This window comes from Taudactylus pleione, unplaced genomic scaffold, assembly GCF_031769625.1.
Source record: "Taudactylus pleione unplaced genomic scaffold, aTauple2 ptg000026l, whole genome shotgun sequence".
Taxonomy (NCBI): domain Eukaryota; kingdom Metazoa; phylum Chordata; class Amphibia; order Anura; family Myobatrachidae; genus Taudactylus; species Taudactylus pleione.
Window position 1 is genome coordinate 18,898,907 of NW_028284428.1, and position 144,179 is coordinate 19,043,085.

Genomic DNA, 144,179 nt, shown 5'->3' on the forward strand with positions numbered 1-144,179 from the left:
CATGACTAATTGAATTGCCCCCATAGTAATTAAATGCAATTGTATTTTCTTATTTTCCCACTATAATGGGATCAATATGCTACTAAAAGAAAACTCTATTTTGGCAATATTAAAACACAAATCTAGCATACTGTACTTAACAAATTATAATAATCTGAAATTTAGCTATGAAGGGGCATATCCAATATTGCAGTAGTTATGAATGAACTCCCAAATTATTATATACAGTATATGTTGCAGCATTTATACTTATATTAAATAATGTAGACTGCAGCATCTTTCATTAGGTTAGATGTCACTGAAAACACTATATATAACATTACTACTGTGCTTCCCAGTGTTCAGTCTCCTCCTCTCTGAGATAAGTATCACTGCACGAATTGGCTCTGTGTTTGTCACTTAAAGCACATTAAGTCCTTGCACGAGTCTTCTTTTGACTACTGAGTGACTGTTTTTCAAACACAACAAGGTCTGCAAGGAAGTATCTGCAAAACTAAGGTAAGAGGAGCTGGTTGGTAATATTTACAGGAACAATATTAGTAGACCAAGATCAGTAGACAAAAACGACATGCTAGTGAGGAAAATATATATATAGAAATGCCACAAAACAGGATTGGGTGTAGCAAAGACGCACAGTATTGTACAGTAGTATAAGAAAAATAAGTACATGGTGCAGTGACACGAAGGAGCAGTGCTTTATATATTAGTATACTGTATACTATATTGTGAGATACACTAATAAGTTCAGGGTTATGGGCAGTACTTTCACTTTTGAAACTTTCAAAGGAAGTCTCACAAGAACTTATAGTAAATAAGGGAAAAGTTTTTAAGTAAAGATGCTGTGATATGTTTATGTGTGATCTGCATTGTAATTGCAAATTACTAATTTGGAGTAATAATTTGATTTAATTAAAATTAATTGTTTACTCATTTAATTGTAAATTTTGGTTTTACTTATAAATATATTTTAACATTGTGGTGTCATATATACATTATAATTGTAACATCTCAGCTGGTGAGTCTCACAAACCATAAAGACTGGCAAACCCTGAAGTAGGATCTCCAAGAGACACTTATTGGCAAACAGAAATCTATAGGCTAAGGTCCTGATTCAGAGCCACTCGTAAGCGGCAGCTCGTTCGCTCCGAGCGATGTTTGCCCAACTGCGCATGCGTACGGATCGTTATACGCATGCGCGAACCAGTCAGGGCGGTCGAAATTCATGTGCTCGCAAAATAGCGAATGCCTGATAATTTGAGTGACAGAATGAGGCGTATGTGGGTGGTAACAGGGGAAGGTGCTTGAAAACGGGGAGTGGAGATCCGATCGCAGGCGTGCTTAAAGGTCAAAACGGGCGTTTTAAGGGAGTGCATAATTAATCCAGCAGCGTCACTGACAACGTCACTTGGTTGTTTTATAGTCAGAACTGCTCGCAAAATAGTGGTTGAAAAAAACAACCACAAGAATAGCGAGCAGTTCATACGCTGGTCGATGTACTCGATTAATCTAATAAATAGCGGACATGACGTATGGTGCGAGCGGCCAGGGGGCGTATTTTTCAAATTTATGTTCGCATGTTTTGCTCGCTCGTTCAGACTTAGAAGCGTGAACAGACCACAAAGTGCGAACGGTTCATTTGAAAACGAACGACCGCAGATAGTGAGCGGCTCTGAATGAGGGCCTAAATACCTACTTTCGACTGTTACAATTTTTTTTAAATACAATTATATTTAAAATGTAGAAATACCTTTAACCTTTCAAAAAACAAAGCAGATTAAATAGGGGCACTTTTACCTACATCTATATAATAAACTACCTTTCAGTTCTGCAGAATGTGATACAATATTCACAGTCCCAAATGCAAATTTATTTATACTCTAACTCAGCTTGATAAATACCATGACAAACACCAGAAGGCATTAAAATGTAAAGACATTCAAAAGATAGGTAATGGGGCAGAAGCAGACTTTATCTACAGGTATGTTGAATGCAGATATGTGTGCATACCCCCATACTTATATTTTGGTTTTGGATCTGGATTAAACACATGAAAGTTGGACCTGTTATTGCTTCTACAGTACTATTGACATCAATAACAATCATTTTCAGTCATTTCCAGTCAATTTGATAACCTCACAGCTCACAATATTGTTTTCACTAATTCCAGCCAAAGGCTGCAGCGAGCTGACTGACTAAACTCAGCAACAGAGCAGCGGCACAAACACATGGCAGTTTAAAAGCAAATAGCATATCTATGAAATATAGTGGCACAGCAGTGGCAGATAGGTTGGCAGTTTAATTATCTACATTATTTGATCCAATAGAATGTTTTCATTTATCAAGAACTAATAGCCTAAAAGCAAAAGCCTAGCAGACAAAAATATAATATATTACCAATACACTTTTCCAAACAGCAAATCACAGACCTTAGGCCAAAACATGTGATTTCTGCCGAAGTAATGTCTAGTAAAAAACTATAATACCTTAAAACTTACTCAAACAGGCAAATCAGAGGCCTGAGGCCAGTACAAGTAAATGCAGATGGAGTGCAGATGTGTCCTCATACACTATTGCTACAGTCACACCAAACAGCCATTCTCGGTGCACCATGTTTTGTGAGACTCAAATTGCATTGCCCATCTTTTTTGCCTGAAAATGTTTCGTAGTTATGATGTGTTGCAATAAAACTGTTTCAGGAGACTGCAGTGAATAATTTGGTATGCAACACTTGTATATATATATGTGCCACTGATCGTTCACAATAGGCATTCTGGTGCATGAAAGAGCAGTAGCAGGACCAGAGGCATCACAAGGGGAGTGCATACCTAACTTGGATGTCAACCTTCCAGGGGGTGACACCAAAATGCCGACTCCTCCGCAGTGACAAGGAGAAGGGGGCTGCACTGTAATATTATCATGCAGAACCCAGCTCCTGTCACTGGGGAGAAGGCAGCAGTGCAGGCACAGACTCTGGGGGCAGACCAGCATCTCCGAGAATACTGGGCATATCTCCGGAGTGATGTATTCCGGAGCTTCCCATAAATCCACACCCTTGGATTGAAATTGAACTAAAAGACTTGAGATTTTTTTTTACACCAGAAAAAAAACCTCTTCTTTTGGGGTGCAACTCACTCAGAGAGAGTACACTATATTTGGTAAACTTAGCATAATATCATAGTACTATCTTTGCCCCTAATGCACAAAATATAATGCAGTGTAGATGATAGAGATACCCTTGTGAAAAACAATTGAAAGTGCTGCTCACTTTAACAGACAGGATCAGTCTGTATTGCTGATCCTTTGCTAGTAAACACAAAAAGAAAAATTACAAAGTGCACAACTCCAACATTACTAATTGTATATAATACATTTTGCAATAGAATTTTGCAATAAATAAATAGAGGTTTTAGCATAATCATGCCCATGGTTATGGTCCTACCCAAATGCGCCCAGGTGACCTATGAGGGTAGGTCTCTAACATACTGGGGTTGAAATCCAAAGCACAGGACACCACTAAACAGGCCCAGTTGAGCCACCCCAGGGCATCACTCTAATGAGAAAAGGTGACGTGTAAAAAGGTGTTATGCCCCTTTCACATATCCAAAATAACCCGGGTTATTGCCGTGTTGAAGCTGCTCGACCCGGGTCGAGATGCAGTCTAAAAGCACCACTTTGGAATAACCCGGGTCGAGCAACCCGGCATTTCCAACCGGGTTATAAGCAGTGTTAAACACGGGTCGGACTTGGGTCTATGTGCACTTAAAAGTGTCTGACCAGGTATTTCAACCTTCTAATATATGCAGCAGTAGCTGCTCTTATCTATCTAACACCTTTTTACACTTCACCTTTTCTCATTAGAATGATATCCTGGGGTGGCTCAGCTCGGACTGTTTGGGGGTGTCCTGCACTCTGGATTTTAACCCCAGTATGTTAGGGACCTACCCTCAGTGTTACCTGGGCACGGTGGGTAGGCCCATAACCATGGCCATGATTATGCTAAAACCTCTATTTATTTATTGCAAAATTCTATTCCAAAATGTATTATATATAATTAGAAATGTTGGAGTTGTGCACTTGTAATTCTTCTTTTTGTGTTTGCAACAATAGTCTCCACAGGTAGCAACTCCCATTATATATATTCAGGGTGGGCAGTCTAGGGTCCTTTTTCACATGATCCTTTACTAGTGTCTGACCCTCACAAACTGATTAAAGATCCCTTCTTTTAATATACGAGTGTATATGATAGGGATGGGATGTAATCAGCATCCCGGCGTGCGGGATGCTGATGGTCTAAATACCAGCACCAAAATCCCGACAGCATCGACATCCCAGCTCCAGTATACCAACTACCGGCATACCGAAGGTAAGTATCGAGGGTTAGGGGAGGGTTAGGGGTTAGGGTTAGGCACTAGGGGGAGGGTTAGGTTTAGGGTGCAGGGATGGGGAGGTTAGGTTTAGGCACAAGGGATGGAGATTAGGTTTAGTCACCAGAGAGGGAGGGTTAGGGTAGGGGTTAGGGTTATGGGTGTCGAGATTCCGCTCTCGGTATTCTGACCAGTGGACACCCGACCACTGGGAATGCATATCCAACCCGATAGAGATACCCTTATGAAAAACAATTTTAAGTGCACCTTCACTTTTTCCACCAACCCCCTACAACTCTCTGTAATGGCTTCTGTTAATGCACAATTACAGCCCACAATCCTCTCCATGCACTCTCCTGTGTGTAATGGTGCCTGAAACCATGAGGGAGGGAATAATAGGCAATCCAATATAATTGGGAAAATTATGTTTTGCCTTGTCTTGAGAACTGAATTTGGTGGGAGGATTCGAGCTGGGACTCTGATCCACTCGGAAACCCCAAACTCAGTTCTGTCAGATTCTCCTGAATCGCTCATCTCTACTACTAATACCTGTTTATTCTTTATAATCAGGGCCAGCGCTACCATTAGGCAGCTTTAGGAAGCTGCCTATGGGCGCCGGCCAGTAGAGGGCGGCGCGCCACCCGTTAGTGAATGCGAATGGGCCTCTGTGTAAATTACAAGCGGCGGCCGCAGCACTAATGAAGCCACCCATGGCCACCACGCTATATTGATATATCCGGCGGCAGCCACATTCAGAGTCTGTAGGTGTCCATCGTATCTGCCCGGTGGCCACGGCACTTGTGAAGCCAGCCGCGACTACCGAGCTATCATGTAGTTGGGGCTGAGACAGACAGACTGCAGTGTCACAGTACTGCACACACTCTGTCTGTCTCCTCACTCCCCGGCCAGCCCCGCCTCCAGGCACCAGCCACAGTGCTGCCTGCCTGCTTTTCTAATAGTCACCCACTTCCACCCCCCCTAGTGAATACATAGATTAACTGCGGCAGCTGGGTCCGGGTACCCCCGTTCCAGTCCTTGAGATTTGGAGGGCTCAAACCTGGGGTACAGTGTAGCCCTGGTAACCCTCCTGGTGACTCTTCCCCTCCCGCATGAATGGACCCTCTCCTGGCTACCCATGTCATAGTAATGACGCTGCAGCGCCATTACGTACAACGCTGTGTTGGCCCTACTTCCCTCCATGCAGCCGCGGCCAACTAAGAGGAGCAGAAGGAGGCAAGGGAAGTGCTGCAGTACCACCAGATCCGCTCCTCAGACTGCAATAGGCTATTCTGAAAGACAGTTTTGTGGTAAGTGGATGTTTAATTTAATCGGTGTATATATATATATATATATATATATATATATATATTATATATATATAGTAGAGGAGATGGCACTCAAAAATCGCTGTTGGCAGGGGGATTGCTTGGTCCAAGTTGCAATATGAACACTCTGTCACTAAGCAAGCTAATAACCTGCAGAGTAGACAAAAAATAATGTGATAACAATAGCAAGTAGAGGCGGCACTAGAGGAGTTAATTCTCAAGTTTTAATCGGTTGTTGCCAATGTTTCAGGGCTTCAGCCCTTTTGTCAAGGTTATATACAATTAAATAAAACCAACTTCTTACCTTAAGTAGTCACCCAGGTGTGATCATGTCGTCCACGGGTAGCGCGCACTTCCACACATTGCAGACGGCGTCCCATTCTGATGACGTGGTTGCTGTGCGCCCATCTCTGTAACCTAGGCAACCAAACGTCATCAGTATAAACACAAGACGAGTGTACATTGTGCCTAAACACCCATCACCATTTTACTTCTAAAAGATGTGGATCTGTGTTCACATCATAGAGCATAAATTACTCATGAGGGACAATCATAAAAATAATTACCTACTGAATCAGCATATTCATCTAAGCCTAACATTTTAACTGCATTAGCTGCTGATTAATACGACAACCAATCCCAACTGTTCGACAGCGATTGTAAAGCATTATGTTACTACAAAAATATATATTTCCACATAGCAGTCAATAATAGCAAACTCTCACAATATAACATATTTCAAATAGATATCACATATAGCAGATTCCAACAGATCTTGTCATTAAGGCCTGTCGGTGTCATTGTATTTAGTTCTAAGACCCACTTAGCTTCCATTGTTAGTAGATGGGTACTTCTATCGCCACCTCGTATCGATGCAGGTACATGATCAATAATAAGGTGCCTAAGTTGTGCCAAGCCATTTCCTTTTTCTACGAGGTGACGTGCTACTGGCTGGTCAATTGTTTTGCCTGCCAGTGCAGCCCTAATAGCACCACGATGTAGTGCCATTCTTTCAGGCATCGTTATTATAGTTTTGCCCACATAAGCAAGCCCACAAGGGCATATAATCATGTATATGATGTGGGTAGTAGTACACGTCAACACATGGTTAATTCTATACATGATGTTCTTAGCTGGATGTTTAAACTGATGTGCAATTATCATGTTCCGACATGTCGTGCAGTTAAGACATTTATAGCATCCATTGCTCTTCTTCAAAAAGCTAGCTCCTGTATTCTGTGGTTGATCAAAACCCGTCCTCTTAAGAAACACGTCATAGGTCTAAATTTCTTGAGACCAGGTAAGTTGGTATCAGTAGCAATAATCGTCCAACATGTCTTACTTGCATGCTGAACAACTGGACTGGAGGTAGACTAGTGATGTTTCCATGGAATCACTGATTTATCTTTTTTAATCGTTGGTTGTAATAGTTGAGCACACTCTATCTTCATCACCTCCTCTTTCTGATTTTGCAGTAAATGTATGTTGTATCCCCTGTCTCCAAATTTAGTGATGATAGAATCCACTGCTTCCTCTACTTCCATAGGATCACTAGTGATTCTTTTGGCTTGCAGCATTTGAGACCGAGGAAATCCTCTTTTCAATGATGCTGGATGGTGGCTTGCAGCATGTAGCAGATTATTCTTATCAGTGGGCTTATTATATAGTTTAATTGAAATTACTCTTTCCTTAACAGATATTTGCACATCAAGATAATTCAATGTTATAGCACTGCATTGATAAGTGCTCTTAATAGTTGAATCTCTGTTATTAATTGTCTGCATCAATTGGACAAATAATTGTTCACCACCTGTCCAGAGCATGAATAAATCGTCTATGAACCTGCAGTAGAATAGGACATGTTTCGCAATCTCAGAATTCTGAAAGAACATCTGTTTTTCCTCTTCCAGCATGATCATGTTAGCGTATGTGGGGGCCACATTACTACCCATGGCACACCCTGAGCACTGAAGGTAGAATCTACCATTATAGAGAAAATAGTTTCTTGTTAGTGTTAATTCTAACAGATGTATTAACAACTCTGCATCTAATTCGCCCTTGTCATGTGTCTCCACCACTTTACGTATTACTCTTAATCCCAGCTCATGTGTTATTGCAGTGTAGACGTTACAGACATCCATTACACAAATAAGCGTCTCTGTTCAGGGACCCTCTTGATTTTGATGAGATGATTAAGAAACATAGTAGTGTCTTTTAGAACTGTTGAATTGTTGCTTAAAAGAGGCTGCAAAATGTGATCCAATAACTGAGCAATCGGTTGATACAGAGAATTGCGAACTGAGATAATTAGTCGGCCCGGTGGTCGACTTGCGTCTTTGTGTATCTTGGGGGTTAAATATAATACTGGAACAATTGGATATTCTTGTGTTAAAGCTAGTTTTAATTTGCTAGTAATTAACCCTTGCCTCTCTACATCGTTAAGGATGTTATCCAATTCCAACTTGTATTGGCCTGTCGGATCTTGTTCCAATATGCAGTGTGTTATTGGATCACTTAGCTGGCACTCTGCCTCAAGCATATAATCTCGCAGATTTATGATGACAGTTGCACCACCTTTATCTGCCGGGCGGAAGATGACATCTTTGTATCCACTCAGTTGTTTGAGTGCTATACTTTCTTCTCTTGATAAGTTAGCATGTGTTTGTTTCATAGCCATATTATATCTATGAACGGAGTAATCTAGCACCTCGTATAGGTTTCAATTGAGGGGTTATGGGTCTGAGGGTCAAACTTAGATTTAGACCTTAATTGTAAAAATGCATCAAAAGGTCCTGTTGTAGTTTTATCTATACTGTGTTGGTAATATTCACGCACCCGCAGTTTGCGTGAGAATTTGTGCAGATCCATTTGCCAAGCAAATTCATTATGTTTTGTCGTGGGTACAAACGACAGTCCTTTGTTAAGCACCCTCATTTCAGTATCACTGAATGTTCTAGATGATAGGTTAACCACTAGGTTCTCTTTCTGCTTACTCTGCCTCTGGATCCTTTCGGTTTGCCCACCCCTATGGGTGGCCGACCTGTTGGCTCGCCTGTGCTTGTTGGTAGTACCCCTAAAGGGACAGATGCTTCCATAGTAAGGTTAGCCGAATATGGTGCAGCAAACTCACTGTCGCTGTTAGATGTTGCCGGATCCCTAGTTATCTTATCTCTTCTGCTGCGTTGTCTAGATCTAAAGAATGGTTGTCTTCTCTGTTCATTACCCATGGTCCGACGATAGACCTTATTTTCCTCATAGTCAGTTTTTACCGTTTGGTAGTTGTTCTGTTTGAACCTAACTAGCTCTCTCTGGTATGTTTCACATTGTGTCTTAAGTTTCTGTTGGAAATCACTAGATGGTTCCTGCTCAAAAACATGTTTATTAATGGTTTTAAACTGGCTTATCTTCTCTCTAATAGCTTTGAGCTCCCTGCTTGCCTCCTCTATGACGAGGAGCATCAGGTCCATGCCACAATTGTTTAAGATACTGATCCACCTATGGCAGAATTCAGGGTTAAATCGGCCAATTGTTGGGAGTGTTTTTGACCCAAAAACCACGCGGAATAAGCTTTTCTCTATAATAGTTGGATAGTGATATGCCATGAAATTGAAATTTGATTTCTTTCCTTTTCATTTTACTTAGCTGTTGGAATGCATCATCTCTTAAGCTTGCTGTATCACCCAATGTCAGTTGGTCTGCAAACAGTATATTAGTAGCCTCATCATCAGTGAAGCTAAATGGTTCTTTGTGTGCAGTATTAACCCCTCTAATTCCTGGATGTTCAGCCGCATTACCAGCACTTGCAGAGTGCTCCATTTACAGTAAGGTCCCAAATGCTCACCAGTGACCTAGATAAATACGGTAGTTAATCTTGTGGGGTGCCTTGGCCCAATAGAAAGTCCTTGAGCAGGGCTCCCATTGTATAGCTTCAGCGGTCCTGCACTCCTCAGTCCTCATTCCTTCCAACAACAGACCTCCATGCCCTCCCTAAAATGTGATAGCAAGAGCTATGTATATATATATATATATATATATATATGTGTGTATACTGTGAATATATGTGTCCATACTGTATATATATATATATATATATATATATATATATATGCATGAATACTGTGTATACATGTGTATACTGTATATATGTATATATATATATATATATATATTATACGTGTGTGTATATGCTGTGTATAAAATTATGTGTCTATACTGTGTACATATATATGTGTGTATACTGTATACATATATATATATTGTGACACAGTTAGGTTAGGGGGTCCATCTCCTGGGTAGAGGACTCCTTCCTTACACACACACAGCAGCAGGGAAGCAGCACACCAGTCTGGATGCAAGTACAAGCTGGTCGGCGCCAGTCTTTATTGTACAATGTCAGAAATAACACAAAGAAAACATAAACGTAAATCCTAGCCCTGTCGGCTCACTAACTTCACAGGTAGTTCCCTCACTACCAGAACCTGGCAGGGCCTAATGCCCTCACCAGCAACAAAAGCACAGCACAACACTTACAGTTAGGTTTTCAAGTGTCTCTGAGCAAACTCCCTGTCTGCTCTCCCAGGTGAGACAATCAGCCCTAAACAAACTAGGCTTATATTGGCCACTCTCAGGTGGAAAACTAACAATCCTGTTACCAGGCTACAAGAACCAAAACCTGCAGTGGCCGTGGGTGAAGCCCTCCCTCTCCTCTCACCCACAACCCCCAGGTCCCAAACCGGCTTTTCAAAAAGCCGAAACTCAAGCCTGCTACACTGCAGACTTTCTCCTGGGGATTTTAAACACATAGGACAGGAATCTGGGATAAATATCCCTATCACAGACCACTTTACCAGTGATCCTATCACATATCCCCCCCCCTTTGTTTCAACCCATGGGGCGGAACAACTGAAGCCCCCAAACAATGAACGCGTGACAACGCGTCTGATTTAAACAACAGGCCCCCTGGCCTGTGTTCCACCGAAAATGTAAAAGTTTGTAACGCCCACTTTATGGCCAATGCCTCCTTCTCCACTGTGGCACTGGGTAGGCATCGAATTTTGAAACACTGTTCAACTTTCGGAAGTCATTGCAGAAACGCACAGTCCCGTCGGGCTTTGGAATCAACACAATGGGACTTGACCATTCACTATGTGATACTTCAATAACCCCTAACTCTAGCATATTTTTAATTTCTTTCGACACCGATGCTCTTGGTGCTTCTGGTAACCTATAGGGCTTTAGATTAACTTTAACCCCTGGGTCAGTGATGATGTCATGTTTAACGACCGAGGTTTTCCCAGGTACGTCAGAGAACAGCACCCTATTTCTGACCAGAAACTCCTCGACCTCTCGTTGTTGAATTGCCAACAGGGTTTTTGCCACTGTCACTTCGGGAACTAAGGGCCCTGGACTTACTGGAGGGGCTCGGACAGCCGACAGTACCGTTCTATCTTTCCAGGGCTTTAACAGATTTATATGGTATATCTGTTCCGGCTTTCTTTTCCCCGGCTGGTAAACTTTGTATTTGACCTGTCCCACTCTTTCTAAGATTTCAAAGGGCCCTTGCCATTTAGCCAAAAGTTTATTTTCCACAGTGGGAACCAACACTAACACTCTATCCCCAGGAGCAAAGCTGCGTAACCAAGCATTGCGTTTGTGTACCCTCTGCTGTGCCTGTTGAGCCTGTTTCAGGTGCTCTCTCACTATCGGCACCTCTATAATAGGCAATGGAACTAGTGGTCCCTTAAAACGTGGTCTGGGAGCATGATACTGACACTCAGGATGGCAGGATGCGCAAAAGTCTGATACCTCTTTATGAAGCCCGGCCAGAAAAACCTCTGCATTATTCGCTCAGTGGTTTTGTCTACCCCTAGATGACCTGCCGTTATACGACCATGGGCCAGATCCAACACTGTTCTTCTGTAGGCTTTGGGAACTATTAGTTGTTCCACAACATCTTCCCCCTTCTTAGTCACCTGATATAACCAATCCTGACACATTGCCATGTGAGGATAGGACAAAGGACTATCAGGGTCTATGGGTCTACCATCAACTACTTTTACATTCTCCCTGGCTTTTACCAAAGTAGGGTCATTCAACTGCTCCACGGCAAAGACCTCTCTTCTGACCTCTAAATCAGGCAGATGATCCACTGGCCCAACAACACTTCCCACCTCAATGGGAGGCACATCAGTTGGCGGGCCACCGTCACGCTCCGCATTCTCTAGTTCGCCAACCATAGTAGGAAAAGGGAATAACTCTGACTCAGAAGAAACTCCCTCCTCCACTATATCGACAACCTTCTCAAGTGAACCGGGGTTGTTCACTTCTGGAACACAACGGCTTTCCCAGAATTTCCAGAAGTGAGCAAAGTCTCTCCCCAATATTGCATCGTACATCAGACCAGGCACCAAACCCACAGAAACTATAGCAGAGCCACATGGTGTCTCGATGTTCACCTCAGCAGTAGCATAATATCGATTATCCCCATGTATGCAGGTCACATCAACAGTTTTCCCTGTATGCCTCAAGGGGTTCACCAGCTCAGCTTTTATAAGTGTCACCAAGCTACCAGAGTCTAACAGTGCCTCTACTCGGTTACCATCTACAGTGAGTACACACATGTGCTTATCAGTCTCAGCCTGCCGGTCAGCTGTACAGGCTGTCTGTGCAAAGAAAGACCCCCTGCGGTAGACATGAGCAGTATCACATTGCATAGGTTCAGTTGTAAGTGAAAAATTAGCGGAAATATGGCCGAAGTCACCACACCGGAAACACTGAATCATATTAATGTCTAGTCGTTTACGGGGCAATAACCTTCCTGGCCTGGCAGGCCTGTCTCCAGGTTCTACTCCCTCAGTCTTAGGTACATCCCACCGCCCAGCACCCTTCTCCCCTGGAACAGTCTTACCAGTGTCTGTGGGAGTTCGCCGGTGCGCCATCGGGGCTTGGTGGGGCATACTCCACAGCTCCTCAGCCGCCACGTACCTCTCCACTAGCTCGACCAACTGGTCCGCAGTCTTAGGGTCTGCATGGCTCACCCACTTGCGCAGAGTCGCAGGTAACGATCGCAGGTACCGGTCCATCTCGACCCTTTCCACGATCTGTGGTCCCGTCAGCGTCTCGGGCTGTAGCCATTTTGAGGACAGATGGACGAGGTCATGCATCTGTGAACGTGGAGTCTTGTCCATATGGAACTCCCAGCGGTGGACCCGTTGGGCACGAACAAAGGTGGTGACTCCCAAGCGAGTTAGGATCTCCTGTTTTAGTTTTTTATAGTCCTTGGCATCAGCCAGACATAAGTCGAAATAGGCCTTTTGTGGCTCCCCAGACAAAAAAGGTGCCACCAGACTTGCCCACTGCTCCTGGGGCCAACTCTCCCTTTCGGCCGTTCTTTCAAATGCGGCGAGATAGGCCTCCACATCATCGCCCAAAGTCATCTTTTGGAGAAAGTGACTGGCTCGTACGGAGTGAGTGGTGGTGGGAGGACCAGTAGTAACATCTCTGGGCCGGGCGACCAGGTGTTGTACCACCTCTCTTATGGCCTGGCTGTTTTCCTTGGCTAAGGCCTGGCGGGTTTCCTCGATGGCGACCTGTTGTTGCCTCTGGGCAGTCTCCAAGGCCAACAGTTGCACCCTGGTGGATTCCTGCTGCGCCCTGGTAGATTCCTGCTGAGCCCAGGTAGATTCCTGCTGAAATTTGTTCATCTCCTGCTGAGCTCTGGTAGATTCCTGCTGAGCTGTTGTAGCTTGGAGCCAGGCCTTAATAATGTCCTCCATTTTGTCCTGGGGTGTAGGTTGGAAGCTGAACCTTGCCTCTCTGAGCATTGGCTGACGCCTCCTCTATGGGACTTCAAGGACACAGTGTTATTTCCACACTCACAAATTGGGTGTCCGTCCCTTTAATTTTTAAATGGAAAGTTTTCCTCTTGCTGCAACTTCAGTGTGTGTGGGTGCCCGCATTCTCCACCATATTGTGACACAGTTAGGTTAGGGGGTCCCTCTCCTGGGTAGAGGACTCCTTCCTTACACACACACACACACACACAGCAGCACACCAGTCTGGATGCAAGTACAAGCTGGTCGGCGCCAGTCTTTATTGTACAATGTCAGAAATAACACAAAGAAAACATAAACGTAAATCCTATCCCTGTCGGGGCACTAACATCACAGGTAGTTCCCTCACTACCAGAACCTGGCAGGGCCTAATGCCCTCACCAGCAACAAAAGCACAGCACAACACTTACAGTTAGGTTTTCAAGTGTCTCTGAGCAAACTCCCTGTCTGCTCTCCCAGGTGAGACAATCAGCCCTAAACAAACTAGGCTTATATTGGCCACTCTCAGGTGGAAAACTAACAATCCTGTTACCAGGCTACAAGAACCAAAACCTGCAGTTGCCGTGGGTGAAGCCCTCCCTCTCCTCTCACCCACAACCCCCAGGTCCCAAACCGGCTTTTCAAAAAGCCAAAACTCAAGCCTGCTACACTGCAGACTTTCTCCTGGGGATTTTAAACACATAGGACAGGAATCTGGGATAAATATCCCTGTCACAGACCACTTTACCAGTGATCCTATCACAATATATATATATATATATATTTATATATATATATATTAGGGGTGAGCGGGTTCGGATTTCTGAAATCCGAACCCCCCCGAGCCCCCCCGATCCGATGCCGATACAAGTCAGGCTCGACTTTTCCCGCCTGACTCGGATCTGAAATCGAGGCAAAACGTCAACATCCCGCCTTCCGGGTCTCGCGGGTTTTGGATCCTATATAAGGTACCCGCGTCGGCGCCATTTTCTCACTCGGCTGTGGACAGTGAAGAGGGAGGGTGGGAGTTAGGGCTGGCTGGGCTGTGTAGTGTAGTGAAGTGTTGTAGTGTAGTGTAGTGTAGTGCAGTGTAGTGTTGTGCTGCGCTGTGCTGCTGTTGTTCATAGGGGCTGTGTCCACTACTTCAAAGTCCATAGGGGCTGGCTGGACTGTGTTGTGCAGTCAGTTGTCCATAGGGGCTGTGTCCTGTGCAGTGTCCCAGTCCTAAAGGGGTGCTGTAGTGTTGTCCAGGGGGTGCTCTGTCCGTCAGGGGTGCTCCCCCCAAGTGCTAAAAAAAAATATATTTTTCTGTGTTTGTGAATTGTGTGCACTGTGGCTGCACGTGCATCAACGAAGGAGCAGCGCCAAGCGTGTGCCTGTGTCCCATAAGTAAAAGGCCGGCTGGCTTGTCCGTTAAAGGGTGCTGTGACCCCCAAAGGGCACTCCAAACAAAATAAAAAAATATATTTTTTTGTGTTTGTGAATTGAATGCGCAGTAGCCGCACGTGCATCAACAAAGTAGTGCCAAACGTACGCCTGTGTCATAAGTAAAGGGCTGGCTGGCTTGACCGTTAAAGGGTGCTGTAACCCCCAAAGTACACTCCAAACAAAATAAAAAAATATTTTCTGTATTTTTGAATTGTGTGCGCAGTAGTCGCACGTGCATCAACAAAGTAGTGCCAAGCGTGCGCCTGTGTCATAAGTAAAGGGCCGCCTGGCTTGTCAGTTAAAGGGTGCTGTAACCCCCAAAGTACACTCCAAACAAAATAAAAAAATATTTTCTGTGTTTGTGAATTGTGTGCGCGGTAGCCGCATGTGCATCAACAAAGTAGTGCCAAGCGTGCGCCTGTGTCCCATAAATAAAGGGCCGGCTGGATTGACCGCTAAAGGGTGCTGTAACCCCCAAAGGGCACTCCAAACAAAATAAAAAAATATTTTCTGTGTTTGTGTGCGCCTTAGCCGCACGTATATATCAATATAACATAAATGGAGGACCAAACTTTCTCCGATAAAAATAAAATAGGGAAAGATCAATAACCACTTCCTCCTAGTGCTGTTGCTGCTGCTGGGTATTGTTCATCATCCCAGAGAGGAAGTAGGAACACCACTACTTATACTAAACAATTGACCCTCCAACAGCCCTTAGCGAGGAGAATGAAGTACGACAGCAGTCATCCTGAAGCAAAACGTATAACTGAGGCCTTGACTGCTATGTTGGTGTTAGACGTGCGTCTGGTATCCGCCATTAGTGCAGTGGGATTTAGACAATTGATGGAGGTAGTGTGTCCCCGGTTCCATATCCCGTCTAGATTCCACTTGCATCCTCAAAGCAGCAGCGACAAGCGTGCGTCTCTCTGTTAAAGGGTGATGTAACCCTCAAAGTGCTCTCCACAAACAATAAAAAAATTCTTCTTTTTTTTCTCTTTGTGAAATGTGTGGGCTGTAGCCGCACCTGCATCCTTAAAGCCGCAGCGACAAGTGTGTTTCTGTCTGTTAAAGGGTGGTGTAACCCTCAAAGTGCGCTCCACAAACAATAAAAAAATTCTTATTTTTTTTTCTGTCTTTGTGAAATGTGTGGGCTGTAGCCACACCTGCATCCTTAAAGCAGCAGCGACAAGCATGTGTCTGTCTGTTAAAGGGTGGTGTAACCCTCAAAGTGTGCTCCACAAACAATAAAAAAATTCTTCTTTTTTTTCTGTCTTTGTGAAATGTGTGGGCTGTAACCGCACCTGCATACTTAAAGCAGCAGCGACAAGCGTGCGTCTGTCTGTTGAAGGGTGGTGTAACCCTCAAAGTGCTCCAAAAAATAAAAAACTATTTTTTTATGTGTTTGTGACTTGTGTGCGATGTAGCCGCACGTGCACCAACACAGTAGCAGCGCCAAGCGTGTGCCTGTGTCATAAGTCAAGGGCCGGTTTGGACATCTGGTCCGGACTGAAGGACGTGCCAACAATTTCTGACAAGTCTACTGTCACCGCATATGATACTGTCCTCAAAGCAGCAGCGACAAGCATGTGTCTGTCTGTTAAAGGGTGATGTAACCCTCAAAGTGCGCTCCACAAACAATAAAAAAATTCTTCTTTTTTTTTCTGTCTTTGTGAAATGTGTGGGCTGTAACCGCACCTGCATCCTCAAAGCAGCAGCGACATGCGTGCGTCTGTCTGTTAAAGGATTACAACGGTGACAGCATGCAAGTAGGCATGTCAGACAGTCCATGCATGTACTGGCAGGAAAAATAGACAAATTTGGAGGCCCCTGTACAAACTGGCTCTATTTTACCTGAGTTGCCCCCCCCTCCAGCGTGCACTCCGAAAGAGTGTTTAGTGTAGCCAGGAACCTTGTCAGCAAAAGGCATAGGAGGTTGCTTCCACAAAATGTGGAGAAGATGATGTTCATAAAAATGAATTATCAACCTTTCCAGGGAGACCAGCCTCCAGAACGTACAGAGGGACCTGTGGTGGTGGATTCCAGCGGGGACGAATTAATACTCTGTGAGAATGAGGATGTACACAACACTGAAGAGGGTGAGGAATCGGTGAATGAGGAGGATGAGGACGACATCTTGCCTCCGTAGAGCCAGTTTGTGCAGGGCCAGATTAATTGCCAGCTTGTTTTGTGGGGGCCCAAACGAACCAATCATTTCAGCCACAGTCGTGTGGCAGACCCTGGCGCTGAAATGATTGGTTTGTTAAAGTGTGCATGTCCTGTTTATACAACATAAGGGTGGGTGGGAGGGCCCAAGGACAATTCCATCTTGCACCTCTTTTTTTTCTTTGCATTATGTACAGTTTGGGGCCTAGTTTTTCAAACTGCCATCCTGTCTGCCACTGCAGTTTCACTCCTAGATGGGCCACGTGTTTGTGCCGCCCACTCGTGTTGCTTAGCATAGTCATCCATCTATCTCGGTGCAACCTTTTCGACATAAAAACACTATTGTGAGGTGTGAGGTGTTCAGAATAAACTGGAAATGAGTGGAAATTAAAGTTTTTGAGGTTAATAATAGCATAGGAGCAGAAAAATCAACACATTCTGTGATTTTAGCTGTTTTTATGCTTTTTTAAAAAAAAATACAGATCCAAAACACAAAACCCAGAACCCAAAACACGGAAGGGTGGTTTTGGCAAAACCAATCCAGATCCAAAACACGAAGAAAGATCCAGATCCAAAACCAAAACACAAAACACGAAAAGTGGCCGGTGCACACCCCTAATATATATATATATATATATATATATATATGCGCGTGTGTATATACTGTGTATATGTGTCTATATGTGGATATATACGTGTGTGTTTATACTGTATATATATGTGTGTATTTACTGCGAATATATGTGTATATACTGTGAATATATATATATATGTATATATATATATGTGTGTGTATACTGTGTATATGTGTATACTGTGTGTGTATAGATACTGTATATATGTGTCTATATGTGAATATATATACGTGTGTGTGTGCATACTGTGTATATATTAGGGGTGAGCGGGTTCGGATTTCTGAAATCCGAACCCCCCCGAGCCCCCCCAATCCGAGTCCGATCCGAGTCAGGCTCGACTTTTCCCGCCTGACTCGGATCTGAAATCGAGGCAAAACGTCATCATCCCGCCTTCCGAGTCTCGCGGGTTTTGGATCCTATATAAGGTACCCGCGTCGGCGCCATTTTCTCACTCGGCTGTTGACAGTGAAGAGGGAGGGTGGGAGTTAGGGCTGTGTAGTGTAGTGTAGTGTAGTGCTGCTGTTGTCCACTACTTCAAAGTCCATAGGGGCTGGCTGTGTTGTGCTGTGCTGCTGTTGTTAATAGGGGCTGTGTCCACTACTTCAAAGTCCATAGGGGCTGGCTGGACTGTGTTGTGCAGTCAGTTGTCCATAGGGGCTGTGTCCACTCCAAAGTCCTGTGCAGTGTCCCAGTCCTAAAGGGGTGCTGTAGTGTTGTCCAGGGGGTGCTCTGTCCATCAGGGGTGCTCCCCCCAATGTGCTAAAAAAATAATATATTTTCTGTGTTTGTGAATTGTGTGCGCAGTAGCCGCACGTGCATCAACAAAGTAGTGCCAAGCGTGCGCCTGTGTCATAAGTAAAGGGCCGGCTGGCTTGACCGTTAAAGGGTGCTGTAACCCCCGAAAGTACACTCCAGTCCAAACCAAAAAAAAAATTATTTTCTGTGTTTGTGAATTGTGTGCGCAGTAGCCGCACGTGCATCAACAAAGTAGTGCCAAGCGTGCGCCTGTGTCATAAGTAAAGGGCCGGCTGGCTTGACTGTTAAAAGGGTGCTGTAACCCCCGAAAAGTACACTCCAGTCCAAACCAAAAAAAAAATTATTTTCTGTGTTTGTGAATTGTGTGCGCAGTAGTCGCACGTGCATCAACAAAGTAGTGCCAAGCGTGCGCCTGTGTCATAAGTAAAGGGCCGGCTGGCTTGTCCGTTAAAGGGTGCTGTAACCCCCGAAAGTACACTCCAGTCCAAACCAAAAAAAAATGTATTTTCTGTGTTTGTGAATTGTGTGCGCAGTAGCCGCACGTGCATCAACAAAGTAGTGCCAAGCGTGCGCCTGTGTCATAAGTAAAGGGCCGGCTGGCTTGACCGTTAAAGGGTTCTGTAACCCCCAAAGTACACTCCAAAACAAAAAAATATATATTTTCTGTGTTTGTGACTTGTGTGCACTGTGGCTGCACGTGCATCAACAAAGGAGCAGCGCCAAGCGTGCGCCTGTGTCCCATAAGTAAAGAGCCGGCTGGCTCATTTCTTAAAGGGTGGTGTAACCCACAAAGTACACTACTCTCCAGTAAAAATAAAAAAATATTTTCTGTGTTTGTGTGCGCTTTAGCCGCACGTATATATATCAATATAACATAAATGGAGGACCAAACTTTCTCCGATAAAAATAAAATAGGGAAAGATCAAGAACCACTTCCTCCTAGTGCTGTTGCTGCTGCTGGGAGTTGCTCATCATCCCAGAGAGGAAGTAGGAACATCACTACTTTTACTAAACAATTGACCCTCCAACAGTCCCTAGCGATGAGGATGAAGTACGACAGCAGTCATCCTGAAGCAAAACGTATAACTGAGGCCTTGACTGCTATGTTGGTGATAGACGTGCGTCCGGTATCCGCCATTAGTGCGGTGGGATTTAGACAATTGATGGAGGTAGTGTGTCCTCGGTTCCAAATCCCGTCTAGATTCCACCTGCATCCTCAAAGCAGCAGCGACAAGCGTGCGTCTGTCTGTTAAAGGGTGGTGACACCCTCAAAGTGTGCTACACAAACAATTAAAATATTGTTCTTTTTTTTCTGTCTTTGTGAAATGTGTGGGCTGTAGCCGCACCTGCATCATTAAAGCAGCAGCGACAAGCGTGCGTCTGTCTGTTAAAGGGTGGTGACACCCTCAAAGTGTGCTACACAAACAATTAAAATATTGTTCTTTTTTTTTCTGTCTTTGTGAATTGTGTGGGCTGTAGCCGCACTTGCATCCTCAAAGCAGCAGCGACAAGCGTGCGTCTGTCTGTTAAAGGGTGTTGTAACTCTCAAAGTGCTCAAAAAAATAAAAACATTTTTTTAATGTGTTTGTGACTTGTGTGCGATGTAGCCGCACTTGCACCCTCAAAGCAGCAGCGACAAGCGTGCGTCTGTCTGTTAAAGGGTGGTGACACCCTCAAAGTGTGCTACACAAACAATAAAAATATTCTTCTTTTTTCTGTCTTTGTGAATTATGTGGGCTGTAGCCGCACCTGCATCCTTAAAGCAGCAGCGACAAGCGTGCGTCTGTCTGTTAAAGGGTGGTGACACCCTCAAAGTGTGCTACACAAACAATTAAAATATTGTTCTTTTTTCTGTCTTTGTGAATTGTGTGGGCTGTAGCCGCACCTGCATCCTTAAAGCAGCAGCGACAAGCGTGCGTCTGTCTGTTAAAGGGTGGTGTAACTCTCAAAGTGCTCCAAAAAATAAAAAACTATTTTTTTAATGTGTTTGTGACTTGTGTGCGATGTAGCCGCACTTGCACCCTCAAAGCAGCAGCGACAAGCGTGCGTCTGTCTGTTAAAGGGTGGTGACACCCTCAAAGTGTGCTACACAAACAATAAAAATATTCTTCTTTTTTCTGTCTTTGTGAATTATGTGGGCTGTAGCCGCACCTGCATCCTTAAAGCAGCAGCGACAAGCGTGCGTCTGTCTGTTAAAGGGTGGTGACACCCTCAAAGTGTGCTACACAAACAATTAAAATATTGTTCTTTTTTTTTCGGTCTTTGTGAAATGTGTGGGCTGTAGCCGCACCTGCATCCTAAAAGCAGCAGCGACAAGCGTGCATCTGTCTGTTAAAGGGTGGTGACAACCTCAAAGTGTGCTACACAAACAATAAAAATATTCTTCTTCTTTTTTCTGTCTTTGTGAATTGTGTGGGCTGTAGCCGCACTTGGATCCTCAAAGCAGCAGCGTCAAGCGTGCGTCTGTCTGTTAAAGGGTGGTGTAACCCTCAAAGTGCGCTCCACAAACAATAAAAATATTCTTTTTTTTTTCTGTCTTTGTGAATTGTGTGGGCTGTAGCCGCACTTGCATCCTCAAAGCAGCAGCGACAAGCGTGCGTCTGTCTGTTAAAGGATTACATCGGTGACAGCATCCAAGTAGGCATGTCAGACAGTCCGTACCTGTACTGGCAGGAAAAAGAAGCAATTTGGAGGTCCCTGTACAAACTGGCTCTATTTTACCTGAATTGCCCCCCCTCCAGTGTGTACTCCGAAAGAGTGTTTAGTGCAGCCGGGAACCTTGTCAGCGAAAGGCGTAGGAGGTTGCTTCCACAAAATGTGGAGAAGATGATGTTCATAAAATGAATTATCAACTCTTCCAGGGAGACCAGCCTCCAGAACGTACAGAGGGACCTGTGGTTCCAGCAGGGATGAATTAATACTCTGTGAGGATGAGGATGTACACACTGAAGAGGGTGAGGAATCGGTGGATGAGGAGGATGAGGATGACATCTTGCCTCCGTAGAGCCAGTTTGTGCAGGGACAGATTAATTGCCAGCTTGTTTTGTGGGGGCCCAAACAAACCAATCATTTCAGCCACAGTTGTGTGGCAGACCCTGGCGCTGAAATGATTGGTTTGTTAAAGTGTGCATGTCCTGTTTATACAACATAAGGGTGGGTGGGAGGGCCCAAGGACAATTCCATCTTGCACATCTTTTTTTTCTTTGCATTATGTACAGTTTGGGGCCCAGTTTTTCAAACTGCCATCCTGTCTGCCACTGCAGTTTCACGCCTAGATGGGTCACGTGTTTGTGCCGCCCACTCGTGTTGCTTAGCATAGTCATCCAGCTACCTCGGTGCAACCTTTTCGACATAAAAACACTATTGTGAGGTGTGAGGTGTTCAGAATAGACTGGAAATGAGTGGAAATTAAGGTTATTGAGGTTAATAATAGCATAGGAGCAGAAAAACCTACAAATTCTGTGATTTTAGCTGTTTTTATGCTTTTTTTAAAAAAAAATACAGATCCAAAACACAAAACCCAGAACCCAAAACACGGAAGGGTGGTTTTGGCAAAACCAATCCAGATCCAAAACACGAAGAAAGATCCAGATCCAAAACCAAAACACAAAACACGAAAAGTGGCCGGTGCACACCCCTAGTATATATATATACATATATATATGTAGAAAAATAAGGCATCACTCAGAGACTCAATTACAAATAGAACTTTAGTATGAAATCAACATTTCAACGTTTCGAGGTCCGTAACCTCGTCGTCAGGAACAAAATACAGTGAACATAACAACCAAAACATGCTCTTAAATAGGCTTACCTATCTTGAAGTGATGTGTCTGCCCCGGCCACACAGCCTGATCTTCCGGCGTGTATCTCCATCCACGAGGGACCAGAGACGCACCGGAAGAGACGCCCAGCATCGCTCGGCTGGCTGCCAAGGCAGCACTGTAAACAAACAAAAAACAATAAAAACATACGTGATTGTGCATAAATGAAGACCAGGAGCCAAAGCAAAAACAATGCTGCTGGATAAAGTGATCTAAGAAATGCACGGCTAAGGCAAAAAATAAAAAATAAATAATAAAAAAGTAAACAAATCGCGTGCTCACTATCATTAAACATAATAACTTAATCTACACAAAATATATAAATGTACACATACATGTGAACCTTTGTGACAAAAAAATGATCTGATTAAGAAATATATAATAAATATATAATAATGAATATAAATATGACAGTGATGATATATACAAATATAAAAAAGACTATTCAAAAACTAGTGCAAAAATGTCTGTTACACCACCTAAATCAGCTATATATAAAATAATGTGACAACGGGATATGTCGGAGGCCTTTAACATAGCCACGCAACATCTATCCCTTATCAGAGCTATTAAATCTTAACCAATACCATAATGACTGCATCCATGATACACAAAATCGACAACAATTATATTATACATCAATGGTTGAACAAACTTATTCTATAATAACATATAGAGGAAGAATAATTGAGTGACAATGAGGTCAATCTATAGAAAATTATACAAACCTAGGGAGTCATTCAGACCCCTAGGATGTAACGTACCTAGGCGGTGAATCCACCTCGATTCCAGTTGGAGAAGTTCCCTGGACCTATTGCCACCCCTTAGGCGACAAGGGACATGATCTACTATTTTATATCTCAATGTCGCCATACTGTGCCTAAGGGTGGCAAAATGCCGTGCCACCGGTTGTTCGCTACAACCAGTTTGCAGAGCTGCTCGAATGGCACTCCTATGTTGGGCCATCCGCTCTTTAAATTGACGTTCCGTCTTCCCAACATAGTTGAGGCCACAGGGGCAGCTCAGCACATAGATAACAAATTTAGACGTACAGGTCAGAGACCACTTAATGTCAAACTTCCTGCCTGAATAAGGGTGCCGTATTTCTTTACATGGCACTAAATAAGTGCAAGTAGTGCACCCCAGGCACTTAAAACAACCATTTTTTCTACTTAGAAAATTCACACTTGGTTTTTTAAAATTAGAAACATCACGTTTCAAAACCAGGTCTCCTATACTTCTCCCTCTCTTGTAGCTAGGCATAATACGTGCATTCCGCAATAATGGTAAATCCATATCTGAAGTAACAATCGGCCACAACGATTTGGCTGTTTTGTTGGTATTATAGCTCTGTGTATTAAATTGATTAACCCAAGGAATCTTATTATCTAAAACTTTCTTAGGTCTAGGTTTTAATAGATCTGACCGGTTCTTTGAGAGCGCTCGATGCTTAGCTTTCAACAACAACTTCCTGGGATATCCTCTATCCTCAAATTTTTGAACCATAGCTTCCAAGGTAGCTTCAGTTGCACAAGGATCGCTGGTAATACGACATACCCTCAAAAACTGTGAGTAAGGTAATCCTTTTGTGGCGGACCTGGGGTGAAAACTCTCGTACTTTAAAATGGAATTGCGGTCTGTTGGCTTTGTATAAAGGGACGTAGAAATCACAGAGTTCTCAATTTTAATGTTGATGTCTAAAAAATGTATAGATTTCTGATCAATAGTTAATGTTAGTTTGATCGGATGAGATGTATTGTTCTGCTTACAAACCACATCCACTAAATCCTTATCAGAACCTCCCCAAATGAGTAACAAATCGTCTATATATCTGTAATAAACGATAACTTTAGATGCAATCTGTCTATCCTCAAAAAATAAATTCCGTTCAACTTCCCACATATAGGCATTGGCAAAGGACGGTGCGACAGCAGAACCCATCGCACAACCCGTCCTTTGCCGATAGAACTTGCCATCATAGATAAAAAAATTGTGGGTCAAAGTAAATTCTAATTTCCTAATAAGGATATAAAAAAAGAAATGTCAGGACCTTCATAATACACATTGGGCCTGATTCAGACCCACTCGCGAGCGGCTGTCCACTCGCAAGTGGGTCGATGTTCTGGACTGAGCATGCGCACGACGGAGGGAGCTCCGTCGTGCGCATGCGCCAGACGCGACGAGCGAAGGAAAGTCCTTCGCTCGTTGTGTCTGATCAAAGGGGGCGTGCTGTCGATGTTGATTGACAGCACGCCCCCTTTGGTAGGCGTGCCTCCCTGACGGGGGCGTTCCCGTCAGAAGCCGGCCCACTGACATCACTAGTGATGTCAGTGGGAGTGATTTTGGCTCTGATAGAGCCAAAATCACTCCGGAGCTTGCGGTTGAAAATCTCAACCGCAGGCTCCGGCTCGCAATTTCGATGGTCGCGATGGTCACGACCATCGCGGCCATCAAACTGCACGCTCGTATAGGCTGTGGGTGGTGACCCACAGCTATACGAGCGTCCAGGAGGACGCTCCATTTTGATGGAGGCCGGCCCTCATTCAGAGCGTGCGCTCTGCTCAGAGCGTACGGCTCTGAATGAGGGCCTTTATTAGTTACTAAACGACGGACAGCCTCCAATCCTTCCTTGTGCGGGATGCACGTGTAAAGGCTCGCTACATCTAAGGTAGCAAGCCAGGCATTTTCTGGGACCACTTTAATCAATAAAAATGTTCTCAATAACTCATTAGAATCTTTAAGATAACTGAAAATATGCTTGATACAAGGTTGCAAATATGCATCCAAATATTGAGCAACCGGTTCACATAGCGACCCCCTTGCCGAAATGATCGGCCTGCCTGGGGGCCGCTTTGCATCTTTATGCACCTTTGGTATGGTGTAAAAAATGGGAGCTATAGGAAAATCACAAGATAATTTCTTACAGATGGAACTAGAAATTAAGCCATCCTCCTCTGCTTGCCGCAAGATTGTATCTAATTCACGTTTATACTGAGTTGTAGGATCACACTCTAGTAGGCTATACGTGTCAGAATCATTTAACAGCCGATTGCATTCAATACAATAATCAATGGTATCAACAATGACAGTAGCCCCACCCTTATCTGCCTTTCTGATAATAATGTCCTCTCTCTTAGCAAGAGATTTTAAGGCTATACGTTCATTAGGGTTAAGGTTATGTGTCAAACTACGATCCTCCTTATGTTGGGCCGTTTCCAGCATACGATAAAAGGTCTTTAAAGAAGCATTACTGGATACCGGATCAAACTGGGATTTCGGACCTATGTGTCGCAAGGCCACAGGTAAATCGCTCTTCTGATTAATGGGTAGTTGTTTCCCAAAATGTTCTTTCAACTTTAAACTTCTATAGAACTTATATGTATCGATCTTCCAACCAAAATCATCCGGAAAGTTAGTGGGAATAAAAGACAACCCCTTATTGAGTACTTTTAATTCATCTACTGATAATGTTGTAGACTACAAATTCAGCACTTGATTTCTTTCCTGGGGGGTTTTTCTTTGCCTTTGGCGCCACGTCTGACCACCCCTCCTTGTTGGTCTCGTCCCCGGCCGGACCCTCCTGACCCGGTCTTGACCCCTAAAGGGAACAGAGATGGAGTAGTGGTATGATCATGTACAGTGCCCTCCGCCGTGTCACTGGCTGAAGTGCTAGAGAACCTGAGGTTCTGTCTGCGCCCTTTAAAGTTAGAATTACGAAATCTAAACTGGGAAGGGTTAGACTGGCCTAACCAGGAATAAACTCTATATTGTTCATAGTCCTGCTGCACTTTAGTGAATTTCTGTTTTTTATATTTCAATAACTCTACTCGATATGAATCCACCAGTGATTTTAATTTATCCAACCACGATTCAGACGAGTCTGTTTGAAGCTTGGACAAATAGGTATCCTCAAACTGCTTTATTTGTTCTTGAGTAAGTATATACACAGTATGTGTGTGTGTGTGTGTATATACTGTGTATGTGTCTATATGTGTATATAAACGTGTGCGTATACTGTGTATACATGTGTCTATACTGTATGTGTATATATATATATGAGTATACTGTGTATATATGTGTCTATACTGTATATACATATATGTGTTCATATGTGATCATACTGTGTGTATGTATATATATAGATATATATATACATACATACACACAGGTATATATATATATACCTTTTTTTTCTATCCGGAATTCGACCTGTGCAAAGTAATTTTCAGCTGAGGGGCTCGATGAGTACTGAAGGGGGGGGGGGCAGGGCTGGCTCAGGGAGAAGTTTTGCCTAGGGTGTCTAGAAGCATTGCACCGGCCCTGTTTATAATATTACAAAAGTAGTAGTTTTTAATAAACGAACTAAATATTTAGTGCTTCTTTTACTATTTATGTTGTGAAACTGGTGCTTTTTGTTTAGTAATTTTTTTTTTAACTGTTTTAAATATATTGATTATCCAGAAATACATGAAGGGGGAGAACAATAATGGAATGGGGGAAATATATGCGTGCAAATGGCAAGCATAAGGTGACAATCACATGTAAAAACTTCAACACTTATAGTCATAATCTGAAAAACAAAATTCCAAATTTGTCATTTCTAAAACCATGAAGTGTGTTATAGTCACCCAAAGACATCCTATCTTAATTAGCTAGGTATTGGTCTGACCTTAAAATGGTGACTAGGTTCCCCCTGAAGTAATGACTAACCACTATCACTGTACATCCAAAGTAGCACTGAAGAGCATTGCTTTCCCAACAAAGCCAGGTTTAAAAGAACCTCAGCTTGCTACCCAAATTACCTCACCACCACTAACCTCATGAAGGAAAGTAACTGCTGAGTGGATGCAATAATCATTCCCAAAACCCCTGTACTACCTCTTGATCCAAAACATATCCAGCAAAATGAACCCCATCAGGTTTGTAAAAATGTTCCTCTTCATACAGAAGTCACAGGGAATCATCTCCAATTAAATACATAGTGGAGGATTGAGCAAGGAGATAGGTTGGGGGTACCCCTTGTAGACTGGTAACAATTTGTTGCATCCAATAGGCTGAAATATCAGGTGAATGTAGGAATGAAACAGTCCTGCTACAGCCTTGAGGGCAGGAACACTTGGCTCGTGGCGGCCGTTATCACCTTGAGGGCTGGTGAAGTGTTGCAGCTTTGAAGGCTGGTAAGCCTTGACGAGGAGCAACCTCTGGGCTGTGGAACAAGATGCGGCCTTAGGCCGTGTAGCAGCCTCGAGGGCTGGTAAGCCTTGGCGAAATGCAGCCTCTGGGCTGTGTAACAAGATGTGGAGAAGTGTGGCTTGTGCCGGGTTGACACAAGTGGCAGTACACTAATTTGCGTACACGAGGTGCAGAAGTGCGGCATGTACCGCCAGGTTTACACAAGTGGCAGTACACAGGTTGCGTACACTCGGTGCAGTGGTGCGGCTTGTGCCGCTGGGTTGACACAAGCGGTAACTCACTGGATAACTGTAAACAGGATGATGAGGTGCAGCCCATGCTGCCTGGATGACACAAACGGCAGGACGGTAGAATGCGGACCATGCCACCTAGATGACACAAGCGGCAGGAGACCGATATGCCGACCATGACGCCTTGATGACACAAATGGCAGGAATCAAAACTAAGCAGACAAGGAGACTGGATACTCGACTGGACACAGGAGACTCACAGCTGAACCGGAAACACGTAGAACGCTATCACCGGCACCTGAGGAGCGCACTAACAAGGTAGAAGAAGAGAGACGCACCAATCCTGTTTTAGCAGAGATGATGTCAGCCAGATGAGAGTATTACAAACTGACAGCATGGCATCTTCATCTCCCAGCAACCAGCCTGTGGGCGTCTCCATCAAATAAGTCGTGACTGCGGCTTGTGAGACACAGCAGCTTAATTGCTTCTTATCCTGCTTGCAAATTAAAAATGAAATATTGATGCTTTCACCTTCCTCCTCAACATGCAACCCTTCTCCTATAATGCTGTATGACTATCTCTGACAAAACCACAGTGACACGTGACCAGCAGTACCAAAGCACATCTAATTCAGTTTGTATCCTGAGCAGAGAAAGGAGGGGGATTTAACCCCCTATTGTACCTCAGCACACTGAATAATACCTGCAACAATATATGAAGACTATATGGTCATAGAAATTCAGAGATATTAGTTGCATGCATTTGCAAATACATGGGAGGCTGCTGGGCCACGTCATGGCTTCTCTGTTACCTGCAGTCCCAACACTAAGGGGTTCACGTCCGGGGCGCAGTGCACCCCAAAAAACGTCCAGCCCAGGACCCCCCCAGGGCATCACACGAAAATGGGAAAAAAGAGTGACAGTGCAGTGTAAAGTATAGCTGTGTGTGAGTAATCATTAAGTGTGGAATGAGAGGTTAAAATATATGTGAAAAAATACATGAATAATAAACAAACATAAAAGGTGATGTGAAAAGCAACTATGTGTATTAAGTGGAGGCCCAGCCAGACCAGTCCCGGGGGCCCTACGCCCAAACGCTCACCCCAAATGTAAAATATACCAATTATAAGGCCTCAAGATAAAAGCACATATATAATTTTGTCAAATGTAAGGCCTCATGATAAAGGCACATACATAAATGCATCCAAATTGAGAGCCAGCTTACCTGGGAGTCACCCCTGGGAACTCCAACTAGCACTACTAGAACCAGCATGCCCTACTAATGCTGGCTCCTTCATGGCAGCTGCTCAATCAATCTAGCAGTACTAATCAGGTGCATGAAAGGGAGGGGTCATACTAAGTAGAGAAAGGAGGGGGATTTAACCCCCTATTGTACCTCAGCACACTGAATAATATCTGCAACAATATATGAAGACTATATGGTCATAGAAATTCAGAGATATTAGTTGCATGCATTTGCAAATACATGGGAAGCTGCTGGGCCACGTCACGGCTTCTCTGTTACCAGCAGTCCCTAAATTTTAACCTCTCATTCCACACTTATTGATTACTCACACACAGCTATACTTTACACTGCACTGTCACTCTTTTTTCCCATTTTCGTGTGATGCCCTGGGGGGGTCCTGGGCTGGACGTTTTTTGGAGTGCACTGCGCCCCGGACGTGAACCCCTTAGTGTTAGGGACTGCTGGTAACAGAGAAGCCATGACGTGGCCCAGCAGCCTCCCATGTATTTGCAAATGCATGCAACTAATATCTCTGAATTTCTATGACCATATAGTCTTCATATATTGTTGCAGGTATTATTCAGTGTGCTGAGGTACAATAGGGGGTTAAATCCCCCTCCTTTCTCTACTTAGTATGACCCCTCCCTTTCATGCACCTGATTAGTACTGCTAGATTGATTGAGCAGCTGCCATTTTTGTTTGTTTGTTATGAGTTGCATGAAGGAGCCAGCATTAGTAGGGCATGCTGGTTCTAGTAGTGCTAGTTGGAGTTCCCAGGGGTGACTCCCAGGTAAGCTGGCTCTCAATTTGGATGCATTTATGTATGTGCCTTTATCATGAGGCCTTACATTTGACAAAATTATATATGTGCCTTTATCATGAGGCCTTATAATTGGTATATTTTACATTTGGGGTGAGCGTTTGGGCATAGGGCCCCCGGGACTGGTCTGGCTGGGCCTCCTCAGGGCATCACCACTTAATACACATAGTTGCTTTTCACATCACCTTTTATGTTTGTTTATTATTCATGTATTTTTTCACATATATTTTAACCTCTCATTCCACACTTAATGATTACTCACACACAGCTATACTTTACACTGCACTGTCACTCTTTTTTCCCATTTTCGTGTGATGCCCTGGGGGGGTCCTGGGCTGGACGTTTTTTGGGGTGCACTGCGCCCCGATGTGAACCCCTTAGTGTTAGGGACTGCTGGTAACAGAGAAGCCGTGACGTGGCCCAGCAGCCTCCCATGTATTTGCAAATGCATGCAACTAATATCTCTGAATTTCTATGACCATATAGTCTTCATATATTGTTGCAGGTATTATTCAGTGTGCTGAGGTACAATAGGGGGTTAAATCCCCCTCCTTTCTCTACTTAGTATGACCCCTCCCTTTCATGCACCTGATTAGTTCTGCTTGATTGATTGAGCAGCTGCCATTTTTGTTTGTCAGTTTGTATCCTATTGATGAGCATAGTGCCTTTGTACCCAAATGATAACCTCTTGAGATGGATCACTAACCAGTCAGACCCAAACCAATATTCCAACTCCAAAAGCTAGTCCAGTAGGCTGCTTTATTGCATAAACACAAGACTCTCCAGAGCCTAAAACCATAGAAGTCTTTCTAGCAAGTGGGTGTTGTCCAGCCTGAAAATATGTACAAATGCCTGACAAACCATACCCAGCAAGTTCTCTTGGGAACACCTGTAATTGTCATGAGCCACTGTGGTCCACATCTTCCAGCGGGTCCAAGCTGTTAGTAGGTGACTGGGATGCCATGTCTCGCCAGTCACTGGGTATCTTTTCCCGGCCGGGTCTGGAGCAGCTGCACTAATTGATGGTCATGGCTGTTAGAAAGTAACTCGGATGCTTCCCTGTATGTGCAGCTGCAGATAAGATTCATTAGTGGGCTTGTCTCTGATTAGATAATCTGATTGGCCCCTGTTGTTGGGAAAAGGCAGGAAGGACTTAGCCTCCCTGCTGCTTATAGCTTCATGTCCTTGGTGTCTGCTACCCAGTCATCGTGCACTTGTGATTATCCTGTGTTCCTGGTGGGACGACAAAGGTACTGTTGCAATCAGCTCAGACGGTATCAGAAATATGTCAGAAAAGTGATGGGTGTTCCTGGGCGGTGACCTGAGTGGTGGCTAGAAATGCACACAGAAATGGGCTGTTCAGTGGGCATGCTATGGGAGTGTCTTAGGTGTGGCAATGCAAGTGGATGTGTTTACATCTGCAAGCATAGGAGGCTATAGTCAGATGGAGAAACTGCACCTGCCATAGGGTTAGTGCAATTTTTGATGGTGCAACCAATGGTGGAGAATAAGTACAAACCAATTAGTATTACATTGTGCATGATCGCTAAAAGTGGGCGTCTTGGTCCTCGCACATTCAGCTGCACAAATGTGCAAAAGAGAAAGAATTTGCAACCAATTTGCATAAACTCACAGATGGGCAACCAGAAATATATGCTGCTGCATTCAATTTTGCTTGTAACTCAGAATCAGGCCCTGGATCTGGAATGTAAGGCAACCTCCAGCTCTTTACGGCAAGACAATCTACAAATCTATGGCACTGGCCTTACAGTTCCTATGGCAATGTATCTTGAATGCTATTATGTATTCATCAATAATAATTAACAATTTGAAATCCAATTTTATATGTGAGATGTCACCTCTTCTGTAATAATATAGTCTGTCTCCTATCATGAATAAAATAAACAGTAGTGCTCCACAAAAAATTAATCAGCTATATACTCAACATGCATTTCACTTAAATAGCTTCTTCAAAGCATCCAATATTTTTTTAGCTAGTTTATATATAGTGGAAACAATGAGCATCTTCTGGTAAGTTTATGAGATTGCATTTCTGTTTTTTTTTTATAATATTAACAAGACACATTTTTCTATTATTTTCATTGTATTGAAAATCATATATTTATTTGACCAAACAAGATGAATGTTTCTTTTTAGGTGGTGTACTTATTTTCACTTATCACAATAAAAATAAAACATCTTGGTTAATTGGAATTTATTGCAGTGATACTTTTCTTATTCTGTATGCAAGAGTCATTTCTGTTATATTTTAGTAGACAAATCCGTAATAGTAACAGTTGCACATGTTGGCTGTGACATAACGTACACTGTATTAATTTGTATATGTTTGCTAGTTTGAATGAGACACTTGCCAGTAATAGAAGTGCTGGTATACAATACCGTTGCATACTGGCACACTTCAAGCACTGAGCCACCTGCCGGAAGATCTGGTGCCGGGCTGCCAGCTGACATCCATGGATGGGGAGACAGCAGCACCATGCCGCTGTCATTTAGAATCTGGCGCTATTCGTTAGCCAATTGGAGCTCACAGACCTGCAGCCAATCAGGAGCCGCCACAGTGGCTCCTGATTGGCTCGCGGACAGTGCAAGATTTGAAATGATGGCAATGCAGTGCCACTGTCTCTCCATGGATGCCTGCCGCGCAGGACAACAAATACACATGTAGATGAGACTGAGGCTGCTGAAGGGACCCAAGGGGGAGGTAAGAGGCTGCAAAGGGGGGGGGGATTTACTGTGGGGCATAATGTTATAAGATGCATTACTATGTGTAAAGGGCATTAATACTGGGTGGCATAATTTGTACTACAAATTTTGTAGAAGGCATTACTGTGTGGCATCACTTGTAAAGGGGATTACTGTGTTGGATCATTTTTAAAGGACATTACAGTGTGGCACAATTTGAAATGGGTATTACTGTTGTCAAAACTGGATTATTAGCTGAGACAAGATCAGTTTAAAATTGAAGCGTGCGCGACGCCATCTTGCAAATGGCAGCTAGACTCCATTTTAGAAACAAGAATCTGCAAGACGCCATTTTATGACCAACGTCATTTCAAGTTATAACTCAGGAGCTAAGACTAAGGGCAACTGGAAAAAACAAGCTTTCTGAGTAAAAGTAAATAGAAATAGACAATGGGTAGTTTTACATACAAATTGGGAATCCCTGGATGCAGATAAAGTAAAGTTGTGACAATTGTAATATAATCCAGGCATTGATATACACAATTGGATCTGTGTGAACTCTAGACAGGATGATCCCAAAAACTTCACAGCTTGAGGTGATAATACATTTGTATTTCACACAAGAGTCTAGGAGGACAAAAGAGGTATCTTTCCTTTGAACACAGGAAAGATGGGGGGGCTTGCTGACAGGACATGTAGAACTACCTCGCCCAGCATGCCACGCTGCTAAAATGTTAGAATCAAATGCACCCATCTTCATACACACATTAATATGTCTTTATACCAAACCCCGAATACCCACACATTTCATATTCATACATAAGGTTCAATAAGCTTTAAAGTGTATGTTTCAAGAAGGTTCAGTTACTTTAAATGCTAAGAAATAAAGATATTTGTTAACTAAGGAATTATACAAGATAAACACGTCATTCTTGCAGTTGTTCTGATGCGTACTCTTTCCACAGTTTCCCGGTGCTATCGGTGAGGAGATCGCATCATGCATTCTCGAGTTATGGACCGCAGAACCTACAAGCAACCAAAATGTATATTTTAGATTCAACTGTTAGGATGCTGACGAAGGAGGAAGACCCCTAGCTGTTAGAGGCAGGGAAAGTCTGTTTGAACCAGCCTGTTAGATGCACTGTAACAGATGCTTCACCTCTGAGAACCAATGACATCAGCAACAGACATACCTTTTGTCTTGTTTATACTGGGGGAGTATAAGTATGGGTGCACGGACACTATTTGGGAGTCTTTGTGCTGAATGCTGAATGACGAGGGGTCTCTTGCTGAAGCCTATCTCTGGGTCCAGAAGCGCCTGCGTACGTATATTGTACTTGTGGTCTGTATGATTACCTTTTGCGCCTAAATTGTGTCTTGATCAATTGCGTGTAACTGTCTGAACTTTTACCTGAATATCACTTGTTCTTTGGAACCTCAGGTTCTATGTCTAAGTCTTTGTTTATGGTGTGACTGCATACGCAAATTTGCGTCATCCTTAGAGATTTATAGGAAGGATTTTAGAAGGTACAGGCAGGGGTATATAGAGGTTCTGATCCAATATTGTTATTGTGTGGCATAATGTGTTATAAGGGGCATTACTGAGTGTGGCATAATGTGTATAAGGGGCATTACTGTGTGGCATAAAGTGTTATAAGAGGCAGTACTAATGCATGGCATAATGTGTTATAAGGACCACTACCGTTGTGTGGCATAATGTGTATAAGGGGTACTGAGGTGTGGTACACTACACTGATGAAATGGGTGGGTGCATCTTAAGGACACGCCCCCTTTTGAGAGGCAATGTCCCATTTTCTGGCACACGCCGCATAAGTATAACCATAGACCCCACTTCAAAATTCCCACTTCGACCACTTCCTATAACATATCACTATATTAAATAAGCCCCGAAATTGCATGTGAATTAATTAGCTCAATTACTGTTATACATTTTTTCAAGTATATTTTCTCTTTATACTGTAGATCTTACTTCAGCATTTACTGAAAATGGAGCATTCCTCTTATTTGGATTTTAGACTCATTATGTGGATTTCTCTTCAACTAGTATGCAAAGTATCAATGGATCCTCAAGGTAAGCAGAATAGCTGTAATTATTTAACAAGATACAGTACACCTTGATTGACAGAGGGGCCATCTGCTATAATACCTAGTTAATAGAGATGTGCGCAGACTCCCATGTTTTGATTTTGGTTCTAAATGTTTGTTTTGTTTTGTTTTTGGCAAAACCAACCTGAAGCATTTTGGTTCTGTTTCAGTTTTGGAAATGGATGAAAACATCTAAAATCCTGTTACTTGGACCTGTTTTTGCTCCTATAGTATTGTTAACATCAATAACACAGCACCTGAAATCATGAGGGACTTACTTAAATGCAATCTAACACACGAGACCCGGTTTTTATATCCAAGTTCCAAACTTGGCAAGAAAACCAGATTTGGGACTCGATTCTACTCAGCACCTCAAAGTGATCCGAGCCAGGGCTCTGTTTGACTCGGAACCCTGAAGTTTGGGTGTGTTTGATTTACATCAAAATTGAACTGCTCATCTCAGTGAAGTTTTCCATGCACATGATGCTAAAATATATGTGTTGGCATGTTTTTTCAATGCAAGAAAACAAGAAACATTACTTATATACACCTGTAGGAGTATTAGAGTGCAAGATCATATGAAAAATTGTGGGAAATTCAATTAAGGATATATGGTTCTATGTATTAATAAACACAACAGTGTTGTGATTATTTTCAGTCCGTATCTTGAGAGACCTTTTAATTTTTATCTAAACTATCATGGCTATTTACTAAAAATTGACTTGCAGGGGACAGTGGTTGCAAGAACTACTGTCCCTGCGAGTTACAGCCTGACATATCACAGGAGTCTTCCAGATTTTCAAAAGACTCTTCTTTAGATAATAAGTATTGAAAAGTGATAAGGTGGAGAGTGATAAACCACCAGCTTTCAGCTTCTAACTGTCATATTACAGGCTGTGTTTGAAAAATGACAGAAGCTGATTGGTTGGTGGTTTATCACTCCCCACTTTATAATTTTCCAGAGCTTAGTACATCTGCCCTTCTGACACTGTATGCATGCGCATTGTCTGTTACCAGAGCTGGTCGGAGGCTGCGAGAGAGGGATCATAGACATAAACTTATCTAAGGATGGCGTAAACCAATGAGGCCACACTCTGAAAACTGAAAATATGAAATATGGAGAGCCTTGCAATAAGTGAATCTCCTAGCCCTCTCTCCTATTAACCAGCCAAACATTAATTCAGGTACTTAATCCTCCCGGTATGCCGTCAGGAAGCCGGTGGTCGAAATGCAGACCCCCTGCTTTCCAACAGCGTAATCCCGACAAAGGATTTAACATAGGCATCGAAATACCAACACCTATGATAATCCCGATGTCAGAATACCAACCCCCACCATCCCAATCATCCTCGACAGGTAAGTAGAACACTTAGGCACCCCCCCAGGAAGGTTAGGTTTAGAGTGCGGGAAGAGGGTTTAGGTTTAGGCACCCCGGGGGGTAGGTTAGGTTTAGGCACTAGGGATGAAGGTTAAGGTTAGGCACCCCTAAAGGAGGGTTAGGGTTAGGCGGGGAAAGGGTTAGGAATAGTTAAAATACTGACCTTGTCGTGATCTTCACTGTTCTGTCTTCCGGCATCGGTATTAAATCCGCCGGGTTTAGGTCTGGCAGCAAGTCATACCAATTCCATCCTCCCACCCTGCAACCAGCACATGAAATTGATAGTATTCACATTTTATAAATAAGTAAACCTTTTTCCATCTCATGAAATAATTTTTGAAAAACTACATGGTGGTAGATAATTCAGAGATCTCAGTTGCATATATTTGCAAAAACATGGCTAAGCCTCCAGGCCACGTCACGGCGTCGAGGTCCCTATCACATGGTCTGGGTCTGGGGTGCAGAACCCCAAAAATGCTGACGAAGGCCAGCCACACCAGGGAAGCACACCAGTGAAAGACTAAAGTGTTAATATGTGTTAATAAGAATAAAACAAAAACTATGTGTTAATAAGTGATACATAGGTGAAAGGTGTAATTGAAATGCTCAGAAAAGAATAAATGAAAAAAAAATATATATATATACATATAGAAGAAGAAAAGTATAGGCGGCACTGATGGTCTTAGAATGCAAAGATGGTTTATTCCAACTTTCAGGGTATATACAGCCCTTTTTTCAAGGATACTTTAAAAACATACATAAGAGATGTCTTACCTTAAGTAGGTTCACCTGGTGACTGTGCACTGTCAGGAGTGGTTGCGTGTGTCTGCACGTTGCAGGGAGCGTCTCCCACTGATGACATCATGGTTGGTCGGCTCTCCTGGTTGTCAAGGCAACCGGACGCTATGCAAGTGAATTTTGCTGTGAAGAAACAGTGAATGAAAAGAAAGAACCGTCACCCAAGAAAAAAAATACTATAAGCAAGTAGCGGGGACCAAAGCAACTAGAAACTATAGCATACATAATCTCATATTAATAAAAATGCTAATAAAGCATGAAGTGAGACTGTGGTCACAAGTTCCAGAGAACACATGGACACTCTAATGGGAACAAATGAGAATATTCAGAAAGGTGGATCATGTCACAGAGAGTTCCAGCAGATTTTGTCATTCAGTCCATAGGGTGTGATAGTATTAAGTTTCACTATCCATTTGGCTTCTTTTCTTAACAGATGACTAGCCCTATATCCTCCTCTGAGACTGGGGGGAACATGATCTATTATTTTATGCTGAAATGTAGCCAGGCTATGTCCTCTCTCCGCAAAGTGATGAGCTACAGGTTGGTCACTATTAGTGCCAGCTATTGCTGATCGTATGGCAGTTCGATGTAATGCCATCCTTTCTCGCATAGTTCTAACAGTCTTGCCGACGTAGTATAGTCCAGAAAGGGCATATAATGATGTAAATTATATACGTGGAAGTGCAGGTAAGTATATGGTTAATCTTGAACTTTGTATTGTTGTGTGGGTGTTTGAATTCCCCTCCTGTTAACATATTGCAGCAGGTAGTGCATTGAAGGCATTTGCAATAGCCATTAGCTTTGGTTAGAAACATGGTAGGTGCCCGATCACTCTTTTTGAATCCACTGATGTCTGTATGCACTATATGATCTCTGATGTTTCGTCCTCTCAGGAAGAAGGTCATTGGTTTAACACCTCGGAAACATGTAGTTTCGTTATCCGTGGCTACTATGGGCCAAAGAGCTTTACTAGCCCTTTGTAAAACTGGGCTAGATGCGGAGTGATGTTGTTTCCATGTAATAGTTGGTTCTTTAGTTCTTATAGTTGGTTGTAGAAGTTACAATTTCTAGAGGATAGATGATAAACTTAGTGGTGCCTAACCCTAACCTCCCCCTGGGGGTGCCTAAGCCTAACCTCACCCTGGGGGTGCCTAAGCCTAACCTCCTGCTCCCTGTAGCCTAACCCTAACTCTCCCCGGGGGGTGCCTAACCCTAATCTTCCCCATGGGGCCCCTAAAAATAACCCTCCCCCCAGCAGCTAACAACTTGCAGGCCCTGCTTGCCTTTGTTCAGGATCCAGTTGCATATATTTCCAAATATTTGGTTAAGCGCTGGGACGCATCAAGGCTCCTCTATACCGGCGTCCCTAATGCTACATAATAATAGCACCCACTCTGGGTCATAATTGCATACTGTTGTGCCACATGATAACAGCACATACATAAAAATCTATTTAAGTTGAGAGCCAACTCACCTAGGGGGTACTATTGTATTATGGACTACTTCAGGGAGAAGTTTCCCTTTGATAAATACAAAGATTTTATTTATATATTATTTTTTTTACTACATTGCTCATATTGGGGCAGATGTATGAAGCTCTGGAACGTGATAAAGTGGAGAGTAATAAACCATTTAGCTCCCAACTGCCATGTTACAGGCTGTGTTTTAAAAATGACAGTTGGGAGCTGATTGGTTGGTCAGTTAGCACTTCCCACAGCGTCATACATCTGCCCCATTGTGCTATAAGAAAATATTTGGAACTATTTAATTTCTGAGTTTGCCAGTGCTCATACTGTAGTTACAAAATAGTAGTTTTCACTGCTACCTACTGTAGTTATGCACTACACCAGTGGTGCCAGAAAACACATCAGTGATACTACATTCAACACTGCTGTTTGTCCCTTGGGGGGAGGAGGGGTGAGCACAAGTTGTTTTGGGCTCAATTCCCACAGGAATTTCTTAGCAGTACTGCTAACAAGACATTATGATAGGTGTAACGACTCAGAATCATGCCCTTAGATTGCACATTCCCCATTTCCTAATTGCCATGATAAATGATGATAATGATTCTTAATTTCTGGGGCTTGACGCATATTTTTTAAATGGTTATAATATTTTTTCCTTTTCTTTCAACTTTTAGATAAAGACATTGCTCCACTACCTACAAGTTTAAAAGTAGCTATATATCCTGGACTCATCAATGTGACCTGGGACTGTAACATAACAAAGTCTATGGAGAACTACATATATAAGATTGTCATTCAGAAAGATCATATTGAATACTTGGATGTAAGTATTAATGTTTAAATATTATTTGACACAATATTACCGGTACTTAAAGTCCTGCAAAGTAACTAAACTGAAGTTACAAAGAGAAAGAAAGAAAGAGAGAGCATTATTCTCAAAAAATAATAACTCCTATTAGTTATGTTTTTTAAATGTCATACTAAGAATTTAAGTTGCTCAAATCAATTTAGAAACCCACCACAGGTGCATGAAAAGGAGGGGCTAGTCTAGAAAGAAAGAGAGAGCATTATTCTCAAAAAATAATAACTCCTATTAGTTATGTTTTTTAAATGTCATACTAAGAATTTAAGTTGCTCAAATCAATTTAGAAACCCACCACAGGTGCATGAAAAGGAGGGGCTAGTCTAGACAAGAAAAAAAATAGAACAGCTGGAAAACAGGGTAACATTTGACATAACTCTGGTAGGGAATGGGTATTAGCCGCCGGTACAAATCCCGTCAGGAGAAGTCCGACAGGACATGATGCCGACTAGCGCTGTAAGTACCCTAACCCTCCCCTCTCCCCCTCCTAACCCTCCTTTAGTGGTGTCCTAACCCTAAAACTCCCGGGGTGGTGCCTAACCCTAAGTCCCCTGGGGGTGCCTAAACCTAACCCTCCCAGGGGGGGTGCCTAACCCTAACCTACCCCAAGTGGTGCCTAACCCTCCCCGGGGGGGGTGCCTAACCCTAAGTCCCCCCAGGAGTCGCTAAACCTAACCCCTCCCCACCTGCTGCTAAGTGTTATGACGCCCGGACTTTACTCATTTGGTCCGGCATCTGTCTGTCTTCCTGCGTCGGGATTAAGATAGGCGTCGGTATGTTGACGTCTATCTTAAATCCCCTTTCTGACTTTAGCAGTCAGGATTTAGTCTGCCGGTCTATTAACTACATCCCCTCTTGTAGGCCAATGATACAAGCAGATGCATGTATTTTAAGGCCAAGCTGTTTATTTCTCAATGTATTTAAAGAGTCAAGTCCCTTGCTAAATGTGCTTGGGACAATCACAGAGTTCAGATGTCACACAAGTACAGTTCTTCCTGATCTTCATACAAAACACTCTTTCAGGACTTGCAAGCTCTCTTTTTGTCCAGTTCTAACATACAATACCAAAGGGGATAAATCTGCCCTACTATGTGAATGTGGACAAAGGGGATAGTTACTCTTCTGTGCCTGAGACCACCTGAGCAGGTACCACACCCCAGGTGCCAGCAAGCCTGGAGCACGGGATGGTCACCTCCAATACTTAGTTCCAGGATTCTGCTGGGGGAACCTTATCACCTTTTCTGTCTGAATTTGGGTCCCAGAGGCAGCAGTTTCCTGCCCATCGAGAGTGAGTTTTTTTGAGCTGTAATAAAACAATTAGCTAGCTGTGCTGGCCAGCTCCCCATGCACCTCCTGATCTTTCTTTGAGTCATGAGGCTCCAGGGGAAGACATTCCAGTCCCCAGGGAGGGGGACTGAGGGAACCAGCAGCCCATGGAGGGCTTCAGATCTCCCCTAGACCACCAAGGAAAAGGTAAGTGCATGAGTTTTTACACACACATTTTACATTACATATATATACATTTAAAGCATGTTACCAGGCTGTAAATATACTCTGTGCTTTATACATGAAGTTACTGTACTTTACAGCATCATTCATTTAATCAATACATTTCATTTAAACATTTGTTCAATATTTCTCACATTACTCTAGTCCCAGCGCCCATCCGGGACTTTAACCATTTCACTTCTGGCATTACCAGAAACTACTCCCTTTCACAAGTGAAATAATTATCTCTAGCTGTGGATCTCTTACAATGTGTCAGCCAGTAATGAATATAAATGTGCACCAACAAGGAAAAATGGAAATCATGCACTGTTAGTGTTCCCTGAGGAATGTGTTTGGGAAACACTGCTATATACTATAATAGATTCAGCTCATGTAGATAACATACTGTAGGTTCATTATATCATTCTAGGAGCCGTATTCAATTTGAGCGGACCCGCAATACTTTTCCGCCTCCCGGACGTTCCACCTACATCGCGTGTTTTGCAGGCGGAAAAGTATTGTGCGCATGCCCACGTATCCCCGTATTCAATTTAGAAGTACGCAAAAACGGGACCCGGCGAAACTCAAACAAGCGGAAAGTCCTGTCAGTTTTGGGGAAATCAACTGAACACCCCCCAAAAGATTCTCTGACATGGGGGTTAGCTATGGTTGCCCCCGATTTGGCTTGCTGAAGGTATTTGATGTTTTTAAATGGGCTCAATAGCTGCTAAATAGCGTTTTTGTATAAGTGGTGCAGAATAGTATTCAGGAGTTTTTTTGCAGAAAATGTCTTATCCCAGCAAATTTGGGGCACTTGAAAATGGGGGCCAGCATATTTAAAAGTTGAAAAAGTTAAGTTTAAAAAAACATGAAAAATCCACCTGCCGCAAGCACCTGCAATGAAAAAAACACATGGGGCATACTTAGGGACCCCCCCAGAGTCTAGTTCACCAGTTTTTAACTTTGTCCCCCAACATTTTTTTTTGCGCACCCAAATTCAAAGTGATTTTTTGGGGTGTTCTTAAGTGTTTTTTTTTTTTTTACATTTTGAGGCAGTTTACCTTTGGGGGGACTGTCTGAAGGCTGCATGGGGGTTCCCGCAACATTGCACCCCAAAACCCCAATTCTGCACTTTTTTCCGCCTGCTATTCATAGGCGAAACTTTTCTGCCTATTACATTGCATTGACTTTCTGCCTAGGCGGAAAGTCTTTCAAATTGAATACGGCGATACTTTTCCGCCTGGTGAAATTATGTCATCGTTGAAACTTTTCCGTGGACTCCTGCTTTTCACCTCAAATTGAATACGGGTTGAAATATACAGTAGCTAGTTACTTGCTAGCAGTTCATATCAACAGCACAAAATAATCATATTATGGTATTGGTGAATGTACGAACTGACAAAGAAAAGGTTAAAATATAGGTAAATAATTTAGAATAATTAAAATACTTTTCATACTTTACAGCTCTACAAATGTTCCTTTCAATATGACGTTTTCATGCGTACTGAATTCATACTACATAAAGGAGTACTGGTAAATATTTTAACATATAAAAATGAGGAAAATGTGAAAAATAATTGGAGAGAAGTAATATTTACTCCTGAAGGTACAGTAAATTGTCTATAAACAGAACTACCACAAATACTTCTTTATTAACCTATACAGTATGCGATGTTCCAACAAATGTGTGTGTTATTGTTATAGCATATGTGACTTCTATAATAGTTTTCATATGCTAACAACTTGTCTGACCCATACATGACATTATTGTATACCACATCACTGCCACCTCACTAATAAACCACTGTGTCAGTTTAGATTTTCATAAAACTATATTTCATTACCACCTGCTTCTCTGTATAACGTGCAATTTAACTTCCCGTTATTTAACTGTCTCAAAATATATTTTGCTACCTTGAATTCAAGAACAAATATAGGCATTCTGAAAGTTATTCAAAAGTCGGTCATTGAATGCTGCACAAATTAATAAACTTATGTCCCATTCCTTTAGCAACTGACTATAATTAATAATTAAATGAATCTACCCTTAATAATAAACATGGTTACATACCTTTTGGTACCATATATACCTATTCACATATCACACACTTTAAAATTAAGATAATCTCAGCAAATATTTCATTCCATTTTGTTCCTACTGCATATTATTTTCAATATACTGTATCACAATATTACATAATGCCCTGTCTTCTGGATCTGCCGGGAGACTCATTATTTGGAGGCGGGCGGGGATCTCCCAGCTCCAGGTAAGGTCGGCCACTTTCTTGCACCGTCTGGTCACCTCTAGGTTGTCCTGTGAAGTTAGTGGGACAAGGGCATATGATGTCCTTATTTGCTATGAATGACATTATGGCAGCCTCACAACCAGTGATTTAAGACCGGGACTGACAGCAAAACACCAAGGGGTGGGGCCGCAATGGCACTATTCATGTCGCCCTAGCCCCATCCTCTCCTAGGAACTTTTTGGGGTATATTAAAGTGTGGGTTTATAGAAGTGGAGGTGTGGCCCATAGCTACCAATCAGATTCTACTTAGTTATCTGGCACCTTCTAGAAGATAATACCCAAATTCTGATTGGTTGCTATGGGTAACACCTTCACTTCTATAAAGCCTCTGTTTAGTAAATATACCCCCTGGAGAGGATCTTGCTGAAGTCAACAAATAAGCAATATTGAATGCTTTGAAAAAGAACATAATTATAGTCAACAGGCTGGCAAGGTAAATGCAGAAATAATTACAGTAGTGAGTTCCATTTTATTTAATCTTTAATTTTTTTAAGTATAATTTTAATTAGACCATGGGTGTCAGAAGGAAGCATAAGGGTCCACATGGGAAAACAGTGGTAGGGACCCATGAAAAGTTTATGCCAACTGAGAACTGTGGGCCTGATTCAGCAAAGATCGCAGTTGCTAAGACGCTTGCAATCGGCCGATTGTCGCGTTATGTGCATGCGTACACATTGCAGTGCGCAAACCAGTCACTGCAATTGGGACTGCGATCGCAGAGGCTAAGCAGACCCATTGCAGAGTGAGTGACAGGAAGTGGCATTTGTGGGTGGTGACGGGGGGGGGTGGTCGGGTGAACACAGACGTGCCAGTGCGTGCATAAATTATACTCTGCATAGCCATATGCAGTGTGGGGTCTCACAGCGTGCATGGCTGTTAGCAATTTCTGAGTAAGGTTAGGACTTGTGCAACTGTGCATATGGGTCCAATAGTACTCGATTGTATCGATGATTTTGCTATTCTGCTAAGTGTTACGGATGTGTGTATGGTAAAGTGGGCATCCTTATGTAGTGCTGAGTTTGTATTGCAATCGTAGTGGAGGGGCTTGCTATCGCAGTTGAACTGCGTGCGTACACAGTATTGCGATCCGTAGTGAATCAGTCACTGTGGCCAGTTCTTTGAGATCACTTTCCTTTTATTTCTAAGTACTGACCATTTAGAAATCAACACATTTTAATTGAGAACATGAGGTAGTCTCCAGGAATGTTTTTGAATTAACAGGTGTGCCTGTCAAGAGTCAATCTGTGGAATTACTTGCCTTCTTAATGTGTTTGAGACCATCAGTTGTGTTGTGCAGAGGTAGGGTTAGTACATAGTGCACATCACTATTTGACTACTATTGTATTACATATTATGGCACCAACCACTGAACTCAGTAAAGAGAAACGACAGTCCATCATTACTTTAAGACATGAAGGTCAGTCGATACGGAAAATTTCAAGAACTTTGAATGTATCATCAAGTGCAGTTGCAAAAACCATCAAACGCTTTGATGAAACTGGCTCTCATGAGGACTGCCCCAGGAAAGGAAGACCAAAAGTTACCTCTGCTGCAGAGGATACGTTCATTAGAGTTGCCAGCCTCAGAAACCGCTACTTAATAGCACCTCAGATTAGAGACCACATAAAGTCTTCACAGAGCTCAAGTAGCAGACAAATCTCAACAAGTCAAGACAATGACCCCAAACACACCTCCAGGCTATGTAAGGGCTACTTGACCAAGAAGGAAAGAGATGGAGTGCTGCATCAGATAACCTGGCCTCCACAATCACCCGACCTAAACCCAATTGAGCTGGTTTGGGATGAGTTGGACCGCAGAGTGAAGGAAAAGCAGGCAACAAGTGCTCAGTATCTCTGGGACCTCCTTCAAGACTGTTGGAAAATCATTCCAGGAGACTACCTCATGAAGCTGATTGAGAGAATGCCAAGAGTGTGCAAAGCTGTCATCCAAGCAAAAGGGGGCTACTTTGAGGACTCTAAATTATAAAACATATTTTGATTTATTTAACACCTTTCTGTTTACAACATAATTCCATATGTGTTCTTTCATAGTTTTGATGTCTTCAGTATTAATCTACTATGTTGAAAATAATGTAAATAAACAAAAACCATTTAATGAGAAGGTGTGTCCAAACTTTTGACTGGTACTGTGTGTGTGTGTGTGTATATGTGTGTATCTATCTATCTATCTATCTATCTATCTATCTATCTATCTATCTATCTATCTATATATATATATATATATATATATATAATGGGATTTCCAGCATTGTCTGGGTTGAAGACTGGACCCTGAAGTACACTTGCAGCCTTAATTTGTCTACATTGTCCTCACCTATAACCCCATTCCATTGATCCTGAAAAGGACCCCACTGTTTGCAAACATGCATGCAAATAATGGAGTAACTTCTGTGGGTGCAAGGGGTGTGGCTGCTAGGGTGCCCGATCTGCCTCTGTGGCCCGCCGCTCCCCCTCCACCCAGTCACACACACACAAGTTGGGCTGGTCCAGTCAGGGCCATCGAGGAGGGCCCAGGTGTTAGAGATGTTGATTTGGTGCCGATCCGCCAGCTAATTACAGCTGTCGCAATGACAGGCAGTCATGGAGAGACAGTGCCACCAGTCGTGAATCAATTAGAGCTTGCAGACTGGCAGCCAATCAGCAGTGGCTACTCCGATTCGCTGACAACCGTCGCCAGATTCAAGTTGCGCCAGTGCTGTCTGTTCATGTCTGCTGCTATATTACTAGTGAAAAATATACACCAATCCACTCTGGTATCTATTCTCATAAAGATCAAATATATATATATATATATATATATATATATTTCATGGGCCCCTTATATCAAATTACTTAAATTTATTGAATGAATCTAATTTAAAGATAGGGGGTGCTAACATTCAACAATAATTGAACTAGAAAAGTAACCAGACAATGAAATTAATTGTCGTTAATTGATGCACTTCAATTAAAACATAACCTTTATTATCCGCACCTTAAAATATATGGGTGTCAAATGTTGAAACAGTGAAATATAAAAAATAGAATTTGTGTTGATAGAGAAGAAAATTGTGTAAAGTAAAATATCTTTTCCGACCACTTAGAGCTCCTCTAATGACCTAAATTGCTGTATAAATTGTTAATAATATAATGTTCATAATGTTCTACAGTAATGAGTAAACACATATATTTTCTCAAATGATCACGTGTGAGTATTTCTATTCTCCAAAAAATAATTATTCCGATTGTAACACAGACATTGTTTCCATACAGTATGTCTAAAAATCAATGTTCTAGGAAATAAATGCTACTTCCTCAGAAATATCATGTGTATTACAAACAAAGGATCCAGTGCATGCCGATTCACAGTTCAAGAGGGGAGGCAGTCCGTATCTGGCTGTTTCACTGTGTAATATAATCACAGTGTTATTCATAGGGGTATTCTTATGTCTCAATCCCTCTTAGTATACCGTTTACCGACATGCACTATTAACATGCAGAGAACACAGTGGGAAAAAGGGAGCAGCCCGTATCCGGCTATTTCACCGTACAATATGATCGCGGTGCTGGTCACAGGGGGATTTCTATGTCTCAATTCATCATAGTGTACCGTTTCTCCCGTGTTCAAGTCCCTCTAATTGTGAAATCACTGCCTATTCAACATATATTATCAGCATTGGTCTGAGTGGAGCTCCGTGCAAGCTTGTACCGAATAAATATATGTTGAATATGTCCCCTCTTGAACTGTGAATCGGCATACTAATACCACATGGGGAAGTGGCAAGATACAGGCTGCTCCAGTCAAACTGTGATCCTGCATGCTGATACTTAAATGTATTATAATATAATGGGATGTATATCAGATATATAAAGCCTCATAAAACTTGTTATTTTTGGGCTATAAAAGTAAAGTCAGCGCTATCCCTCTCATTAGAATATGTAAAAAAAACTGCAACATGCCGCTCTATATTTAAAGGGCATTTAGTAGCACAGCGACAAGTTATTGAGAAGTTTTTAAACCTCCACTATTTAGCCATGCTAATAACAATTCATGTGGGCTGCATATTATATATTTCTTGTATACTTAGGAGGTATTGGGAAATAGGGATCTATTCAGCAACAGTGACGATGTTGCCCACAATATTATCGGGCAACATCGTCACGAATAATTATCAATTGTCAAATTTTAGTAAGTTATTCAGCAAGACTTTCAGCAGGGACAGCGGTTGCGGTAACACGCTGTCCCTGCGATGTCACAGAAGGGATTGTTTTTGTTTTCAAAAACAATCCCTCCTGTTTGTTCCTCAGCGCATGCTCAGGCATGCGCTGGGGAAGTCTCCATTCTGGCTTCCCGGTGACCGCGGAGGGGTAAGTACAGCTGTAGTCTGTCCAAATAGATTGACATATGTATACAGGCTTTATACTAGCCTGTATACATGTATATTTATATGCTTTTATATTTAAAATGTATATATACATTTTAAATATAATATCACATAAATATACATGTATACAGGCTAATATAGGCACGAAGACTGGGCAGGCTTACAAGATGCTGCTGGGACTTATGGGAAATAATCCCTCTGTCCCTTCAGTTTTCGGGAAATTTAAGGCATTTTCTTCATATAATACCATTCTGAAATGGCGTTATATAAAGTGATGATTTATCGAGTGATTTAACACTGTTTGCTATGCTGAATACCAAAAAGCATGATCCCTACAGTGATCCCTACAGTTCGGTACTCAGTGAGATGGGAATTAGTGGAGAAGATAATTGCATTATCTTCTCCATTAACCCATTGCTGAATTGGGGATTTACATTAAAAATACAGAAATCATAGTTTACATATTTTTATGTAAAAAAATCATTGCTGAATAGACCCCAGAGAGGAGAAGTTGAATACCTCCTTCTAAATTTCCCTGTAGAATAGTGCTACGACTGCTCTACATAGGAAAGCAGATATATATTTTCTGTCCTATATGAACTGTGATCTTGTTTTTATTATGACAGTACGGCTCAGTATAACAGGATGTCCATCCTGTATATGAAGCATTGTTATTAGGATTATTCTGTGTACACATGAATATAGGCAATGTGATTTTACCATCAACAGAGAGGCAACAATATATATTGCCCTACAACAAAAGGTGTTGACTTATATACTCACTAATTAGGTGTATATGAATCAATAAATTACAGAGAAACACTTATTTATAGTAGGCAATAGTACAGCTAATCTAAATGTGCATTAGAACCTACTTGGATATATTCAGATATTCCAATATCTCACTTATTTATTGTCGAATATATAGGTTTTCATAGCAATAAGGAAAAGAAGTATATTATATCTCAAGTGAACCTATCAGTATTCTTCATATAAACTAATTATCTGATGGATAATCTGATACAATGTTCCCTCTGACAGTCCATAACAAGGGACACAAAGTGTAAACTTTTTATGCACTAGATACCTTGTTGAGGAAGTAGCATTTATTTCCTAGAACATTGATTATTAGGCACATGGAAACAATGGCCCTGATTCAGAGCCGGACACAATTAGCGCTCGCTCGTTCAGAAAAAGGGGATGGCTATTCAAATGATCCGTTCGCTGTTTGCGGTCTGTTGACGCCTCCATATCTGAACGAGCGAACAAAACTTGCGGACGTTTATTTGAAAAATACGCTCCCTGGCCACTCGCATCATACGTCATGTCCGCTATTTATTAGATTAATCGAGTACATCGAACAGCATATGAACTGCTCGCTATTCTTGTGGTTGGTTTTTCCTACCACAATCTTGCGAGCAGTTCTGGCTATAAAATAACCCAGTGACGTGGTCAATGACGCTGCTGTTTTAATTATGCACACCCATAAAACGTCCGTTTTGACCTTTAAGCACGCCTGCGTTCGGATCTCCACTCCCAGTTTTCAAGCACCTTCCCGTTACCACCCACATATGCCTCTTTCTGTCACTCAAAATAGCAGGCATTCGCTATTTAGCGAACAAACGATTTTTGACCACACTGACTGGTTCACGCATGCGTATTACGATCCGCACGCATGCGCAGTTGGGCAAATATCGCTCGGAACGAGTGTACTGCCGCTTACGAGCGGCTCTGAATCAGGCCCTATGTCTGTATTACAATCAGATTAATTTTTCAACAATAGAAAAACTCACACGTGATCATTAGAGAAAATATGTGTTTACTCATTAATGTAGAACATTATGGACATTATATTAACAAATATACAGCAAGTTAGGTCATAGGAGGAGCTCTAAGTGTTCGGAATAAATATTTAAATTGACACAGTTTTCTTCTGTATCAACACAATTCTATTTTTTATATTTCACTGTTTTAACATTTAATACCCATATATTGTAAGGTGCGGATAATAAAAGTTATGTCGTAATTTAAGTGCATCGATTAACGACAATTATTTTCTCTCTCTGGTTACTCATGTCTACTGCTACCTGCTTTAATTAGCTGCTTTAATTAATAATGTATATGGGGCACTACTACTGCATGGTATAATGTGTATAAGGGGTACAACTCTGTGGCATAACCTGAATGGGCTCTGTGTGGCATAACATGAATGAGCTTTGTGTGAAGGCAAATATTCTCCTGTAACAGTATGTGTTTTTTCCCCCTCTGGGGGGCCCTTTTTAAGATCTTGCTATGTGGCCCACAAAATTCTAGTTACACCCTTGCATGCAAACATAGAGGCTTTGGATTTAACATGAACCTGCATGAGTAATCAAGTTTGCTCAGACTGAAGTTAAAAGTATACTTTTGTAGGTTTCTCACAGGTTTTTGGCATACTGCCAATTTCAACTGGAGCCAGCTCCAGAAGCTGTTTAATTTAAAAGGTTCTTAATTTTTAGGGATTGTGTGACAGTGTGTGGCCCTGACAAACTTCAAACGTAGGTAAAAACTTAATCCTGGTCAAACTACACCACCATCCCAAATTTGGTGGAGCTAAGGGCATGATTCAGAGCCACTCGCTAGATGCGATCACTCGCACGATGTGTATGCAAATTGCGTAGGCAGTGCTAACGCACAGAAATGCTCAACATGCCCCTAGTATTTCTTAGCGAGCAATCACATAGTGTATGCAGACACCCACCAGCCTGTTTTAAGATGCCCACTTGTGCAGATCATGTCCAGGAAGTGTATGTAACCGTCGGTACATCGGATGCTATCGCAGCGCTTGAGGTTGACTATACCCTGCAGCAAGCACTGCAAGCAATTCAGTGTAAAAACAAGCCAGGTGACCTGTACTATGATGCTGTCTTTTAATTATGCACACCTCTAAAACAACATTGAGAATCTCAGGTACATCTGCGTTTGTACCTCCACTCCCCCGGTTTTAATGGCCAGCCCCTGTTACCACCTACAAAAGTCTTCCCCTGTCACTCACTCTGCTGGGCCATCTATGCGTAGCAAGCAAATTCATTGTGAACTTCCGATAAGGTATGCGCACTGCGATGCATGAGCACAATGCATACACACTGCATAACATCTTAGCGAGCAAGTCTGAATGAACTCCTAAGTCCAAAACTCTGGGCGTGCGTAAAGGACAAACAGATGGACAGACAGACAAGCTTTCTTGTTTATTTTATATATATATATATATATACATAGTCAATACCACACATAAGTAGGTATATAAGGGCACTCACCACATGCTTAAATCCAATAGCATATTTTATTAATGCAGCTTAAGCAGAAGAACAGGTTGCAAATCGAGTCACCAACGTTTCGGTCTACACACAGACCATTGTCAAGGCGATGCAATCCATCACAACAAAGATAACCAGGTCCACAGGGAACTACTAACAACGCACGTCCATACAGCCGTCCAGTGGATACAGTCACACACGCCCAGCCCAAGGAATCCACCTTGGTGCGCGTGCGCGGCCTGAGAGAGAGTACACGCGCTTACCACGTGACCTGCCAGGAATGGTGCGTCATCGTGGTGCGCGACTGCTGGATAGATACACGTGATGCTGTGATCACGCCAGGAGTGGAGTGATTGCGACGTGCACGTGGTGGTTCCACAGGTGTCTATGCACAACCAGATGCACTGAACGCTGAGGTAAGTGGCAGATATATGCTGCCAAACCTGCTGTGTTATTATGCTAATTAGTGGGTGTATTTAACGGGGGCCCTGGGAGACTGCATTCTGTATCCATTGGACGGCTGTATGGACGTGCGTTGTTAGTAGTTCCCTGTGGACCTGGTTATCTTTGTTGTGATGGATTGCATCGCCTTGACAATGGTCTGTGTGTAGACCGAAACGTTGGTGACTCGATTTGCAACATGTTCTTCTGCTTAAGCTGCATTAATAAAATATGCTATTGGATTTAAGCATGTGGTGAGTGCCCTTATATACCTACTTATGTGTGGTATTGACTATGTATATTTCCGGATAGAGATGTCCAAAAGGAGCACCCCAGCTATATACACTATTCAACATATGTGATTGGATGTGAGTGCAGGAATCTTCCTTTATTTATATATATATATATATATGTGTGTGTGTGTTACAATCCGCTGCCAGTATTTGTGACAGCTTTAGCAGTTACTAGTCATGGCTGTTACTAGGCAGCAGGAAAGCTATCAGTATTGTGGAGGCATTCAACTGCAGCCAGTCTATAATCAAGCTCTCAGTGTGTGTGCAGTTCATCGGCAAATTAGTCTGCAATCATGGAGGCTGGCTTGCTTTGGTCCCTCTTCCTGTTATATTGCTGTTATGAGTCCCAAGGGCTGCTCCATGCATCCCGCTAGAACCCAGGTTAGCAAGGTCTTCCTCCACTAACAGCCACCCATTATTCCTTTAGAACTAAACACGTTCACCTGTACTTAGATGGCTGCCTGGTCTTAATACTCAGGGTAGTAGCGGTTTGCACAAATAACCAATAGAGTCCAGTGGAGATGTGAGGAACAGTTAGCAAAGAGTCAATGGCACTGCAAAGGAGCTGAAGATGTGGTTTGAAAGCTGATGGTGCAACTTAGGAGCCGATGGTGTGGCTTGAGAGCCGACAGTGTGACTTAGGAACTGATGGTGTGGCTTGGGAACCGGTACATAAGTTGGTTAACTATCGATGTGGCTTTGGGAGCCGATGGTGTGGCTTGAGAGCTGGTTCACAAGTTGGTGTACTGTAGATGTGGCTTTGAGAGCTGATAGTGTGGATTAGAGCCAGTACCAGAATTTGTTGAGCTGCTGGAGTGGCTTTGAGAGCCGATGGTGTGGCTTAGAGCCAGTAGCAGAAGTTGGTGAGCTGCTGGAGCAGATTTGAGAGCTGATGGTGCAGCTAAACAGCTGATGATGCATCTTGAGAGCTGGTACACAAGTTGGTGTACTGGAAATGTGGCTTTGTAAACCAATGATGCAACTTAGAGCTGGTGCGGCTTTGTGAGCTGATGGTACAGCATAGAGCCGGTAGCAGAAATTGGTAAGCTGCTGAAGTGGCTTTGAGAGCTGATGGTGCAGCTTAGAGCTGGTAGCAGAAGTTGGTGAGCTGCTGGAGCTGCTTTGAGAGCTGATAATGCGGTTTAGAGTCTGTAGCAGAGGTTGGTAAGCTTCTGGAGTGGTTTTGAGAGCCAATGGTGCAGCTTAGAGCCAGTAGCAGAAGTTGCTAAGCTTCTGGAGTGGCTTTGAGAGCCGATGTTGTGGCTTAGAGCCAGTAGCAGAAGTTGGTGAGCTGCTGGAGTGGCTGGGAAGCTGACAGAGTGGCTTGGGAGTTGGTGACAGCACGGAGGCTGCTGGTATGGCTGGGAAGCTGATAACTGGTGGCTAGACAATACAGCTGGAAAACCAAGACACAGTATAGCGAGAAAGCACAGAATGCTGACCATACAGCAGAGCAGAGAGCACCAAAAGGAATGCTATAGTCGGTGATGTAGCAAAAGGCCAGCATGCACAAATAGAAGGAACCAATCACGCTGTGCTGTGGGCAACACATGACCTCCTGTGGCGTGCAAGTTGCCTAGCAACTGAGGGAACCGGAACAGCAGTGTCAGGAGAAGGCAAACTGCTAGTCGTGACCGCGACTTGTAACAATTGCAGTCAGTCCCAGCATTCCCTGCCAGTGATAGTCTGTTCCTAGTGTTCAGTCTGTTTGGTTCCACCCTGTTCCCGGTCTCCTGTCTTGTCAGAGCCATTTTTCTTGTGCTTGTTCATCTGTGTTCCTGGTCACATATCTTGCAGTCTGCTGTGATCGCGATCTCTATCCTACAGCCGAGCCACGTTATCAGCCACATATGGCCCAGCCACATTACCAGCCTGCAGTCCAGCCACTTTAACAGCCTGCGGCCCAGCCATGTTTCCAGCCTGAAGCTTTGCCATATTATCAATCATCAATATACAGTTCAGCTGCACAATCTGTAGCCAGCCATTGTTCCTTCCTGCGGCCCAGTTGTGTACAAGTCAGTGGTTCTCATTCATATCTGTGACTCTTACCATCTAGTGCAGCCCCTACTGTAGCATATCTCCATCACTACCTGCAGTCCACTCGCACTCCAGTGTGCACTCATATCTGAGGAATTAACATCCCCGCTGGCAACAGTTAACTGGGGTAAGACCTGGTGGCAGCCTATATACCAGTGTGCATAAGGGAACAATAGGATTGGTGTTATAGGCAGAAGATCTCAATTAGTGACTCTGTGGGTTTATCTTGCATCACACTGTAGCATCATAACAATATGGTATCCTTTTCTATATTGTTGGCCTCAAAGCATAACACTATTTGTACTTTTTGTAGTTATTATTGTTAATATGTATACTATATATAATCTCCTTTTCTGAATATTGTTGGCCCCAATGCAGGAAATTATTTGTAATGTTAATAGTTATTGTTGTTCATTTTTTTTTTTAGGAAAAAATAACACTGCTGCTGGAAACTTATCCTGTGAAATTTATAATGTGTCTCTCATTAATTTTTCTTGGATTGTGGGCAAGGAAGCCCCAGAAGATATTCAATATTCTATGAATCTCAGGTAAAAATTATGGCTTATGTAACACCAAGACTATGTACATTTGTTGCACAATTTCTTGCCTACATTAATTTTTTTCAATTTTATTTTATTTCCTTTGGGATCAGGCAGAGTGATAAGAATGTTATTTGCCAAGACTACAGAATGGATTCCTTTGGGAGACAAGTGGGATGTGTTTTGAAATCTCCAGAAATTTATTTCCAAAAGAAAGTATACATAAATGTGTTGGGATCAAGCAATCAAACTTCAGTTCAGTTCTTTGATGAAATTCTTAAACCTAATGATCATGGTAATATTATCTATTAATACAGTATAACTGTTTATAGATTTACAAATATTTTGATGGTCAAATGTCAACATGACTAAATTTACATTGGACACAGTAGACCAGTGTCTAGGCATCTCAGAGGCTTTGAGATGACTTTCTTTTCTGCAAAGTGTGCATGAGATATCAATCAGCAATCAAAATGAATTGAGTGAGTAAACAAAAAAAGGCCAGTATATATGAAAAATGTATAGTGTCACTAAATCGTGCTCTGGTGGCAACAACAGCAGTACTAAGAAGCATTATTTGTAGAAGAGGTGGGGAGAATGGCTTTATGTCTATGAAAAATATACTAATTTTTGTTAGACCAATGGGGCCCATACACCTAAGCCGCAATTCCCCATCCTGGAACGCCAACTCGCGAATCTACAACCAAAATCACTGATACATATATATTAACATCCATCGGCAGATCAGGGAAATTCAACATGTTAAAATTCACCGACTTGCTGACTCCGATCATATTCAGGTCGGGGAATCAGCCCCGGCTTCGGCAGAATGGGGCATTGTGGAAAACCGTAACAGATGTATGGGCTCCTTTACATCTTACCAAGCATAAAATGTTACACCTAAATATTTGCTAAAGCACATTAGTGTGTTCAGTAGGATAACAACATTTGAAGAGGAGCAGAGGTTTGCACTAGCAGCTAAAATAGATTAAGGCAAAGGGTTCAGATCCGAGTTGTGGTTTTGATCTTTTTGCGGTTTGTAATTTGGATTTTAAATCCGAGTTTCAGGTTTTGAATTGCATAAATTACATGATTTTAGCTGTTTTTAAAAAGTTTTTATCTTTTTTTTTTTAAATCTAAACACTTGAGGGTGGTTTTGCAAAACCAAAACATGAAGGTGAATCCAGATCCAAAACACAGGGGTCAGCACACATCTGTATTTATTATCAGGGCCGGATTAAGGCTTGTGGGGACCCCAGGGCAACTAAGTTGCGGGGGGCCCCCTTCAAGCCACACAGAGCCGAGCCCAGCCGTGCCCCCAGTAGCAGTCTCCCCTCAACAGTAGTCCCCCCAGGAGTACCCCTAGTAGTAATCCCCCTCTATGCTGATTCCCCCAGTAGTGGTCCCAGCAGTGTGCAGTGCCCCCAGTAGTATCCCCAGCAGTGCCCCTAGTAGTACCCCCCCTCTATGCAGTGTCCCCCAGTAGTGGTCCCACCAGTGTGCAGTGCCCCCAGTAGTATCCCCAGCAGTGCTGATAGTAGTACCCACAGCAGTGCACCTAGTTGTAGTCCGTCCCCCCAGCAGTGCCCTTAGTAGTAGTCCGTTCCCCCTACAGCAGTGCCCTTAGGAGTAGTCCGTTCTCTCCCCAGCAGTGCCCTTAGTAGTAGTCGTCCCCCCCTCCCCAGCCAGACACACACACACACAGGAAAAAAAAAATCTCTACTTACCTTAAGCCCCGCTCCGGCATCTGCTTCTCCGTCCAGCATCCTCCCGGGCTGGCCCGCTCTGAATGATGGGAGAGACGTCATGATGTCTAAACCCATCAGCCACTGCGGGAGCCGGAAGATGGAGGCTCCAGCAGTGGGCTGCACCGCATCAGCCGATGAGAGTCTGTGTAACTCTCATCGGCTGCTAAAACAAACACACAGCTGCCGGCGTGGGCGGCTGTGTGTTTGTGCTGTGTAGTGCGGACGGCACTTATGTGCCGTACACACTACTGCCCTATCCCAAGCTGATGCAGCAGCACTGAATGTGCTGCTGCATGCAGTAGTGTGGGGGCCTTCTGTGTGTGGGGGCCCAGGGACGACCGCCCCTGTCGCACCCCCCTTAATATGGCCTTGTTTATTATGTAGGCGGCTTACTGGACATTGAAAAGTATGCAGAAATGAAACACAAAAGTAGTGTAATCGCTGTACCATATTTTAAAATCCATATATATAAGTAAGAAAATCAGTCATAATTATTATATGGGGAGATTTTCCTCAAATTTTCTTAAAAGTAGCCATATAAAATAATCATAACATTATCGTAAAAAGTTTTTACATTAAAAATATATACTGTATATATTTATACTTTTTTGTTGCTAACTTGTTCGTAATTGTCAGTTTCTACTTTAGATTTACTAAACATAAACATATTATTCCATTTTTGTTCGGTATAGTTTGCAGTTTTGTCTTGGAATAGAAAACAAATAGTAAATTTGGAGTCAGTATTAAGACAATTCTATAAAAATACTGCATTCGTTTTTTTGAGGGTGATGAGTAAACTATTATTATTTTTATGAATTTACATGTGACATTAGTACTATATCAGCAAAAATATAACTCCAAGATTTACATTTTATAGAATACTCAGATACGGGAAGTAAATTGGAGTTGATATGCAACATTCATAAGCTTCCTATTAGCAATTTCTCACATGGTGTAGCTAGTATACTGTACATCATTTTTATATCCCCTATACATCCATGGGTTAGCAACTGCTGCATCCATAATACAGATAGTTTCACACTTGCTGTATAGTTATTGTGATCCCACTGGGCATATACACATTTACTATGATTTATAATCCCTACAATTGTATAGGTTTTATATCTTTGTCAACCGCTTAGTGTCTGCTCATTAATACCCCTTTTCCACCAAAATTCCGGGTCACCAAAAACACGGTTCCAAACCAGGTCAGACCCCTTTCACACTGGGTAAAACTTGGGTCGGTGCCGTTCCCACTGCACCTGTGTGCAGTGGAACTCTTTTGCCGGTGCTTGGAGATGACATGTCTCCCTATGCTGTAAACGAGACCCGGGTCACCATTTACACTGCCCCTTAAACTGGGTCCTTCCTGTATCCAACCCTGGTCACTACTGGACACGGGTTATGTTTTTGGGACCCTTTTCCACGACCTAGGTAGACCCGGGTATAACTGTATAGCCAACAAGACATCAAAAGTATAAATTATATCATACCTACTATTGTATAAGTGGTATTGTAAATGCAATGTCACATCCATTAGTGATTATTTTTGTTTTCACAAGAAGCAACATAAATGTTATCTTCATGGTACTAACAAAATATTAGTGCTTTTAATTATGGCCCTTTTTGCATAATTAAAAAAGTATATGCATTTATGTAATAATAACAACTGTTGTTATTTCCAGTCATTTTAGATCCTCCAAGAAACATACAACTGAGTTATATTTCAAATGAACTGGAAATTAAATGGGATAAGCCAAAAACATACAGCAATGCAAATGATAAATGCTTTACATACAATATTTCCATAAAGGAAAAAGGGGTAACTATCAACTTTCTTACCATATACTGAAAAATATCTACTGGGCTATTTACCATGAAAAACATCTAACACCAATGATTAATTTACTATACTGTTCTGCAGCATATGGTTTTGCTATACAAATAAGAACATCATAATTGGTATTATCGATAATAATATTAATACTGGTAAATTAATAATAAAAATATATTTAAAACTCAATAGATAACATATATTATAGTAAAATGAATCTATTCATCATTAACACCTTAACATCCTGTGCTGGTAGAATTACATTAACATCAGGTACAATTGTGTTGAGTGATCTTAGATCTACTTAGATCTACATGATACGGTGGTTGTTGTGTGCTTCAACTCACCATCCCACACTTGAAATTCAGCTGTCAGGCACCTTCAAATTCCACTGAAATGACCAGGAACTGTTATTTACAGCTTTAGGTTATGTATTACTGTACAAAGCATGCAAAGTGACTGCTATTTGATAATAGGCATACAAATTATCAGGGAAGTAACACAGTAAGAGTGCCTGGAACAAGTGCTCCAGATGCATACAACAGTGGAAGGCACCATCTGACTTCACTTGGGTGGGCTCATCGTGACTTGTGCCACAGTGATTCTGGCAGCCAAGACTGTGAGTGATGTGCAGGAAGAGTAGCCACTAACTTTGTCAATGTGCCCTTTGTGGGCACTAGGAATGACGTTTGCAACAAGGCAGTTGGAGATTGGTGAGATAAATGCAGCACAGGGTCATGAGTGGTGGGGTGAGGGTTGCACAGGTGGATGGGGCAGGGTAACATCATTCTCTAATCCAACTCATACCTGTTTCTACTGGGTTTGAGCCCATTGCTGCAGTCTCAGTGATTCATATTCATCCCCACTAAGAGTGAGGTGAATCTGTGGGGCTGAGTTTACTGCTTGTAAGTTTACACTGCTGAATATTTATTTATTGTTGGATCCCCTTCCTGAGGTAATTAATATACAATATAACTAGCTGATGTACCCAGTTTCACCCGGATAGACCTTAGATATTTACTGTTTCCATTTCCATCTCACCACTCCAGTAACACATTAATCCTTCACCTCTATAGTAATGCAACACTGCATTAGGTAAGACATTACCCTAACTCACCTGTGTACTAACACATTCCACTGCCTCACCTCTGTAGTAACACATTTACCTCCCTCACCTCTGTAGTAACACATTACCTCTGCTCACCCCTATAGTAACACATTCTCCTCCCTCATCTCTGTAAAAACACATTATCCCTGCTAAGCCCTATAGTAACACTTTTTCAGTTCTCACTTCTGTACTAACACATTCCCTTCCCTCACCCATGTTGTAACACATTCCTTACCCTTATCATGTAGTAACACATTTGACATTCCCCTCCCTCACCTGTAACATTCCCTTTCCCTCACTGTGTAGTAATACAATTCCCTCCTTCAGCTGTATAGTAAAACATTCCCATCCTATATTTGTGTAGTAAAACATTCCCTTCCCTCACCTCTATAGTAACACATTCCCCACCCTTATCTGTGCAGTAACACATTCCCCTCCCTCACCTATATACACAGTCAAGTCACATTATTATGACCACCTCCTACATTTGACGTCGGCAGCGCGTAGCACATGAAGTACGTCACATGTCATGCTCTGGCTTGGTGGGTATATAAGGTGTGCGATAGGCCGTCTGCACACATATCACTCGTTGCTGTCATTGGTAAAAGGGGCGATTCATCCAAGTTGCAAAAAGGGATGATTATTGGTTTTCGGGCCAAGGTGAGTTAGGGCAGTATTTCTGAAACAGCGCAGTTTGTGAACTGTTTGCGTGCTGCTGTGGTGAAGGTGTATTGTGACTGGACAAATGGCACCATTGCACATAACTGGTGTGGAAACTGCTAAGCACCACATGCCATTGATGTGAGAGCCGAACATCGGCTTCGAAGGTGTTCAACCAGTACGCTACACTGGAACAGCTCACCATCAAAATGAACCTGGGGGCCACCAGACGTGTAACTAAAATGATAGTTCATCGAACCCTGCTGCGTATGGGGCTCCGAAGCAAATGGATGGTCACTGCACCTATGCTAACAAAGATGCATTGGCGGAAAAGGCTTAAATCTTCATGCCTGTATCAGAATTGGACATCCGCTGATTGGCGAAGGGCTGCCTTCTCAGATGAGTCACGTTTTCTGCTTCATTGAACGGACGGACATGTTAGGCAAGAAACATTGGAGAACAAACACCCTGCAACCATTGCTAGAAGAACACAAACTGGTTATGGCAGCATTATGGTCTGGGGAATGTTTTCATGGCATTCTCTGGGTCCACTTATCCATGTGGAAGGCACCCTCAACTGATTTGGTTATGAATCCATCCTTGCAGAGCAAGTACACCCATACATGCTGATTGTCTTCCCTGAGGCAGATGGGATCTCCCAGCAAAAAAATGCGACTTGTCACACCACTAGAAATGTCTGACAGTGGTTGGACGTGCACAACCAAGACTTCCAAATACTTCCATGGCCCCCTAATTCCATGGATTTGAACCCATTGAGCATCTGTGAGACCACCTTGATCATTGTGTATGCTCTATGGCTACACCACCATGCACTCTCCAGCATCTGTGGGTTGCTTTGCAGCCAGTCACCATATTGAGTTACTCCCAGCCCGTCTAGCTGCTGTCCATGCTGCACATGGCAGTTACTCTGGCTATTAGCTGGTGGTCATAATAATGTGACTTGACTGTGTAGTAACACATTCCTCCCTCTCACTGCTGTTGTAACACATTTTCCTCTCACCTCTGTAGTAACACATTACCTTCCTCATTATTCAAACAGGGGAGCCACAGCAACTGCCATTAATGTTTGGCAGCACTTGGGGTGACAATTTGTGTTTGAATATTCAACTGTGCTGCAGCCATGATGAGTCAGTCAGTCAGGACATTGCACAGAGGGACAAAATATTGTAGTCCTTTTCAGCACCTTAGGAGTCAAATTTAAAAAAATCCCTGCTTATTGGATACCTACAACATGGAAGGAATATACACCTCGATTTTAATGTTTCTAGGTCCAGGGGTTTGGGCTGGGTGTTGATGAGTCAGACATTTGATTTTATATATCTATATACAGTATATGCATACAGTAGCACTTGAAAGTTTGTGAACCCTTCAGAATTTTCTATATTTCTGCTGAAATTTGGCCTAAAACTACCTCAGAATTTCACACAAGTCCTAAGAGTAGATAAAGAGGACCAAATCAAACATATGAAGCCCAAAAATTAGACTTGCTAATTTTTTTTGCGGAAAGTGATCCAATATCACATCTCTGTGAGTGGCAAAAGTATGTGAACCTTTAGGTTTAGCAGATATTTTGAAGGGGAAATTAGAGTCAGGTATTTTCAATGTATGGGAAGACAATCAGGTGTGAGTGGACAACCTGTCTTTTTAAAAGGACATGGTTCTATCAAAGTATGATGATTACAATACATGTTTATGGAAGTGTATCATGCCACAAACAAAGGGGATTTCTGAGGACCTCAAAAGAAGAGTTGTTGATACTCATCAGGCTAGAAAAGGTTACAAAACCATCTCTAAAGGGTTTGGACTTCACCAATCAACAGACAGATTGTGTAAAAATTGAGGAAATTCCAGACCATTATTACCCTCCCCAGGAGTGGGAGACCAACAAAGATCACACCAAGAGCAAGGCCTCTAATAGTTTGCAAGGTCACAAAGGAACACAAGGTAACCTCTAAGCAACTGAGGGCCTTTCTCACATTAGCTAATGTTAATGTTCAAGAGTCCACCATCAGGAGGATACTGAACAACAATAGTGTGCATGGCAGGATTGCAAGGAGAAAGCTACTGCTCTTCAAAAAGAACATTGCTGCCTGTCTGTAGTTTGCTAAAGATCACCTGGAAAAGCCAGAAGACTATTGGAACAATGTTTTGTGGACAGAATAGTCCAAAATAGAGCTTTTTGGTTTAAATGAGAAGCATTATGTTTGGAGAAAGGAAAACACTGCATACCAGCTTAAAAACCTCATACCATCTGTGAAACAGGGTGGTGTTGGTGGTATCATGGTTTGGGCCTGTTTTGCTGTATTTGGCCCAGAACGACTTGCCATCATTGATGAGACAAGGAATTCTTAATTTGTACCAGAATATTCTAAAAGAAAATGACAAGACATCTGTCCATGAGCTGCACCTCAAGAGAACATGGGTCATGTAGCAAGACAACAACCCAAAGCACACAAGTCATTCGGCCAAAAAATCTTTAAAGAAGAATAAATGTAAAGTTTCTCCATTTTTTGTCTCATTTGTTTGATTTGGTTCTCTTTATCTACTTGTGTGAAAATCTTGAGGTATTTTTAGGCCAAATTTTAGCATCCAATATCCGCCATTAATTCAGTGGGTTTTAGACAGTTAATTGAGGTCTTGTGTCCCTGCTATCTAGATTCCACTTCACAAGAAAAGCAATTCCCATTAAGTACAGGGACATTAAAATACACTTAATTAGTGTCCTCCAAAATTATGTTGTACCCACTGTCCACTTAACCACAGATATGTAGACAAGCAGAACAGGGCAAACTAAAGATTACATGACTGTGACAGCCCACTGGGTGGGTGTATTGCCTTCAACCGCACCAACAGCAACATCAAAAAGAAGCTCATTCAGAGGCAGGCTACTCTGTGTATCACCGGTTTCACTAAGAGGCATACTGCTGACAACCTCTTAGAAAAACTCAGGGAAGTCATTGCAAAATGGCTTACCCCGCTTGGACTCTCCTTGGGATTTGTCATTTCTGACAACGCCACCAATAATGTGAATGCATTACAGCTGGGTGAATTCCAACATGTACAGTACCAGTTTTTGCTTACAGACTCAACTTGATGGTTTCAAAATGTTAAACAATGACCATGAAGGAGATGCTCTTGGTGACCTGAAATATTTTGGGACATTTGCACCAATCTGCAAGAACGTGTTGAATTTGCGATGCCACCAGCTGAAGCAAGAGGTAGTAACAAGGTGGAACTCCACCCTTTATATGCTTCAGTGAATAGAGGAACAGCAAAAAGCCATCCAAAACTACACAATGACCTATGACATAGGGAGAGGTGGGGGAATGTACATCACTCAAGCACAGTGCAGAATACTTTCCGTGTTATGCAAGGTACTGAAACCCTTCGAAGTAGTCACCTGTGAAGTGAGTTAAGATACTGCCAGCATGAGTCAGGTAATTCTCCTAATTAGACTGTTTGAAAAGTGGCTCGTGAAACTGAAGATTGAGCTGAAACAACGCAATTCCACTAAGTATGTTGGACTTGTAGATCAAGTCCATTATTCACTTTGCCAGGATCCAAGGGTTGTCAGGATCTTCAAATCAGATCAATACATTTTGACGACCATGCTCGATCCTAGATTTAAGTCATACAGCGTGTCTATCTTCCCAATAGACACGTGGCCTGATTCACTACACATCGCTATTGCGATCACAGCTGTGATTACGCATGTAGTTCTACTGCGATTACGCAGGCAGTTCAACTGCTTATCCATTATGATTGCTATGCTGTTGCAGCACTACACAAGGACACTCACTTTACCTTACACACATCCGTAATGTTTAGATAAACTGCAAAACCATCAGTACAATCGAGTAACATTGCAGCCTCACGCACACTTGCACAAATTCTGACCTTACTCAGAAATTGCTAACTTCAATGCACGCTATGAGACCTCAGGCTGCGTAGGGCATCACAGTGGATAATTTATGCACACCTCTGCATTCAAACACACTGGGTGGCCTGCATTTCACCGACCACCCCCTGTCACCACCCACAAAAGGCACTTACTGTCAATCACTTTGTGGTGGGTCTGTGTTGTCACTGCTATCACAGTCCCAATCACAGTGGAGTGTGCAGTACGCAACAATCGGCCAATTGCATGCGTATTAGCAACTATGATCCTTGCTAAATCAGGTCCACAGATCTGAAGAGATGCAGAGAGCTATTGGCGAGCAAATTGGTAATTCAAGTGGAACAATATGCAGTGTTGGCTCCTCCTTCAGTTTCTCTGGCAAATGCGGCTGCCAGGAAAAAAAAACAGTTTTCCTAGGAGACTCACTGGGGATGCAGATGAGTCAACACAACCTTTTGAAATTTGGTCCAGTCTAAAAGCATTGCCCACATTTAATTACACCTCTACTGTGACTCCATCTAATATGGTCACCATTCAAAGAATGGTTGAGGATTATTTCAATGATGGTGTTCATATAGGCATGTCAGACAGTCAGTTTTACTATTGGCAGGAAAAAAAAGCAAGGAAGCTCTTACACAAACTGGCTTTGCTCTACTTGAGTTCCCACCCTCCAGTGTGTACATAGAAAAAGTTTTCAGCACAGCTGGGAACCTTGTCAGTGTACGGCATAGGAAACTACTGCCTCAAAATGTGGAAAAGATCATGTTCATCAAAAATGAACTACAAATTCGACAAGGAAGACCTTTACCACCAATTACAACCAAAAAACACAGAGGCACCTGTAAAGGTGGATTCCAGCGGGGACAAATTAATATTATGTGAAGATGAGTAACACACTGATGAGTGTGAGGAATCGGATGATGATGGCGACAACATCTTGCCTCTGTAGAGGAGGTTTGTGTATGTAGAGATAATTGCCAGCAATGTCAGCTGCCGATTGATGGCTTGTTTTGTGGGGGCCCAAACAAATCGATCACTTCAGCCACAAGTGGCTGTCCCTGTTGCTGAAGTGATTGGTTTCTTAAACTGTCCATGTCCTGTTTAATATATACAACATAATGATGGGTTGGAGCGCCTGAGGACAACCATCTTTCACCTATTTTCTTTGCAGTATGTGCTGTTTGGAGCATTGATGACTGTCTTTTTGTGTAGATAACAAATATTTGTATAGTTTATTAAATTGCCATCCTTTCTGCCACTGCAGTGCCACTTTTGTTTCCTAGATGTGCCATGTTGGAAGTTAAAATAATTCTGAACCACCAAGTTGATTGGTTGGGCAAAACATGGTAGATTTTCATATTTACCCAGTTTTTTTAACTTTTCCCACCCCAACCCCAACTGGTTGCTCCAGGACCCTGGAGAATTGCTAGGCTCTTATATATAACAGTTCAGTTTTAATAAATGCCTGCCTCCTTTGTACATTAGTAGGTGAATCTAAGCGGAATAACTGGATAATGTAGATGGCGGGTGTTAGACGAGAGACCAGAAATATGAGCAGCAGCACAGCGCATCTTCCTGCCAGAGTGTTTGCAATAAAGTGCAAATACGCTTAATACAAAAAAAGTGTTAAATACATTTAATACAAAAATTAGTTGTGTATATTAGTCACATACTGTACATACATATTTACATGGTACATACTGTGCGTAAAGCAGGCTGAGGCAACCTGAGACACTCCACTCATTGTTGACAAACAACTTCTAGCAGGCCCGGCAAACAGCACAGATGCTGGGAGTTGTACTTCAGCTGGAGAGTTACAGGCTGCTTTCCTCTGATGTAAACAGCAAATCATGGTCCCATTGTCTCCAACAACCTCCCTGAGCACAAAGTAAATGTCAGTGTGTACTATTTAGCACTTCAACAAGCAAGTCCACTTCCATTTTTATGGTGTGCCACCACATTTCTATTCGATGTATAAAAAATATACAACGCATATAGGCAGTATTCAATCTGGATGTGGCACAAAAATGCTGCCCTCACTGTCTGTTAGCGACAGGTGCTCTGTAGATGTCATTCAATGGATCAGGTTTTAGGTGGTTGGCTCACCTAGGATTGAACACAAATAGGCTTCAGTAAGCCTGCTGCTATATATGCCCCAAGCATCTTCGTGCGATGGTGCAGAGATTGCAAAATATCTTCTGACAAATATTCCATGCTTGAGTAATGAACCTTCTCCAGATCAAAGTTGTCTTTTAGGAACTAAAGAACTTGTTTCTACATTGGTCCACCCTTATAAACTGTCTTCAGAAACAAAAAAATAAAATAAATTTACAAACTAATCAAACCTTCCTTCCATTCCCTGCCTTCAACACATCCATAAACATATTCCATCTCCCTCGGGCCTCTGATCTAGTTCTTGATTAATTTAAATATTCTTGGTTTCTCTATGGGGTCATATAGGTTATTAAATCGCCATACTGTCTTCCACTGCAGTGCCACTCTGTTTGTTAGATGTGCCATGTTGGAAGCTGAAATGCCACATGTTTGTAATGCCCACTGCTGTTGCTTAGCTTAGTCAGCCAGCTAGCTAAATGCAACATTTTGGCCTAAACTGGATGAAATCAATATATGGAAATAAATGTTATTGAGGTTAATAATACAGTAGGAAAAAAAACAGACCCAAATGATGTGATTTCAGCTTTCTTTGATTTTTTTGAAAAAAATCCAGATCCAAAACCAAAACACACAAGGGCAGTTTTGACAAAACCAAATCCAGATCCAAAACAAGAAAAAGATACTGATCCAAAACCAACACATAGGGGTTGGCGCACATCTCTAGATAGATAGATAGATAAAATAGAAATAGATTATTTTGAATTTAGATAGACAAAATAGAAATCGATTATTTTGAATTTGAATTGAATTGATATGGCTGCTTTATAAATTATACCTAATACATGCAGAATTCACACCATTGACCATCCCAGCTATATATGCATAGGTTACAAATCTCGTGGAAAGAAGAATTTACAAACACAGTGTGGAATGATAAGGCAAAATTAAATATTAAAGATTTTTTTTACTTTGCACCCAGGGGCATATTAAGTGAGAAGGGGGCCCATGTGTAGTCTCTCCATCAGTCTCTCCTCCTCTCTATCTGGCACTACACTGCAGCCTCTTTCAGTGCAATTATGAGCACCAGTAGACTCTTGCTTTGTGCGAGTTTCTACTGCACATGTGCAGGTCTTCGGGGTAACGGCGGGCCAGCCATGATTTTTTTACTGTGCATGGGCAAAACCACAGGAAAATGGCTACTGCTCCATTTTCCTGGTGATTTATGCAGCGCTGGTGCTGCTGATGTGGGACTCCAGAGAGGTATTGAAGACACGGGTGCAGGGTGTGCGGTGTGGGCCCCCTAGACCCTGGGGCCCATTATGCCATGAAATCTGATTTGCTTCTCTCTAAACCTGTGTAACTTGTCCAGAAGTGGCTCAGACATATCCAAACATAAAACCTACTGTACACTAATTCTACCAATATTGACACTAGGGAACACCTGTGATGGGTTTCTTGTTTAAAAATAAATACATAAATTGAGAAAAATTTGTATATCTTTGTTTACTGTACTTAAAACAAAGCGTTACTTATAGCACTGTGCTACAAAAAAAAGAATCTACACTTAGTCAAATATACAAGAAATTAAAAAATATATATTCTTGGTTTAATTAAGGCATGGCAAAAGTATGACATTTTATTAAGTGGCAAGATATTTTTAAAAGTGAGTTTAAATTATGGTGTCCTCGAACCAAAAATCTTATATATAAAATTAATTGGTTTGTTTGTTTATTTGTTTGTCTGTCTGTCTGGTTATGCATTCGGATACCCCTGCACCGATTGGAATGAAACAAATGCGAGCTGGTCAAGTAGGATCCTGACCAGGTTTTAGAAGGGTTAGGGTCCTGGTTGGACCTCCCATTGGTGTACGCTGGGCAGAACTTTGACCCTGGGTGCCTGCTCTGAGCCTTCCGCTGGATGGATTTGGACGAAAACATTCACAGAGTGGTAACATTGGGTCCCAGAAGACATACTAGGGGGTTGAAGTCCTGATTGGACCTCCTGTTGGTGTATGCTGGGCAGAACTTTGACCTGGGGAGCATATTCTGGCCCTTTCACTGGATGGAGTTAGATGAAAACTTCACAGAGCTGTGGAAATTGTTTTGGGATGCCTAATGGAGTGGTTGGGGTCCCAGTTGATCCTCACGGCATTGTGCGCCTAGCAGAACTTTGACCCATGGAGCCTGTTCTGGGCCTTCCACTGAATGGATTTGAACAACATCACATAATTTGGATGAAAACTGCACAGAGTGGTAACATTGGATCCAAGAAGACATACTAAGGGGTGAGGTCCCAGTTAGACCTCCTGTTGGTGTACACTGGGCAGACATTTGACCCAGGGAGAATGTTCTGGGCCTTCCATTGGATGGATTTGGATGAAAACTTCACAGAGGGGTGGCAATTGGTCTGGGATGCCTAACAGAGTGGTTGGGGTCCTGGACGGACAGATGGATTTGGACAACATCACATAATAAAACATAAAAACTTGAAGATTAAACCAGGGCAATGCCGGATACTTATATATATATATATATCTATATCTATATATTTGCTCATGTGTTTTCCTTTTTATGGATTGCTCAGCTGCTCCCACTAGATAGATAAATGATTAGATGTCCAATGAGAATCCCTTAATATGATCAGGAGTTCTTGAGGCATAGATTATCTTATACTGTAAATGGTAACCCTAGATTAGAAAAAAGAAAATGTATTATTGTTTCAATAAGACAACTTTGATTTAATATTCCAAATAAAATATGCATACAATGATATAAACAATATTATCTTATCTCAAAATTGGCATAAGCCTTGAATGGAGTGTCTGCAAATATGCCCCAATGTGTTTTGTCCGTAGGACTTCCTCTACATATAGTATATAAACAATACTTAGTGTATAAATAATAAATTATACTGCCTTCAAATAATACACAGGGAAAAAAAACAAACTGAGACAGTGCTATTTCTAAAGAAGGTATATGTGTTTATATAAAGTAGGTGTATAGTATATGTGAACATATAAAGAAGGTATTTACTGTATGTGTGTACTGTATATAAATAAGATAATTTTATGCATACTAGAAAAAAGGGGCTTAAAATGCTCATCAAACAATCTTTCTTTCCTCTGTTTCTTCAATAGGGTTACAGTTATAAATATTTTAAAATATTTGAAAAGAAACAAAAGTATAATATATTCAAACATGTGATAATAAATTATTGAATCTTAAGATGGCACCAGCAGCTCCCAAAATGGCAGTGGTGGCTTCTAGTGCGGGTGCGACTGTGTCCTCCACTGATACTTTGTCACCAGGCTGAATCAATCTCTAGATGAGCATCAACTGAACAGTGCAATGGTAGTCCACACGTATGGCACCAATGATGGTCCCCACAGCTGGCTCCACCCCCTTGTTGGCAGAGGCCATTAATGAAATGGGGGCTAGTGATTTCAATGCAGGCTCTGGGGCTTTGGAGTCCTGTCCTGCTGAGGTCTGCATGGATGATGTAGCTTCCTTATGGTTGTCTTGTTTCTGTATAAGGATAAGGCACAATACTACTAGATCATCTCATGGGTGGGAATCTTCTTTTGGTGCTGGGGGTGGGGTTCAGTGACATACATCATCTGTCAAGCCAAAGAATCACTTGTCCACTGGTTCTGGTGTTATACCTAGCGCTGGTCTTTAGGTCTGGGTTGATGTAGTGGGGGTGCAGGTCACAAGCATATCCATTGGTTCTTTGTGCCCCTAATACTGTATAGTGAGGTCATGTTGGGGGTGATAGTGCAATAGTAACTAAACTGGTTGCATCTTCTGCAACTTTGGGTAGTAGGAAAGGGTTCATCACGTGGGATCTCCCATCCAGGATGCATGTGTGATGTGCTCGGTTGTAAAGCAACTGTTTTTTGCCATGGCGATTGGTTCAGCTGGCTATTGTCAATATGACCCAGCAGCCCTCATTTCCTGCACCTGTGCAGCGATGCCTCAATTTCCTGTGCCTGTGGCTCAACATATGGCTGCAGTGAACACATTGGTTGCTTCAGCCAGCACTTTAGGACCATTTTTGGTTTGCAACAACATATATTTTCTGTACAGTATGTTTAGTGACTTTCCCAGGCCTTGATTATGCCCACTTCTACTTCTATGACACCTGCTAGCACTTTGGCATTTTTACCAGTTTCTTTCTCTCCTTTCTTTTATGCTTGGGGTATGCCTGTTAGGGGTCCATCTACTGCCTTCCTTCCCTCTTCTGCAGGTCAAACAGGTGATACTGGGCCTGGTGCAGTCACAGCATCATGAACATTATTATAAGTGCCTCTGAAGACCTGCTTGGATCATCCAGTGAATTGAATCTCTTACAGGATCTTGTTGTATTCTCTAAATCATCCTTTATTAGCACATATTCTACAGATTCATCCAGACATTAAGCTAAGTGTGCCAGGTGCACTAGGCATAGAACTAAGGGCCCAATTCAGACCTGCTCGCTACATAAGTTCACACGCAACCAAACTATGCAAATCCCGCAATTGCACGGCAAGGCATTAGCACGCCCACTATGTCTTGGCGTGCGATCGCAGTGTGTATTTAAATGCCCACCAGCCTATCTTAAGATGCCCACTTTCCCCTGGTGATACACATCATCTCCAGGAAGTGTATGTAACAATCGGTAACATCAAGTACCATCGGAAGCGTACACAGCACTTGTGGCTGACCATACCCTCCCGCAAGCACTGTGAGTGCTTCAGTGTATAATTCCACCATGTGACGTCTAGTATAACGCTGCGTCTTAATTATGCACACCTCTGAAATGGCATTAAGATGCTTATACACGCCTGCATTCGCACCACCACTCCCCCATTTCCATTGACCAATCCCTGTCACCACCCACAAATGGCTCACCCTGTCACTCAAGCTAGTGAGGCGTCTATGCACATGGGGCAATCGCTTCACGATTGCATAGACTGGTTTGTGCACGCACACTGCGATGCGTACACATGCGCAGAGTGCAAACATCGGCAGGCTATGTATGAATGCAGCCTAGCGAATGGTTCTGAATCAGGCCCTAAGTGTGATTCTTGGTAGGCAAGATCATGTAGTGACAATAGATCTGTGTCTGCTGCTAGCCAGTGGTGGTGTTGTGCATTGCAACAAAACCACTATACTGGGTGGCGTTCTCACATGGAAGATCGTATCTGGAAAGGGAAATATGTGACTGTTTTTATGCTTATTTCAAAATCTAAAAAAGATTTTGAGCAGCCAAGCATAAAGGGGATATTGGTGGAGTAGCTTTCCAGCCCTACCATAATTGGCTAGCAGGAATGCATGTGTTTGTGACCTGATATCTTGATATATGACCTGCTGAACATCTAATGTCCTGAAATACATGCACATGGTGCACAGGATGTCCATATCCGCTCTAGGGTTCATGTGGCAAGCATATGATGAAGAGTTTCATCGGAAACAATCTGGCTCCTCTAGTATAGATAGTTTTGGGTGCAATGGTTTTGAAGTGTGGCTTGAATTCACAGAGTCCTCATTTGCAATTGTATCTAGGCCCTTGCCACATAAATTCCCTCCGTCAGATAACCCCTTGTCACTAGGCGGTGGTCTGGGCCATTGTTATTTGTAGCTTCTGTTGTAGGGCAAGATCTTGCTGTCATTTACAATGCTTTTGTATCCAGTGTGGCGATCTGCACACTGCAAAAGACTTCAGCTAGATCTTACTATGGCAAGCCAGGTACGGCTTCTAAGTAAAGCCTCAACACTCATCCATATCAGACCATTGTTCAGGTGGCTATTTATGTACCCAGACAGAGGTGCTTCTGTGTTTTAGTTCTTGGGCACTTACCATCAGGTACATCCAAAAATTTGAATCTGCGAGCGAGTTGCCACCCAATTTACTCGAGATAGTGATTAATGTATGGCTGGCCACTTTAAGGGCAAGGAGATGTAGTTTTGATCCCGATGGCCAGGATGCCAGTGCTCAGAATGCTGATGCCTGAATCCCGACACCAGTCAGAATCCCGGCACCAGCATCCCGACTACTGACATCCCGGCAGTAAGCATTGGGGTTACGGGGAGCGTAATGGTTAGGTGTTATGGTTTGGCACTAGGGGGAAGGTTAGGGTTAGGATGTGGGGGAGGAGGGTTAGGTTTAGGTTGCAGGGGGAAGGGTTAGGTTGTTTAGGCTGCGAGGAGGGATGGTTAGGTTCTGGGGTAGTGGTAGGGTTAGCCTACTTACTGGTAGGTGTAGGTGTTGTAACCCAGTCGGGGATGCCGGCATTGGGTTTCTGAGTGCCAGCATCCCGTACCCAACCCCCTTTAAGTTCCCTCCATTGGCTGACCTGGAACTTTCCCCAGTGGGTGAAAGCACTAGGGAAATATAAATTAATCCAACATCGTTGTTACCCCATGGGTAAATTAGTCAATGATGCAATCCCTGCAGACTTGTTTCAAGTTGTTTATCAGTGTCCTGAATTCTTCCCAATTGATGGGGTTTTGTCCATGTAATGGGTATTTTATAGACAGATAGGGATTGGTCAATGGAATGCTCCATTCTGTGCACTTTTTGAGTGCTTTAGCACTTTCCTCCATTAGTGCATGGCAGTTGGTACAGGGGAGATGGGGGTAGCTCAATACCTCAACAACTTTCTCTGTATCAGACTAATGGATTCTCATTGCTGTGATGATCTTTTTTCAGTACGTGCACTATTTTCAGAACTTGCATTGTGATTGTGCATGATAATCTGGAAGGACCTGTCATGTGTTTTTCATTTTTAGGTATCAAAATCAATACTATTGTAGTGTGCTGCCGACTTTAAAAAGATAAAATCAATTAATTGCATGCAGCCATTGATATGGATATTTTGGCTTTGAAAATAACTCTGCATCAGGCTCAATCCCCTTTAAGACTTATTAGCTTTGCTTGTAGGATCATTTCTATGTAGGGAGTGCTTATTAAATATTTGGAGATGTTTACAGTGGGTCTAGCATAACCTGATCATTTTCTACGCCTGTCTACAGATAGAAAATGTGCCAGTTTTTTCTTTCTTGACTTAGTTTTGTGCTTATATGGCTTTCCACAGTTAGATACAATGTAACATTAGAGCTATTTACAGACTTTGCAGGGTCCACAGAATTTCTATGGTTTTTGTTGTATTGTGGTTGGGACTGATTATTAGATATGCAAAGGTTTGTTGTAACTCTTGAAATTTTGGGGGAGTGATTGTGTGACAATAGTATAGTATTTTTTGTGCAACAACTTAGAGGTCATACAAATGATTAACCATCAGAGTGTGTCATCTTTGCCAGTGAATTGTTTCCTCACTGTACTAATTTTGTGATGTTTGGTTGGAATATCAATTTTCAGGCCAAATATGTACAGTACCTGGGATCAAGAATGCCATTTCTGATTCACTTTTGACATTTTGCAGGCTTAGATTTAGTCAGCTGTGTGTTCTCATTTAAATTTGACAAATCATTCAGCCAGATTGGAAGGACTAGCCAGGCACTTGGTTGGTCCATGAATGATGCACTGCCATAAGATGGTTTGGAAAAAATGGGAGCAATATTGTGTCTCCATGTCTAATAGAGGTAAGAGTCAGCATCAATTGATGCACTCCTTGCTCTGGTTATGTTGCGGGTTGCTCACTCCCATCTATCAAAAAAATGGTTGGCTGACATAGCGTATTTTTCCAGATTGCATGGAAATTCCAACTTGACTAAGGATGTTTTTGTTTCCACAGTGTTAAATAGGGGCTAGGGCAGAACCTGCTGTTGGGGATAGGATTTGAACTATTGACAACCATATGTTGCAACACCTAATGTTGGCACTCAAAGGTATATGTACTTCTGACTATGAAATTATGTTATTTAAAGGGGCATTCACATTGGCCATCCATGATGCTTTTATTATGAGTAGATTGCACTGGCAGAAGATGCGAATCAACACTACTTTTCTGGAAAGTTTTACTGCGGGATGGTGTTCTTTTTGCTAAATTGCAATGATCCAAGTCTGACAAATTAGGTAATGGCTGATAGATATCCTTATCAAGTTTTAGACTACATGGATCTGCTTGGTATCCTTAACGCCAGCTTATATGTTGCCAAGTTTGCGTAATGCTGGGCAGTAATTGGTACATCAAGATGATTCACCACTAAGTAAATATAAATTTGGTCAGAACTTGAAGTATTGTATCATGTTTAAGAGTCTCTGTTTTGATGTCTTTGGCCTTCATTCATTCTGTATTGGGACAACCACTTCTGCAGCTGTGGGTAGTTGGAAGTCGGGAGCTCTTCAGTGCTATGTGCATTTGGGAAAAATTATATCAGGCACTTCTTTGACATACTGTACTACCCACAGGACTAGCTATGCAGTGTGTTTGCAGGGGAAAGTAAGGATTTTTTTTTCCGTATGAAAGGCAACACATAATTATAGTTTACGTACTATAGCATAGATTCTAGTAGGTTTTTCATTTTTGCCTCTGGCCAGTTATCATGTCGTTTTTTATTACTAATATCACTGTCATTTTGTTGCTGTTTTTTTGTGGTTTATTGTTGACTGTTGTTTGTGTAGTTGTGATATTTCAATGCATTCTGATTACTTATTTAATACTTTCTCTTTTTACAGGATGTTTTGATAATACACCCATTTGAATCATTGGTCATTTTTTTGTTTACTGGGCATCCTCTATGACCCATGCTTGCAATCTATTCCTTTAGGCTAACCATTTTCATTATGTACTGTAGGTTATGGAATGTTGTGGATTACTCTCAAAAAGATCAGTTGATGGCGGTAGTGAGAATTTTTGGAGCCCCTAAAGTTGTGGAATGCCACCTTGGTGGTAATGACTTGGGTGGTAATGACTTGTTTCTTTATATTTACATGATTTTGAATTACTGTTTATATCTTTACCCTTTTGTAAATTTATCTAGTCAGCCATTTTGCCCCACCAAGTATGACGATCTGAGAAACCCAGTGCTGTCATTTATGAAGCTCAACGGAAAGTCACTTCCACGGTTTCTTGTTTCATAGTGTTACACAATGGAAGTTCTGTTGAAGATAGGTTAATTAGGTATAAATATGTACATTTATACAGGCTGGATAGTGTACATTTTACAGATGATACCCTCAATAAACAAAATGAGACTATTATTAGAGGTATTTTAGAATTGGTTTAGGCATTTCTGGTATGGTAATAGTGCCTCAGATTTAATGGCCTGGCATTTGGTGGTAAGATGGCTGTTTAGTATAGTTGGCCTTATTACTTAGTTGGGTGCACTCTCCTCCTGTCTGGGTCTGTCTAATATTAAAGAGTTGAACATCAGTATTTGAATTTGGAATGTGCAGTATGACTGACTTGTTTTATGTTGTCCTTTCTTGTTGCCCATCACCATTCTAACATTAATAAATTAAAAGAAATGTGATAATCATGACAAATAAAATAAAGGGTTGAGTCTATACAGTGTTATACAGTAACCACCAAAAAGCAAAAGGATGTGCTACTGCATACTACCATGAAGTGGTCTTTCTCATACACTAACCACCAAACTGTGTCTCTCAACCAATAACCACCAAGAAGTTATCTTTAGGTAATGGGGTTTAAGAAACCTCTACATAAAGTTAATACATTCATAGGGGTATTCAATATGGGTGCGATAACATCGTTTTTTGCGTTAATATCGCACTTTACACCGTATTCAATTTCAAAGACATCGCAGTTTTGAAAAGTCTTTGATAAAAAACGGTGATAACTTTTCACCATTGAATAGGTGTCGAAAAAAAGTGAAGAATTGGGGTTTAGGGGTGCAGGCTTAAAAAAAATAGCCTGCACCCCTGAGATTGACATTTAAAAAAGAACTGTGTCAAAAAAAGTTTTAAAAAGAAATAGGGACACCCCAAAAAATTAATTTAAAAATGGGGGTGCAAAAAAAAAAATGTAAAAAAATTGTTAAACAATAGGGAAATAGGTTCAGGGCTATTCTGCAAGTATGCGGCAGGTGTTTTCTAGAACAGAATTATAGCGGCAGGTGCACAAATGCAGAATTTTTAAAAACTGACTTTAGGGACTTAAAAATATGCTAGTACTCATTTTCATGTACCCCAAATTTGATGGGACCACTTAAAAAAAAACGAAAAAAATAACCTAAGTGCTCTTCTGCATCACTTCTTCAATGTCGGGAAAAAAGCACCTGCTGCGGCTATTTAAAACCCCGACTTTCAATTAAAGGCTAAAACGGGGGTATCCATAGTGCTCCCCCATGTTTTTACAACTTTAGGGGGGTCTTACAATTATTTTAAGAAAAAATTTGTAACTTTACGCAAATCCAACTTCAGAGTTTCCCGTTTTCGTTAATTTTATTATGAATACGGGTATAAGCGGGAGCGCGCACCATACCTTTACGCAGAAAAAAACTCTGATATGAAACATTAACTTCGCCAGGGAAGTTAACCTTTCATATTGAATACCCCTCTCAATGTTTTAAATTCATTCTTTTGCTAAATTACTTATTTCTAGTTTCCTATAATGTTAAGTCTAAATATGCTTTTAACAGATACATACTTACCGAAAGTGTTTTATTTCAGGGTGTTAATACTTCCACAGATAAAACATCTTATAAAACTACTCTATTCCATTCGAATGAAAAAGTTACTGTAATCATGAGTGTAACGTGGGATAAATTCTGTTCAAGTAATTATATGAAGTGGAGTAAATGGAGTCACCCACATACAATTGGCAAGTAATAATAACAAGAATAACAGCAGATTTTTGAGGGGTGTTATGATGTCTACACAGTGATATAGTGTTTTGACTTCAAAGATATCTTAAAGAATACACTGCATGATGGAGGCTGCCATTTTGTGTAATTGACCAATATTTTAAAATTTAATTTTTAATTTTATAATTATTTTATGGTGTTTATCCTAAGAAACATCACTTACTTATGTTCCCTGTTTTCATTTTGATACAGTAATTCAGTAATTCACTGCTATTTACTATATAGATCTGACGTAACTAACTCTACCCTTATATTCTGTGTCTATTAATTAAGCCTGGTACATGCTGTGTAGATCACTCTGCAGATCAAAGAAGTGCTCAGATCTTCAGCGCGATTACCTCATCAGTGTGCACCATTTCCTCTATGGGATCGTGAGGTCGGGCAGCAAACTTTTAAGCCACTCATAAAATGCAGCTTCCCAATCTGACCCTTGCAGGAGTGTTTGTAGCTGTTTATCGGCCGATCAGCCCATATAGTTTTATCGGCCCGATAATTGCATAGATGTGTACTCAGCTTTAGGCTTTAGTTAATATGCTTGATATCTTTAGAGTTGTACAGTATTTATCCTAGGTCCCAGATACCTACAATACTTTAAAGTGTAACACTATAATGAAAACTGTATTAAACCAGAAGGGAAATGCTACAAGAACAAGTTTGGTCCTCTATACACTCTACATTTTATGTCTCTCCATGAAAATCTCTATCCCTCAATCTTTTCTCATGAACTGCACTCCTTCATAAGAATGCTATTAACCCACTTGTACCACACCAAGTACAAACATCCCACTATTCCACTCTCATCTCTTCCATTACTCCTTACTCATCCGCCTAGTTGTCACTAATATCTCTCCTAATATGAATGCTGCATGTGAAAGTCTAAACATAATAGCTACTCCCCAATGTATTTAATCCCTTAACCTTGTAGGGCCTGGTTTTGGTTACATGCAAATTGTCTGCAGATGTAACCACATTGCTTTCTTGGAAATAAATGCAGATTGTTGCATTTATTCACAGTTTGACAAATCATCCCTATAAATCCTCTAGGGAAGTAGCCATCATCACAATCAGCGCACATATACTATACTTTGTGAAAATAGATACATATTTGTTTATTCAAAATAGTGTTATTCTGGTATCCAGTAACTAAAGGGTAAATTTACTAAGCACTGGTTTTGGGATTCTCCAAATGCTGGTATGTCCTGGCAGCCTTTTTGGGCATCAGACAATATTGGTACCTGTAGTGTAACAAGGACAAAGTTTGCTTAGTTTGTTGTTTGCACTATTGCCCTGTGCCCGCCACTACACATACTGTATATAAGGGATGATGCTACTGCCATTCGGGATGAGTATACTTAGGAGGGGCGGCGGCACATTTATGCAGGCCTAATGCTCTTTGGAAACCCAGTCCTGTTTCTAACTAGTCATGGGCTAGTTGAAATGATGGTGGGGAACCCCCATACTATGGGTCTCATTTATGCCCATGATTAGTCCACTCCCAGCCTAGGCTTGAAGGCCTAGGATGGATAAATATTTTTTGGGGACCATACATTGTTTTTTTTTTTTTTTGTAATTTCTGTATTTATTTTTTATTTATTGAAAACCATGATTGTAAACTGTAGCGAGATTGCAGTGGGTTTGTGGTGGGTTGGTATATTTTGCACTTAGCACCCCCTGTCAATCCATGACGATATCCAACAGTTTAAAAAAACTTGCAAGCACAATGCTTAGTAAGCTTACCCATGAGGCTGAGCCTTTTTCTAGTCTAATGGAGGAGAAGAAGAGCTCACCAAGTGTACAGCACTTATCTGAATGGTGGACATTAAGGGCCGTAATCAATTAGAGGCGATGTTTTCGCCACATTCCAAAGTATCGCCCTATTCAATTCCAGCACGTTTCAAAGGCAAAAAAAGGCGAAAAAGTTTCTCCACCCAAAGGCAGGAGAAAAGATGTGCAAAATCCCTATTTTTGCCTAAAAATGTGGGTCTTGGTTCAGGACCCTTTTAAATAATGCACTTAATAGACACAAAAATAGTACCCATTTAAATGAACCCCCAATTTTACTACAATAATTATTTTTCACAAAAGAAATTGCTTTTTATCATTTATCCACACTTATGCAAATATGCAAATAACAGCCCTTCGACTCAATTTAAGAAGCTAAAATATTTTTATTATGTATATTAATACACTTCTATATTGATTTCCAGCGTCAGTTAGGCTTTTTATGGGGTACAAACTGATTTCCCCAAAATAAGCAGTCATTTTAACTAGTTTCGTCATTCTCTGCATTCGCACCTCTGCTTTCGCCTGTTTTGGAATTGATTAGGTAAAAAATAGGGAGTGCACATTGTGAAAGTATGTGATAACATCCCGTACAGACAGGCGAATGAGGCGAAAAGAAAGCAGCGGCGAAAACATTTCTCCGGTCGCGACTTTTCGCCTCTAATTGAATCGGCCTTAAGGTGGGGAAATGTCTGTGAGGCTCTAAAAATTATAGTCATCATCCACTCTGTGTATTATTACATTTTTACAGTACTGCAGGAACACATGATAAGCTGTGTTTTAGGACAAGCTTTTTTTTAAATAGTTTAATTTAAGTTGCATATAATTGTTCCACACTTTCATTTGTCTTTAACTTGTATTGTAAATTTCTTTTAGGGTCCACTTCTACAGGGTTTACACAAAACCACCTTTTCATTGTACTAGGAATAGGTACAGCCATTGTTCTACTTCTTCTCATACTTCTGTGTCGCAGGTAAAGTCTATGCATGTTTATAAAGATGATACTTTTGGCTAATTGGGTATGACACCTGGGCAGAAGTATGGGAGACAATGGAGGCGCCTGCCGCCGGGCGCCAGCACTGAAGGGGTACCTCCTCCATCACTCACAATATATTCACCCCACTTAGAGCTGTAAATATGGGGGATAGGGGGGCACTAAATGATAACTTGCCTCCGGGCACCTGGGATGAACTTATGCCACTGGTGTGACATACAATAGAGCTACTCATGCTAAGATGAAATATGTTTCTAAATAAACCAAAAAAGCATATCTTTATATTGTATATTATCAAATGCACAAATAATACAAGACATACAGAAATATCATAAATGCAATAGCAATTATTTTAAATAAAAATAAACATTCTACATTAGTTACTGTATGCACAAAATAGGGTATGATAAAATAATATACTAAAAAAATCCCATGCATGTGAAATGTGATGAGCAATAAATAAAAATGTGTCTAATATTATTTTTCTTCAGTGCTCTACTGGCACAAATGTCCTTGTCATTCTCAATTCAGAGTAACCTTAACACATCTAAAATGGAATCATATAAAAGATATACAGGAATTATTCTGTGTACATTTGTATATACGGCACAGAAACAGACAGATCACAGGTGCCTGCAATAAGTCTCAACAGGTAGCACCTCCCATTATATATATTCAGGGGGTGCAGTCCAGGAGTCTTTCCTATTCACTACACACACACATATATATATGTATATGTACAGCACACCATATTCAATCACCATTTAATATCTAGAATCAGGGTTTCAAAACAAGCTTTCAAATCATGGTACTTAGCCATACAATGTGTAGTAATACAGTCATGATTGCCAGGGAGCAAGAGCTCAGAACCCGGGCAGCCCCGACAGCTGTCCGGCTCCATGGTCATTGGGACTTTTTTGCTATGAGCAATTATTGACCCTGCACCTGGCATTTGTTGTTATAGAACTGTGTGCGTTCCATCCCTCATGTGTGCGTTCCATCCCATATATATATATAATCAAAAAATGAGGCATCACTCCGGGACTTGTCCATCCGGGATGACTCGTCAGTACCCACAATGCCCCACTGGTTCACATAGCAACCAGCGGTAAGCAAACGAGTGTGCTTGTCTCCCTATGGAAGTAAATAAGAAAATCCTTAAGAGATGTGCCAACAGTGCATAAAACAACAGATATTAGACCACATGGCTAGGTGTGTAGTTAGATGTAACAACTTAACAAGTGCATGACATGGGAGTCGTTATCAATACTCCCGGGATTAAATGGAATGGGAGACATAATGTATGCTCCAACTACAAGGCTCTATTAACATAATCTATGAAATTAAACTAAAGATGATAATAACATTATTAACACAGAATCTGGAGGAATGGAAGTATCAAAAGTTAAAACGAGATCTCAGAGAATGGCATTAGTTTGTTAAGTCCATGTGGCGTGATTGTGTTTAATTCATAAATCCATTTCGATTCCAAGCAAGACAATTTTTTTATTCTGTCACCTCCTCGTATGGATGGTGGCACATGACCTATGATGGCGTGCTTCATCATGGATAAAGTATGGGCAGCATCACGAAAGTGTCCGTGTGGCAGACCAAGAGGCTCCAGAAAGGGCAATTACAAAAGGAAAACCTAATTTATAACCTCTCTGACAGAATATTGAGTCCCGTAGAAATTCAGGTATTGAATGAAGGATTGAATTTTATCCCTACTAACATTCACGATGATCTCAAATGGAAAGTGAATCTGCATAATTTTTCTCGCAAATTACACCTATGTGAGTATTTCCAACATGAGGTACAGCACCCTAACACCGACTCACTCAACAAGTTTTTACAATTTCAAAGTAGATCAAGATTCGATCCTTCTTCTACCAATCCATCACTAAAAACTTTTATTAGATTATTAGATGACTCAGTCAGTCATTTTGTCGCAGCACCATCAAAAATTCACTTTAATTTAACCAGAGAAGAGAGAAAGGCATTGTTTGATCTCAGGGCCTGATTCAGACCCGCTTGTGAGCGCATAGCGATGGCCGGGCAGTGTGCATGCGTGAGCCCGGGAGCAAGTGAGAACTTCACTCGCTCGGGGCTCGCAGCAAAACGGGGTGGCTGTCGATGTTGATCGACAGCGTGCCCTATTTTGTAGGCGGGTCGGGGGGGTGGCTGCACAAATGGAGGCTTTAACTTAGGAATGCCTGCCGTTTGTGGGCAGCCCTACTGACATCACACGTGATGTCAGTATTGAACTTCCTGCTCTATTAGAGCAGGAAGTTCACTGGGGCTTCCGGTGGACAAGACCCTAGCACAAGGGTCTTGTCGCAAGCCCGATGGTTGCGATAATCGCGACCATCGCCAGGCCACCCACTAAAGCTGTGGGTGGTCACCCACAACTTAGCAAGCATCCTGGAGGCCAGTGAAAAAAAAATCTGGCCCGCCCTGATTCAGAGCGAGCGCTCGCAAATAGCGAGCGCCTCTGAATCATGACCACAGTCATTACAATGACATCATAATCCGCCCAGCGGATAAGGGAGGAGGCATAGTGGTCCTAAATTTAGTTGACTATATTAGAGAATTGGAACAGTAATAGGAGGACGATAATACGTATGACAGACTTAGCCGGGATCCCACAGTAAATTACAAAAAAGAACTGGATGAAATTCTTTCCAGAGAGAAACTTGAGGGGAATATCACAAATAAAATATATAAGGCATTGACTATAGATTTACCCATGGTTCCGGTCATCTACACCGTCCCCAAAATACATAAAGGTCTGCAGGATCCCCCTGGCAGACCAATCATTTCTGCCAAGGGTTCGTTATTTCAACCAACATCACAACTGCTGGACACCATTCTCCATCCGTATATACAACAACAACCTACATTTCTAAAGGACACAACACATTTGCTGGTGCTCTTTAACAACATCAAAACAGTACCTGAAGGGACATTACTATGTGTAGCAGATGTTTGCTATCTATACACTTCTATAACCCATCACAGTGGATTAAAATGTATGAAAGAATTCTTAGTGAAACAATCTATACAAGAATTGGATCAAGATCTCTTCATGTTACTGTTGGAAATGACCCTAACCAGGAATTACTTCTTGTACAACAATCATTTCTTCAGACACAGAAATGGCTGTGCAATGGGGTCCAATGTGGCCCCATCATACGCAAATATCTACAAGTTCCAACAAGAGGAGAAACTGTTCCTGGCAGACAACAAACATCATATTTTGTTGTATATGCGGTACATTGATGATTTGATTTTCTTATGGACAGAGGGCCAAACAACATTTAATCAAATGATGGACACCGGTAATGCCTCTGACCAGGAATTGAAATTCACATACCAAAGGAGTACGACTAAGATCAACTACTTGGATGTCGAGATCAGCATCAAAGAGCATAAAATCCATAGAAAGGTTTTTATAAAAACGACAGAAAGAAATACACTATTAAGAGCCTCAAGGCACCACCCAAAAGCGTTAAAGGATGGATTAGCCAAGTCCCAGATGATGAGTATAGCACGGATCACAAGTAACAGGAGTACCCTCAGTGAAGAATTGGACAAAATGATAACTAAATTTGAAAACATGGGTATCACTCCAAACAACTCTTGCAAAAGAAAATAGAGGTAATGAATATCCCCAGACACAAGCTATTACAATCTAATGAGAAACAACAAAAAAATATATTGCCATGGAAAAGTGAATACACATTGGCAAGCCCAGTGATCAATCGTGCCACCAAGGCCCTATGGCCCGTAGTGGCCACAGACAAGGTACTTCCTTATTTTAGGACAAAGCGACCATTAGCTTTTTTCAGTCTGGGTAAGAACATCCGTGACCTAGTGGTACACACAGACATCTCACTAATGACAAAGAGTGCAAGAAGAGGAGTACATATTAATAGCCCAGGATGTTATACCTGTCCTAATTGTTTGACATGCATATTCATGACAACAGGATCAAAATTTAAAAACTCCCACAATCAAACGGAATATAACATCAAACACACACTAACATGTACGTCATCATATGTGATTTAGATTATTATGTGCCCATGTGGACTGCATTATACAGGTTAAACTATCAGAACATTCAGAGAGAGGATGGCTCTCCATCGCTCAGCAATCCGGGTGGCATTAGAGGGCAAGCCCATGGAACAACCGGTGGCCAGACACTTTTGTGAAGCTGGCCATACTTTACACCATCATAGATCATGTGCCACCATCCATACAAGGAGATGACAGAATAAAAAAATAGTCTTGCTTGGAATCGAAATGGATTCATGAATTAAACACAATCACGCCACATGGACTTAACAAACTAATGCCATGGAATGTCTTTCTCTGAGATCTCGTTTTAACTTTTGATACTTCTATTCCTCCAGATTCTGTGTTAATAATGTCATTAGCATCTTTAGTTTAATTTCATAGATTATGTATATAGAGCCTTGTAGTTGGAGCATACATTATGTCTCCCATTCCATTTAATACCAGGAGTATTGGTAACGACTCCCGTGTCATGCACTTGTTACATCTAACTACACACCTAGCCATGTGGTCTAATATCTGTTGTATTATGCACTGTTGGCACATCTCTTAAGGATTTATTTATTTACTTCCATAGGGAGACCGGCACACTTGTTTGGTTACCACCGGTTGCTATGTGAACCAGTGGAGCATTGTGGGTAGTGACGCATCATCCCAGCCGGACACCGATGCACTCTGAGTGGGTGTCCAGGACCGGAGGACACGAGGAGGTATGCAGGTGGTCTTTCTATTTAAGGTAAGACACTTATCACATGTTTTAATGTTACCTTGAAATAAGAACACGGTGGCGTTCTGAAACGTTGGTCCGTTTGTAATATGGAGCTTTAATACAATCATCTTTATAAAAGTCCCGGAGTGACGCCTCATTTTTGCATTATACCTACAACACTTGAGAGGATGGCACCCGGGCAATTTGTCAGGCTGGAGACTGAGTGCCGGTCCATTTGTGTGTATATATACATATATATATATATATATATGCATGCATAAAAAGAGATAGGTGGCACACAATGGTGAACTACGTTTAGAAAGTCAAATCTTCAATGAAACACGATTAAGACCCACTCACATATAAAGTAGTGATATATAGAAATATCACAGAGCATGAGTTGAACAGATCCTCTGCAACTCACCAGCGTCTGAGAGCAGCAGGTCACGTCAGACCTGCTGCAAAGGATACTGTTCTACAGGGAACGGAGCCAGCACTAATTACCAGGCAGAGAGCGGGAAAGTATTCAACTTCCCTGCTCTTTTCATTTCACAGCACAGATTATGCCATCCTGAGATGGTGTAATCTGTACACTGCAGAGGAATAGAAAGTTGAGCTTTTCATTCTTTTATGAATTGCTTTCATCTTACAAAAGTATGGTGTCAATGGTACTGTAGCACAATATTGTAGCCTGCTGTACCTGCTAGAAGGCAGAGAAATCCATTTAGTACATATTGAGAAGCATTATATACTGGAATTTTCTCTGCCTTTTTCGCTTTGGCCCTTTTAATCCATGGACACTTGGGGGTAAATTTACTAAAGTGAGAGTTTATAGAACTGGAGATGTTCCCCATAGCAACCAATCAGATTCAACTTAACATTTAACTAGCACCTTCTAGAAGATAATAGCTAGAATCTGATTGGTTGCTATTGGCAATATCTCCACTTCTAAAACTCTCACTTTAGTAAATTTACCTCCCTGAGCCAGGCAACACATGGGAGATCCCATCTTTCTACTGACATCTCTAATCATTTTTTGATCTGGGTTTCTCATGGACTGTGGTAATACAGGGCTCCCCATGACTTCTTGCTAATGTAATCACTGAAGTCATCTGAATAACAGCTAAGTATATTTAAAAATTATAATTCTAAATATTTTATTATGCGAAGAAACCCAATGTATAACATTAAATAACCAAGGGATTTTGCAATATTGTAGAATGTTGAACAGGCTGGGGCTGAAGTCATATGTGGCCCTATTGGCCCCTAATAATGAATGGGCCCATTACTTAAAACATATAGAAAGTAGCATTTTTGCATGTGTAACAGGCCTATTAGTATTAATGAGATGGCCCCATGTAAGAAATGGGATATTAACTAATGAGAGAGAGAGAGAGAGAGAGAGAGAGAGAGAGAGAGAGAGAGAGAGAGAGAGAGAGAGAAGAGAGAGAGAGAGAGAGAGAGATTCATTCTGCACTCACCACAGCAGCCACTTCTGTGCAAGCATAAAAAGAGATTAGAGGTGCACAATGGTGAAATATGTTTAAAAAGTTAAATCTTTACTGAAAAACTATTAAGAACCACTCACATATAAAGTAGTGATATATAAAACTATCACAAACAGTGCAATAATTGACCAGATCCCCGGTCGTCACACAGAAGCCGGCACCTCTGGCATCCTCTGCAATCCACCAGTGATTCCTGGACCTATGTTGTCACCATGTCTCTGTCATTGGTCATGCCTAAACACATTTCATCCTAAAGGACTTCCTCAGTGGGTGTGTCCAATACCTGCCAAGCCAGTACTTATATAGCCCATAAACAGACATCACTAATCATCCAATCAATAGAAGTCACATGACTCATCAGCATACAAATTTAATCACAAACACAAGAGTGGTACCACTGAATATTCTTATCTTATGATCTTATCCATTCATAGTTCAGGCTCCATTTTAAAGGAGACTGCCTTATGCATTGTGGGTACCATTTTGTTGTGGTCCATCTCATGTTAACTATAGAGAAAGTGGTTATTTAGCTCAAACGAAATTACATATAGGTATATTGATATATTAAAGTACTTCCTACTCCAAAAAGGGAGGACTCATCTTGGAAGAAAATACCTTATAGAAAAGATCTAATCATTTTAGTAATGAAAATAGGGAGAGGAACTATGGATTTCAGAGATCCAGAGAAATGGATATACCTGTCTCTAATAAATATCAGACAATTGAAACTCCAAAGGGTTAAAAAAAAACTCCTGCAGGAGAAAATTCTCAGTAGGAAACAATTAGAGGAGATTAGAATCCAGAAATCAAGCAGAAAATTGGGTACAGGAGACCCCAAGGGTGAACAAAAGAAAACAGGAAGAATTCGTAGAGAAAAGAGATGAGGAAAAAGGATTAGAAGACTTTTTTTGTAAAAAATGACATTTTTAATTTATCTGATTTATCTAATTATCTGATTATACATTAAAAGAGGAGGAGTCATCATTGCTTAAAAAGGGGTTGAACTTTGCCCCGACTAGAGGGCCATGTAGTTTTGATTTGTTTATAGATACCAATAAATTTATTAGAAACCTGACTGTTGAGAGGCACTTTTTGAAAAATAAAGTTGCTGAAGGAAGGAAAGTCGAAAATACAGATTAGGATGATATTGTTAACAGTACAAGGTTAAAGAAAAATATCCTTTTATCCTATATAATCCAGGGGAAATGCCATATAATTCCCTCTGGAATGCCTGGTCAGTCTGTAATAAACTGGTCCCCACCCATGACCTTTTCATCTCTAACTCCCTGAATGTCCTAGCCATTACTGAAACCTGGATTTTACCCTCTGACACCACATCTCCTGCAGCTCTCTCCTCTGGGGGTCTCACCTTCTCCCATACCCCCTGACCTGGGGGTCGCCATGGTGGTGGTGCTGGGGTACTTCTATCCCCCGGTTAGTCATACCAACCCATGCCCTCTGAACCATCCCTTACATTCTCTACATTTGTAGTTCATGCTATACGCCTCTTCCAAACAGTACACCTCCGAGTAGCTGTCGTTTACCATCCTCCAGGCCCTTCCTCCAAGTTCCTTGGAAACTTTTGCTTCCTGGCTTCTTCACTTTCTCTCCTCATACCTTCCCTCCATTATCCTAGGTGACTTCAATATTCCAATTGATATCCCCATAGAATCCTCTACCTCCAAACTCCTCACATCTTCATTTGGCCTCTCAAAATGGACCTCCTCACCCTCCCATGTGAGTGGGCATTTGCTTGATCTGGTCATCACTCACTGTTGCAATATTTCTGATTACTCCAATTCCCCATTCCCCCTTTCTGACTATCACCTTCTCATTTAACCTGTCCCTCTCTCCTTCCCCTCCTCCTTGACTCACTTCTCTCCCCTATCCACTCTCTCTCTCTCCTGCCCTAAACAAGCTGATTCCTTATACAATGCCTCCCTTACTTCTGCTCTGGACTCTGTTGCTCTGGCGATCACTACTCACACTCGCAGATCCACTCCTCAACCCTGGCATTCCAAATGCACCAGATACCTGCAAAAGTGTTCACGAACTGCCGAGCGACAGTGGAGAAGATCACGCTCTAAGGCAGATTTTCTTCATTTCAAATTTATGCTCTCATCCTACAGTGCTGCCATTTCCCTCTCTAAACAATCATATTTCAAGACCCTCATCTCCTCTCAGTACTTTAATTCACAGTGTCTCTTCACCACTTTCAACTCTCTGCTCCGCCCACCCCCTCGTCTCCCCTCCTTGTACTCTGCCCATGACTTTGCTGCCTACTATGCATCTAACATTGATTCTATACACCAGGACATCATATCCAACCAGTCCACCAGCTCTCCACCTTCTCCTTTCCCGGATCACCCCCCCCCATCCACTTTACGAACTCTATCAGCCTTCTCTCCTGTATTTGGAGAGGAAGTCATGTCGCTCATCTGGTCCTCCCCCCCTTCAACCTCCCCCCTTGATCCTATCCCCTCCCTCTCATCAGGCACTGTCCCTTCTGAATTCAAGCATGCCCTTGTCTCCCCCATTCTTAAACAACCTACCCTTGATCCTAACATTCTTTTTAACTACTGACCCATCTCTCTCCTCCCTTTTGCCTCCAAACTCCTTGAGTGTATTGTCTACAACCACCTTACCACTTTTATATCCTTGCACTCCATCCTTGACCCTTTTCAGTATGGCTTCCGTTCTCTCCACTCCACTGAAACTGCTCTCACAAAAGTCAGCAAAAACCTCCTTGCTGCCAATCCAAAGGCCACTAATCTCTGCTCATTCTCCTTGATCTCTCTGCTGCTTTTGACACTGTGTACCACCCCTTCCAGCTGCAAATCCTCCACTCCCTTGACACTACCCATTCCTGGCTGTCCTCCTAACTCTCTGACCGATCCTTCTATGTTTACTCCCATGACTGCTCTCCCCCCCCACAGCATCTTACAGTAGGGGTTCCCCAAGGTTCTGTTCTTGGACCTCTCCTATTATCCCTCTATATGTCCTTTCTAGGTGAACTCATAAGCTCTTTTGACCTCCATTATCATCTCTATGCTGATGTTTCTTAAATCTACCTTTCCTCCCCTGATCTCTCCCCCTCTCTCCTGACTCGTATCTCCAACTGTCTTTGTTATCTCTTTCTGGATGTCCCAGCAATTTCTTAAACTTAATATGTCTAAGACAGAGCTGATCATCTTCCCACCTTCCCATATAACCACACTTCCCACTATTTCTTTATCAATTGGTGGCACAACTATCTCATCTAGCCCCAAAGTATGCTGTCTTGGAGCTATCTTGACTCATCCCTCTCCTTCAAACCACATATCCAGAACCTCTCGCAGTCCTGTTGTTTCCATCTCAAAAATATTTCTAAGTTCAGACCCAATCTCACCCAGGATGCTACTAAAACCCTCATGCATTCACTGGTCATCTCCAGATTGGACTACTGTAGCCTCCTCCTATCTGGCCTACCCATATCCCATCTCACTCTCCAGTCTGTCCTCAATGCTGCTGCTTGGTTCATCTTCCTCTCCAACTGCTCTACATCTGCCTCCCCTCTCCTACAAGCCCTCCACTGGCTCCCCTTCCCTTTTAGAACCCAATTTAAGGTTTTCACCCTCGCTTACAAAGCCCTAACCCAATCTTCTCCCATTTACATCTCTGATCTTATCTCCCTTCACTCTCCTGTCCACCCTCTTTGTTCAATTAATGCATGCCACCTTTCATGCCAGCTGATTACTTCCTCCCACTCCTGCCTCCAAGATTTTCTCCGCACTGCTCCCCACCTTTAGAACTCTGTCCCTCTCCCCATTAGACTCTCCACCTCTCTACAATCATACAAACAGGCTCTCAAGACCCACTACTTCATCAAACCTTTCCAGCTGTCATCCTAACTCGCTGCTACATGCTCCTTCCTTCCTGTCTACCCCATCTATGTCACACCTTTTTCTCTGCCCCTCCCTTTTAGAATGTAAGCTCTTAGGAGCAGGGCCCTCTACCATCTTGTGCTTCTCCCTACTTTACTTTCATCTATTTCTTACTCACCACTAGGGCACCTAACACTTGGTTGCCTATGCTCGGCTGTTTATGTGGGTGTTATGGTTGCTAAAGTAGCTATGTACATTATCCATGTCCTTGCCCTGTATTGCATTGTATTGTTCTGTAAGTCAATGTTCACCTATTTGTTTATGTACTGTACTTTGTAAGGCACTGCGCCATATAAATAAATGCTAATAATAATAATCTTAAAGAGGATAGGAGAATATTGGGAGAAAAGGACACGTATTTAAAAATTAGTGACGATCTAAGTGAAAGATTAAAAAAGAAGTAAATATTTTATTGTTGAGAGGATATGAAGATAAGTTTATATCCAAGGAAGAATTTGAGTATCTTAAGGTTGACTGTCCCAGAATACCTATTATTTATTTTATCCCCAAGATTCACAAACTGTTGGTGAATCCTCCAGGCCGCCCAATGGTTTCAGTGTTAAATTCTGCCACTTCCCTTTGTAGATTTGTACATTAAAGATTGTTACCCATTTGGATTCATATCTGAAAAACTCAACTCAGGTGTTAAAGATTACAAATGGTTTAGAATGGTCTGAGGGTTACAATTGGTGTAGTTTTGACATAGAATCTCTCTATACCAGTATTCCTTATGATAAGGGATTAGAACTACTGATGAGTTTTTAAAGAAAGATTCTAATATTATTGAGACAAAGAGGCAGTTCCTGTATGAGTTATATATTGAAAAATATATATTTATTTTTTAAAAATTCCAGGACCAGTACGTGCTGCCGTGGTGTGGTACCACTATGGGATACCGTTCGCGCCAAGTTTTGGGTGCATACATTTTGGTATATTGGAGAATAAGTATGTTTTGGATGGGACAGTGAACGCTTTATTTGATCACTTGAGACTATTCAAATGTTATATAGATGACGTAGATTGTGTGGTAAGGGAGTGAAAATAGTTTCATGAGCTTTATGGCTTTTCTGAGTAAGAATTATATGAATTTAAAGTTCACGCACAATTTTCAAAATACTAAAATTTAGTTGTTGGACTTGGCACTGGATACCTCAGACAGAATAAATGGGCATCATAAAAGTATTAAGACATATACACATATAAAACCAGTAGACAGCAATAGCTATGTCCATTTTGAAAGTTGCCACCTTAATAAGTGGAAGTCTAATCTTCCATACTCGCAGTTTGTAAGGCTCAGACGGAATTGTCAGCATGATGTAAAATTTGATGAACAGGCCAATATCTACAGTTCCAGGTTTTTGGCAAAAGAGTATCCACAGAAACTTGTTGAAATAGAATGAGCGAGGCAAGAAAAATCCCCATGAATTGAGTGTATAAAGAAAGAAAGAATAAGTTTGGAGATAGTGAATTCTTTGTACCATTTGTAACTAAATACAGAAAGACAGATTAAAGATATATTAAATAAACACTGGGATATATTAATGTTAGGGAAGATTTTGCCAGAAAAACCACAGGTTAGTTTTAAGAAGACTAAGGGTCTTATTTAATTAGATTTTTTGATGATATTATCACATTGGCAATAATTTATCGCCGATTTTTCATGTAAAAATGGAAAAAGCTTTCTCCATTTTAAAAAATTTGCAAAATTCCTATTTTTGTGTAAAAATGTGGGGATTTCTTACAGAACCCTTTGGACAGCTCCCCTAATGATACTTTAGCAAAAAAAAAATCATAGATTGCGTACTTTGGCGAAAAACGACCGCTGAAATTTTGGTCAAACTTTTGTTGAAAATGTAACAAATCATAGTGTCCTCAGACACTTTGCATGCTGTCAGAAGTCCTCACGTAATAAGTTTGGTTTCAAAGCAATAGAACATGTAATACAAGATAAAAGAAAAGGTGATCTATTGAAAAAGCTGGCTAAATGTGGGACTTGGTGGATATATAGGTTGAACACATAGGCCCAGTTTGGCCTAAATGAAATATGTGATATTGTTCGTTTCTTAGTGAATTAATTATTGTCCATTTGTTTTCTCTCTTTCTTCCCTTTCTTTCCCTGTAGTCGGAACTGTCTATGCCATGTGGCTGAACAGTTGTTGGATGGCAACATCCCTGTTTGGTCACGAAATCACGTTATGGATATATTTTACTCCCTTATAATGCTAGTGGACATTATGCAGGCAAAAAAAATCCCAATAGGATTTACATTATTATTTTTTTTAAGTGAGTATATGATTTATCATTTTTATTATATTGCCACTTAATACCATCTTAATAACATTTTTATAATTATCATATTAATATACACAAAAATAAATAATTTGGAATAATTTGAGAGAAATATAACTATAAAAGACTAAATTTTTATATTGTGAATATATGTATATCAACTATATCACACTACTGAGTAAATATTTTTTTTCCCTTCAATGTAAATATTATTGGTTTACTGGGAAAACTGTATGATGAACACTAATAATTATATAGGTGGACTGAAACACAGATAATTAAATTATTTTATCAACACAATTTCCCTTTGGGAATAACCAGGAAAATACTGTAGAACTTGATAAATAAGACACAGACACAGCGGTCATTTGATTTTAAATCACTTTATTTGTGAACTTTATACACAGTTCTAAGTCTATATTTGAAACAAAAAACATTTCATTTATTATTATTTTTTTGGTTTCTTTGTTTAAAAGTTATGTTTTAAATTCAAGCACAAATATATACTAACTGAACCATACGTAACAAAAGTTCCCAGAGTGCACCTATAGATCTTTTGTCCTTACATTGTATTTTGAAATGTATTTTGTGAGATGGGTAGCACTGCTGCTCTTATATTTCATATCACAGTATAATTACATACTAAGGTTATATTTAACCATTAATAAAATACTAATCTCCCCAAAAAAGGGATTAGAGAGAAAAAGTATAGAGAAAGAAGGGAAATGTTAGGAATTAGATGAGATTTCAATGTTGTTCCTCTTGTGATTACATTTGTATGCTGATGAGTCATGTGACTTCTATTGATTGGATGATTAGTGATGTCTGTTTATGAGCTATATAAGAAATGGCTGGGCAGGTATTGGACACACCCACTGAGGAAGAACTTTGGGATGAAACGCGTTTAGGCATGACTAATGACAGAGACATGGTGACAACATACATGCAATAGGTGCCGGCTTCTGTGTGATGACCTGGGATCTGGTCAATTACTGCGCGGTTTGTGATATTTTTATATATCACTACTTTATATGTGAGTGGTTCTTAATCGTTTTTCAGTAAAGATTTTACTTTTTAAACATATTTTACCATTGAGCACCTCCTATCTTTTTTTAGGCATGCAAAGAAAAACTGACCTTTGGGAAGAGGTCTCCTAGGAGAGCTGCACCACAAAAAACGGATTTCACCTGGACTTTTTTCTGCCGTACATGATATAGCGCAATATAGGTAAATTTTTATATATTATAAGGGCACAGTCGTGCCCTTATATTAAGGCTGCATCTAGAAAAACGGATTTCTCCATAGAGAATTCTGAAGGGGGGGGCAGGGTGTTCAAGGGGCTACACCTCAAAAGCTATAGGAGGTACGGATCTGAAATTTGGCACGGCTGGGTAGAACTATCGCTTGTTGCTGCATGCCAAATTTCAGGGCAAAAACATAAAAAATGAGGATATGGGAGTAATCTAAATCTCCAACTGTCACTTTTTTCTGACATTGTCAATTAGGAACCTTTTTCTGCTGTAGCCTATGGGGGATTTTTGGGAAGGCAAATCTCAGGGTAGGGGTGCAATTTAGACTTGGGGTTTGTTTTATTAGGTAGCTATTGTGCCAGGGTACGTGCTTCTGGGGTTCAGGTAGATTAGAAAGTCACAGTTTTTAAACTATTACCTCAAGAATGCGCCATTATAAAGATAGGACTTTTCAACTTGTTGCGCAGCCGCAGTAGGAGCTTCCAGTAGGTGTAGTCATAGTGGCTTCACTTGGGTGCAGCAAGATGGCCATCGTTTGCGGGTGGTAGCAGGCAAAGCAGCGGTGGGGACACGGATGTGGCAGTGGGGACCTCGGCAGCAGCGGGTGGCGGTTGTTGGCAGGGGACGCGGGGGTCGGCGTGGGCACGGGTGTTGGCGGCGGAGGGTCCAGCGGCAGCGGTGGGTCCGGTGGCGGCGGTGGGTCCAGCGGCGGTGAGGGCGTTGGCAGCGGGCCTGGACCCAAGAGGATTCAAACCCCGCCAGCCATTATGCCGAATACGGCAGCAGTGCCCATTTCAAAAATGGCGCCTCAGCGCTATTTTTGAAATTCAAAGATGGCCGCCGCTAGCCAATCACAGCTCGCGGCGGCCATCTTTGAATTTTAAAATGGGCACCGCTGCCGTACTCGGCAGAATGGCTGGCGGGGCCCGCCGCCGACACCCAAACAGGCACCGGTCCCGCAGCTGCCACCGCCGATGACGTCGTGAGCCGTGATTGGCTCGCGGCAGCCATGTTTGATTTTCAAAGATGGCCGCTGCGAGCCAATCACGACTCGTGATGTCATTGGAGGCAGTGGCACCTGCAAAGGACCATAGAAGCCCTGGGGAAGTGGCAGCCACTCCACAGGTGAAGACACCAGAAGCCCTGGTGGGTTGGCGCCCGCCAGGTGAATATGCTGAAGCCCTGGTGGCTTGGCGCCCGCCGGGCGAAGACCCCGGAAGTCATAGTGGGCGGTGAACATGCAAAAGAGCTGACACAGGCTGCTGCCCACTAAGTGAAGAGGCCGAAGCCTTGGCGGGATGGCGCCCGCCAGGCAAAAACGCTGAAGCCCTGGCTGGTTGGTGCCCGCTGGGCAAAAACACCAGAAGTCCTAGTGTGTGGCTGCCATGCAAAAGAGCTGACACAGGCTGCCGCCCACTAGGTGAAGAGGCCGAAGCCCTGGCGGGTTGGTGCCCGCCAGGTGTAGACGCTGAGGCCCTGGCGGGTTGGTGCCCGCCAGGCGAAGACACCAGAAGTCCTAGTGGGAGGCAGCCACAAAAAAGAGCTGTCACAGGCTGCCGCCCGCTAGGCGAAGACACCGAAGTCCTGGCAGAATGGCGCCCACCAGGCGAAGGCGCCGGAAGTCCTAGTGGGCAGCAGCCACGAAAAAGAGCTATCACAGGCTGCTGCCCACTAGGTGAAGTCGTCGAAGCCCTGGTGGGTTGGTGCCCGCCATGCGAATACGCAGAAGCCCTGGTGGGTTGGCATCCACCTGGCGAAGACGCCGAAGCCCTAGTGGGTTGGCACCTGCCAGGCAAAGATGCCTAAGTCCTGGGGTGGCGGCGGCCATGCAAAAGAGCTTAAAGGCTGCCGTCCCCCAGGTGAACACCTATAAAATAAAATATTACAATAATAAACTGTGTTGTGTTATTTTAATATTTTTTTTTACAGGTGGACTACAGGTGGCAGTGGGCCCTAATGCCCAGCATGCTGGTACTTGTGTTTTCCAAGTACTAGCATGCAAGGAGGTGTGCTGGGACATATAGTTGATCTGCAAAAGAAAATATTCTTTAAAATGCACCACACAACACAATCAACCTAGCACCCACCGCCCAGGGTGCTGGGGATAGCCCCGGGCTATCAGCCTGGGCCTTGGGTGCCCTGAGGGGGACCCCTTTATTTGTGGGGTCCCCAGCTCCTCTGGGATCCCCGGCCTGGACTGACTAGCGGTCAGGGTTGAAGCTACAGCTGGGGGCCCGGTGAAAGGGCTCCCCTGGCTGTGGCATCAGCCAGGGGAGCCCTTTCTATTAGAAATAGTCGGGTGCTGGTCCTGGAGAATACAGGGGGACCCTACTCATTTTTTCCCCCTGTATTTCCAGAACCAGAAAAAAACAGAATGGGAGCGCTATCCCTGAGAACCTTAATGATAAGGTATAATATTATAAACTATATCAGTGTTTAATTAACACAAAAATTTTTTAAATGAGCTGGTAATTAATAGACAATTCCATGGGCAGATCAATAAAAAACTTTATATAAGAAGAGAAATATAAGAACCAAAAAAATAAAGATAAATTAAAAAACACAGAAAAATAAATTAAAAATTAAAGATAAAATCCAAATGAGAATAAATACACATAAATTACAGTAATGATGGTGTAGCATCAATTAGATGGTCCTAAGCCAATTGATGTTTATTACTATCATTACTGTAATTTATGTGTATTTATTCTCATTTGGATTTTATCTTTAATTTTTAATTTATTTTTCTGTGTTTTTTAATTTATCTTTATTTTTATTTTTTTGGTTCTTATATTTCTCTTCTTATATAAAGTTTTTTATTGATCTGCCCATGGAATTGTCTATTAATTACCAGCTCATTTAAATTTTTATTGTGTTAATTAAACACTGATTTAGTTTATAATATTATACCTTATCATTAAGGTTCTCAGGGATAGCGCTCTCATTCTATGTTTTTTTCTATGTTGTATAAGAGGGTCAGCTCCTCTATCAGCAGCAGCAGTCATCTGAGACCTATTTGAATTATCTTTGTATTGTCTCTCTTAAATTAACTGGGTCCTGTTAATAAGTACTGTTATTAGTCTATAATTATTATTATTATTATCATCATCACTCAGTTCCTTCCTGGTTAGTTTAGCGCCCTGATTTTGTGTTTTCCTTTGTGATTTCCAGAACCAGGACTGGATCAGAGCCCAGTGTTGGTTGCATAAATTACGGGGGACCCCTACATCATTTGTCCCCCGTATTTTGGCTACCAGGGCTGGTTCTGACTAGCACGGTGCTGGTTGTGCTTAAATATGGGGTATCCCTATGCCATTTGTTCCCTGCATTTAAGCACAACCATGAATGGCTGCCCATGTTTAAAAAAAAAATGGCGTGGCCCCACCCCCCAGAAAACAACCAGCCCCGGGCTTTGGAGCCCCAGTACTGGTTGTGCTAAATACAGGGGACAAATGACGTAGGGGTCCCCTGTATTAAGCACAACCAGCACCAGGCTTTTGAGAACCTGTCCTGGTTGTCAAAATACGGGGGACAAATGACATAGGGGTCCCTCGTATTTAGCGCAACCAGCACAGAGCCCTGAACCAGTCCTGGTTCTGGAAATACAGGTGGAAAAAATGCATAGGGCTCCCCCTGTATTTCCCAGAACCAGCACCGGACTCCGTCTAGCGGGGGGGGTGATGCCACAGCCAGGGGAGCCCTTTCACCGGGCCCCCCAGCCACAGCATCACCCCTGACCACTAGTCAGCCCAGGCCAGGGATCCCTGGGGAGTTGGGGACCCCCTAATAAAGGGGTCCCCCTCCTCAGGGCACCCCAGGCTGATAGCCCAGGGCTATCCCTGGGTGGTGGGTACCGGGTTGATTATGTAAAGTGTGGTGCATTTGAAAATATAAATATTGGCTTTTGCTGTGGAACTACTGTTCCCAGCAAGCCTCCCCCGCATGCCGGTACTTGGAGACCACAAGTATCAGCATGCGGGGCATTACGGGCTTGCTGGTACCTTTTAGTTCCACAGCAAAAGCAATATTGAAAAAAACACACACATCGTAGAAACGTATATTTTTATTAAAACATACATAGACACACACATGTACTCACACATGCACACACACTATCTCACATATTCACCTATGTATCCCTGAAGCCAATCTGTCCTCTTCTCCAGTAGACAATCCAATGGATTACCTGTAAAAAAAATTCCATACTCACCTCCTCCTATGCATGGATCAGGTCCTCTGCACACAATCCAGGGTCTTGGCAAAAAAAAAAATGGAGATAACCGTAGCAGCCCGAATGACAGCTCCGCCCGGGATTTCAGTACAGAAATCCCGATGCAGAGCGCTCATTGGCTGAGAGAGGCGAGCCTACCGTCTCTCAGCCAATGAGTGGTTCTCACCATTGAATTCAGTGATGAGAACCGAGCGTGCCCTTTTAAAAAATGGCGCCCCAGCACCATTTTTGAAATTCAAAGATGGCCGCCACGAGCCAATCACGGCTCACGACGTTATCGACCCAGCCTGCTCGGCTGGCTTAAATACAGCCAGCAGCATGAGCCCCATCCATTCAGTCGTCGGCCGGGGAGCTGGAGAGACCAGCTGAAGAATGAAGATCACGGGAAGCCCTGGATGTGTGGCGGCCAAGCAAAAGAGTTTACTGGTCGCCGCGCTCCAGGTGAAGATGCCGCAGAAGCCCTGGATGTGCGGCGGTGATGCAAAAGAGCTTACTGGCCGCTGCACTCCAGGTGAAGACTCCGCAGAAGCCCTGGATGATTTTCTGCCACTCAAACTCCAAAAAGCAATGAAATTACGATCATTAAGGCTGACGCCTTAATGGATGTGTTCCTTGCGCAATACAGATATGGTATGCCATCATACCCTGTGGTTAACGGCAGATTCAGCACTCTCACAGAATGAGATTGCTGTCACTCACAAAATGGTGGAGCTGGTAATTCACAGAATTGTGTGCTCATTGGAATACACACATGCAGTCTATACAACTGAGGTCAAAGCAGAGAATAGAGCTGTGCAGATGGGATAAAAGAGGTGTGGGTGGAGGGAGGAGACACAGCAGCTTGGATAGGTGAGACACAAAGGCATGTAGAGGAGAGAAGGTTAAGCAGTACAGAGGGGGCGGTTGCCAAAGTAATGCAGATGGGTGGAAAACAGTGGTGCGGATGGGGGGAAACAGAGTGGCATGGTTTGGGAGGACAGCGACATGGATGGGGGAAGAGAGTGGCATGGACATGGGAAGACAGATTGGTGTTGATAAGGGAATACAGACTAGCACAAATAGGACAACACACAACAGTAAGGATTGGGGAAGACAGATTAGTGTGGAATGGTAGGAAGACAGAGTAGTGTAGGTGGGGGGAGGAGACAGAGTTGCACAGTTGGGGGACCAGAGTAGTGCAGATGGAGGAAGAAAGGTGGGTTTTTCACAATTTTTTTAAGTCACTTTAGCAACTTTAAAATATGCTCAACCCAATTTTCAAGTACCCCAAATTTGATGGCCATTGTTGTTTTGCCCTAAAAAAACCCTTCTAAATGGTCTTCTGCATCACCTTATTCAAAGCCACATTTATGCACCTGCCGCGGCTAATTAGAAACCCCGACTTCCTTCAGTAGTTAAAAATGGAGGTACCCATAGTGATCCCCCATATCTACACATCTTTAGGGGGGTCCCTAGAATATTTTCCGAAAATTCCCGTTTCTTTTAACCTGTATAAAAAAATGACATAAGGCCCCCCCCAAAAGCCAAACCAGCCCAAGGCTTGCCAGCCAGTGGTGGTTTCTAAAAATACGGGGAACAAAATATGTATGGTTCCACCATATTTTAGAAACCAACACCAAGCTGCAGGGACTAGTGCTGGTTTTAAATATAGGGGGCAAAAAAGATGTGGGGTACCCCCTATATTTAAGACCAGCACCAGACCCAACCGACCGGGGTGTAATGCCACAGCCCGGAGACCCAATCACCGGGGCTCCAGGTCCAAAGCATTAGCACCCCAAGTTGGTCAGCGCAAGCCGGTGATCTCAGGGGAGTCAGGGACCCCCTAAAGAAGGGTGTGTCCCCCCCCTCCCGAGCACCACAGGCTTAAGCTGAAGCCCGGGGCTCTTCCCCATACCCCTTGCTTGGTGGGTATGGAGGTAATGGGGGGGCCAAATAATGTAAAACTATTGTGTTTTACAGTGGAACTACAAGTGCCAGCATGCCTGCCATTTTGCACTTGTGGAACTACAAGTGCCAGCAGACATGCGGCACCTGTAATTTCACTGTAAAATAAATAGTTAAAAAAAGACAAAACACGCACACCGTAACAGTATAACTTTATTACACACACCTACCCATTCACACATACTTACCTATACCAGATGAATCTGTCCCCTTCTCCAGTAGAACATCCTTAAAACATGGCCCTGCAAGGAAGATTTCATACTCACCTATATCCTTGCGCTGGTCTCTGCAGCATCCCCGGGACTTGGCAACACAAAAAAACGTGTTTACCCGATCCACGTACTAGCTATCAGTATGTGTGTTGCCACACATACTCATAGCTCCCGAATGCCAGCTGCCGGAACATGCACAGAGCTGGCAGTCCCGAGAGCAAATCAGCGGTCACGCTGACTGTAGAGCGGCCGCTGATTGGCTCCGGCAACTGACAGTTCCCACGTGGGCGAGTCACACCACGTGGGAACTATCAGTTGTCGGAGCCAATCAGCGGCCGCTCTACAGTCAGCGCGGCCGCTGATTGGCTCTCTTTAAAAACCCGACTTTCTTTTGCAGCCAAAAACGGGGGTACCCATAGTGATCCCCCATGTTTGGACATCTTTAGCGGGATCCTAGGATTATTTCCCGAAAATTCCCGCTTTTACCGCCGATCCAAGTATCGCCGGGTCCCGTTTTCGCCTAGTTTCGAATTGAATACAGGGATAGGCGGACACGCGCGCGATACTTTAATGCCTGGAAAACAGGCGAAGGCAGCGATAAGTCCGGGCTGCGTTAAATTAACGCGCTCGGCTCAAATTGAATACAGGCCAGAGACTTTTAGATGCAAAAAAAGTGAATTCCAAATAGATCAACGTTTTCGGGCTAGTATGGTGAGCTAACACAATGCAGGTATGATGAGCTGTAACAAAATGCAGGCTTGATGAGCTGTAAGTGAATGCAGATTTGGTGAGCTTTAACTGATGCAGAGAGAGGTAGTGAAGCAAGGTGCAGGGAAACAGCAGGTTCAGGTACACAGGCAGGTGAGAAGGTATATGGAGGGTGCAGGGTAAGTCCATCAGGTTGGAGCATGCAAGGTTCAGGCTAGTAGCGTAACTGACAGGCAGGCAGATAAGGCACAGGTACTCTCTCTCAGCCACAGCTGACAAACACGTTGCACTGGCAAAACAAGGAAAGCTCTGGATCTTCCTAAATACTCAGTGCCATGCTTTGACTGGCTGGAATGAACACATGACCTACCAGGATTGGACAGCTGGGATCACATGGCCGCAGGCAAGATGGCGGCGCCCATGCCAACGGAATGGAAACACCACCAGACCTCACCAGGCCTAGTGACAATGTGCCCGCACAGGACAAAGCGCAGCCAATGCCCCTCACCAAACACCAGCACCGCTGCCAGAGACCCCCTGCCACAAAGACTTCACAGGTAATACCCAGCGGGTACCATGCCAAGTAACCCTGGCCGTGAGAGTACCCCCCCTTATGGGTGGCCTCTGGACACTCACCAGGCTTCTCCGGATAGGCAGCATGGAACCTCTTGATGAGTGCAGGTGCATGGACATCTCGGGCATCAGTCCAACAACATTCCTCTGGGCCGTAGCCCCTCCAGCCTAGTAGGTACTGCAAATGTCCTCTGCGGAGACGGGAATCCAAGACCTGGGAGACCTCAAACTCTATGCCCCTCTCAGTCTGGACACGGGGAGAAGCAGGCAGAACTCTGTGGAACTTGTTTAGCACCAGAGGTTTCAACAGGGAGACATGAAAGGAATTGGGGATTTTCAGATAAGGGGGTAGCTGAAGGCGATAAGCCATGGCGTTAATGACCTCTATGATGGAGAAGGACCCGATGAAGCATGGAGCAAATTTCATGGATGGCACTCATAGTCGTAGGTTCCGAGTGGACAACCAGACCTGGTCTCCAACTCGCATATGTGGTACTTTCCTACGCCTCTTATCAGCTTGAAATTTGTAACAGGAGGATGCCTTCTCCAGGTCAGAACGAACTTGAGACCAGATTGAAGCAAATCTCCGTACAGTGTCTTCTACAGCTGGGACGTCAAAGACGGGCAGACTCTGAAATTCAGGGACCCGTGGATGTAGGCCGTTGACCACTTGGAATGGTGTTTGGTTCGTGGAAGAGTGGTAGGAAGTGTTATGCGCAAATTCAGCCCATGGCAGCAATACAGACCAATTGTCTTGGGAAGATGTCATAATAATACTCAGGAAGGTCTCCAGATCTTGATTAACCCTCTCAGTGGAACCGTTGCTTTGTGGGTGATAAGCTGTAGAAAAATGTATCTTAACTTGCAATACAGAACATAAGGCTCTCCAAAATTTTGGTGTGAACTGAACACCACGGTCAGGGACCATCTCAGCAGAAAGACCATGGAGACGGAAAATATGTTGAATGAACAAGAGGGCCAAGTCAGGAGCAGAAGGCAATTTCTTTGGTATACAATCGGGAAGCCGGCTGCCTTAATACCGGCAGCCGGCTTCCCGACTGTCATATCCCGGCGAGGGTGAAATGCCGGGTGTCTAGATGTAGATGCCTGACATTTCCCCGACTCCGGGCGCCGCGAGCGGACAGCCGTGGGGGGGAAGGTTAGGTTTAGGGCACCCGGCGGGGACTTAGGGTTAGGCACCCCCCCGGGAGGGTTAGGGTTAGGCTAGGGAGAGGGAGGGTTAGGGGTAGGCACCCCCTGGGGGGACTTAGGTTTAGGCAGCGGGGAAGTGGGGTTTTAGGGTTAGGCACTTAGAGGGGGGATTAGGGTTAGGCACTTGGGGGGGGAGGTTAGGGTTAGGCACCCCTAAGGAGTGTTAGGGGGTTAGGTTAGTCAATACTTACCTATCGACGATCGGGATTTCCAGCGCTGTCGGACTTCCACTGTCGGGAGCTCTGCTTTGGTCAGCCGCCGGGAATTGAACCGGTATTTCATACCGATTCCATTTCTTTTGTGGTATGTAATCAACCATTTTAGAGAATCGGTCTACTACGACTGAGATGGTAGTGAACCCTTGAGAGTTTGGCAGATCTGTGACGAAGTCCATGGAGAGATGCGTCCATGGACGCGATGGAATAGGCAGTGGCAATAACTCACCACCTGGTGCCTGACGTGAAGATTTATGCTGGGCACACGAAGAACATTAATAAATAAATTCCAACACGTCTGCTTTCATGGATGGCCACCAATAGCCTCTCTTTAAAAACTCCAAAGTCTTCTGAGTACCTGAGTGACCTGCAAAGCAAGAGGAATGAGCACAGGTGAGGAGCTGCTTCCTTAACTCTGGTGCCACAAAGGACTTCCCTGTAGGAGGCTGTAACTGTACGGTGGCAAAGACTCTTGACTCCAAAACAGGGGCACCTTGTTGATTCTCTGACTTGTCATCGCAGAGGAAAGATCTAGACAGGGCACTTGCCTTTTGATTAAGGGCTCCAGTCCAGAAGGTCAGGGTGAACTGGAACCGAGCAAAAAATATTGCCCATCGGGCCAAACGAGGACTCACGCACTGAAGATTCTTGAGGAAGAGAAAATTTCTATGGTCGGTAAAGACAGTGAAGGGAAACTTGGCCCCTTCTAGCAGGTATCTCCATTCTTTTAATGCTAATTTTACTGCTAGAAGTTCCTGTTCACCAATGGCGTAATTTCTCTCGGCAAGAGAAAACTTCTTAGAGAAGAACCAGCAGGGATGAACTCGATTACCATCATAACGCTGTGAGAGAACTGCGCCCACGGCCTCTGATGACGCATCCACCTACACTAGAAACGGCCTATCCAGATCTGGTTGTCATAAGACTGGAAGTGAAATAAACGCCTGTTGTAAAAGTTGGAAGGCAGTCTCTGCCTCAGGTGACCATTGGGCAGGGTTAGCATCTTTTCGGGTCAATGCAGTAATGGCAGTCAACAATGATGAAAATCCTTTAATAAAACGTCTGTAGTAGTTGGCGAACCCAAGCAATCTCTGGATGGCTTTCAAAGTTTGAGGACGGGACCAATCCAAAATCGCCTGCACCTTCTTGGGGTCCATTTCTAGGCTGGAGCCAGAGATGATGTAACCAAGGAATGGTACACTGGGAACCCCAAAGACACATTTCTCTAGTTTGCAATAAAGGTGGTTCTTTCTCAGACGGGACAATACTTCCTTCACATGTTCATGATGTTTTGTTACAGATGACGAAAAAATCAATATATCGTCCAGGTAAACTACAACCGAGACGTACAACAGGTCCTGGAAAATCTCATTAACAAAGCCCTGAAACATGGCAGGGGCATTGCACAACCCAAAGGGCATCACAAGGTATTCAAAGTGTCCATCTCTAGTATTAAAGGCGGTCTTCCATTCATCGCCAGCACGAATGCGGATGAGATTATAAGCCCCTCTCGGATCCAGCTTAGAGAATATGATGGTCCCTTTAACTCTGTCAAACAATTCTGTGAGCAGGGGAAGAGGACATCGATTCTTAATTGTTATATCATTGAGGCTCCGGTAATCTATACAAGGTTTTAGGCCTTTGTCTTTCTTGCCAACAAAATAGAAGCCAGCTCCAGCGGGAGAGGTGGAAGGTCGAATAAACCCCTTTGATAGGTTGTCCTGGATGTACTCTGACATGGCTTGAATCTCAGGCACGGATAGAGGATAGGGGTTGCATCTTGTCAGGCAGCAACTCAATAGAACAGTCCCATTCTCTGTGGGGAGGTAAGATGTTCGCCTGTTGCTCGGAAAAAACATCAGAGAATATCTGATACTCCACGGGTATAGCTGGATATGGTAACGAAGCTGTCTTTCTTACAGGTCGTATTTTGGGAAGACAGGATTTCTGACAGTCAGATCCCCATGAAAGAATCTGCATTGAGCACCAGTCTATCCTGGGATAATGTTGGCGTCCCAGGGTAGTCCTAACATGATTTCTTGAGAAGACTCTGAAGAACTTTAAAGACTCGGAGTGGAGTGCCCCAACTTGAATGAATACTAGTTGAGTTTCCTTGGTGACCACTTCTTTAGCTAGAGGACGTCCATCTACCAAAGTCAGGGAAATTGCTTGCTTGAGAGATGAACAAGGAATCTGTAGTTTATCAACTAGGCTGGAAGTCATGAAGTTTACGGCTGCTCCAGAGTCTAATAGAGCAGAGACAAAGACAGGGTTGGGCTTGAGATCTAAAGCTAAGGAAATCTTGAAATCTTTAGTATTTGGGGACGGGCAAATAACTCCTAACTTGATGTCCCCAAGGTCAGTTAGGAACGGGCATTTCCCGACTTGCGGGAGCAGGAGGCCACCAGGTGACCCGAATCTCCGCAGTACAGACAGAGGATTTTTAACATCCTTCACTGATATTCCTCTTTGGAGAGATGGGTTTGGTTCACCTGCATGGCCTCCTCATCTATAGGAGGATGGGGTGGACGGGTAGTCAAGGGAGACGTAAATGACCTTTGCCGGTCAGTTCTGTGCTTTTCAGCCTGACATTCTCTGAAGCGTAGGTCAATTTTGTTGCAGAGTGAGATCATATCATTTAATTTGGTAGGAAGCTCACGAGTAATCAGATCATCTTTTAATCGGTCGGAAAGACCATGCCAAAAGACTGAGGTGAGAGCCTCCTCATTCCACTTAAGCTCTGATGCCAAAATTTTAAACTGTACGGCATATTGGCTGACAGGACGGGTTCCTTGTCTCAGGGTCATGATGCTGGACGATGCTGACACTGTGCGTCCTAGTTCATCGAAAATCCTCCTGAATGATGATACAAAGTCTGTATAATTATCCAGCAGCGAGTCTGAATGCTCCAAGAGTGGGGAAGCCCAATCCAGAGCCAAGCCGGTCAGCAAAGACACGATGTATGCCACTTTGGTTCTAGCGGTGGGGAAGTTATCAGGCTGTAATGTAAAGTGTATATCACACTGATTTAAAAAACCACGACAGAGCTTAGGATTGCCGTAAAATTTGCTTGGCATGGGTAGATGTAGACGAGGGGATACCCTGGTCCCTGTATTACCAGGCACAGGAGGAGGTGAAGTTGCTGATACCCCATGGATGATTAACAAGGTTTGCAGAGTATCTTGGCGTTTAGACATCTCCTGTAGGAACTGGGCCATTTGATGTTGCATAGATTGCAGGTTTTCTAAACAACCAGCAATACAGCAAAATAAATACACTCCAGACTCCTGTTCCGTGGCCGGATCCATGGGGCCAGTGCAAACTGTGAGGTTCTGAATTTGTTGTGGACCCGGGGTGGTGATAGAAGCAGACACAGGAGCTGACTTAAATGAAAAAGTGGGGTTTTTAATAAGTGACTGAGAAAACATGGGAATGGAAAACAAAAAGTCCAGGTATAGCACTAAAGTGCACTTGTTAACTGTAGTGCGGGTTAATGAACAAATGTCCAGATAGTGACAGGCAGGAACAGTCCAGTATAAGTATGGTGAGCTAAAACAGAATGCAGGTATGATGAGCTGTAACAAAATGCAGGCTTGATGAGCTGTAAGTGAATGCTGGTTTGGTGAGCTGTAACTGATGCAGACAGAGGTAGTGCTCAGCTGGGAGTGAAATGAAGCAAGGTGCAGGGAAACAGCAGGTTCAGGTACTCAGGCAGGTAAGAAGGTATATGGAGGGTGCAGGGTAAGTCCAGCAGGTTGGAGCAGGCAAGGTTCAGGCTAGTAGCGTAACCGACAGGCAGGCATTTAAGGCACAGGTACTCTCAGCCACAGCTGAGAAACACGTTGCACTGGCAAAGGAAGGAAGGCTCTGGACCTTCCTAAATACTCAGTGCCACGCTGTGACTGGTTGGAATGAGCACATGACCTACCAGGATTGGACAGCTGGGATCACATGGCCGCAGGCAAGATGGCGGCGCCCATGCCAACGGAATGGAAACACCGCCAGACCTCACCAGGCCTAGTGACAATGTGCCCGCACAGGACCACGCGCAGCCAATGCCCCTCGACAAAACAAGAGCACCGCTGCCAGAGACCCCCCGCCACAATGACCTCACAGGTAATACCCGGCGGGTACCATGCCGAGAAACCCTGGCTGTAACACTCCTTAGTCAGGACCCCTTGTGATCTGACCCCAAAATGTTGATATAATTGGAATACAATTTTTTTGCATCTAAAAGTCTCCGAGTGCCGTCCTCCGTTTTCTACTCTATATATATATATATATATATATTTCCAAAAATATGGAAAGAGGGCACTCACCAAATCGATAAACTGCTCTTCTTTATTAGCCTGTATGTACGTGGATGCTACTGTTATACTCTTGTCTGTGTGTTGAATTGCTGGCCGTCCTGACGAAGGTTCAACTGGGATCAAATCGTTGAGATATATGGCATTATTGGCACCTGGACATCATATATTACTAATAAAACAGATACATTTATTTATTTGGTCAGTGGCCTCTTTCCATATTTTTGGATATATTGTTTATACCGAGATGCACCCCTCCTGATTTTAAAGATTCATAGACGTGAGTGCAGAACTTTGCTTTACATGAAAACTGACTTTTATTTATCAAATGAGTTGCAAAAAGAATAGAACATATAGGCCCTCATTCAGAGCCGTACGCTCTGAGCAGAGCGCACGCTCTGAATGAGGGCCGGGCTCCATTTTCATGGAGCGTCCTCCTGGACGCTCGTATAGCTGTGGGTCACCACCCACAGGCTATACGAGCGTGCTTTGTGATGGCCGCGATGGTCGAGACCATCGCGACCATCGAAATTGCGAGCCGGAGCCTGCGGTTGAGGTTTTCAACCGCAAGCTCCGGAGTGATTTTGGCTCTATCAGAGCCAAAATCACTCCCACTGACATCACTAGTGATGTCAGTGGGCCGGCTTCTGATGGGAGGCGTTCCCGTGGGAACGCCCCCATCAGGGAGGCACGCCCACCAAAGGGGGCGTGCTGTCAATCAACATTGACAGCACGCCCCCTTTGATCGGACACAACGAGCGAAGGACTTTCCTTCGCTCGTCGCGTCTGGCGCATGCGCACGACGGAGATCCCTCCGTAGTGCACATGCTCAGTGCATAACATCGACCCACTTGCGAGCGGACAGCCGCTCGCGAGTGGGTCTGAATCAGGTCCATAGTTAAGACATAAAGACATAGGCAAGGTTAGAAATAATTATTTTTATTTAAAATAATAATTTTGTCCTTCAAACTTTACTTTCGTCAAAGAATGCTCCTTTTGCAGCAATTACAGCAATGCAGACCTTTGGCATTCTAGCTGTTAATTTGTTGAGGTAATCTGAAGAAATTTCACCCCAAGCTTCCTGAAGCACCTCCCACAAGTTGGATTGGCTTGATGGGCACTTCTTGCAAATCATACGGTCAAGCTGCTCCCACAACAGATCAATGGGGTTGAGATCTGGTGACTGTGCTGGCCACTCCATTACAGACAGATTACCAGCTGTCTGCTTCTTCCCTAAATAGTTCTTGCATAATTTGGAGGTCTGCTTTGGGTCATTGTCCTGTTGGAGGAGGAAATTGGCTCCAATCAAGTGCTGTCCACAGGGTATTGCATGGCATTGCAAAATGGAGTGATAACCTTCCATATTCAAAATCCCTTTTACCTTGTACAAATCTCCCACTTTACCAGCACCAAAGCAGTCCCAGACCATCACATTACCTCCACCATGCTTGACAGATGGCGTCAGGCACTCTTCCAGCATCTTTTCACTTGTTCTGCGTCTCACAAATGTTCTTCTGTGTGATCCAAACACCTCAAACTTCGATTTGTCTGTCCATAACACTTTTTTCCAATCTTCCTCTGTCCAATGTCTATGTTCTTTTGCCCATATTAATCTTTTCCTTTTACTGGCCAGTTTCAGATATGGCTTTTTCTTTGCCGATCTGCCTAGAAGGCCAGCATCCCGGAGTCGCCTCTTCACTGTTGATGTTGACACTGGCATTTTGCGGCTACCATTTAATGAAGCTGCCAGTTGAGAACTTGCGAGGTGTCTATTTCTCAAACTAGAGACTCTAATGTACTTGTCTTCTTGCACAGTTGTGCACTGGGGCCTCCCACTTCTCTTTCTACTCTGGTTAGAGCCTGTTTGCGCTGTTCTCTGAAGGGAGTAGTACACACCGTTGTAGGAAATGTTCAGTTTCTTGGCAATTTCTCGAATGGAATAGCCTTCATTTCTAAGAACAAGAATAGCATGTCAAGTTTCACATGAAAGTTCTCTTTTTCTGGCTATTTGGAGAGTATAATCGAACCCACAAATGTGATGCTCCAGATACTCAACTAGCTCAAAGGAAGGCCAATTTTATAGCTTCTCTAACGAGCAAACCCGTTTTCAGCTGTGCTAACATAATTGCACAAGGGTTTTCAAGGGTTTTCTAATCATCCATTAATCTTCTAACGCGCTTAGCAAACACAATCTATAATTAGAACACTGGAGTGATGGTTGCTGGAAATGGGCCTCTATACACTTATGTAGAAATTCCTTTAAAAACCAGACATTTGCAGCTAGTATAGTCATTTACCACATTAACAATGTATAGGGTGTATTTCTGATTAATTTAATGTTATCTTCATTGAAAAAACAGTGCTCTTCTTTAAAAAATAAGGACATTTCTAAGTGACCCCATATCTATAGAACCAAAATGAAGCGGCACTCAGGAGACTTACACATACGTGAAAAACGTGAAAACTTTATATTGTACTCATCAATGTATCGAGGATGTGCCCCCCTTCTTCAGGACAATAAACATTGATGAGAAAATATGTATATATATATATATACACAAACAGTGTCAGGTGGCACTTGGAGGCTGGTGTAAAAAGAACCCTCTCCAGAGGGATTTTATTCAGACCACTGAATAAAATCCCTCTGGAGAGGGTCCTGTTTACATCAGCCTCCGAGTGCCACCTGACACTGTTTGTATATCAATTTGGGGGTGCTGTCCTCCTGGGAGGGCACCGGAGGAAGTTGGGGCTGCGTGCCCACTTACACTGTGTGGAGGAGTGCCGGAGCAGTGGATTGTTTATATATATATATATATATATATATATACAGTGCTCAAAGTGTGCCGGTATGCAACGGTATGACATACCGGCACTTCGAGCACTAACTTTTTTTATTATTATTGCAAGTTTCAAGGAGAGCAGAGCTGGGGGCAGAGGCATTGCTTTAGTGAGACCGGGGAAGCTGTATGCTGAGTGACAGTCTCACTCAGGCATGATCTGGACACCTGCGTGGGCCGCTGCCCACTACCTTGACACTGCTGTCAGTCACAGGACAGCCCCTAAGGACAGTCGTAGTTATGCTGCGGATCCATGCAGTGTTCCGCCGCCCGCCAGTGTGTGTCCGTCAGAGCCGAGTCCGGCACCCGCATGTCACTGTGCAGCAAGCTAGACGGTTGGAGAGCCGGGTGCCGCCGGAGACACTAGGGATAGGCTTGTGGTAAGTGGGCTTACTGTCAGTAGCCCTAGACGTCCCAGGTTCTGCTTAAATCTTGAACAATGTTATGATATGCTGAGTCGCTGCCTGGCAACTCACAGACTGGAATTAGGCCCGCCCCTCTGCTTCTCCTCACAGCAGCCATGGCTGCATGCAAGCATGGAATCAGACACTTGGGAGTGGGACAGGTGATTTTACACTATTAGTGATTTCCAGTTTACTGTATGCTGGTCTTATTCCTCCTTAGTGTGTACTCCACCTCCTCTGTATATCCCTCCACCCCCTTATGTCTCACCACCTCTGTGTGTCTGACCTCCACTGTGACCCCACCACCCCTGTATGTCTCACCACCTCTGGGTGCCTGACCTATGTGACCCCCACCACCCCTGTGTGTCTCACCACCTCTGGGTGCCTGACCTCCTCTGTGACCCCACCACCCCTGTGTGTCTCACCACCTCTGGGTGCCTGACCTCCTCTGTGACCCCACCACCCCTGTGTGTCTCACCACCTCAGGGTGCCTGACCTCCTCTGTATATCCCACCACCCCTGTGTGTCTCACCACCTCTGGGTGCCTGACCTCCTCTGTATATCCCACCACCCCTGTGTGTCTGACCTCCTCTGTGTGCCTCACTTCTTCTGTGTACCCCACCATCACTGTGTCTCACCACCTCTGTGTACCCCACCTCCTCTGTGTACCCCACCACCCATCTGTCTCACCACCTCTTTGTGCCTCAACTCCTCTGTGACCCCACCACCCGTGTGTCTCACCTCCTCTTTGTACCCCACCACCCCTGTCTGTCTCTCCACCTCTGTGTGCCTCATAACCTCTGTGCACCCCACCACCCCTTTGTGTGCCTCATTACATCTGTGCGCCCCACCACTTCTGTGCACCCCACCATTCTCAACTTAAGTTGCTTTAGTGGGACTTACCACCACGGTGAACTGAATAGCTCTTGGAACTCTTTCCCGCCACCATTCACATCGCACTGAATTAAATCGCCTCTATGTGTGTGTGTGTGTGTGTGTGTGTGTTTTTTCCTCTGGGTGCCCATATATTTCCTCATTTTCCTATTGCCAATGTATGTTTTTTTTCATGCAAAAGTGTTTGGGTTTTTTTCATGCAAAGCCAATGGGGCATTCAATTCCTCTGGGTTGTATATAAAGTAATGTGCGCCTAACGGAGCAATTCAGTTGTTCGGGCACCCATTACTTTGAAGCACCCAGAAGCACCGGTTTGTCATGGTTTCACCCAAACTGCTGTTTTGGTATCCAATCCATTGACTTTTCACACATTTCTTCTTGCCACCTCAGGAGGCTGCAATAAGAAATGTGTCTCCCACAGTAATGGGTGCTTGAAGGAGCAGCAATTAAATTAACTGCAAATATTAAGTTTCACCCACATGTATTAAAGAGGGACCCCAGCAGGTAGGTATTGCCGATACCTGCTCAGATCCCTCCATTCTAGCTGGCAGCTGCATCCTCCATAGGTTTCTATTGGGGATGGGATGCTGCCAAATTTATTAACATCCAGAATGCAATGCATTCCAGATATTGGCTCCTCAGCCTATGGGCTACACTGCACATAATAAGCCGGCGGAGGCAATGGCAGCCATGCATGTACAGTCAGCGGGACTGCACATACACAGCAGCCCCAGCAGCTCTCTGGGCACATCGCATGGGTAGGCTCCTTTCGGAGCCCCTGTCCCTGCGGGTACCAGACGGAAGATTACAATGCAGTAAAGTCATGCCCAGATTGCATTGCACTTGTGATTATTTATAAATGGGGGCCTATGTGTTTTATTTATTTCCTGTGGGGGCCTATGTGTTTTTTTTTTTTTTTTATCGGTGCAAAGGAAGAAAAGGAAGCAGGGAGTGAGAGATGCAGGGGGTTACAGGGGAGGGAGTGAGAGTTCCAGAGGTGAGAAAGGGAAGGAGATAGCGAGAGGTGCAAAGGGTGAGAGATGGAAGGAGTAAGAGACGAATGCTGACACGACCCATTTTGAGTGGCTATGCCCCCTCGTGATACATGGCCACGCCCCTAATGATATATGACAACTCCCACTTTTGGTGCACCTTCTGCGTGCACACATAGTGTTCCTCCATACCCCCACTTCAAAATTCCCACTTCGACCACTGTATATATATATATATATATATTAGGGATGTGCAGGCTCGGATAGGTTCGAGTTTGCACGTGGAGTTCGGATTTTTCCCTCCAAAAAAACGGAACTCAGAACGAGGCAAAACGTCATCTTACATGGACGAACATCATCATTCCTGGACAAAAGACCAGGAATGATGATGTTCGTCCATGTAAGATGACGTTTTACCTCGTTTTGAGTTCCGTTTTTTTGGAGGGAAAAATCCGAACTCCACGTGCAAACTCGAACCTATCCGAGCCTGCACATCCCTAATATATATATATATATAATATATGTACAGAAAAACAAACACTTATACAATTAGTAAATATCCCATTTCTTACATAAGGGCCATCTCATAACTTATAACTAATAGGCCTGTTATACATGCAAAAACTCTACTTTCCGTATGTTTTAAGTAATGGGCCCATTCATTATTAGGGGCCAATAGGGCCACATAAGATTTGAGCCCCAGCCTGTTCAACATTCCACAATATTGCAACATCCCTTGGTTATTTAATATGTTATACATTGGGTTTCTTCGCATAATAAAACATTTAAAATATTTTTTTTAAATAGACTTAGCTGTTATTCAGATGACTTCAGTGATTAAATTAGCAAGAAGTCATGGGGAGCCCTGTATTACCACAGTTCATGAGAAACCCAGATCAAAAACTGATTAGAGATGTCAGTAGAAAGATGGGATCTCCCATGTGTTGCCTGACTCAGTGGGGTAAATTTACTAAAGTGAGAGTTTTTAGAAGTGGAGATGTTGCCCATAGCAACCAATCAGTTTCTAGCTATTATCTTCTAGAAGGTGCTAGTTAAATGTTAAGTTGAATCTGATTGGTTGCTATGGGCAGCATCTCCACTTCTACAAACTCTCACTTTAGTAAATTTACCCCCAAGTGTCCATGGATTAAAGGGGCCAAAGTGAAAAAGGCAGAGAAAATTCCAGTACATAACGCTTCTCAATATGTACTAAATGGATTTCTCTGCCTTCTAGCAGTTACAGCAGGCTACAGTATTGTGCTACAGTACCATAGACACCATACTTTTGTAAGATGAAAGCAATTCATAAAAGAATGGAAAGCTCAACTTTCTATTCCTCTGCAGTGTACAGATTACACCATCTCAGGATGGCATAATCTGTGCTGCGAAATGAAAAGAGCAGGGAAGTTGAATACTTTCCCGCTCTCTGCTGTAGAACAGTGTCCTTTGCAGCCGGTCTGACGTGACCTGCTGCTCTCAGATGCTGGCACATGCGCATTGGGAAGCAGACATATCAGACTCCCGATATGTCTGCCTTCTCACTGTTTCCAGGGATCAGGGAGGGGCCGGTTACTGCAGGAAGATGCCAGACAGGTAAGTGTACAGGAATGGTTACAAAACATCACTATATATCGCATCGATGCGATGCGATATATAGTGATATTTTTCAGTAGCCAGTTCATGTTCTACATGATTAGACCCCTTGATGATTATTGTGGATTGTGTAAGGCAAATGGAGCATGTTATACATTCTATAATTCCATGAGGGGTTACTGTTAATGTGGATTGTTATTGACTGTTAACAAGCCAGTAACTAGAAAGAGCAGGCTAGTTTTATTCCAGTTTTATCCCAATGGATAAATCATATCATGATAATCGAGTCTTTTTATCAAACAACCCCATAAAACCTTCTATTCTATAGCTGCTCATCATGGCAATCGAAACATTTTTCTGGGCTGTTAATAAAAAAAGACATCACATGGACAGCTGGACAGTGTTTATCTTCCCAGCTATACTGTCTGGCAGCACAAACTTACCATGACTAACCAGTCGTGGTCCCTTCTGACCATACATGTCCCAGCATTGCACCGCTCTCAGGGTTCCAGGTGCATATTCGGTCCAGATTTAAAATAGTAAATAAAAAATATGTTAAAATATAGAAAAAATATTTGTATTATTTTTTATAGTTTAAGGAAAATACAATGCTTGATTTGAATAATATTGTACTGTTATAGCATAGGAGTACAGCCAGGGGTACAAGTAACACTACTTATATTCTTAAATACACAATAACAAGTTACAGTATCACATGAAAGCCACTGTGATGGCCACAGATAGCGATGGCCATCACATTCCACAGGCTCATTAATAAGGATAATCCCTAAATCTGAAGCAATTTTCATCAGATTTAGGGATTTTGTCCTTTTGATTTATAAGACCGTATGTTTTATTACTTTTATTGCACTTTAATAGTATGCTTTATGTGCAAATATTATTTAAAGTGCACCATTCTATTTATATTACCTGTTAGTCAGTCAATAATTACATAGAAATCTAAACATGCAAGTAATAAATATGCTTGTGCATTTTATTTTCAGGTTCAGAATATGGACAAAACTATTTCCACGCATTCCAAAACCAGCAATCAATATGTTTGATAAATTTGAACTAAATGAAATTATGGTACAGTATTGTATTTCTTTAACATTGTTAACATACTGTTAGACTTTGAAACTATATTTGAAGTGTATCATTTGCCTGAAGATTCTAGAAAACTTGGATAATCTCGTGGAAAGAAGAAAAGATTGACATGATTTATACACTGTAGTATCCTATGTCACATTATATGGTTTGAATAGCTCCCTATTAAAACATATAAATCAGTTATAACATTTAAGTGGGTTTTCTCAAGTAGGCCCATACCTACTACCGATACTTGGGTGGAGACATTGATAATATAAGGGTACAAAACTGAACGGACATTTAAGGGTGTGTACAAACATTAAGGGACTAAAAAACCACATACTGTTTAGTATTTAGGTGAAGTTTCTTACACTTTCTTTCCTCTTAACCACCTTTAGTAGATATTGAAGAAGTACTATGACTGGCAGCAGCCGCAGCACTAGGTCTGGGTTGGCCCTGCTCTTCTATCGACTGATCCATGATTGTTTTTGTTTTTTTCACCAGGTCAGGCATAAAGCAAATTAACTGCCACCACAACAAGTGAACGTACAATGAGATAGGGGAAGAAGGGACTGTTACCTTTACCATGTAGTTTTATTAAGGCTGAATATTTTTTTTACACCAGCAAAAACATTTACACACCAGGGACAGACAGGTCTCCTTTGAAAGATTTGTTTTGGTGTGCAGATGATGGGGGGGATACCAATTTTTATTATCCACCAGGAACAGAACAGGTCTCCTTTTCAAGAATTATTTTGGGGGTGAAGATGTTTGGGGGATACCAGCTCATACAGTAGCTGCCACTGAAAAACACACTATGCCCTTATACACAAGTGGCAAACAATGGGGGAGATGTATTATAGCAGCACTTATCATGCCGCTATAACGCTTCCTGCTTTGCCTCTTTACCAAGGCGAAGCAGGAAGTACTATTGATTAGAACATCTCATTGGCTGGAGCAGAGGAGTGAAAACTCCCCCCTCTGGCGATCCCAGGTAGAGACCACAGCGCATCAACCTAGTGCTGATGTGCTGTGTCTCAGTCCCAGCCGGCTCCACTGAGCATCTGCAGGATCTCGCAAGTAACGCGAGATCTCGCGTGTAGCCCTGGAGCCGACAGTCACCACAGCAGGAACAGTTCTGTCCATGCTGTGGGGATAGGGCATCACCAGGCTGTAGCTGTCGATAACGACAGCTGCAGCAGGTGGAACGGTCAGGCAAACTGACCGTTTATAAATAGCCCTGCCCATAGGCGCTGCTATCTTCTAGATAGCAGCACAGATAATGACAGGGGCCCCTTTAATTTACCGCCAGGCGCCCCAATCATACATGGGGGAGAAGCGGTATCAGTGCACATAACGTGCGCTGATGCCGCTTTGGCGGTTAATACATCTTCCCCAATAAACTGCAGTGTAGATAGATTTCCTTGAGAGAAAAAAAGTGTAGGTTCACGTTTATAAACAATCAAGAGCCCATTTTATTTATTGCAGCACCACACACAGTAGCCTATTTCTTTGTAGTGTGTGAGTGTAAAGTGTGTGTGTGACAAACAAGCACACATACAGTGACAATGATGCCTGGAGTCACCCTTCCCACACCCACTGCATCTACCTACTCCACAACTACAAATCTATCTGCCCTAATCTCTGGCATCCTGATGGCATCCTAAAGGAGTGTGTTTGGTTTTCACAAAAACTGGGTCATGTAATGCCATGCAGGATAAAAGAAAATGTTGGTGCACACTTACAATAAGCACTGATAGTCATACCAGATATAATAAACTCTGCAAGTAGCATGAAGTTTAATTGTTGTTATTGCATACTGTGAGTCTACTAGCATTACTTATAATGGCACTTTATCAAGGGCTTACCATAATAGTGTCCCCTAATATGTAGACAGCAATACAGAACTTGTGGTGATTAAAGATGGGCAAATGGAAGGGGTGCTGGTAACAACATTCTGAGTTTTGTTGTATTACTTTTCTCTGTTTTATTTTAAGGATGGATTAATTGTTTTCTCCCTATGCTGCTCATTAATAGAATTTAGGGGCTAATTTAGCTGTGCACTGCTGATCGCAGATTCCCGTGCATGCAGAATGGGTCCTGCATAGTCAGGCAGATGCATTTAAGGGGTGGTGTGGGGGCAGGGGTGGCCGGTGTTCTTAGAAACAAGGAGTGGCAAGCCGGCCAGCCTGAATAAGCTGAGGCTCACTCAGCTGAGTGACGGCCTGGCATCGTCCACCATCGTGACCATAGACCACCGATGGTCGCGATGGTGATCCCAGCCTGTATATATATGCTCTCTCATCAGTCCTCTTTGTTGGGGATTGACAGCAGAAGCAGACTCATGTTCCAGGGAATGTGTTCCTGATGCTCTCATTGACCATTCACTATCAGTGTGACTGTGATATAATGGCTGAAAGTAGAAGTTGGGAACATCTCTATCTAGAAAAGCATATATATATATATATATATATATATATATATATATCCAACTGTGACCCGGCACTCACCAGTCCTCTCAGCTGTAAATGGCTCCGGTGCCTTCCAAAGGGGAAAGGTTCCCCAAATGCATGTACGGAATAAAGGCGGCACTCAGAGGCTTCAGTATGAAATGAAACAAGTACCCACTACGGAGTAACTATAATGTGACAACATCACAGCATCAACGTTTCGTGGATCGTGTCCCCTTTCTCAAGACAACATAATGTTAATGATACAAAAACAGCATTTATAATAGTGAATAAACTAACCAACATAACTCCAAACAGGTGTGCCAAGCGCCTTCCGCTGTCGGATCCGCTCAGTCCCGGCTAATTAGCACTTCCGGGACTGAGCGGATGACTGGAAAAACAGAGGACAGTGCGACCATATGCATTAAGCTACAAAAATACTCACATAGATGGATGGATACTCACAATAGCATACAATATTAAATCTGGCCGTCACTACTGCTGCACTGCGGCCATTTTGCCTCTGACTCAAAATCAGACCCTACATTTCTATATGCTAAAGAGGGACAATCTCCATAACAGATCCCCTATATTATGAACCCTCTCAGATTATATTATGAACCCAATGGTTTACACAGAGGCGTATCTATAATGGGTGCAGGATGTGTGTGGGGGACACGGGCCCCCGCGTCCTGGGGGGGCCCGCACCGCACACCCTGCACCCATAGTATTACTTACCTCTCCGGAGTCCCCTGTCGGCGCGTCAACTGCACACAGGCCCCCTCCTCTCTAGAAATGTCCATGGGTTTACAGTATGATTTGTTAAAGTCATTGAATTACCTAGTGACCTTTACTTTATATTAAAGTTAGCACCACATTACTAAAATAATTTCCTTTGGCAAGGACAATTGTGGTCATTAAATTGATTGGTGTTTTTTTATTTTTTTAAATATATTGTTTAATAAATATTTGGGACTACATTAGGTTGAGTTTGCCTGCTGTATGCCTCAGTTTGGTCAGTTTGCATATAAATGTTTGCCTATAAAGGTCTCAGGTATGGTTAAGCAAGCAAGTACTGTAGTTATAGAAATGTTGTTTTTTTATGGTGGAATGTGTAGTGAAGGTTTTACCATCTACAGTATGCATGAAATAATATAATAACAATAAAATTGGTATTATTTTTATTTGTTTTTGTTTATTTATTGTAATTTTGATTTTAGGAGAAGTTCTCTGAAAGTGAAAATCAATTTCAAAAACAAGAAGAAGAAGAATGTGTTTGCTTATATGTAACTGAAATATTACAAAATCAACAGTCTGGAAATAACACAGAAGCTTTGTGTGCATGAGAGCGTATATGAGATCGAGAGCAAGCGTTAAGTATATCATGGATGTGCAATATTTAAGTATAATCATGAGGGTGACAATTAGGTTTAATATTTTGTTTATGTTTTATTGGACTCAGAAATGCTATATTTTCTTTATATGTTTATTAATATTTTAACTTAACACTGGTACTATGGGCACTTCACTGCTGTACTACTGTTGTAGAGACTATTACCTGTCATGCTTCCGGGGCTTTATTCAGTATTTTCCTAGTGACTATTCTTTTCTCACTTATTTCCACATACTTTCCCAATCCTCTGTCTCTCTTCAGGGTAACCACATATCGATATTCGTTCATGAGTAGAAGCATTATCTAGGCCCCAAGCTTCTGCTGTTAAAGTTATTCCTAAGGGTCCTGATCTGAATCTATAAAACATCAGTGATGTGACACATGGTACTTAACTTGCTTGTTAAATAAAAAAAAGAACCTTCTATGTGGGATTTTTATTTTAAATAAAATAATATATAGATATAACTATATGAATTATTTAGTAGCATTTAGGGACTTATTTGACAAATACAATTAATAAATAAAAATATATAAGATGGTAGTAATAGTAACCTGTAAAAGTTTATAACTAGATTACATAAATGTATATATTGTGAATGTGGGAGCTGTCTTTCAGATTATTTGCTTGGTCTATGTGTTGTTTTATCAATTTGATGCCACTTTCAGCTTGTAGCCCTAATCATCTGTTCTCAGTATTAAGCATCCAGGTGAAAGAAAGCTTGTGTTAGAAACAGGGCCGGCTCTAGAGGTTTTCGACCAACCCAATAGAGGAGCAGTCCTGCCAAGTGTCCTCATTTCGTAGTGTCCTGCAGGCGGTCGGGAGGTTGGGGTCACACACCACAACAGCTCTGCTTTGCTAAGCAGAGAGCAGTGGTGCCGGTGGAGCTCTGCACTGAATGGATGCTGTGCATCCATTCAGTGGAGAGAGACAGCTTGTGGATGTCCAGCTGCTGATAGACTGCTGAGCTTGCTCCCAGCATGACGTTAAATGGCAGGTGTGCCATATGCCCCCAAAATGTAATCATCTAGGGGCATGGTCTATGAAAATGAGACCACACCCCTTTTTGGACTTGTGCAGTGAAGCCACATGCTTAGGGTGCCAAACGATATTCGCAGATGGCGCTGCTCCACCTGGAGCTGGCCCCATGTCAGAAGCCAGATTAGAGAAATAAAAAAAGCACCTATAGTGCCTGATGCTTAGTGGGATGCATATGCATTACAAAACAAAATGTTCACTCTAAGGCCCTGATTCAGAGCCGGACGCTCTGACCAGAGCGCTCGCTCTGAATCAGGGCCCACCTCCATTAATATGGAGTGTCCTCCTGGACGCTCGTACAGCTGTGGGTCACCACCCACAGCATATACGAGCGTGCAGGATGATGGTCGCGATGGTCTTGACCATCGCGACCATCGAAACTGCGAGCAAAAGCCTGCGGTTGGGTTTTTCAACCGCAAGGCCAGGAGTGATTTTGGCTCTATCAGAGCCAAAATCACTTCCACTGACATCACTAGTGATGTCAGTGGGGCTGGCTTCAGACGGTAGGCGTTCCCTTGGGAACGCCTCCGCCTGGCAGGCACGCCCCCAGCACGCCCACCAAAGGGGGCGTGCTGTCAGTCACCATCGACAGCACGCCCCCTTTGATGAGACACTCCGAGCGAAGGAAAATCCTTTGCTCGTCGGGTCTCACGCATGCGCACGACGGAGCTCCCTCCGTCGTGCGCATGCGCAGTGGGGACCATCGACCCACTTGCGAGCGGACAGCCGCTTGCGAGTGGGTCTGAATGAGGGCCTAAGTACAGTATATGGAGAAATAGCATATTTACAGTAGGCTCACATCATGCCTCCCAAGATAGCTGTTGATCCACTTGGGACCAAGGGCATGGCCATATCACAGAGGGGTTGAAATCTATCCCTCTCTAGTCCTTCTAATTAGCTTTATATGCCACATGCACCAGTGGCAGGTGTGTGTGTGTGTGTGTGCAAGGCTGACACAATGCGGTAAGCAGGGTAAGCATTGCAGAGGGGCACTGGGCTAGAGAGGCATTCTCTCCATCCTGTTGAGAGGTGTCCCGCATTGTGGCCGGTGCTGGGACCAAGTATTAGATTCCAACATTGGAGGTGAAGTGGCGGCGGATATCGATAACTGGTGCTGGAACCAGTTGTAGATCAAGCAGTGAGTTAAAGTTGGCACTGGGCTACAATGTAGTTTGCAGCCCAGCAATAGCCTGTGGCTATTTAAATTTGGTGTGTCATTTGTGGCTCGAGGACCGACAGCCAGTCAGAGGCACCTACAGCATGCCTATCCCAGCTCGCCGCGTCACTGCTACACACACCCTTGGCATCTGACATCAGAATTCAGCAGTGGCAGGCAGCAAAGGTGGACGCTGTGTTAAGACCTAACAAAGCCCCCCACTGCAGCCTTTCTCAGCATAGATGGCATTTGGATACTGGTATTATTAATCACTAGTCCAACACGGTTGTCAAGCATTAGGCCTGGGGGCACTAGTCAGGCCTCGGGCCTGTGCAGCATTTAGGAAAGTCTCAGACCTGAGCCACATGGGTAAGTGACTTTGGGCATTAGGCCCAGGTCAATGTATTTATATTTAGGCAGGCCCAACTCCTGAACCATTGATGAAGTGACCCTGGGCAATAGGTCCAGGTAAATTGGTTTTATTTGGGCGCTAGGCCTGAGCTTCCTGTTAGTGGCCCTGGTCATTTGTTAGAACTAGACAGTCCCTAAAACTGAGGCATTGAAATAAAGTGACTCTGGGCAGTAGGCCCAGGACACTGTGTAATAGGTTAGGTTGGAAACCAAGGCCCATACTGGTAATAGCCTTGGTATTAGGCCCAGGCTATTTAAAATCAAGGACCCCAGAAAAGGTAGCAACGGGCCCGTACTTATTGTGTGTATGCCTAGGCAGTTGGCCCAGGCCAAAGTGCTACATTTCAAAACATGAAACATTGTAATGAGACATGTGATCAGGACATATTTGCAGGAGGGCGCAAATTTATAGATTGCTGAGGGGCACTGAATCCCCTGCAGCGGGCCTGTGTGTGTGCCACCCATTCGCTGCTGCTCTGCATAGCAATGTAACAGTGCATGAACATACCTTCCCAAATTAAACTGGGACAAAGGTCTCAAATAGGGACTGCCTCACTAAAATCTGAAATTTTGGAAAATATTCCCATTTGCTGAGTTTGGAGGCATCTAAAGATGCTTAAACAGTTGTAAGGAGGCACATGTGTCAGTTGTATAGTAAACCTATTGAGATTCACACAAAATCATACAACTTTTTAATTCAATTACATACAAATGAATTTACAGATTCAATGTGCAGATATCATGCGATTATTGTAGGCTGATTTTGTTTGCACCTTCATAGACTACGAGCAGAAATAAGTTCTCAGGCACAATGCACAAAGCCACCAGAAGCCATTCCAGTGGCTGCTAACCAATAACTTAATCTGCCTTATGGTGTGGATTTAATTGTAACATACTCTTGGACAGGAATTGCTAAGGTGAACATTAATTTTGTTGTGAAAGTTTCACTAACCTCTTCCTCCTCGTGCCACAATGCCTCCAGTTTCTTCCACAGGGCAAATAAGGAAACCTGTATTTCTTATCTTATTCACATCGCAGACACAGCATAACACCACTCAAAGCGTACTAGAGATTAAGAGGAATTAGTTTTAAACATATACAAAGACGCAAATGAAGCACAATGGTACCTGGCATGAGAAAAAGCCACAAGTGCTGTATCGTAGCACAGTGGTTCCCAAACTTTTTAGAATCACGGCGCCCTAGAGTATCAGAATTTTTCTGCGGCACCCCTGGGGCAACAGTTTCTTATTGAGAAATTCAACAAATCTTAAATTAATTAAATTGTGCTTATCTGTCACCGTGGTGGTAGACAGGACTCCACTTTTTTTTGTCCACATATTTTTTGATTGGCAGCAGCCAGCACCGGTTTTGCCTATCACACTGACTAAAAATAATTGTATTTGTACTGGACCACCAACCCAAGGCACCCCTGCAAGTGCCCTGAGGCACCCCAGGGTGTCACGGCACCCAGTTGGGGAACCACTGTCGTAGCACTTGGTATACAGATTCAGACGCAATAACACACAGATGTTCAAATCTCACACATCTTATTGATCAGTGCAAGCTAGAAAAGTAATTTCATTGTTTCCAATTGTTTCATTTATGCAAATTTAGGCACACATTTTGAGCAAAAAAGACAGACAGTGCAACCAAGTTGCCTGGAACCTGGCACACTGAGAGGGGCTATTTGTCACAACTAGAAATACTGTTTATGAGGACACATCTATATTTATTATTACTTATTACCAGTTATGTATATAGCGCACACATATTCCGCAGCGCTTTACAGAGTAAATATTTGGCTGTTCACATCAGTCCCTGCCTCAGTGGAGCTTACAATCTATGGCCCTGATTCAGAGCCGGACGCAAGTGGCTGCTCGTTCGCTCTGAGCGATGTTTGCCCAACTGCGCATGCGTACGGATCATTATACGCATGCGCGAACCACTCATTGCAGCCGAAATTCATGTGCTCGCAAAATAGCGAATGCCTGATAATTTGAGTGACAGAAAGAGGCGTATGTGGGTGGTAACAGGGGAAGGTGCTTGAAAACGGGGAGTGGAGATCCGATCGCAGGCGTGCTTAAAGGTCAAAACGGGCGTTTTATGGGTGTGCATATTTAAAACAGCAGCGTCATTGACCACGTCACTGGGTTCTTTTATAGCCAGAGCTGCTCGCAAAATTGTGGTAGCAAAAACCAACCACAAGAATAGCGAGCAGTTCATACCCTGGTCGATGTACTCGATTAATCTAATAAATAGCGGACACGACGTAGGATGCGAGCGGCCAGGGGGTGTATTTTTCCAAAAAACGAACGCAAATTTTGTTCGCTCGTTCAGACCTAGAGGCGTGAACAGACCGCAAACAGCGAACGGTTCATTTGAATAGCCACCCCTTGTTTTAGAACGAACGACCGCAAATAGCGAGTGGCTCTGAATGAGGGCCTATATTCCCTATCACATGCTCACATGCTAGGGTACATTTATTTGGGGAGCCAATTATCCTACCAGTATATTTTTGGAGTGTGGGAGGAAACCCACGCAAGCACAGGGAGAATATATAAACTCTAAATAGCTAGGGTTGTGGTGGAAATTGAACCCACAACCTCAGTGCTGTAAGGCAGTAATGCTATCCATTACACCATCTGTGCTGCCCCAATATCATTTCAATTTGCTGCAGAAGCCACCATAGTACGCAGTACGCACCATCGACCGCTATGTATACGCTATTGCTATCCATGACGAATCAGGCCCACTGTCATGTATTACACTGGTGTATAGGGGGTTGACAAGGATGGGATAAAGTGCTGCAGTATGAAGGTCACATACCAAACATGCTGCCTAAGCTATCCATCCCCATAGCTAGTGGTTCCCAAACTTTCTTGAATCAAGTATCAGCATTATTGTTTCTTATTAAGAAATTCAGACAAAAATTGGGTGTTATATCACTTAATTTGGGAACCACTGCTCTAAGCCAATCAGCAAGGGTTATAAACTCCTTTATGCTTTGGTTAGCCTAAAAATTACATCCTGTTAACAGCTGAGTTTTTTGTAGCAAATTTTGTATAAATAGATAGTGTTGTATAAGAACATTGGAATTCACCATGGATTATATCACTATATGAAGGCATGATGCCTCAGGCCAGGGGACCAGAACTGCAAGGTTAATTCTACTATCCTTATATTTCAATGAGTTGATGAATTTTCCTTATAACACACAAAATTGTAAGTTTAGCAAACTAAAGAAAATAAACATTTAGTTATTTTTTATTACCATTTTACTGAATAATATTTCATATACTTATATGTATTTATTTAATTAAATATGTATGTTCTTAAAATAAAAACAATACAAGTAATACATTTGGCACATCACACAGCTGTATTTTGTGAAAGAATTATATATTTTTCTGGCAGATGGTCTAAGGGCCAGTTACTTGCCTGAATGATATTTGTGTACCTTGTTCACCTTAAACTCATACTAAGAAAAGTAATATGGAGAAAAGAAAGAATACAGTAAAGAAGCAGTAGAGTATGTACTTTTCCCAGGGCTGCTGAAATACAGAAGGTTTAGGACTTGATTCTGAGTGGCATATACTGCCAATGTCAGTTGCAGTGGAGATATCTTTCCTGCAAATGAATCTGCACAGTGCACATATATCCAGATAATGTGCACACTATTGGAGATTCCATTGAGGCACACAGGAGATGCACAGTCTCAGAGAGGAAGCTTAGTGCATGCACGGAGATGGTCCGTCTTATGGATGTGTAATGGTAGTGTAGCGGGCGTGTCGGTGATAGTCGCTGCTTACACAAATGTTCAACCACTCACATAGGAAGCCATAGTTGGATGGAGAAACTGCACCATAGGAGCAGCATTTGCATGTCACAGAGCCGACCGCCAAAAGAAGCAGACACCGACACGGCTACATCCGACGTCTTCATTTTCATGTATCAATGAAAATAGCAAAAAAATTATTCAACCACAAAATCATATAATATATGGATGATTAATGAAGAAACTACATGAAAGTCTCAAAGGTGAATCCGCATAATCCAATTGGCTAGCTATTGCTTGGTGACTGTCATCCTCATCTGCGTGTATCTGCAACAATCGTCAGGTACTTCTCAATTATTATGGCTACTGACCATTTATGACCATACTGTACCTGTAAGGCACCCCTACATATTAGAAGACTTGCAAACGATGTGATGTCGTCAACGATTTCCCCTGAATTCCTGGGAAACAATATAGTGCATGCACACTGTGCAATCTAACAAACGACCAAATGATATATCTTGTATCGTTTGGTGGTTAGATCATTAACTATATAATGTAACCATATAGCCTAGTCAATTGGTAGTGCGTACACACTGCACGATCTGCGGCAAATCGTTAACGAAATTGACAGATCTTCCTGAGTGTACAAAAAAATAAAAAATATCTGAAGATATGACCAACGACGCCACGGGAGCGCTCAAAGTGTGTACACACTGGATAATTTTAATGATTTGTCGTTTCAATGTGTCGGAATTGACAAAATCGTTCAAAATATTGTCTAGTGTGTATGAGCCTTTACTGTACTTCGTCTAGATTCCCCCAATTCTGCCTCTTCCTAAAGATTTGTTGTAGGCATGTGTGAGTGCCGAGGTCAGTGGCAGATCTGGGAACTGTGGTGATGTTGATAAATGCAATAATTATGTGCTGCCAAGTTTTAGCTCGGCCCTTGGTGTGTGGTGAGGGATATACTGTATCTGCTCTAGGTGGGAAAGAAGGAGAAAAGAGTCATAACTAAAAGAGTGTGCACAGACTACGAGGGAAAAAGGGGAGTACAGACCCCAATAATTCCCCCCAGATGGATCAGAACAAGACAAGTATCAGCTAATGGATGTGCAATGGAAAACCATGCAGTCAGAGACTCCAGTGCAGAGTGCTGCACTGCTAAGGACAGGAGCTAAAGATAGGATAAGAACAGGTTGAGTCCAGATATGTGGTATTTGAGTAAATACAAACAGCCCAGACACCAGAGCCGAGCACTGGGCCTTAGCTCAGCCCTAGGATTTCACCAGGCACTAGGACCCAGCCCTAGGTGTATCACTGTGTATTGAGTGAAATAGTAGCAAATGTGTTGTCTCATATGTAAATAGAATTGTTTTCTATACTGTATTTCATTCTTTAGTGTGTGTTTTCCATGCTGTCTGGAGTATTGTTTTTCAGTTGTATTGGGTAGTTTTATTTGCATAATTATCCTTATTAGCATAGTGCACCACACCTTGATACACTACAAGATCGGCTTGTGAGGAGGATATTATTCTTTCTGCCATAGGCAAGTGCAGGTTCAGGGAAAGGGGTGTGTGAGAACACCAATGCCAGGGCATAGGCGGCATGCCCCCCCTGACCTGCAGAGCATACATTACGCACCCTACCCTACTCACTCCCCGCATTCAGGACATACACTACCTGCCCTATCCCCGACCCACAGGAAATTCACTATCCATCCTACCCCCCATCCCATGGGACATACACTTCCCTCCAGTGCTGCAGATCATTCACTACCCACCCTACCAACATGCTCCTGGGACATACACTAGCACTACTTACCCTGCTGTTGTCTCCTCCCCACTCTTGCCATCTCCCAGGGAAAAGGCAGCCTCATCTTCAATCCAAATACAGCAGTTTCACAATGTCCATCTTGGATTCAAAAAAGGCTGTCTTTTCCCTGGGAACTGACTGAGTTGTGGGTTGGAGACCCTTAATGTTGGGTTTAAGGTTGGCAAGGGAGTATGTGGGTACACAATCTGCACTCCCTATGTCTCCTGAATTACCCTAGGGCAGGTGGCATACCACTCCAGTTAGGTGGAGTTAGTGAAAAGCCTCTTTGAGAGAGTATCTCCTTTTCACCCGTTCAACTTCTACTGAAAACAGGGGAGACCATTGGTGATTCCAGTGAGTTCTACTGTTCCCTTATGATTCCCTTTATGGGTGAGAAAACTGGCAGTCTGACACACATGGGTGCTAGAGACAGATATTGTTTACAGTGCAGGGCACTAATATAGATGGAAAAAGGGTGTCTGAGGCACTTGTTCTGGTGATAACCTAACACTCAAGTCAGGTCCAGGTTGCTAGGTCTGTACTCTTTTGACTATGTAAGGGTTTCGGGTATTGATCCAGTTTCTCCGTTCAGGGATGAGACGGACCTGGTTCCAGGACTGACCAATAGGTACAGCATCTTGAATACCGCGACATTGTATCTACTGATGTAATCACAAGGTTAATTGAGGTGAACCTTGCAGTTACATCAGCAGATACAATGTCGCAGTTCCCACCATACACTTCAATGGAGAATTCTCTCCATTGAAGTCTATGAGGAAGACAGGCTGACCACACACAGCCAATCAGCAAGCAGCTCCGACGGAGATGCCTGCTGATTGGCTGGCGGCTCCTACAATGACTGGAGCTCCAGTCATTCACGTGAAGTAAAGGTATGTGTACACACTGTTGAATCGTAAATAAACCTTTAGTACATTCCTGCCTATAAACCTCTAAGATTCACCTGCCTAGAACCTCTAAGACAAAACCTGCCTATACCTTCTAAAACCACAAGATGTCGCTAATTAGCGCTGTGTTTAATTGTACCATTAATAAAACTCTAAGACAGTTGAATAGCGGTCCAACGCGCTAAAGATTATTATTCAGGTAAAAGTACAGATGTTACCATGCTATGATCTAACAATGAGCGCAACATAAATTGTACAAACTTTAGGACATAAGGTACAGTCAATACATACACGTGCGCTCTGGGACCAGTTACCGGCATCAATAATGAGACCTCCGTCGAACAGCATAACAGGAAAACTGCAGACTGGCATCTTGTTTCAGAGCACTCACATATATACCCGTACTGCAATACAATAGAATGCAATAGGGATAAGCAATACAATAGAATACGTTGGCAGGTTCTCATTGGTTCCTCTTCTTGCTTCTTCCGTTACGGTACAATTCATAGGTCAGTGCAAAGACACAACCCAGCCTCCAACAACTTGATTGTGTCCACTTTCCCGCTGCATAATAAATCTAGTCTAAACTATGGCATACAACATTTCAAGAAGTTATTCTCTCTAACATTCATATTTCATAGACGCATGTTCTGATCTTCTCACTGATGCCACCGGAACGCTGTTGAAACAGAGTAGATCAGTACGGCACCAAACACAGTCCAATTGTCATTTACTAAGCCATAGTTACAGAAAACATTCATTTCTTTATATATTCTTTTTGTGTTACGGGACCATTGCTTTTAAATGTATGTATGCGGGGAGAAACAGCACTGAATTGCATTGTGCGTCTGAGTGTTGGTGGGGCACTCAGCGAGCAGCACTAAGCTGGGAGGGCATCTATGTGTGTGTGTGGCCATGCCAGTATGATTTTGGGAAGGATCACTAAAAAGCTGACTGTGTTCTGTTTAACATTGTGCATATGAGTTGCAGGGAATTTTGCTACTTTTCAAATATAAGTCTGTGTGTGATATTATACACGTAAGTCCATGCATGATGGGCCACATGTACACACATACATATATCTATATATATATATATACACACAAGCACACATGTATTTTTCTGATGTTTTTAAACTGCAATTGCAAAATGTGTTTATACAGTGAATTTAGTTCTCATACAGGGTGGAGGCTCCCAGCAGTGTAGTTGGAGCCTCACTCTTTATTCTGCTTGATTTGGTTGTGGGGATGGACTCAATTGTGTAGCTCCATAGCTAGGCTACATTACAATTGCCACAGCTCATATATTCTTATGTAAAAATGCTCATAGCACCACGGTATATTGTGTCGTGTTATGGTATAGGGATTTTCTCCAGGATGGGCTTTGTATAGGATTCCAAATGCTAATAAGTTAGTGTTTGTGTTAAACACTGTCTGCCTGTGTTTGAGGAAGGCTGACTATGTACCTTTTTTTTCAAAACGGTGTTGTGAGATTTTATTTCTAAGATGGAGTCTTGTCGCCCTTTACAAGATAGCATTGCGCAGATTCCAATTGCAAACAGATTCTTTCTTCGCCAATTATCCGGTTTCGACAGTCCACCCTTTGATAGCCAATCAAGCGCTATCACAACCTGTTCTGAATCTGTTTAGCCATGCATGAAAATATACCGTTCAATGTTATTAAGGTATGACACAGTGTGGTCATTTGAACCATTCAGATAATGCGTCTCCGGGAGGGACATAAAACTGCCCTTATACGCACACCACGGATCCTTAAGGGATCATGGGAAAGATGTGGGGATGCACCTATCCTATAAGGGGAGCCTTGAAAGGGGTTTGGACTGCATTACCTAAGATGACTTAAAACAACATAAACGTTATATCCATGCACGACTACTCAAACTCAGGCTACATTGTTATACACTACATCATAACTCAGGATTGTAATACAGTTCTTCCTTAGTATTGTTATTCATATTTTCACAACAATGTACTGTACTGAAATTGGACCGGCACTCCCCTGGTTTGGTATAGCACTCCTCCTCTCGATTTCACTCCTTTACACCAGCATCAGCTCCCGCCTCCTCCATCTATCCTCCGTCACAAGAACCAGGAATCTCCAGATAAACCAATCATGATGGAAATTCTGAAAGAGTACACACATGAACACAGCAGAATTGTACTTTTGTTGTGACACTGATCTACAATTTCCTTTTAGCTCAGGTTTCTCACTGTCACCTTTTAATTTTCCCGGAACAGGTTGGCAATTGCCAGATCCTCATTATCTGCTTCAACTCTGCCCTGCTTCTCCACCAGTTGATTAACCTTTCTGCAGTGAGTGGCATGGACCCAGGTATCTCTCTCGGCCACCTTCAAGGATGTGGCACTCATCAACAGCACCTGGTACGGCCCCTCCCATCGATCTATTAGGCAACCTGAGTGTAAAAAATTTTGGATCATAACATATTCTCCAGGTTTTACATCATGACAGTTTATCTCTGGCATATCGGGTTACAATTTCAATTTCTGCTGTTGTTGCTGCAACTGTTTGCTCATTGTTATAAGATACTTAACAGTGACCTCGCTGTTACTCTTCAGGTCTTCCTGTGGGCTTATAATTAAATGAGGTTGTCTACCAAACAGTATTTCAAATGGGGACAGATTAAGTGGAGGCCTAGGAGTGGTCCTTATGCTATGTAGGACCAAAGGTAGTGCTTCTGGCCATGCTAGTCCAATCTCAGCCATGATCTTAATTAATTTGTTTTTAATAGTGCCGTTCACTCTCTCCACCTTGGCACTGGCTTGGGGTCGATATGGGGTGTGGAGTTTGCTATCAATACCCATCAATTTACACATTATCTGGAAGACGTCCCCGGTGAAATGGGTACCCCTATCACTTTCTATCATTCTAGGGATACCATACCTGCATACAAATTCCTGTACAATCTTTTTAGCAGTGAATACAGCAGTATTAGTGGCCGCTGGGTATGCCTCTACCCAATTAGAAAATACATCGGTACAAACTAACACATACTTGAGATTCCTGCAGGGTGGTAATTGGATGAAATCAATTTGTATTACCTGGAAAGGACCGTCAGTCGGGGGAATGTGGGATGGTTCGGTAGGGATCGTTTTCCCTATGTTCTTCCTCAAACAGGTCAGAAAGGACATTGCTCTCTTTTCTGCTTGTGAAGAAAAACCCGGTGCGCACCAATATGCCTTCACTAACTTACACATACCTTGTTTTCCCAAGTGAGTCAGTCCGTGCGCTACCTTGGGTAATACACCTTAGGTGCCACCGGCTTACCTTGACCGTCCCTCCAGAGTCCAGAGGGCTCTTGCCCACACCCCTTAGACTTCCAGGTTGCTTTCTCTTGGGTAGAACACAAATTTTGCATCTCAATTAATTTCTGCATGTCAACTGTTTGGAAAACCATTACTTGTTCTATGGGTACATTTGTTTTTAAACCAGCTGCCCACTTGGTAGCTTCATCCGCCCTGTTGTTGCCCAATGATACCGGATCTTCCTCATATGTGTGGGCTTTACACTTTATTACTGCTACCATTTTGGGCAACTGAATTGCTTTTAATAATCCTTTTATGTGTCTGGAATGTGCGACTGGTGTGCCTGCTGCTGTCATAAAATTTCTCAGACGCCATAGAGCTCTGAAATCGTGAACCACCCCGAATGCATACCTAGAGTCAGAGTAAATGTTGGCAAATTTGCCTGCTGCCAATTCACTCGCTCTTCTCAGTGCTACTAACTCCGACACTTGGGCTGAGTGAGGAGGACCAAGAGGTTCAGCTTCTATGATGTCTGTGTCATCTACCACAGCATAACCTGTACATAACTCACCTGTGTCCGTTTGTCTATGGCAACTCCCATCCGTGTAAAGTGTCACATCTGCATTCTCTAAAGGTATGTCACGTATGTCAGGTCTAGCGGTAAAGGTCTGGTAAGATAATCCATACAATCATGCGTATCAATACCTTTGCAAAACTCACTTTCTACCAGAGACTCATCCTCCACCCTTTGTGCATTCTTATGCACATACGGTAAGTACGTTGCTGGATTTAACGTATTACACCGCTTTATAGTGATGTTTGAGGGTGCTATTAGAGCTACTTCCCATTTGGTGAATCTAGCTGAGGATAAGTGTCTGGTTTGGGCAGAATTCAACAGGGCAGACACAGCATGTGGGGTATAGACAATCATATCATGGCCCAATACCACATCCTCAGTTTTGCTGACCAATAGAGTCGTTGCTGCTACACTTCTCAAACAGGTTGGGAGTGATCTCGCCACAGTGTCCAATTGTACACTGTAATATGCTACGGGCCTACTGGCATCCCCATGTTTTTGTGTAAGGACACCTGCAGCACAACCATCAGCTTCCGTACAATACAAATCAAAAGGTTTTTCATAATCAGGTATTCCCAATGCAGGAGCTCTTGTCAGACTATCCTTAAGATTAAGGAAAGCCTGTTCTGATTCCTCTGTGTGTATGACACGATCGGGCTTTGAGGAAGAGACTAATTCCTGTAAAGGTAAGCCCAAAATAGAAAAACCTGGGATCCACATTCTACAATATCCACACATTCCCAAGAAGGTACGGATTTGCTGTTGGTTACGTGGCAGTGTCATGTTTTGTATAGCCTGGATTCTATCTGTAGTGAGATGTCGCAGCCCCTGGGTTAGGCAGTGTCCCAAGTATTTAACTCTGGATTGGCAAGGGTGTAGTTTGTCCTTAGCAACCTTGTGTCCTGTTTGTGAGAGATGAAGCAACAAAAGTTTAGTATCATTCAAACATGACATAAATGAGTCAGAACATAGCAATAAATCGTCTACATATTGAATTAGAACAGATCCATTGGCGGGTTGAAAAGACTGTAAACAATCGTGTAATGCCTGGGAAAAGATACTGGGGCTGTCTATGAAACCCTGGGGTAATCGTGTCCATGTGTATTGTACACCCCTCTGTGTGAATGCAAATAGGTACTGACAGTCAGGATGAAGAGGTACAGAGAAGAAAGCATAACAAAGGTCAATGACAGTGAAATGGGTTGCATTTGGTGGAATTTGCATAAGGATGACAGCTGGATTCGGCACTACGGGAAATTGGCTCTCTACCACCTTATTAACCCCTCTAAGGTCTTGTACCAGCCTATAACCCCTCCCACCAGCCTTCTTCACTGGAAAAATGGGACTGTTGGCTACACTTGCAGTACGGACTAAAATTCCCTGCTGCAATAACCGCTCAATTATGGGATACACCCCTAACTCTACCTCCTGTTTTAGTGGGTATTAGGGAATTTTTGGGACTTGCATTCCGCTTTTTAAATTTACCATTACAGGGCTTACATTTGCCATTAATCCAGTGTCCTGTCCATCTTTAGTCCAAAGGGAATCTGGAATTAGGGACAACATTTCATCTACCTGTGATGGAGTTTCATTTAAAACTGTAGAGTGATACATTATCCTTTGAGGAGTGTCTAACATATCCCGCACCTCGTATTCCATTCTCTCTGGGATATCTAAAAATACACCATCAGGGGTGCAATATATAACACATCCCATCTTACATAACAAGTCTCTGCCCAGTAGGTTAGTAGGAGCCGCAGCAGCCAGGAGAAAAGAATGCCTGGTATGCAACGGCCCAATAGTAACCTCTGTGGACTTTGTTAAAGGATAATGTTCCACTTTACCTGTTACACCCATGGTTGGTACTGTCTCGTTGGTCACCTGCAAATTAACGGGAGATTTTAGCACTGACCTGGTTGCCCCTGTGTCTACAAGAAAAGAATAATCAGTACCAGCTACATCAACCATCATAACCGGTTCTTCCCTAGTACTTCCCGTTAACCTGACCATCTGTAGACTACAGGTATGACCTGACCCCTAGCATTGGCTACCATTCTCCAATAACGCATTTACGGCTACAATTGGAGCTGGTGCCTGCTGAACATTTGCTGGCCTCTGTGCATATCCCTTATGGGGATATCTAGGTCTTCCCTGATGTGGGATCCCTACTCCTTTTACTGTACAGTTTCTACTTAAGTGTCCTGTTTGTTTACAGGTAAAACAGGTTCGTGTTTCGGGTGAAGACATGTGGTGTTGTGAGGTTTGCGCAGAGGGTAAAGGTGGTGGATATGGGTAAGGATAGGGAGGGTAAGGGTATTGTGGGGGATAAGAAGTTGGTGGATAGCCTGGGACCTGTGGTTGCATCGGGTTAGTGGGATAGAGTTGTGTTTGTTGTTGAGTGGGGTTAGTGAGAGCACATACTTGTTCAGAAGTGAGTGTGTGTGCAAGTGTGTCTGTTGGCTGTGATGTTACTGTCATTCCCTCCAGAGCTTGTATACTGACAGCCATTAGTTTCTCGCTCTGGGCTTCTCTCTTTTTGGAGATGTTCTTATCATGTTCAGTGGTGGTTTCTATGAGGGTATCTATTGTAAGTCCCCGCCAGCCAGGCTGTGAGGTCTGAAACCGAGTTTTTAAAGTCTCTTTCAGACCGTCCACAAGTACCGGAACTATCATCCCCCTGTGGTGAGTGCTATCTTTAATATCCTCTATCCCAGTGTACTGGGTGATAGCCTGCAGAGCCCGATCGCAGTAATCTTCTGCAGTCTCACTCTCTTTTTGTTTAATGGTGAAAATTTTGTTCCAGTTAACTACTACTGGAAAATATATACCTAATTGAGTTACAATGCGGGAAATGTTACCTTGGTTTACTTGATCTGTTAAGGGGACGTCACCATCCAATACACAATCCGTGATAAATTTTGTCCCGTCGGTATTGCGTGGCAGACAGGCCCTTAACACCACACGCCAATCTTTGTTAGTGGGTTCATGTGAACTACCCAAATTTCTCAAAAATCTTTGACATTTGGCTAATTCCTTTTTGGGATCGGGGAAATCATTTATGATGGAATTTAGTTCTGCTCTTGTCCAAGGACAATGCATTACTACTTCCCTCGTGGGCACTATACTGTGTGCGTCTGCATTTCCATTTGGAACAGTTATTGTCCGAATGGGATGCAGACCGGTAGCGCTGCTACCTTTGACCTGGTTACCTGGCTGGGTGTTTAATCTGCTGCTGCTACATATGGTATTAACAACTTCCTCTACGGGTGCAGAGTGTGTTAACACTTCCCTTGCTGTTACCGATGGAGATGGCGGCACCACCCGTTATTGTGGTGATGCAGCATCTATCATTTGCACAGCATGGGAAATGGCAGACATTACAATAGGCTCATCATTCATATCATAAACATTTTCTTTATAATTGCTTAAGAGAGGGTACAAGTTGGTTGTTACATTTTTATGGGTTTTTTTTTACATTGACTGCACCTACACCCCCATCCGCATAGGGCGGCGGTGGTGCGCGTGAACCATCTGTACTACCTCCTGCGGCGCTCCCTTGAAGTGCGTGCGTACTATCAAGCAATGCGTCCGCGGCGCTATTTAGCGTCACCGGTGCATTGCCCGAGACTGTGACCGCGATGCCTGTTTGCGTCGCGGGTACATTCTTCAGCCACATTTCCCCCTCGTGCTGCCACAGTTTTAAACATTCAAAATATTTAACCTTATTCTCTCAGGAGCGCATCAAACTGTTGTGATCCCGGACATTGTCTAACACAATTTTATCAAAACTACCAATTCTGGGAAATGGTCTAACACTCTTCCTCGTCATATTAAACCATAAATCACAATACCTTATTGCGTAAGTACCGTACTTAGTATGCATAATACGACGGGCCGATCCAATCGGAGCCTCGGCTAGCAGCACATCATTGCCTAACATCTCTACTGTTTGCGTGGCTCCCATTCTGAGACAACTCCTACGCTTTTCAATAAAGATTTAAGCCGGTGAAAGACAATCAGGACACTTTCACTTACCTGTGGACGATTTAAGTCAGCGGCACCCACACACCTGGATAAGATTTAGTAAGGCAACTTCCACACCTGGATAAGATTTGAAAAAGGCAACTTCCACACCCGGATAAGATTTAGTAAGGCAACTTCCAAACCTATGAGAGTTTATATGTCGGCTACTCTCACGCACCTCTATACAACAAAGACAACATGTACACCTGCTACTGTGTATAGAACGGTAAAGCTGCTTACCGAGCGGCTAGGCTAACCCTTGCACCTAGCCCTTAAGGATCATACAATACCCTTAACTTTGTTCAGCAAGTATTCACTGTTACACACTTTTTTTCCTGCGCAGAAAAATACACGTTTAACCCAGATATTGGTAATAGAAAAAAATGTAAACCTCAATGGCTTTGTTCAAACACGTGGCAGCACAACCGGAAGTACGTATACGCTGTTGTGCGACCAGTCGCATACACAATAATGCGACTAACACACAAATGTATAATGACTTTTTAACTGTGTATGCAAAAATGCGTCTCAGCCGCGTACTCAATACTGCGGCACCCCTCTAAACGTAAGGTTCTATCAACAGAGGAATAAAACTTTTTTCCTCTCTTGTCCCTGGATTCTGATCAGCGCTTCCTCTACACAATAACTGGCAGTACGCTCTCAGCAACACTGTGGTAATGAAAGACTAATGCGTCTCTCAAAAGGCGCCTCCACCCTTTTGCTGAGAGAGAACTGACCGAGTGTTACCGTGTATCAGATAACGTGATAAACCTACAAGCCCCAAACTGTTGAATCGTAAATAAAACTTTAGTCTATAAACCTATAAGATTCACCTGCCTAGATCCTCTAAGACAAAACCTGCCTATACCTTCTAAAACCACAAGATGTCGCTAATTAGCGCTGCGTTTAATTATACCATTAATAAAACTCTAAGACAGTTGAATAGCGGTCCAACGCGCTAAAGATTATTATTCAGGTAAAAGTACAGATGTTACCACGCTATGATCTAACAATGAGCGCAACATAATTGTACAAACATTAGGTCATAAGGTACAGTCAATACATACGCGTGCGCTCTGGGACCAGTTACCGGCATCAATAATGAGACCTCCGTCGAACAGCATAACAGGAACACTGCAGACTGGCATCTTGTTTCAGAGCACTCACATATATACCTGTACTGGGATAAGCAATACAATAGAATACGTTGGCAGGTTCTCATTGGTTCCTCTTCTTGCTTCTTCCGTTACGGTACAATTCATAGGTCAGTGCAAAGACACAACCCAGCCTCCAATAACTTGATTGTGTCCACTTTCCCGCTGCATAATAAATCTAGTCTAAACTATGGCATACAACATTTCAAGAAGTTATTCTCTCTAACATTCATATTTCATAGCCACATGTTCTGATCTTCTCACCGATGCCACCGGAACACTGTTGAAACAGAGTAGATCAGTACGGCACCCAACACAGTCCAATTGTCATTTACTAAGCCATAGTTACAGAAAACATTCATTTCTTTATATACTGACATTGCGTTTAAATCAAGTAATAATTATCCTTTTTGCGTTACGGGACCATTGCTTTTAAATGTATGTATGCGGGGAGAAACAGCACTGAATTGCGTTGTGCGTCTGAGGGTCGGTGGGGCACTCAGCGAGCAGCACTAAGCTGGGAGGGCATCTATGTGTGTGTGTGGCCATGCCAGTATGATTTTGGGAAGGATCACTAAAAAGCTGACTGTGTTCTGTTTAACATTGTGTGTATGAGTTGCAGGGAATTTTGCTACTTTTCAAATATAAGTCTGTGTGTGATATTATACACGTAAGTCCATGCATGATGGGCCACATGTACACACATACATATATATATATATATACACACAAGCACACATGTATTTTTCTGATGTTTTTAAACTGCAATTGCAAAATGTGTTTATACAGTGAATTTAGGCCCTCATTCAGAGCCGTACGCTCTGAGCAGAGCGCACGCTCTGAATGAGGGCCGGCCTCCATTTTCATGGAGCGTCCTCCTGGACGCTCGTATAGCTGTGGGTCACCACCCACAGGCTATACGAGCGTGCACTGTGATGGTCGCGATGGTCGAGACCATCGCGACCATCGAATTTGCGAGCCGGAGCCTGCGGTTGAGGTTTTCAACCGCAAGCTCCGGAGTGATTTTGGCTCTATCAGAGCCAAAATCACTCCCACTGACATCCCACTGCCCCCGGCACGCCCACCAAAGGGGGCGTGCTGTCAATCAACATTGACAGCACGCCCCCTTTGATCGGACACAACGAGCGCATGCTCAGTGCATAACATCGACCCACTTGCGAGCGGACAGCCGCTCGCGAGTGGGTCTGAATCAGGCCCTTAGTTCTCATACAGGGTGGAGGCTCCCAGCATTGTAGTCGGAGCCTCACTCTTTATTCTGCTTGATTTGGTTGTGGGGATGGACTCAATTGTGTAGCTCCATAGCTAGGCTACATTACAATTGCCACAGCTCATATATTCTTATGTAAAAATGCTCATAGCACCACGGTATATTGTGTCATGTTATGGTATAGGGATTTTCTCCAGGGTGGGCTTTGTATAGGATTCCAAATGCTAATAAGTTAGTGTTTGTGTTAAACACTGTCTGCCTGTGTTTGAGGAAGGCTAACTATGTACCTTTTTTTCAAAACATTGTTGTGAGATTTTATTTCTAAGATGGAGTCTTGTCGCCCTTTACAAGATAGCATTGCGCAGATTCCAATTGCAAACAGATTCTGTCTTCGCCAATTATCCGGTTTCGACAACACATACCTTTACTCAGTCCGGCTTGGTACCCCTATGGATTATTGCGGATACTAGGTGAGTATGTGTGAACGTGAGTGTGCAGGTATGTTAGAATAAACTTTTACATTCACGGTGTGTGTTGTTTTTTTATATTTCTTTGTCTGTGTAACTACAAGTACCAGCAGGCCCGTAATCCCCTGCATGCTGGTATTTGTGGTTCTCCAAATACCACCATGCGGGGGAGGCTTGTTGGGATGTGTAGTACCACAACTAAAGACAATATTTTAACCACTATTTTACACTACACTAAAACACTATCAACCCGGCACCCACCACCCTAGAATGGCGGGGATAGCCCTGGGCCATCAGTCTAGGCCTGGGGTGCCCTGGAGAAGGGGACCCCTTCATTGGGGGGTTCCCAACTCCCCACGAATCCCTGGCCTGGGTTGAATAGCGGTCAGGGGTAATGCTTTGGCTACGGAAACTGGGGAAAACTTTTCCCTGGCTGTGGCATTACCACCCTGCTAGAAAGAGACTGGTACTGGTTATGGAATTTACAGGGGACCCCTACTAATTTTTTTCCCTGTTTTTCCATAACCAGCACTGGCTCTGCAAAGCCCTGTGCTGGTTCTTAATATACAGGGGACCCCATGCATTTTGTCCCCTGTATTTTTAGAACCAGGACAGGCTTTATAAAAGCCGGGGCTGGTTATACTTTGGGGGGAGGGCTGCATGTAATTTTTTTTAAACCTTTTACATAAGTCCACAAAGAAACATACACAAATCTCATGGATATGTGCATGTTTCCGTGTTAATCTGACCTGCTCAGGATATACTCGCTATCCTGAAGCAGGTCTATTATTTGGGGACTTTTGGTTATGTTTTTTTTTGCGAGTCTTAAACTGGCACCCTATTACATTGGACGAGTTAATTGTTTTCAATGTGAAAACATCTGGATGTGAGTTTGAGAATGGTGATTTTTAGTAACACTGAAAAAATGTGAGTTCTATTGAACTGACACCCTATTATATTGGAGAGTTGTGAAAAATTACGAGTTTGTCACAAAACTCGCAATTTACCAAAATAGACACCCTATTACATTTGGCCCTTAGTGTTTATTGCAGAAATAGAATAGTATGATAAAACTGTAATGTAACAGACAATAGAATGCAATTACCCGCTGGGCCGGTCCCATCCTCCCCTCTGCCGGGCCGGCTGACATTGCCAGTACCAGTAGCCGCACTGGTTGTGTTCCACTGGATCTGTGTTCCACTGTGGAATGCAAACTGGAAGTTGTCATCTGTTCCAGCACACTGGTGTGGGGTAGAAACTAGGTGGGTGTACAAACTTTTAATTTTACTACTGTGGAGGTAGCAGAACCACAGCAGGAGAAGCAGGGAGGAGAAAGGGACCAGTCGAGCGTATGAGTGACAGATTCATGACGGCTCAGTAGCTTAGTCAGTGGAAAGGACATTGGGAATGGGCAAATGCTTTCCTTAACTGGGCAGTGGTGGGCACCCTGGCAACAATTATACCGCACAATGTTGTTCACACTGCTGCTCTAAGATCTCCTTATGTATAACTGAAGCTAGGGGTTTTGTCAGACAGAGAAGAAGACAGGGCAGCCAGCAGTATACAATTATGTGCTTCACAGTATAACAATACTATGAATGCAATTACAGTATGAACTAATGCAATACAAACATAAAATATTACTGATATAATGATGGCAGATTTAGGTCAGAGTCTTTACCATCGATGCTGTGCTGATGGATAGAATATTTTGCACCTCTTTGCTGGGAGCATGTGAGACAGCTGCCCTCTGCTATGTCTGAAAAACCCCTTCAGTTACAGATAAGGGGATCAGACCCTCTCCACCTGTGCTTGGAGCCAGTATGGTCAGCATGGGAAGGGGCATGGCCACATGTATTGGAGGCTGGCTCTCATGGGAGCTGAACTATGAAGACTTTTAATTCATTCCAGACTGAGGAGAAGATGGCCACCACCAGGAGGGAGGGTGGTGCAGAACATGGCCACCATGAGGATAGATAGAGAGAGATAGAGAGAGTGTGTGGTGGGGTGTATGCAGAAGATGACCACCACCACCAGGAGAGAGAGATAGTGTGTGTGTGTAGGGGGTATGCAGAATATGGGCACTACTAAGTTTGGGGGTGTATACAGAAGATGGACAGCACCAGGAAGGTGTGTGTGGAGGGGGGAGTGTGTGTGAAGGGGGGGTTACGCAGAATATGAGTACTACTGGGTGTATGTTTGTGGAGGGAGGGAGTGGTATGTAAAAGATAGACAAGACCAGGAGTGTGTGTGTGTGGGGGTGTATTTAGAAGATGGGCATCATCAGGAATGTGCATGCGGGACTGCAGTACATTGGCACTATGGGTGAAGGTTACAGGAATGGACACTGTCAAGAGTGTGAGATGGATATACAGTAGGAGATGGGAACTACCAGGAGTTTGAGCGGAATACAGGAGATGGGCAGTAGAAGGAGTGTAGTCAGTTGACGGTTCTAGGGGCGGGCTAACAGGACCGTCACCCGGAGCGCTGGCCTCTAGAGGGTGCCACTGAGTCCCCAGAAGGTAGAAAAGAAAATCCCACAAGAAAAAAACCCCAAACAGTGCGGGTCCCTGAACCCCACCCGCTAGTCGCCACAGGGAGGCTCCATTTGCCGGGCACCTGCTGATATTTGTTATCAGCGGTCACCCGGCTCCCTCCCTGCAGCGGCAGCTGAAAGCCGGAACTCACTCCTGAGCTCCAGCTCCCGCAGAGAGCACTATGGAAGGGACATTATGATTTCTCTCCCATAGATCCGTGGTGCAGCCGTGGTCGGACCGGACGGCAGTGGACGCAGAAGTGGGGCTTAAGGTAAGTATTGTTTGTATTTTAATTGTCTTTTTTTTTTTCCAGAAGCACCATCACTGGGGGCATGGCTATAGGGGGGCATTACTACTAGGGGCATGGCTATAGGAGGGCATTACTACTAGGGGCATGGCTATAGGGGGGCATTACTACTGGGAGCATGGCTATAGGGGGCATTACTACTGGAGGCATTGCTATAGGTGGGCATTACTACTGGGGGCATGGCTATAGGGGGGATTACTACTGGGGCCATGGCTGTAGTGGGGCATTACTACTGGGGGCATGGCTATAGGGGGCATTACTACTGGGGGCATGGCAATAGGAGAATTACTATAGGGGCATTACAACTGTGGGCATGGCTATAGGGGGGCATTACTACTGGGGGCAAGGCTATAGGGGGCATTACTACTGGGGGCATGACTATAGGGAGGCATTACTACTGGGGGCATTACAATAGGGGGCATCACTAATGGGGCATTACTACTATATGCACTTCTATAGGGGGCACTACTAATGGGGCATTACTATAGTGGGCATTACTACTGGAGGTACTACTAATGGAGGCATTACTACTGGGGGCACTACTAATGGGACATTACTATAGTGGGCATTACTACTGGAGGCTCTACTATAGGGGGCATTACTACTGGGGGCATTACTACTTTGGGCACTACTATAAAGGGCATTACTAATGGGGCACTACTAATGTGGGCATTACAACTGTGGGCACTACTATAGGGAGCATTACTACTGTGGGCACTACTATTGGGGGCATTACCAATGGGGGCACTACTATATTTTTTTTTGGGGGGGCAACTGGGAACTTTTGCCCTGAGCTCCACAATGTCTAGAACTGGCCCTTAGTGTAGTGGGGGGGTTGAAGCAATTGGCACTATCAGGAATGTGTTGCGAGTGTAGGAGATGAGCAATACCAGGAATGTGTGGCATGTGTAGGAGATGGGCACTACCATAAATGTATGGTAGGTGTAAGAGATGGGCACTATAGGACTCTAGTTGTATATTTGGTAGAGGAGACAGACACAACAGATGCCCAGGAATATGCCCGGGAACTTAACCTTGTATATTGTTTTATAATATTTCTGTTTTTGAACTTGTGTGGATCAGAGGGCTTATAGATGCACGTATAGAAAGCGCACTAGGATAAAGTGCACCAAACAGTACAAACAACAGAACTACAGTATATTTTATTTTTCTGTTTTTGAACTTGCAGCTCAGGTTAAACTGCGTGGATCACAGGGAAGCCGATTGCCTAAACACCGGCAGCCGGCTTCCCGACTGTCATATATTCCGGCAAGGGTGAAATGCTGGACGTCTAGATGTAGACGCCCGGCATTTCCCCGACGCCGGGAGACCGGCGCCCGGCATCCCGATCGTAGTGATGCCGGGCGTCGCGAGCGGACAGCCGCGGGGGGGAAGGGTTAGGCTTAGGGCTCCCGGGGGGGGCTTAGGCACCCCCCGGGGGGGGCTTAGGCACCCCCCGGGAGGGTCAGGCTAGGGGGAGGGAGGGTTAGGCACCCTAGGTGGGGACTTAGGGTTAGGCAGCGGGGAAGGGGGTGGTTAGGGTTAGGCACTTAGAGGGGGGAAGTTAGGGTTAGGCACCCCTAAGGAGGGTTAGGGTTAGGTTAGTAGATACTCACCTATCCACGATCGGGATTTCCAGCGCTGTCGGGCTTCCGCTGCTCGGAACTCTGCTGATGTCGGGCTGCCGCAGCCGGGAGGTACCATACCAATTCCCTTATAGCAGCACATGAAGAAAGTGCACTAGGGTAAAGCGCACCAAACAGTACAAACAATAGAACTACAGTATATTTTATTTTTCAGTTTCGAACTTGCAGCTTGGGTTTGATCACAGAGCTTATAGTGGCAAGTGAAGAAAGCGCACTAGGGTAAAGAGCACCAAACAGTACAATTTACACCAGAGTACAGTGCAGCATAAAGCAGTGTACAGCATGCCCCTATACACAGTCACTTTATATACAACACAGCCACTTGTGAGTCCGGAGACTCAGCACAGCCAATACAGCAGAGTATAGCGCAGCACATAGAATCATGCAGTGTGCCCCCTATACATGGCAGTAGCTAGGGTAGTGCGGCCGGTGCCATCGCACAGGGCACCACAGGTCAGGGGGCGCTGTTTGGGCCTGTCAAATTTCTGTTTATTATCATTCTTGCTTGTAGCTTCCTCTTATTTCATCCCCAGCATCTCCTGGCCTCTCCTATCTATTCCCTTGCCCTTCCCCATGAAGCCATGGCCCTTTTTTGGGTGCATTATGTCCCTTTGAAAAATGAGGGGGGCGCCAATGCTCTTTCTGGCACAGGGCACCTAAAAGTCTAGTTACGGCTCTGCCCCTATATACAGTCATTTTAGAGTACAGCCACTTGTGGACAGAGCACAGCCTGAGCCAATACAGCAGAGTACAACACAGCAAACAGCACTGTGCAAAACAGTGAAATATATAGCATCCAAGTCTGCTGGCTGTTCTGCCGCTGCCCTCTTACTGTTTGCTGCTACCGGGCCCTATCTAAGCTGTCAGCTGAGTTCAGATCGTGGATACTGCGCAATTCCTGGGCTGCTTTTCCATCCCTATCCGCCCCTGTGTATTAGCATAAAGTAGTAAATCTGGCTTCTGCAACTGCTTGCAAATACAGCCATTTTGTGTGCGACTCAGAATAAGCCCCTTAACATCACTTTAGAAATATTTTAATCCCAAAATACTTACAAAATTTTATTGCTGAAAATTCAGCTGCTGGCCATAATATTGGCATAATTTATGAAAGTTACCTGCCTCCATAAGCTACTTATGCCCACTAAGCTTTCTACACTGCTCTGCTCTTTTATTTGCCACTTTTTGGGGTATTCAAGATGATATCCTTACTCTTTCAGGCATTTCACACAGATTACACACCTGTTAACAAATGAGTCGAGATACTGTTTCTACATGAATTGCCATCTAGAATCCTTAATCCCGGCTAGGGTTAAAATGACAGGCATCTATTATCCAGACGCCTGTCATTTTCCCGACACCGGCATCCCGATCGAAGAGATGCCGGGCGCAGCAAGCGGACAGCCGCGGGGGGGGAGGGTTAGGTTTAGGCCACCCGTGGGGGACTTAGGGTTAGGCACCCCCCCGAAGGGTTAGGGTTAAGCTAGGGGGAGGGAGGGTTAGGCACCTCCCCTGGGTCTTAGGGTTAGGCACTTAGAGGGGGGAGGTTAGGGTTAGGCACTTGGGGGGGAGGCTAGGGTTAGGCACCCCTAAGGAGGGTTAGGGGGTTAGAATAGAATAGTTTATACTTACCTTTAGACGATCGGGATTTCCAGCGCTGTCAGCCTTCCGCTGCCGGGCTCTGCTGTTTTGTCGGGCTGCCGCAGCCGGGATTCGAACTGCCAGTCATGCGGCAGCCGGCATTCCATACCAAATGCTGAACAGGGATCCATTTGGATGCCTCCGCCCCTCTCCGGTTCCTTCCGCTGGACGTCGGGGGTCCTGTTCGCATGCATGACCTGTAGGTCATGCATGCACACTAGCATTACTGCTCCGAAAGGAGCACTGAAGCCGCACTCAGAGACAGCTGATTTTCGGATAAGCTGTCTCCGCGTCGCAGCAATGATGAATTGCTCCAGTGTCTGTAGCGAGTTAGAATGTTAATTATCGGGGTCCGTTCGGACCACGATAATTAACATCATGAAGAGACCCCTATGTGTTGACAGCTGTATTACTGCACAGTATATAAATGTAAATAATTATCTTGTATTTAGAACTTACATAAAATACACAACTCTGTACATTGAAATGATCATGACACAAATTCCGTATGGCCCTTCCCAGATGGGCACACAGTCTAAGAGCTTTAGGGAACACTACATACTGTACATCAAGGAAGAAGAATAATAGTT

The 144,179-nt window shown here is 43.1% G+C and overlaps 1 protein-coding gene across 1 annotated transcript; it reads left to right on the forward strand.

Annotated features, from left to right (window-relative positions):
- The first annotated feature begins 34,504 nt into the window (after window positions 1-34,504).
- LOC148539250 (granulocyte-macrophage colony-stimulating factor receptor subunit alpha-like) lies at window positions 34,505-117,647 on the forward strand. Its single transcript, XM_088451561.1, has 10 exons — window positions 34,505-34,589; window positions 38,920-39,068; window positions 42,060-42,201; window positions 53,780-53,900; window positions 54,005-54,186; window positions 57,325-57,461; window positions 75,851-76,001; window positions 78,703-78,799; window positions 113,703-113,787; window positions 117,458-117,647. The coding sequence occupies exons 1-10, from the start codon at window positions 34,505-34,507 to the stop codon at window positions 117,581-117,583; spliced, it is 1,275 nt and encodes a 424-aa protein (XP_088307687.1). The 3' UTR covers window positions 117,584-117,647.
- Window positions 117,648-144,179: the final 26,532 nt, after the last annotated feature.

What these genes read in the sequence shown, in the direction of transcription:
- LOC148539250 (XM_088451561.1), top strand. Translation starts at nt 34,505, where the DNA reads ATGGAGCATTCCTCTTATTTGGATTTTAGACTCATTATGTGGATTTCT. An exon ending in TTTCCATAAAGGAAAAAGGG is followed by an intron (nt 57,462 to 75,850) that starts GTAACTATCAAC and finishes GTTTTATTTCAG; the next exon opens with GGTGTTAATACTTCCACAGA. An exon ending in GAGTCACCCACATACAATTG is followed by an intron (nt 76,002 to 78,702) that starts GCAAGTAATAAT and finishes AATTTCTTTTAG; the next exon opens with GGTCCACTTCTACAGGGTTT.